The 140,302-nt window shown below is 47.6% G+C and overlaps 46 non-coding genes and 3 pseudogenes across 46 annotated transcripts; 48 read left to right on the top strand and 1 right to left on the bottom strand.

The window, feature by feature from the left end:
* Positions 1 to 29,810: 29,810 nt before the first annotated feature.
* Positions 29,811 to 29,884, bottom strand: TRNAN-AUU (transfer RNA asparagine (anticodon AUU)). Its single transcript has one exon. It is a non-coding gene; the product is annotated as a tRNA-Asn (tRNA).
* A 15,752-nt stretch (positions 29,885 to 45,636) lies between these two features.
* LOC135007708 (U1 spliceosomal RNA) lies at positions 45,637 to 45,800 on the top strand. Its single transcript, XR_010207634.1, has one exon. It is a non-coding gene; the product is annotated as a U1 spliceosomal RNA (small nuclear RNA).
* Positions 45,801 to 45,952: 152 nt separating this feature from the next.
* On the top strand, positions 45,953 to 46,115 carry LOC135007779 (U1 spliceosomal RNA). The gene has a single exon (XR_010207702.1). It is a non-coding gene; the product is annotated as a U1 spliceosomal RNA (small nuclear RNA).
* A 671-nt stretch (positions 46,116 to 46,786) lies between these two features.
* Positions 46,787 to 46,950, top strand: LOC135007747 (U1 spliceosomal RNA). The gene has a single exon (XR_010207671.1). It is a non-coding gene; the product is annotated as a U1 spliceosomal RNA (small nuclear RNA).
* Positions 46,951 to 47,102: 152 nt separating this feature from the next.
* LOC135007772 (U1 spliceosomal RNA) lies at positions 47,103 to 47,265 on the top strand. Its single transcript, XR_010207695.1, has one exon. It is a non-coding gene; the product is annotated as a U1 spliceosomal RNA (small nuclear RNA).
* A 671-nt stretch (positions 47,266 to 47,936) lies between these two features.
* Positions 47,937 to 48,100, top strand: LOC135007742 (U1 spliceosomal RNA). Its single transcript, XR_010207666.1, has one exon. It is a non-coding gene; the product is annotated as a U1 spliceosomal RNA (small nuclear RNA).
* A 152-nt stretch (positions 48,101 to 48,252) lies between these two features.
* Positions 48,253 to 48,394, top strand: LOC135007821 (U1 spliceosomal RNA; annotated as a pseudogene).
* A 692-nt stretch (positions 48,395 to 49,086) lies between these two features.
* On the top strand, positions 49,087 to 49,250 carry LOC135007693 (U1 spliceosomal RNA). Its single transcript, XR_010207619.1, has one exon. It is a non-coding gene; the product is annotated as a U1 spliceosomal RNA (small nuclear RNA).
* Positions 49,251 to 49,402: 152 nt separating this feature from the next.
* LOC135007787 (U1 spliceosomal RNA) lies at positions 49,403 to 49,565 on the top strand. The gene has a single exon (XR_010207709.1). It is a non-coding gene; the product is annotated as a U1 spliceosomal RNA (small nuclear RNA).
* Positions 49,566 to 50,238: 673 nt separating this feature from the next.
* Positions 50,239 to 50,402, top strand: LOC135007703 (U1 spliceosomal RNA). Its single transcript, XR_010207629.1, has one exon. It is a non-coding gene; the product is annotated as a U1 spliceosomal RNA (small nuclear RNA).
* A 152-nt stretch (positions 50,403 to 50,554) lies between these two features.
* LOC135007807 (U1 spliceosomal RNA) lies at positions 50,555 to 50,717 on the top strand. The gene has a single exon (XR_010207729.1). It is a non-coding gene; the product is annotated as a U1 spliceosomal RNA (small nuclear RNA).
* Positions 50,718 to 51,397: 680 nt separating this feature from the next.
* Positions 51,398 to 51,561, top strand: LOC135007716 (U1 spliceosomal RNA). Its single transcript, XR_010207641.1, has one exon. It is a non-coding gene; the product is annotated as a U1 spliceosomal RNA (small nuclear RNA).
* A 152-nt stretch (positions 51,562 to 51,713) lies between these two features.
* LOC135007756 (U1 spliceosomal RNA) lies at positions 51,714 to 51,876 on the top strand. Its single transcript, XR_010207680.1, has one exon. It is a non-coding gene; the product is annotated as a U1 spliceosomal RNA (small nuclear RNA).
* Positions 51,877 to 52,547: 671 nt separating this feature from the next.
* LOC135007731 (U1 spliceosomal RNA) lies at positions 52,548 to 52,711 on the top strand. The gene has a single exon (XR_010207655.1). It is a non-coding gene; the product is annotated as a U1 spliceosomal RNA (small nuclear RNA).
* Positions 52,712 to 52,863: 152 nt separating this feature from the next.
* LOC135007811 (U1 spliceosomal RNA) lies at positions 52,864 to 53,026 on the top strand. The gene has a single exon (XR_010207730.1). It is a non-coding gene; the product is annotated as a U1 spliceosomal RNA (small nuclear RNA).
* Positions 53,027 to 53,697: 671 nt separating this feature from the next.
* Positions 53,698 to 53,861, top strand: LOC135007711 (U1 spliceosomal RNA). The gene has a single exon (XR_010207637.1). It is a non-coding gene; the product is annotated as a U1 spliceosomal RNA (small nuclear RNA).
* A 152-nt stretch (positions 53,862 to 54,013) lies between these two features.
* LOC135007786 (U1 spliceosomal RNA) lies at positions 54,014 to 54,176 on the top strand. The gene has a single exon (XR_010207708.1). It is a non-coding gene; the product is annotated as a U1 spliceosomal RNA (small nuclear RNA).
* Positions 54,177 to 54,849: 673 nt separating this feature from the next.
* LOC135007675 (U1 spliceosomal RNA) lies at positions 54,850 to 55,013 on the top strand. Its single transcript, XR_010207602.1, has one exon. It is a non-coding gene; the product is annotated as a U1 spliceosomal RNA (small nuclear RNA).
* Positions 55,014 to 55,165: 152 nt separating this feature from the next.
* LOC135007831 (U1 spliceosomal RNA) lies at positions 55,166 to 55,328 on the top strand. The gene has a single exon (XR_010207744.1). It is a non-coding gene; the product is annotated as a U1 spliceosomal RNA (small nuclear RNA).
* Positions 55,329 to 55,999: 671 nt separating this feature from the next.
* Positions 56,000 to 56,163, top strand: LOC135007704 (U1 spliceosomal RNA). The gene has a single exon (XR_010207630.1). It is a non-coding gene; the product is annotated as a U1 spliceosomal RNA (small nuclear RNA).
* Positions 56,164 to 56,315: 152 nt separating this feature from the next.
* On the top strand, positions 56,316 to 56,478 carry LOC135007802 (U1 spliceosomal RNA). The gene has a single exon (XR_010207724.1). It is a non-coding gene; the product is annotated as a U1 spliceosomal RNA (small nuclear RNA).
* Positions 56,479 to 57,149: 671 nt separating this feature from the next.
* LOC135007692 (U1 spliceosomal RNA) lies at positions 57,150 to 57,313 on the top strand. The gene has a single exon (XR_010207618.1). It is a non-coding gene; the product is annotated as a U1 spliceosomal RNA (small nuclear RNA).
* A 152-nt stretch (positions 57,314 to 57,465) lies between these two features.
* On the top strand, positions 57,466 to 57,628 carry LOC135007755 (U1 spliceosomal RNA). The gene has a single exon (XR_010207679.1). It is a non-coding gene; the product is annotated as a U1 spliceosomal RNA (small nuclear RNA).
* Positions 57,629 to 58,299: 671 nt separating this feature from the next.
* Positions 58,300 to 58,463, top strand: LOC135007729 (U1 spliceosomal RNA). The gene has a single exon (XR_010207654.1). It is a non-coding gene; the product is annotated as a U1 spliceosomal RNA (small nuclear RNA).
* A 152-nt stretch (positions 58,464 to 58,615) lies between these two features.
* On the top strand, positions 58,616 to 58,778 carry LOC135007795 (U1 spliceosomal RNA). Its single transcript, XR_010207717.1, has one exon. It is a non-coding gene; the product is annotated as a U1 spliceosomal RNA (small nuclear RNA).
* A 671-nt stretch (positions 58,779 to 59,449) lies between these two features.
* On the top strand, positions 59,450 to 59,613 carry LOC135007691 (U1 spliceosomal RNA). Its single transcript, XR_010207617.1, has one exon. It is a non-coding gene; the product is annotated as a U1 spliceosomal RNA (small nuclear RNA).
* A 152-nt stretch (positions 59,614 to 59,765) lies between these two features.
* On the top strand, positions 59,766 to 59,928 carry LOC135007778 (U1 spliceosomal RNA). The gene has a single exon (XR_010207701.1). It is a non-coding gene; the product is annotated as a U1 spliceosomal RNA (small nuclear RNA).
* Positions 59,929 to 60,599: 671 nt separating this feature from the next.
* On the top strand, positions 60,600 to 60,763 carry LOC135007751 (U1 spliceosomal RNA). Its single transcript, XR_010207675.1, has one exon. It is a non-coding gene; the product is annotated as a U1 spliceosomal RNA (small nuclear RNA).
* Positions 60,764 to 60,915: 152 nt separating this feature from the next.
* LOC135007771 (U1 spliceosomal RNA) lies at positions 60,916 to 61,078 on the top strand. Its single transcript, XR_010207694.1, has one exon. It is a non-coding gene; the product is annotated as a U1 spliceosomal RNA (small nuclear RNA).
* A 671-nt stretch (positions 61,079 to 61,749) lies between these two features.
* On the top strand, positions 61,750 to 61,913 carry LOC135007749 (U1 spliceosomal RNA). Its single transcript, XR_010207673.1, has one exon. It is a non-coding gene; the product is annotated as a U1 spliceosomal RNA (small nuclear RNA).
* A 152-nt stretch (positions 61,914 to 62,065) lies between these two features.
* Positions 62,066 to 62,207, top strand: LOC135007820 (U1 spliceosomal RNA; annotated as a pseudogene).
* A 692-nt stretch (positions 62,208 to 62,899) lies between these two features.
* LOC135007690 (U1 spliceosomal RNA) lies at positions 62,900 to 63,063 on the top strand. The gene has a single exon (XR_010207616.1). It is a non-coding gene; the product is annotated as a U1 spliceosomal RNA (small nuclear RNA).
* Positions 63,064 to 63,215: 152 nt separating this feature from the next.
* On the top strand, positions 63,216 to 63,378 carry LOC135007785 (U1 spliceosomal RNA). The gene has a single exon (XR_010207707.1). It is a non-coding gene; the product is annotated as a U1 spliceosomal RNA (small nuclear RNA).
* A 673-nt stretch (positions 63,379 to 64,051) lies between these two features.
* LOC135007674 (U1 spliceosomal RNA) lies at positions 64,052 to 64,215 on the top strand. The gene has a single exon (XR_010207601.1). It is a non-coding gene; the product is annotated as a U1 spliceosomal RNA (small nuclear RNA).
* Positions 64,216 to 64,367: 152 nt separating this feature from the next.
* On the top strand, positions 64,368 to 64,530 carry LOC135007806 (U1 spliceosomal RNA). The gene has a single exon (XR_010207728.1). It is a non-coding gene; the product is annotated as a U1 spliceosomal RNA (small nuclear RNA).
* Positions 64,531 to 65,210: 680 nt separating this feature from the next.
* On the top strand, positions 65,211 to 65,374 carry LOC135007689 (U1 spliceosomal RNA). Its single transcript, XR_010207615.1, has one exon. It is a non-coding gene; the product is annotated as a U1 spliceosomal RNA (small nuclear RNA).
* Positions 65,375 to 65,526: 152 nt separating this feature from the next.
* LOC135007776 (U1 spliceosomal RNA) lies at positions 65,527 to 65,689 on the top strand. The gene has a single exon (XR_010207699.1). It is a non-coding gene; the product is annotated as a U1 spliceosomal RNA (small nuclear RNA).
* Positions 65,690 to 72,991: 7,302 nt separating this feature from the next.
* LOC135007728 (U1 spliceosomal RNA) lies at positions 72,992 to 73,155 on the top strand. The gene has a single exon (XR_010207653.1). It is a non-coding gene; the product is annotated as a U1 spliceosomal RNA (small nuclear RNA).
* A 152-nt stretch (positions 73,156 to 73,307) lies between these two features.
* LOC135007794 (U1 spliceosomal RNA) lies at positions 73,308 to 73,470 on the top strand. The gene has a single exon (XR_010207716.1). It is a non-coding gene; the product is annotated as a U1 spliceosomal RNA (small nuclear RNA).
* A 671-nt stretch (positions 73,471 to 74,141) lies between these two features.
* LOC135007710 (U1 spliceosomal RNA) lies at positions 74,142 to 74,305 on the top strand. Its single transcript, XR_010207636.1, has one exon. It is a non-coding gene; the product is annotated as a U1 spliceosomal RNA (small nuclear RNA).
* A 152-nt stretch (positions 74,306 to 74,457) lies between these two features.
* Positions 74,458 to 74,620, top strand: LOC135007784 (U1 spliceosomal RNA). Its single transcript, XR_010207706.1, has one exon. It is a non-coding gene; the product is annotated as a U1 spliceosomal RNA (small nuclear RNA).
* Positions 74,621 to 75,293: 673 nt separating this feature from the next.
* Positions 75,294 to 75,457, top strand: LOC135007673 (U1 spliceosomal RNA). Its single transcript, XR_010207600.1, has one exon. It is a non-coding gene; the product is annotated as a U1 spliceosomal RNA (small nuclear RNA).
* Positions 75,458 to 75,609: 152 nt separating this feature from the next.
* LOC135007825 (U1 spliceosomal RNA) lies at positions 75,610 to 75,772 on the top strand. The gene has a single exon (XR_010207739.1). It is a non-coding gene; the product is annotated as a U1 spliceosomal RNA (small nuclear RNA).
* A 671-nt stretch (positions 75,773 to 76,443) lies between these two features.
* On the top strand, positions 76,444 to 76,607 carry LOC135007687 (U1 spliceosomal RNA). Its single transcript, XR_010207614.1, has one exon. It is a non-coding gene; the product is annotated as a U1 spliceosomal RNA (small nuclear RNA).
* A 152-nt stretch (positions 76,608 to 76,759) lies between these two features.
* LOC135007793 (U1 spliceosomal RNA) lies at positions 76,760 to 76,922 on the top strand. Its single transcript, XR_010207715.1, has one exon. It is a non-coding gene; the product is annotated as a U1 spliceosomal RNA (small nuclear RNA).
* A 671-nt stretch (positions 76,923 to 77,593) lies between these two features.
* LOC135007686 (U1 spliceosomal RNA) lies at positions 77,594 to 77,757 on the top strand. Its single transcript, XR_010207613.1, has one exon. It is a non-coding gene; the product is annotated as a U1 spliceosomal RNA (small nuclear RNA).
* A 152-nt stretch (positions 77,758 to 77,909) lies between these two features.
* On the top strand, positions 77,910 to 78,051 carry LOC135007810 (U1 spliceosomal RNA; annotated as a pseudogene).
* A 1,560-nt stretch (positions 78,052 to 79,611) lies between these two features.
* TRNAN-AUU (transfer RNA asparagine (anticodon AUU)) lies at positions 79,612 to 79,685 on the top strand. The gene has a single exon. It is a non-coding gene; the product is annotated as a tRNA-Asn (tRNA).
* Positions 79,686 to 129,103: 49,418 nt separating this feature from the next.
* TRNAN-AUU (transfer RNA asparagine (anticodon AUU)) lies at positions 129,104 to 129,177 on the top strand. The gene has a single exon. It is a non-coding gene; the product is annotated as a tRNA-Asn (tRNA).
* Positions 129,178 to 140,302: the final 11,125 nt, after the last annotated feature.

Here is a 140,302-nt window from a genome sequence, read left to right as displayed (position 1 = left end):
CCACCCTCCCCTCCCCTGCTGTTTGTCCGGCCACCCTCCCCTCCCCTGCTGTGTGTCCGGCCACCCTCCCCTCCCCTGCTGTGTGTCCGGCCACCCTCCCCTCCCCTGCTGTGTGTCCGGCCTACCCCCCCTCACCTGCTGCGTGTCCGGCCTACCCCCCCCTCACCTGCTGCGTGTCCAGCCCCCCCCTCACCTGCTGCGTGTCCAGCCCCCCCCTCACCTGCTGCGTGTCCAGCCCCCCCCTCACCTGCTGCGTGTCCAGCCCCCCCCTCACCTGCTGTGTGTCCAGCCCCGCCCCCCTCACCTGCTGTGTGTCCAGCCCCCCCTCACCTGCTGTGTGTCCAGCCCCCCCCCCCTCACCTGCTGTGTCCAGCCCCCCCCCCTCACCTGCTGTGTGTCCAGCCCCCCCCAACTCACCTGCTGTGTGTCCAGCCACCCCCCCTCCCCTGCTGTGTGTCCGGCCTACCCCCCCCCCCCCCCGCTGTTTGTCCGGCCACCCTCCCCTCCCCTGCTGTGTGTCCTGCCTACCCCCCCTCCCTGCTGTGTGTCCAGCCCCCCCCCCTCACCTGCTGTGTGTCCGGCCTACCCTCCCCCCCTCCCCTCCCCTGCTGTTTGTCTGGCCACCATCCCCTCCCCTCCCTCTGTGTGTTCGGCAACTCCCCCCTCTTCCTGCTGTGTTCGGCCACCCCCTACCCCCTCCCCTCCCTGCCGTGTGTCCGGTCACCCTCCCCTCTCTGCTGTGTGTCCAGCCACCCCCCCCCTCTCTGCTGTGTGTCCGGCCATCCCCCCCAGACACGCAGCGCCTGACACACACAGACATGCAATTCCTGACACGCATACGCATATGCAGCGCCTGACACACACGCACACACACAGCACCTGACACACACACACACACACACACACACACACACAGCACCTGACACACACGCACACACACAGCACCTGACACACACACACAGCACCTGACACTAACACGGACCTGACACACGCGCATACACTCACACGCAGCACCTGACACACACGCAGCACCTGACACACGCACACACAGACGCAGCACCTGACACTCACACGGACCTGACACACACGCACACACTCACACGCGGCGCCTGACGCACATAGACACGCGGCGCCTGGCGCACACGCGGCGCCTGACGCACACGCGGCGCCTGACGCACACGCGGCGCCTGACACACACGCACAGGCAGCGCCTGGCACACACGCACAGGCAGCGCCTGGCACACACGCACAGGCAGCGCCTGGCACACAAGCAGCGCCTGACACACACAGACACGCAGCGCCTGACACACACAGACACGCAGCGCCTGACACACACAGACACGCAGCGCCTGACGCACAGGCAGCGCCTGACACACACGCACACGCAGCGCCTGACACACGCAGCGCCTGACACACGCAGCGCCTGACACACACACGCACCTGACACTCACATGCTCCTGACACACGCAGCACCTGACATACTCACACGCAGCACCTGACACACACGCAGACACGCAGCATCTGACACACACACACGCAGCACCTGACACACACACGCAGCACCTGACACACAAACACGCAGACACGCAGCGCCTGACACACACGCAGACACGCAGCGCCTGACACACGCAGACACGCAGCGCCTGACACACACGCAGACACGCAGCGCCTGACACACACGCAGACACGCAGCGCCTGACACACACGCAGACACGCAGCGCCTGACACACACGCAGCGCCTGACACACACGCAGCGCCTGACACACACGCAGCGCCTGACACACACGCAGGCACGCAGCGCCTGACACACACGCAGACACGCAGCGCCTGACACACACGCAGCGCCTGACACACACGCAGCGCCTGACACACACGCAGCGCCTGACACACACGCAGCGCCTGACACACACGCAGACACACAGCGCCTGACACACACGCAGACACGCAGCGCCTGACACACACGCAGACACGCAGCGCCTGACACACACGCAGACACGCAGCGCCTGACACACGCAGACACGCAGCGCCTGACACACACGCAGACACGCAGCGCCTGACACACACGCACACACACACACACACACAGCACCTGACACAGATATGCAGCGCCTGACACACACACGCAGACATACAGCGCCTGACACACACACACACACGCAGACATGCAGCACCTGACACACACATGCAGCACCTGACAGACACACACACACCCACACACACCCACACACACACACAGACATGCAGCACCTGACACACCCACACACACACACATGCATCACCTGACACACCCACACACACAGACATGCATCACCTGACACACCCACACACATATACAGACATGCAGCACCTGACACACACACACACACACACACACACACACACAGACATGCAGCGCCTGACACACACACATACAGACATGCAGCACCTGACACACACACACATACAAACATGCAGCACCTGACACACACACACACACACACACACACACGCAGCACCTGACACACATATATACATGTGGCATTTAACGCACACACGCACAGCACCTGACACACAATCATATACACTCAGAGCACCTAACACACACATACACTCGCAGCACCTCACACACACTCGTATACACACGCAGCACCTGCCACTCACACATATATACACATGCAGCACCTGCCACTCCCACATACATGAACAGCACCTGACACACACATACACGCGCAGCACCTGACAGTCACACACATACAGATGCGACAGGTGACACAAACACATACACGCTCAACACCTGACACCCACGTGGCAGCTGACGCATACAAATGCAGCACCTGAAATACACACATATACACGTGCAGCACCTGAGACACACACATACACGTACAGCACCTGAGACACACACACACACATGTATGTACACGCGCGGCTCCAGGCACACACATACGTACGTACACACATGGCACTTGACACACACACGTACACGCACGGCACCTGACACACACACACACGTACGTACGTACGTACGTACGTACGTACGTACGTACATGTGTGGCACTTGACACACACACGTATGCACACGTGTGGCTCCTGACACACACGCGCGTTGCTCCTGACACACACACATGTACGTACGCGCTCGGCTCCTGACACACACACGTATGTATACGCGCGGCACCTGAAACCTACACGTATGTACGTATACGCGCGGCTCCTGACACCCTCACGCATGTACACGCGTGGCTCACTGGCACACACACACACACACACACGTACACGCGCGGCACCTGACACATACACGCGTGTACGTACACACATGCACAGCACCTGACATACACACATGTAGGTATGCGCCACCTGACACACACACACACACGTACATGCACGACACCTGACACACACGTACGTACGCGCACGGCACCTGACACACACGTACATACTAGTGATGAGTGGGTTCGGTTCGTCGGAATCCGGACCCCCCGAACTTCACCCATTTTACATGGGTCCGAGGCAGGTTCGAACCTTCCCGCCTTGCTCGGCTAACCCGAGCGCGCCCGAACGTCATCATCCCGCTGTCGGATTCCCGCGAGATTCGGATGTCTGCATTCGTGGAAAGGGGTCCCATGTGTAAACATGGGACCCCTTTCAGTCCGTCTGGTCCGGGTGTTCGGTTTGTTGTTTTGCCAAGTACGTGGAGTTAATCTGGAACCTGGATCAGGTGAGTATAATTATCTTTTATTTTCAGGTACCCGTGGATTCTACTTGGAGAAGAGGACCGACTGCTTCGTGTCAACATAGGTAAGTATGTGTGTGTCGGCAGGTGTGAAATAAAGTTATACTTTCACGGTGTCTGTGTCCTGTTTTTATTTGGGTATTTTTTCCCCAGTAGAACTACAGGTACCAGCGGGCCCGTTTTTCTCCCGCATGCTGGTACTTGTGGTTCTCAAAGTACCAGATTGCGGGGGAGGCTTGCTGGGACTTGTAGTACTACTGGAAAAAACAATATTCTTTCAATTTTCTCAAGGCTATCAGCCTCCCATCCGCAGCCCTTGGATGGGGGGGACAGCCTCGGGCTTCACCCCTGGCCCTTGGGTGGCTGGGGGGGGGGGCCCTTGATTGAAGGGGTCCCCACTCCCCCAGGGTACCCCGGCCAGGGGTGACTAGTTGGATATTTAATGCCACGGCCGCAGGGCACTGTATAAAAGTGACCCCCGGCTGTGGCATTATCTGTCCAGCTAGTGGAGCCCGATGCTGGTGTAAAAATAATGGGGGACCCTACTCTTTTTGTCCCCCGTATTTTTTGCACCAGCACCAGGCGCAGAGCCCGGAGCTGGTTTTAAAAATACGGGGGATCCCCTGTCCGTTTTTCCCCCGGATTTTTAGAACCAGGACCGGCTCGAAGAGCCCGAGGCTGGTTATGCTTTGGAGGGGGGACCCCACGCAATTTTTCTTTTCCGGGTTTTTCACATTCCATTTAAAAAATAATAATAATAATAATAATAATCTTTTAAAAAATATATAAATAATACTTGTGCCTCCAAAAAAGACAAACCAAGTACCTAATCCCTTCTAATATAAATAGATATGCTATTACCCCAAAAAATATTATTTTTTATTAGATTCTGCCTGCAAAGTGTGGCGGATTGAAAATGACGAATTTACTGTTTAAAAGCACTGTTGTCGAATTTACAAACTTCAATTGAATATACTTTTGTTGAATTGCCGCATTTGTACCATTGCAGAAAAGTCGAATTTGTCAAATGTCGAATTTTAAAAAGTCGAATTTTGAAAGGATGCAAGAATAGGCCCCGCCCCCTTCTTCACATCAGCCGTCCCCTTCTACCCCTGTACCTTGCTCTCTCCTGTCTGTGCTCTCTCCCGTCTGTAGGACTAGGCCCCGCCCCCTTCTTACCCTCCAGTGACTGCTCTCTCCTGACAAGTGGACCAGGCCTGCCCCCTACACGCTGCTGGTGTCTTCATTGTTACTTGGTCTGGAGCTCCGTTGGGGAGAGAACTCACGTGAGCTCATTAAGAATGAGGAACTGGGATGTTTTAATTTTATTGTGAGTAGTGTAGTGTGGTGATGTAGTATGTTGTATGGGGGGTATAGTGTAACTATGAAGTGCAGCATATGGGAGGGCTATAGCATAGTGATGTAGTGTGGCATATGGGGGGTGGTAGCGCATAGGCGTGCGTACAGGGGGTGCCTGGTGCGCACAGGCACTCCCTAATGTCCAGCACCGCTGCACGCCACGCTTGCTGTGGCACAGTGATCGCTGAGTGTGTGATCGGTGGAGCCTAGCCTGTAGCTCATTTCCGTACCTCCCACCACCGCTGCGCCCGCCCCCCCTCTGCCTGCTGCTAATACTATGCTGAGTGCATTCGTCGGCGGCCTCACTGGGGGGACTGGTGTCACCTTGCAATGTGACGTGGTGATGTCCGCCTATGCTCTCCTCCCGCCCACCCGTGCTTTCCTCCCGCTGCGGTCTCTCAGTCCTAGTGTGCCGCGGCTGCCACACCACTAGCAGTGTTCCTCTAGGGGGGACTGGGAGCCGCCGGCAGACACATTCTGCTGAGACTTACTTGTCAGTGCGGGTTCCGGATGGCAGGCGGCGGGTGGGAGGGCAGACGGGGAGCAGGTGTCACAAGGAGTGTGTGGGTAACTAATTCACAATACTTCCGCTCAACGTGGCACTGCTGGTCCTTCATCTCCCATGTCTCTTCACCAGGTGGCGGGCGGCCCGGAAATTAAGTGATGTGTTGTGCAGCAGTCAGTGTGAAGTGACTGTGAGTAACACTGATGGTGCTGATGATGCTGCTGCAGAATCGGGAAGCAATTAATTCATAAATATAATGTACTCAGTGTATTATACATACATAAACATGTACATACGTGTATTTGTGTATACATGTATATACATGAGTGTGTGTGCATATATATATATATATATATATATATATATATATATACAGCCAGTTCCCAGGAACAAAAGTCCTCCCCCGCTTCCGCTAAGTCCACAGCATGACGCTGGGGCTCCACTGGTGGAGCCAGGTGCGGTGGGGGCCCGTCTCAAGTGCTTCAGCAATCAGTGGGCTTGCTCACAGGTGGATCCCTGGATTCTACAAGTAGTGTCTCAGGGATTCAAGCTGGAATTCGAGACGTCTCCCCCTCGCCGTTTCCTAAAATCTGCCTTGCCAACATCTCCCTTGGACAGGGAGGCTGTGATAGAGGCAAATTTACAAGCTGTATTTGCAGCAGGTGATAGTCAAGGTACCCCTCCTTGACTATCCACAAGGAAGGGGTTACTATTCCACAATGTTTGTGGTACCGAAACCGGACGGTTCGGTGAGACCCTGTCACAACTGAGGGCCTGAGTTGACGGGAGGCAACCTCAGTTGTAGGGGCTGAGATGTAACGGAACCTGGGAGGTTGTATCAGACCCCTAGACATGTAAGTAACATGTAGAATAACTGCCCGAAGGCGTGACCACGACAACCAGGATAAAAGTCAATGATGTTTATTATGACAAACTCCGTAACACAGCAGAAAATAAGAAAACATAAAAGTCAGCAGGGCAATAATACAGTTCCTGGGTACTACAGGGTGGCAAGGGCCACAGGCACTGGTAGTGTGAGACAGTTCTAATAATCTTCTAGTTGGAAAGTCCTTACCAGGCCTGACTGTAGCAATGGAGAGAACCCAGGATCGTACCAGCTGGTGTTCCAGGAAAGGCTGGGCTGCTGAAGGTAAAACGGCTGCTGTGGATACTGGCTGGAACCAGACTGTTGTTGGTACGGAGTGGATACTGGCTGGAACCAGTTAAATAATAAACGAACTTGAGAGCGATGAAATAATAATACCGGTGGAGAGTGGTAAACTGCAGAAAGGACACCGGCCCTTTAAGGGAAGCTGTACACTGCTGGAAGCTGGGCTGGAAGCAGGTGATTGACTTGAGAGCGATGAAATAATAATACCGGTGGAGAGTGGTAAACTGCAGAAAGGACACCGGCCCTTTAAGAGAAGTTGTACACTGCTGGAAGCTCGGCTGGAAGCAGGTGATTGCTGTAGCTGGAAACAGGTGAGTCCAGAATGGATCGGAGAGTCAGGCTACACCGCAGATGGAATGCTGGTGCGGGTCTCTATAGCAGAAGTCTGGAGACAGGAGCTGGAACCTGGAAGACAACCACAGGAGAGAGACAAACTGGAACTAGGTTAGACAACCAAAGCACTGACGCCTTCCTTGTTCAGGCACAGCTTACTTATACCTGCAGCAAGGAAGGGGTTGGCTAGGCAATTATGCAAATCAACAATACAGACAGCAGATTGGTGGAAATGATCAGATGACAAAAACCAAGATGGCTGCGCCCATGCAGACACTTGGAGGGAAGTTTGGTTTGTAATCCATGTGAGAATTGAAACAGTAATGGCGACGCCGGCCACAGGAGACAGGAGACGCCAGACTGACAAGCGCACATTTAACCACGCGGGCACAGCGGAGGCCGCGGCTGATGAAATCACCACTCTGACATTCTGCATGTGGAAACTCAGAAACAGCGGGATCCGGTCCTGGAATGCTGAGCCAGCCTTAGGAGGCATCTGAAGGGTAAGTAATGGCGTCCAGATACCCGGATCGTGACAGCACCCCCCCCTTTAGGAGTGGCCCCAGGACACTTCTTAGGCTTTAAAGGAAACTTTGCGTGGAAATTTCGGACCAAGGCAGGAGCATGGACGTCTGAGGCATTGGTCCAAGAGCGTTCTTCAGGACCATAGCCCTTCCAGTCAATGAGGTATTGTAACTGACCGTAACGGAAACGTGAGTCCAAAATCTTGGCCACCTCGTACTCGACTCCCCGTTGAGTCTGAACTTTGGGAGCTGGAGGAAGTGCGGAATGAAACCGATTCAGGATCAGCGGTTTCAACAAAGAAACATGAAATGTCCTGGGTATTTTCAAGAAGGATGGTAACTGTAACCTGTAGGCAACAGGATTGATGACTTGTTCAATCTTGAAGGGTCCGATGTAGCGAGGTGCAAATTTCATGCTGGGAACTCTCAACCTCAAATTCTTCGTGGACAACCACACACGATCACCCACCTTGAGAGCAGGAACCGCTCTACGCTTCCTATCGGCAAACTTTTTATACCTGAATGAGGCTTTAAGCAGGGCTGCGCGGACGTTCTTCCAGTTATTTGAAAACTGACGCAAGGTGACATCCACTGCTGGAACAGAAGTTGCGGGAAGCGGTTGGAATTCTGGGACTTTAGGGTGGAATCCATAATTAATGAAGAATGGTGTAGAAGAAGATGAGGAATGGTATTGATTGTTGTGGCTGAACTCGGCCCAAGGAAGGAGTTGAACCCAGTCATCTTGAGAGGAAGACACATATATACGGAGGAAGGCCTCCAAGTCCTGATTCACCCTCTCGGTTTGACCATTGGTCTGAGGATGGTAAGCCGTGGAAAACTTTAACTTGACTTGGATGGCTTGACACAAACTTCGCCAAAATTTGGCTACAAATTGTACTCCACGATCCGAGATGATCTCTTCAGGAAGACCGTGAAGTCGGAAGATCTCTTGTATAAACACTTGAGCCAACTTGGAAGCTGACGGAAGACCGGTGAGAGGGATGAAATGTGCCATCTTGGTGAACCGGTCAACTACCACCCAGATGGTATTAAACTTGTTGCAGATAGGTAGATCGGAAACAAAGTCCATCGACAAATGGGTCCATGGTCGACGGGGAACAGATAATGGAACCAGTTGCCCCGCAGGCGACTGGCGGGAGACTTTGTGTTGGGCACACTTTGGGCAGGAGGCAATAAATTCCATAACGTCCTTTTTCAGAGTTGGCCACCAGTAGGACCTAGAAATAAATTCAAGGGTTTTCTGAATGCCTGTATGTCCAGCAAAACAGGAAGCATGGGCCCAATGCATGAGCTTCTTCCTTAGAACTGGCTTAACAAAACTTTTCCCTGGTGGAGGCGTAGAGTCCATCCCTACCGTGGAGAATGCCAACGGATTAATAATAGGATGCTTGTCTGCAGACTCGGACTCATTTTCTTGCTCCCATGAGCGGGAAAGGGCATCGGCCTTACGATTCTGAGAACCCGGACAGAACTGGAGTTTAAAGTCAAATCTGGAAAAGAAAAGTGCCCATCTGGCCTGACGAGGGTTGAGACATTGTGCGCCTTTGAGATATAAAAGATTTTTGTGGTCGGTAAGTATGGTGATTGAGTGGGAAGCTCCCTCCAACAGGTATCTCCACTCCTCCAGAGCGAGCTTGATGGCTAGCAACTCCTGATCGCCAATGGCATAGTTGCGCTCAGCTGGGGAGAACTTCCGGGAGAAGAAACTGCAAGGATGTAGATGTCCATCTTTGGCCTTCTGGGATAACACTGCTCCTACTCCAACGGAGGAGGCATCTACCTCTAAGATAAAAGGAGAGTCGGTGTCAGGCTGTTTCAGAACTGGTGCAGAGATGAACCGTTGCTTCAGAAGGTGAAAGGCCTGTGTAGCTTCCTCGGACCACTTGGACGGATTAGCACCTTTCTTGGTTAATGCAGTGATAGGCGCCACAATGGTGGAAAAGTCTCGTATAAATTTTCTATAATAATTGGCGAACCCTAAGAACCTCTGGACCCCTTTGAGGCTTAAGGGTATAGGCCAATTCTGGATTGCTTGGAGTTTCTCAGGATCCATCTCTAGTCCGGAACCGGACACAATGTAACCTAGAAACGGAATGGTTTTAACTTCAAACACACACTTCTCCAATTTACAATAGAGGTGATTGACACGGAGACGGGAAAGAACCTCTTTTACCCAGAAACGATGATCTTCGAGATTATTAGCAAAGATGAGGATGTCGTCTAGATAAACCACGACATGGCGGTACAAGATGTCCCTGAAGATCTCATTCACGAAGTGCTGGAAGACTGCTGGAGCGTTGCTCAATCCGAAGGGCATGACGAGGTACTCATAATGTCCGTCACGGGTGTTAAAGGCGGTCTTCCACTCGTCACCCTCACGGATTCGGATGAGATTGTAGGCACCCCTCAAGTCCAGCTTTGTGAAAATGGTTGCACCACTAACTCTATCAAAGAGCTCAGTAATCAGGGGTAAAGGGTATCGGTTCTTGACGGTAATGTCGTTCAGACCCCTGTAGTCGATGCACGGACGCAGACCACCGTCTTTCTTCTTAACGAAGAAGAAGCCTGCGCCGGCTGGAGAAGAAGATGGTTGGATGAAACCCTTCGCCAGGTTCTCTTTGATGTACTCTTCCATGGAGTGTGTCTCGGGCAGAGACAACGGATAAGTTCGGCCTCGCGGTGGAACCTTCCCTGGAATGAGGTCGATTGGGCAGTCCCATTCTCTATGAGGAGGAAGGATATCAGCAGAGGCTTTACTGAACACATCCGTGAAGTCTTGATATGGAGGAGGCGGAACATCAGTTGACCTGGGGAAGGAAGAACAAACAGGAAGAACTTTGGCTAAACAAGTCCCAGCACAGGAGGGACCCCATGCCAGTATTTGCGTAGTCGTCCAGTCAATTGATGGGTTGTGGAGACGGAGCCATGGAAGGCCTAAAACCACTGGATGTGTGGCTCTTGGAATCACTAAAAAAGAAATATACTCAGAATGAAGAACTCCCACTCTCAGACGAACTGGAAGAGTCCTTAAGGAAATGACTGCGTCAAAAATCTTGCTGCCATCCACGGCAGTCAAAGAGATGGACGAGGACAGTCTCTCGGTGGGTAGGGACCACCGTTTAACATAAGCTTCGGTTATGAAATTCCCAGCTGCTCCGGAATCAAGGAGGGCAATGACGTTCCTGTAACGTTGAGCAATTTGGAGCGACACTGGGAGGTTACAGTCATGAGGAGATGGAGAGGAGATCATCACTCCTAGCCGGCCCTCTCCTTGGCGAACTAGGATCTGGAGTCCCGGACGTTTGGGACAGGCATTGATAGTGTGCGACGGAGCTGCACAGTAGAGACAGAGAGACTCAGAGAGACGTTTTCGGCGCTCAGCAGGAGATAGACGGGAACGACTAATTTGCATAGGCTCATCCTTGGATGGAGATGGTTGACGAGAAGGAGGAGCAGAAGATTTAGGAGTAGATGATCTTCCTCGCTCGGTTGCTCTCTCTCTAAAACGTAGATCAACCTTCGTGCAAAGAGAAATTAGCTCATCCAACTTAGAGGGCAAGTCTCTGGTAGCTAACTCATCCTTGATGCGTTCTGATAAGCCATGCCAGAATGCAGCATACAGGGCCTCGTCGTTCCATGCCAGTTCGGATGCCAGGATTTTAAACTGTATAAGATACTGTCCCACGGTACGTGTTCCCTGGCGTAAACGAAGAATCTCAGATGAAGCAGATGTTATCCGGCCTGGCTCGTCGAAGATGCGCCTGAATGTAGCTACAAAGTCAGTATAGGAGGATAGCAGGGGATCAGACTTCTCCCATAAAGGTGATGCCCAGTCAAGGGCTGAGCCACTGAGAAGGGAGATGATATAGGCAATTTTGGTACGGTCACTGAAGAAATTGCCAGGTAGAAGCTCAAAGTGGATTTCACATTGATTGAGAAATCCCCTGCAGAACCTTGGAGATCCATCAAATTTTGCTGGCGTTGGAAGATGAAGATGTGGACTGGAAATGGGTAAGGTGGGTGGGGTTACAGCTGGTGTCACTGTAGTGGACGCACCGGACGTGCCAGGTCCACGGAGGGTCGTTTGAATCCCATCCAGCCGTGTGGAGAGATCCTGGAGACAGCGGATGATGTGGCCCTGTGCAGCCTCCTGATGTTCAAGTCGGGCTGCCAGTTCTTGCATCGGCCTGGCCGCTTGATCCTGGTCTCCAGCTGGATTCATTAGGTCAGTGCTTACTGTCACAACTGAGGGCCTGAGTTGACGGGAGGCAACCTCAGTTGTAGGGGCTGAGATGTAACGGAACCTGGGAGGTTGTATCAGACCCCTAGACATGTAAGTAACACGTAGAATAACTGCCCGAAGGCGTGACCACGACAACCAGGATAAAAGTCAATGATGTTTATTATGACAAACTCCGTAACACAGCAGAAAATAAGAAAACATAAAAGTCAGCAGGGCAATAATACAGTTCCTGGGTACTACAGGGTGGCAAGGGCCACAGGCACTGGTAGTGTGAGACAGTTCTAATAATCTTCTAGTTGGAAAGTCCTTACCAGGCCTGACTGTAGCAATGGAGAGAACCCAGGATCGTACCAGCTGGTGTTCCAGGAAAGGCTGGGCTGCTGAAGGTAAAACGGCTGCTGTGGATACTGGCTGGAACCAGACTGTTGTTGGTACGGAGTGGATACTGGCTGGAACCAGTTAAATAATAAACGAACTTGAGAGCGATGAAATAATAATACCGGTGGAGAGTGGTAAACTGCAGAAAGGACACCGGCCCTTTAAGGGAAGCTGTACACTGCTGGAAGCTGGGCTGGAAGCAGGTGATTGACTTGAGAGCGATGAAATAATAATACCGGTGGAGAGTGGTAAACTGCAGAAAGGACACCGGCCCTTTAAGAGAAGTTGTACACTGCTGGAAGCTCGGCTGGAAGCAGGTGATTGCTGTAGCTGGAAACAGGTGAGTCCAGAATGGATCGGAGAGTCAGGCTACACCGCAGATGGAATGCTGGTGCGGGTCTCTATAGCAGAAGTCTGGAGACAGGAGCTGGAACCTGGAAGACAACCACAGGAGAGAGACAAACTGGAACTAGGTTAGACAACCAAAGCACTGACGCCTTCCTTGTTCAGGCACAGCTTACTTATACCTGCAGCAAGGAAGGGGTTGGCTAGGCAATTATGCAAATCAACAATACAGACAGCAGATTGGTGGAAATGATCAGATGACAAAAACCAAGATGGCTGCGCCCATGCAGACACTTGGAGGGAAGTTTGGTTTGTAATCCATGTGAGAATTGAAACAGTAATGGCGACGCCGGCCACAGGAGACAGGAGACGCCAGACTGACAAGCGCACATTTAACCACGCGGGCACAGCGGAGGCCGCGGCTGATGAAATCACCACTCTGACATTCTGCATGTGGAAACTCAGAAACAGCGGGATCCGGTCCTGGAATGCTGAGCCAGCCTTAGGAGGCATCTGAAGGGTAAGTAATGGCGTCCAGATACCCGGATCGTGACAGACCCATTTTAAATTTTAAATCTTTGAACACGTATATAAAACGGTTCAAGTTCAAGATGGAATCGCTCAGGGCGGTTATCTCAAGCCTGGAGGAAGGGGATTACATGGTATCACTGGACATCAAGGATGCTTACCTGCATGTCCCCATTTACTCTCCTCACCAGGAGTACCTCAGATTTGTGGTACAGGACTGTCATTCTGCGGCGGGACTGCCGCATTCTAGATCAGTAAAAGCCCATTCCACGAGGAAGGTGGGCTCTTCGTGGGCGGCTGCCCGAGGGGTCTCTGCTTTACAACTTTGCCGAGCTGCTACTTGGTCGGGGTCAAACACATTTGCAAGATTTTACAAGTTTGACACCCTGGCTGAGGAGGACCTAGAGTTCGCTCATTCGGTGCTGCAGAGTCATCCGCACTCTCCCTCCCGTTTGGGAGCTTTGATATAATCCCCATGGTCCTTACGGAGTCCCAGCATCCACTTAGGACGTCAGAGAAAATAAGATTTTACTCACCGGTAAATCTATTTCTCGTAGTCCGTAGTGGATGCTGGGCGCCCATCCCAAGTACTTGTACATAGTTATTGTTAACAAAAGGGTTATTGTTGAGAGCCATCTGTGCAGAGGCTCCGTTGTTGTCATACTGTTAACTGGGTATAATATCACGAGTTGTACGGTGTGATTGGTGTGGCTGGTATGAGTCTTACCCGGGATTCAAAATCCTTCCTTAGTGTCAGCTCTTCCGGGCACAGTATCCTAACTGAGGTCTGGAGGAGGGTCATAGGGGGAGGAGCCAGTGCACACCAGGTAGTCCTAAAGCTCTCTTTAGTTGTGCCAAGTCTCCTGCGGAGCCGCTATTCCCCATGGTCCTTACGGAGTCCCAGCATCCACTACGGACTACGAGAAATAGATTTACCGGTGAGTAAAATCTTATTATATATATATATATATATATATATATATATGACTTGGGGTTTGTTTTATTAGATAGAGCATGTCCCTGTGAAGTGCCTTTTGGGGTTGTGGTTTTTCAGAAAGTTACAGGTTTTTTTTAATTAAGAGAAATATGCCCCATTATAGAGATCGGGCATTTCAATTTGTTGCGCCTGCGCAGTGGCCGCCAGCAGGGGGTGTACTAGAGTGCCTTCTCTTGAGAGCCGCAATATGGCCGCCTTCTCCCCGGTTATTCTGTAAATAGGAAAATAACCTCACAGGTTCACATAGGGCAGAGTTGCCACTACTAGTGCAGGGCTGTAACTTACAGTACTAAGGAAAAGCCATATACTAAAGCGGCACGGTGACCTCACCCCTCTCAGAGACACCAGGGCGCAGCACACTGGTGCACACACCTGTTAGCTCAGGGCAGCACTATAGGACCCTCCTGTAATGCTGTGCTGGCGGCGTGTAGTGATCAGGGCACTGGGAGACTGGCTGGCTGGTCTCCGTCTCTGCTGCCTATAGAACTTCCACCTCTGTTATATATCAGGGCTGCTCTCCTGTTATGATTCCAATACTCTGGTCTGGGGATATCTTATAGCAAGGACCTGAGTACTGGAACGTAATGCTTGGAAACGGAGTGGGAACGGGAATATCCCCTGGCGCCCTATCTCCGTTGTCTCGTCCGTGCTGTCAGAAATCTCTTGCGAGACTATGGTTGCTTGGGCCCATGGCAGCCGCGTTTGAAGGGCGGATTACGTCTGCCCAACTCCGATGCCCCCTCAGGTCTTAATGGGAGACAAAGAGAAATCCGAGACAGGGTGATAACAAGGGGCCCTCTACTAAACAACAAAGCCAGGGGCTCAAAACTAACTTTAAACTAGAGTATGTGCGGAAAACCGCCAGGGAAAAGGACAACCAAAATACCCACTTGTCCACTCTTCTACCCGGCACCGGCGAGTTCCGGAGAGGAGTGTGGGAGCGTAAACCTCCGCAAATGCACCAACACAGAATACAAAATAAAGCGGCCTAGGCCGCAGCACGCGGCAGAGCCGCCACTCACGAAAACCACACGAGATCCTCTAGCGACTGTTGCGGGTAAATGAGGACTGGAAGACTCCTTGGGAAGAGATGACAACACTAAGATTCAGGAACTCTGAGGACAGGAATGACCGGACACAGCAGAACTGGAACAGACGTCAGCAAACCAAAGCAGCATGCAGGAAGCTATTACCGGCGTCTGTGTGAAGCACTGAGAAGGTATTTAGCAGGGAGTCCTTCAATCAGAAGTTCAGAGCCTGATTAGCACAATGCCGTGCAGCTGCCTTGCTGCACGACCAGAAGACAAGTGTGTGTGTGTAGTTCACTTGATTGACCCTGCAAGGGGAGCGCAGTCCATCCGTGGCGTCCCCGTTGCTAGAGTCCAGGCGGCTCAGCGCGCCCGGCGTCCTAGCGTTGCTAGGGAGCCGGCGGCTAGCACGCTCGGCGTCCCTAGTTGCTAGGCGCCGGGCCGCGAGGACATCGCGGACCACGGCGCCTAACACCTGTGTGTTCTCTTCCTCTCCTACCTCACACTGGAACTGGCCGCCCAGAGAACGAGAGGGCAGCGGCTGACATCAGAGAGGGTGCAGCAATCTGTGTGGGCAGAGCCCCTCACAGCAAGGTGTCCTTATGCTGTGCCCCGTGTAATCACTGTGATCCATACAGACTCACCCTGGTATGCTCTCTATTATTTATTTTTTTACACTGCGGCATGCTCGAGGGAAGGGAGCAGGCACCACCCCACCGCCACTACTCCTCCGCCAGCATCACTGCCGAGCCGGTCAGTGTTCCGGCGGCAATGAGCAGTAGGCAGCCACCAGCAACAACAGTCAGGAAGCTGTTACTCCCGGCAGCAGTAGCGTCAAGCTGCAATTCAGCCAGCGGCACGATGATCCGGGAGACAGTGGCAGCACAGGGAAGCAGTACCCCCTCCAATCGCAGCACCAACTAGGAGAGTGAGGCAGCAACCTGCCCCCAGCAGCAGCACCACCCTGATGATAGGTAAGATGCATTTTGGTGTCACAAGAAGGTGGCCGGAGTAGTGGCTGGCTGTGGTCACACCCCGGGGAAAAGTGATAGTGATTTCAGTGTTCCCTTGCGCGGGGATTGGATGTGTAGATGTATGGAGGCTATGTATGTATAGATGTGAGCGGCAGTGTGCGGATGTATGAGAGCGGCAGTGTGCGGATGTATGAGAGCGGCAATGTACGGCTGTATAACTGCGTCGGTGTGCGGCTGTATGAGTGCGATGGTGTGCGGCTGTATGCGTGCGGCGGTGTGCGGCTGTAAGAGTGCGGTAGTGTGCGGCTGTAAGAGTACGGCTGTAAGAGTACGGCTGTAAGAGTACGGCTGTAAGAGTGCGGGGTTGTACGGATGTATGAGAGCGGGGTTGTACGGATGTATGAGAGCGGGGTTGTACGGATGTATGAGAGCGGCAGTGTATGGATGTATGAGAGCAACAGTGTACAGTTGTGTGAGAGCGGCAGTGTGCGGATGTATGAGAGTGGCGGTGTACGGATGTATGAGAGCGGCAGTGTATGGATGGCAGCGTCATAGGGAGGGATGTCGGAATGCTGTTATAGGGTTCCTAATACAAAATGCCACATTGGGCTTGATGGGCAGGTAGTGCGGCAAGCACACCCAAATTGGCATTTGACGTCGCCTGCAGTCCACACTGTTGTGAGGAGTCAGAGTTAATTTTGACTGTGTAGTGACCTACCGCCCGTCCCCTCCTCGCATCTGAGCAGCAGGTCAGGCTCTTATTTTCTTTTTAATCAGGAGAGGCCGAGTGAACTGTGAGCAGGGGGGCAGAGCTACATGGGACCCAGAGGGGCTGCTGTGCTGTCAGAGAGGGAGAGGAAGAGAGAGATGAAGCTACTGCAGATCCCCAGCTGATTGTGAGGTGCCGGGTTGAAGGGTGATGTGATCACCCTTCTCCCTCGCTGCCGCTGGGGACCGCATCTAGGCTTCCTCCATCGAGGGCATGCGGCGCAGCAGTGGGCAGCGTGTAATGAGTTTGTCTGACTCATTATACTGCTGCCTGTTGTGGACACCTCCGTCCGTACGGACTGGTGTACATGCCCAGCACAGAGGTGACAGTGTTGGTGGAAGTGCTGCCCAGTTCTGACCCTGCAGGCCTCCCTGATCTGACTGCGGCCGCTGCTACTGCTGCGGCCCGAAACCCCTGCCGGTCCCCTCCATAGACTTCTGCCTGTCCAGCGCTGAGGTACTAGGGGTATCCCAGCTGCGGGAAGGGTATGTCTCTGGCTTTCTCTCCGGCAGGGGAAGGTGACAGCGGCGGAGGAAGTGTTGCCCACCTCAGACACTGCAGGCCTCCCCGATCCAGCTGCGGCCACAGCTGATGCTGCCAGAACCCCCTGCTGGTCTCCTTTGTTGACTGCCGCATGGCCAGTGCTGAAGTACTGGGGGTAGGCCAGCTACGGGAAGAGTGTCTCTGCCTCGGGCTCTCTCTCTCTGTCAGGGGAAGGAAGGGCTGATTCTCTGGCACAACAGGGAGGGCTAGGCTGCAGGAACACAGCACTGGAAGAAACAGGAGGCCGAACTCATGACCAAAAAGTGAGCAGTGCAGTGATCAGCCCCCTAGTCTTTCCCTCTCTCTGGGTGCAGAGCTGTATTCTACAGAGAGAGCTGGGATGGGAAGAAGGGGAACGGCACCTGACACACACATACACGCGCGGCACCTGACACACACATACACGCGCAACACCTGACACACACACATACACGTGCGGCACCTGACACACACACACACGTAGCATCAGACACAATAAAATAAACATGCAGCACCTGACCCACACATACACGCGCAACACCTGACACACACACATACACGTGCGGCACCTGACACACACACACACACACGTAGCATCAGACACAATAAAATAAACATGCAGCACCTGACCCACACATACACGCGCAACACCTGACACACACACATATACAAGTGCGGCACCTGACACACACACGTACCATCAGACACAATAAAATAAACATGCAGCACCTGACACATGCATATACACGCAGCACCTGACACATGCATATACACGCAGCACCTGACACATGCATATACATGCAGCACCTGACACATGCATATACACGCAGCACCTGACACATGCATATACACGCAGCACCTGACACATGCATATACACGCAGCACTTGACACATGCATATACACGCAGCACCTGACACATACATATACACGCACACCATCAGACACACACATACACACGCAGTGCCTTACTCACACACACATGTACACGCGCAGCACCTGACGCACACACATGTACACGCGCAGCACCTGACGCACACTCATGTACACACGCAGCACCTGACGCACACTCATGTACACGCGCAGCACTTAATGCACACTCATGTACACGCGCAGCACTTAATGCACACTCATGTACACGCGCAGCACCTGACGCACACTCATGTACACGCGCATCACCTGACACAGACATACGTATTCATGCACAGCACCAGACATACACTTGTACACACGCGGAGCACCTGATACTCACACACATATACACCCGCCACACCTGACACACACACACACACGTGCGGCAGCTGACGCATACATACGCACCATCAGACACACTCATATATACACGCAGCACCTGACACACACATACACACAGGAGCTGACACACACATACACAGGCAGCACCTGACACACACACACATATACACGCGCAGCACCTGACACCACGCACTCACACGTACAAGCAATGCATTTCACGCCTACCTCCAGCCTCAGTTACAGGCTGCTGCCGCCTACCCCCCTCCCTGCATCAGCTGCAAAGGCAGCAAAATATTTTGACCAAAGTCTAAAGGCCCGTACACATTAAACGATGTCGCTCTGTGAGCTACATCGTCTAATGTTTCCCCTCCCGGGCCGGCCGGCGGCCGACTGTACACACTGAGCGATATGACCGCTCATATCGCTCAGTGACGTCACGCCCCCGCCAGCCCTGCATGAAGGTCGTGGACGACAGTCCACATCCTTCCTGCATGCCCTACCGACAGCGAAGATTGTTGCCGACCCGCGGGGCCGCGCATCGTTTGTCGCTGGCTGCATACACACTTAACGATAAAATGAGCGACGTCGCTCATTAAATCGTTAAGTGTGTACGGACCTTAAACAATTTGGTTTGGTTAATAAAATAATTTTGCACAGAACAGTGATGTTATACGAACATTTTCATTAAACATTTAAAAAATCAAATGTTTATTCTTACAGTGAAATTTTACATTTCTGAATAAAAAAAATAAATGTAAAAAAAGCGATGAAATTCCATAGACAAAAAACCTTACGGTTTCACATGTCCCATTAAGGCTTCTTAGACATGATCCAAATTTCAGAAGCCTGTTGTAACTCTTCCACTCAAACTCCAAAAAGCAATGAAATTCCGATCATTAAGGCTGACGCCTTAATGGACGTGTTCCTTGCGCAATACAGATATGGTATGCCATCACAGCCTGTGGGTAAGTGCAGATTCAGCACTCTCACAGAGTGAGATTGCTGTCACTCACACAATGGTGGAGCTGCTAATTCACAGATTTGTGTGCTCATTGGAATACACACATGCAGTCTATGCAACTGAAGGTCTGAGCGGAAGACAACGCTGCTCAGATGAGGTAAGAGTGTTGTTGATTGGAGGGAGGAGAGCGGTGTGGATGGGGGAACAGAAGTGTGTGGATAGAGGGAACACTAAGCAGCACTAATGGGGGGGACAGAGAAACACGGGGTAATTCAGACCGCAGCAGCAGCAGCGATTGCAGTCTGAATTAGTTTGTGAGGTGCGCACGTGCAATGGCCGCACTGCGCGTGCGTACCCCAGGAGCCCAGTGAGATGCTATCACCCTGCCTGATTGATAGGCAGAGGTGGTTGCGGGGAAGGAGGGGGGCGTGCAAACAGCGTTAGAATGCCATTGGCAGGGCATGGTCTGCACAACGGAGGCGTTTCCGGACCACTGGGGGGTGGGCTGTGGCGGTTATCCCCCTGCCAAGAGCGCAGGATCCACTAAATTTACCTTCAGGATGTCAGCTACATGAATAGGGTAAGAGTGGTGTGGATAGGGGGTAGATTAAGCAGCAAGTATGGGAAGGGAGACAGAGCGGTGCAGATGGGGGAAATGGTGCAGATGGGTTGAAAACACTGGCATGGATGGGTAGAAAACTGGTGCAGATGGGAGAGAAGACAGTGTGCCATGTACTGGAGGAGGCAGAGTGACGTTGAAGAAGGAAACACTGAGCAGCACAGAGAGAAGGAAACGGTGGTACAGACAATGCACAGGTGGGGAAAGACAGATGGTACAGATAAGTTAGTACAGACTAGCACAGATGGGAGAACACAGCAGTAGGGATTGGGGAAGACCGGGCAGCATGGGGGTGTATAGGGGAAGTAAGTGTAGATGCATAGACCGTAGATGGGGTATTATAGTTTAGCAATTAACCAAGATGTTTGAGGGAGCTAAATGTGTATACTAAGTGAGATGGATGTATGGAGTTAGAAGGATGTTGTAACAAGGTGGCTTTGTTGTGTTGACTGAATGGGATGGTTGTGGGCACTGTGTGGGATGGGAGCACCACAAAACTGCTCAGACCTTCAGTTGCATAGACTGCATGTGTGTATTCCAATGAGCACACAAATCTGTGAATTAGCAGCTCCACCATTGTGTGAGTGACAGCAATCTCACTCTGTGAGAGTGCTGAATCTGCACTTACCCACAGGCTGTGATGGCATACCATATCTGTATTGCGCAAGGAACACGTCCATTAAGGCGTCAGCCTTAATGATCGGAATTTCATTGCTTTTTGGAGTTTGAGTGAATAAAAAAAATAAATGTAAAAAAAGCGATGAAATTCCATAGACAAAAAACCTTACGGTTTCACATGTCCCATTAAGGCTTCTTAGACATGATCCAAATTTCAGAAGCCTGTTGTAACTCTTCCACTCAAACTCCAAAAAGCAATGAAATTCCGATCATTAAGGCTGACGCCTTAATGGACGTGTTCCTTGCGCAATACAGATATGGTATGCCATCACAGCCTGTGGGTAAGTGCAGATTCAGCACTCTCACAGAGTGAGATTGCTGTCACTCACACAATGGTGGAGCTGCTAATTCACAGATTTGTGTGCTCATTGGAATACACACATGCAGTCTATGCAACTGAAGGTCTGAGCGGAAGACAACGCTGCTCAGATGAGGTAAGAGTGTTGTTGATTGGAGGGAGGAGAGCGGTGTGGATGGGGGAACAGAAGTGTGTGGATAGAGGGAACACTAAGCAGCACTAATGGGGGGGACAGAGAAACACGGGGTAATTCAGACCGCAGCAGCAGCAGCGATTGCAGTCTGAATTAGTTTGTGAGGTGCGCACGTGCAATGGCCGCACTGCGCGTGCGTACCCCAGGAGCCCAGTGAGATGCTATCACCCTGCCTGATTGATAGGCAGAGGTGGTTGCGGGGAAGGAGGGGGGCGTGCAAACAGCGTTAGAATGCCATTGGCAGGGCATGGTCTGCACAACGGAGGCGTTTCCGGACCACTGGGGGGTGGGCTGTGGCGGTTATCCCCCTGCCAAGAGCGCAGGATCCACTAAATTTACCTTCAGGATGTCAGCTACATGAATAGGGTAAGAGTGGTGTGGATAGGGGGTAGATTAAGCAGCAAGTATGGGAAGGGAGACAGAGCGGTGCAGATGGGGGAAATGGTGCAGATGGGTTGAAAACACTGGCATGGATGGGTAGAAAACTGGTGCAGATGGGAGAGAAGACAGTGTGCCATGTACTGGAGGAGGCAGAGTGACGTTGAAGAAGGAAACACTGAGCAGCACAGAGAGAAGGAAACGGTGGTACAGACAATGCACAGGTGGGGAAAGACAGATGGTACAGATAAGTTAGTACAGACTAGCACAGATGGGAGAACACAGCAGTAGGGATTGGGGAAGACCGGGCAGCATGGGGGTGTATAGGGGAAGTAAGTGTAGATGCATAGACCGTAGATGGGGTATTATAGTTTAGCAATTAACCAAGATGTTTGAGGGAGCTAAATGTGTATACTAAGTGAGATGGATGTATGGAGTTAGAAGGATGTTGTAACAAGGTGGCTTTGTTGTGTTGACTGAATGGGATGGTTGTGGGCACTGTGTGGGATGGGAGCACCACAAAACTGCTCAGACCTTCAGTTGCATAGACTGCATGTGTGTATTCCAATGAGCACACAAATCTGTGAATTAGCAGCTCCACCATTGTGTGAGTGACAGCAATCTCACTCTGTGAGAGTGCTGAATCTGCACTTACCCACAGGCTGTGATGGCATACCATATCTGTATTGCGCAAGGAACACGTCCATTAAGGCGTCAGCCTTAATGATCGGAATTTCATTGCTTTTTGGAGTTTGAGTGGAAGAGTTACAACAGGTTTCTGAAATTTCGATCATGTCTAAGAAGCCTTAATGGGACATGTGAAACCGTAAGGTTTTTTGTCTATGGAATATATATATATATATATATCACAAACATATATGATTCATACATATATCACACACACATACATGATACATACATGAGAAAGACCTGGGATGGTGATGAGGCCAGGGCCCCCTGCTGATGTTGCGTTGAGGAAGGCAGTGTTCCAGGGCGGATGCCAGTCGGGGAGAGCGCCGCGCAGCCCGGGAAAAATACTGCTGAGGAGCTACATCTGGAAGAGCCCCTGGGAGGGAGAGTGCCACATGCCCCCATCCTGCGCGGCAGACTCTGCAGGCCTGCACATGGGAAGGGAGGTCTCTGGCCACACATACTCACCCTTCTGCTGAAGCCCCGCTGCTGTCCCCATCAGCGATCTCCAGCGGGGAGCGGGGCCAGGATGAACCTCAACCTGTGAGAACTATCTTCATGATCAAGAGATCTCATATGCAAGATAAGTATGTGTTGGGATAGGGCTGGGGAGGGCGGCTGCTCGGGCACACCCCCGTCAAGTTAAGGAGATTTAACTGAGGAAGCACAAGGGAACTCTCGTCTGGGGACAACAACTGCAGGGAGACCACATCTTTTCAGATGAACATGGGAGGGCAGAAGGCTGCCTAATACTGAAGCACCCTCAGACATTAAACCATATGCAACAACTATTGCAAGCATTCCTGGGGGAAGTTCTGCAGCAGACGGATTTGCATACGGTGATGTCATCCAAGCAGTGGGCCAAAGTTGGCTGGAACCCTCATCTGTATATGAAAAGAGAAAAGGGGCATGCAGGGCATGGCGGCCTTTTGCGGCGCTTGGATAACCCCAAGTTTGCATTAAACACCCCCACCCTCCTTCGGTGTGGGGCTCATGTTGGCCATGCCCAAGCCCCTGAAGCATTCAAGCTGATTTCTTGCAGCAGCTGGGCACTGTAACAGCTTCAGAGCTGCTCTACAAGACAAGTAAAAGGGTGTGGGCCCTGCAGCACCACCTGTAGTTTGCATACACACATATATAGGACAGCATCTCTTATATGCCCCAGGGTCAATAAAATAGTATCCTTGTCTAGGCTATCCATCCCCTCAGATAAGGTATTTGTCCATGCCGCTACAGCACTACACACCCAGGCCGACGCAATTGCCGGTCTGAGTAAGGTACCTGAATGTGTATAAATGGACTTCAGGGTAATCTCCTGTTTGCGGTCAGCACACTCTTTGAGGGTAGCCGTATCCTGGGACGGGAGGGCTACCTTCTTGGATAAGCGTGTTAATGCTTTGTCCACCCTAGGGGAGGATTCCCATCGTAACCTATCCGTTGATGGGAAAGGATACGCCATAAGAATCCTTTTGGAAATCTGCAGTCTTTTATCTGGAGATTCCCAAGCTTTTTCACATAACTCGTTCAGCTCGTGTGAGGGGGGAAAGGTTACCTCAGGCTTCTTTCCCTTGTACATATGTACCCTCTTGTCAGCGACAGGGGGTTCCTCTGTGATGTGCAAAACATCTTTTATTGCCATAATCATAAATCGAATGGATTTTGCCAATTTTGGCTGTAACTTTGCATCATCGTAATCGACACTGGAGTCAGAATCCGTGTCGGTATCTGTGTCAACAATCTGGGATAGTGGGCGCTTATGAGACCCTGACAGTCCCTGCAACATAGGATCAGGCATGGGTTTAAATCCTGACTGTCCCAAAGCTTCTGCCTTGTCTAATCTTTTGTGCAATGAGTTTACACTAGCATTTAAAACATTCCACATATCCATCCAATCAGCTGTCGGCGGAGACACCACATTCATTTGCTCCCGCTCCTCTCTAATATAGCCTTCTTCCTCAGACATGTCGACACACGTGTACCGACACACTACACACACAGGGAATGCTTTTTCTGAAGACAGTTTCCCCACAAGGCCCTTTGGAGAGACAGAGAGAGAGTATGTCAGCACACCCCCCAGCGCTATATAACCCAGGAATAGCACAGTAACTTAATGTTTGAACAATCGGTGAGGGGGAACATCTTGAAACCCCAGTTTGTACCCTTGGGACACTATTTGTAAAACACACGAGTCCATGTCCGAATGAATCCAGAACTGACTGAAGAGTTTTAGACGTGCCCCCACTGGTGCGGGCTCCTGCAAGAGAGCCCCAGCGTCATGCAGTGGATTTGGCAGAAGCAGAGGATGATCTCTGCTCCTGCGATCTTGAAGAGGATGCAGACCTCTTCTCTCTTCTCCTTCCTCTACCTGCAAAGAAAGGGGAATCTTAACTTCTTGCATATCTATTGGGCCGAAATGACTGCATCAGATAATGATGCGTCTTCATCCGTTGGGAGGGAACATAGGGCAAGAAGGTTGACTTACCTGCGGGAGCTGCCGAGATCAAATTAACTAGGCAGTCACCAAACAAGGCTTCACCTTCATAGGGAAGAGACTCCCTTTCTTCTTGGAGTCAGCATCAGCATTCTCTTGGTGAATCCACAATGCCCTCCTATCCGACACTGCCATGAAATTGGCCCGTGAACTCAAGAGTCCTATATCCCTTGCAGTCTCACGTAAGTATGCTGCAGTGTCCTTGATATGATACAACGTAAGGAGTATCCCATCTCTCCAGGGTATCTATATCGGATGACAAGGTATTCGACCAATTCTTGAATACTACTACTCACCCATGCACATGTAATGGCAGGTCTAAGTAATGTACCCGTGGTTACATAACTAGAAATAATGTAGCTTCCTGCATACGATCCGCTGGATTTGTGACAGGGCCCCGTGCAGAACAGGGGGTGACTCCCACTTTATTCTGTCCGCGGCGGGAAATGAATAAACAACCAGAATCCTTTTGGGGATTTGAAACCATCTTGTCGAGCTGGCCCAGACTTTCTCAAACAGAGATGGAGGAACGTTACATCAGCTTTCATTATATATCTATATATACATACATATAGACCCCTTTGTCAGGAACAGCAGGGTCTTCAGTGATTTTAATATGTCCTTAATATCCACAATCATGTACTGAATGCTCCTTGCCAATATTGGATCTAATCAGGAAACATTATGGTCGACATAAGTATCAGTATCCGTGTCAGTATCAGTGTGTAGTAACTGGGCAAAATAACATTTTTGCGACCCAGCGGGGCCTGAGGGAAAAGAAACATAGCCATGAATATCACATCTATTCTCTACGTCTGTGTCTGGGACACAGATTTATCCAACCTTACTCTGATATTACTGAAACATTTACCCAGTCAGTTATTGGTGGTGCCAACAGGGCCACCATCATATGTCTGCATTCCTAATATAGTTTCCTCTTGGGAAAAACATTCAGCCACCGACATGTTGACACACATATACCAAGTACCCACAGACACACCGGCTTATGGGGGACAGACCGTCAGTAAATCTGTCAGAGGGACACAGAGGATTTTTCAGCTCACAATCCAGCGCCAAAAGTACACAGTCTGGGAAATAATAAACTCTATAGTGATAGACTTGTAATGCTCTAAAGATGTTCTGGTGAGGTGAGGAAGAAGCCCCGCCGCTGTAATGGCGCGTATCTGTCCCGCTCAGAAATAATTAATTACGCTAGCGGGGTAAGGACAGTGCCCAGGCACTAATGTCCACTTTTTCCAGCCTTTTGTGAGGAATTTATGCTGCCCAGGGTGCCCCCCCCCCCCCCGTGCCCTGCACCCTGCAGTGCCTGTGTTTGTGTGGGAGCATGGCGCGCAGCGTTCCGCTCGCTGCTCGGTACCTCAGAATGCCGTCACTGAAGAAGAAGTCTTCTGTTCTTCTGCTACTCACCTGTCTTCTGGCTCTGTAAGGGGGTGACGGCAGGCTGCGGGAGTGTGCATCTAGGCGTACCCAGCGATCAGCACCCTCAGGAGCTAATGGTGTCCTGTCAGCCTGAAGCAGAGCCATTGAACTCACTAGAAGTTGGTCATACTTCTCTCCCCTAAGTCCCACGAAGCAGGGAGACTGTTGCCAGCAGCCTCCCTGAAAATAAAAAAAACTAACAAGTCTTTTCAGAGAAACTCAGTAGAGCTCCCCTGTAGTGCATCCAGTATCACTGCGCACAATACTAAAACTGGAGTCTGGAGGAGGGGCATAGAGGGAGGAGACAGTTCACACCCTTTGAAAGTCTTAAAGTGCCCATGTCTCCTGCGGATCCCGTCTATACCCCATGGTTCTTAATGTGACCCCAGCATCCTCTAGGACGTATGAGAAAACAAATAACGCACACACGAGGAGGAGAGAACTAAGGAAACTATAAGGAGAAGAGGGGAGGGAGGGGGGGTTGAAAGGTAAGGTAGTAAAGGCATATTGGATAAACTACAACCTTATACATATTCATTAATGTACCAGTAGTTAGAAGTAGAAGAGCTCTAACAGAAACCACAAAGCTTATCTAAAGCCACACCACACTGGATATGCCCAATCTCATTTGATTTTTGAAGCAAAGCAGTATTGGACTTTGTTAATACATGGATGGGAGACTGCTTGGTAGTATCAGATTCTTTAGGTGTTTTTAAACTACCAACACCATTTTCTTGGTACATTTAATTTTTACATGTATTCTTTTATGTACCAGAAGTTAGAAGTAGAAGAGCTGTAACAGAAACCACCAGCTCATCTACAGCCACAGCACACTGGATTTGCCCAATCTCTCCTGATCATGGAAGCTGAGCAGTGTTGGTCCTGGTTTTAGTAATTGGATGGGAGACCACAAGGAAATACCAGGAGCTGTGTGTATTTTTACAATACTAACACCGTTCTCTTGATGCATTCCATTTTGAAACATTGGGGCAGATCTATTAAGCCTGGTGAACTGATAAAGTGCAAGGTGATAAAGTACCAGCCAGTCAGCTCCTAACTGTCATTTTTCAAACCCAGCCTGTGACATGGCAATTAGGAGCTGATTGGCTGGTACTTTATCACCATGCAAATTATCATTTCACCAGGTTTAATAAATCGGCTGCTTACTCATTTATGTACGAGTAGTTAGAAGTAGAAGAACTCTAACAGAAACCACTAAGCTCATCTACAGCCACACCACACTGTATATGCCCAATATCACCTGATTTTAGGCCTGGTTTGTTCTTGGATGTGAGACCACCTGGGAATACCAGGTGCTGTAGGTAGTTTTATACTACCAACACCGTTCTCTTGATGCATTCCATTTTGAAACATTGGGGCAGATCTATTAAGCCTGGTGAACTGATAAAGTGCAAGGTGATAAAGTACCAGCCAGTCAGCTCCTAACTGTCATTTTTCAAACCCAGCCTGTGACATGGCAATTAGGAGCTGATTGGCTGGTACTTTATCACCATGCAAATTATCATTTCACCAGGTTTAATAAATCGGCGGCTTACTCATTTATGTACGAGTAGTTAGAAGTAGAAGAACTCTAACAGAAACCACTAAGCTCATCTACAGCCACACCACACTGTATATGCCTCTTCTTACATTCCGCTGCACTTATTGTGGGGTAGCCGCAATCCCTTCTGCTGTACGGTTCCACATTACATTGTTTCTTGTCACTTCCTGTTGATGCAGTAAGGAAACATCCAGGAATTACAGCAGCTTAGTTTTTTTTTTTTTAACTGGGGCAATTTAGCTAGATCACAGGGCAATTTAGCTCCTTTGGTCCTTTTTTAGGACCAGTTAATCAGACAGTTGAGCAAACTGAAAAACAGCTAACAGGAAATTTCCACTTAAATGGTATTTTCTAATCTTATCTGACCATGACTAAGAATAAAGGATACACAAGATAAACTCTTAGAGCCATGGACCTTATCCATGTTTAAGCTCCATCAAATCTGTAATCAATAGCACTACATGCTCCCACTTTACCACTGTACTATATACTCTACCTGTGTTTTTAAGGTAAAAACACCATTTAACCCCAGTGACACTTGAATTAAAGCAGCAGCCTCTGGAATAGCATTCCTTAGCATTAATCCCAGGAAATCTGCAATCTTCACGCTCTTTGATAGCCATGCTACATTGCTGTTTACTTGGATGGAGCAGAGAGCACAACATCAGGACATAGGAAATATTACAATGCATGATAAGAAAGGTGTGAGCTCTACAGCAAGGCCTCTAACCCTTTGCCAGTGCCAAATACATAGGGCTTAACTCAGATCTGATCACAGCAGCAAATTTATTAGCTAAAACCATGTACACTGCAGGGGGGGGGGTGTATAATATGTGCAGAGAGAGTTAGATTTTGGTGCGGTGTGTTCAAACTGAAATCTAAATTGCAGTGTAAAAACAAAACAGCCAGTATTTACCCTGCACACAAACAATATAACCCACCTAAATCTCTCTGCAAATGTTATATCTGCCCCCCCCCCCCCCCCCATCCCTGCAGTGCACATGGTTTTGCCCACTAGCTAACAAATTTGCTGCATCTGGGAATTACAGCAGCTTAATATTTCTTTTTACAGAAGGTTCAGCAAATTAAATTATTTAGTGAAATACTGTAATCATAACAGTTACAGGGATATTGTAGGTAGATTTATTGTCAGTGGATAAATGTAAAAATTAAACCCTTAGGCATAGTTCCAAAATTCTGTCATTGCAATCCAGATTTTAAGGATATCATGCTTGAGCACAGGTGACTTAATTAGAACTTCGGTCAATGTGAATTAACCATTGGACTCAACCATGGTTATCCTTAAAACCCAGGGGTCTATTTAAGATCGATCTTGGGCTTCCAGGTTGAAAAAAACACACACATTTGTTTTCACATTAAACAGACTTCCACATGAGAAAGCAGCAAGGATGCAGTGGCGTTAATGTTTCCTGGTGTCAACTTGTATTATTTCAGTAGACATTGAAATGAGGATGCATCTTGCTGCCTTTCCAATGAAGCAAGTTTAATTTAGTAATAGGTGAAAAACCATCCTTACAAAGGTGTTAATCAGAGACTTGGCTTTGTGGACACTTTTCAGAGAACAAATTTGTTAGCATAAAAATAAAGCCAGAAAATGAAGAGCTGTTTAATCACTCGATTGGATTTTTCTGCCAGCATATTTTTTTTCTCTGCAACCCACTGCTAAATTGTGCTTCCTAGCTGTTTTTTATAAAATCACTGAATCAAATCTAACTCTGATTACATCAGAGAAGGCCATGTACCCTACACCATAAGAGGAGGTTTGAAATTTTGACTTGTCTACTTAAATATCACCAAAATCTGATCACAAGGTTAATTACGTCCCTGGGTGGGATTGAACCACCAACCTTTTGGTTAATAGCCAAACACACTAACCAATTGCGCCACAGAGACACTTTGCAAAAGTCCATACTGACAAAGGCTAATAAGCATTCATCTAAAACGTTTCCTAGAAAAACTTTAAAAAGTCAATAATCTGGAGAGTTTTTGTAAGATGTTTCTTCCATCAACCAACGAAGAAACACATTGGTACTTTCCCATGATGAGTGAGTGCTATATGCATTTTTTTTGTTAATTAAAGTAATCCAAAACTGGGATTGATATTTTGTCTCTTTTATTTTTACTTAAAGTACAATAACTTTTACCATTTTAATTTGTTTTAATAGTATATTGACAGTATTATTTTCTTTCAAAAATCCACTTCATTTTCTTTACCCTATTATTAAAATGGTAATTGAAGAAGAGGAATTGTTGCTTTGACTGCAGCATTCCCGGGGTTAACTGGTGTTTCTTCAAGTCACAAGGTATGGAGCTGCTGTATAGTTACTCGCAAGTCAGTAGTTGTATGATGCTCACACCTGTTAAGCTGGATACACACAGAATGCCCTACACAGGGGGTGAAATGAGCGCCACCCCCACCCCCCGTACGTTCAGCACACATCACGCTGTGCTGAGCGGGGGGAGAGATGTGTGCTGAGCAGTTCGCTCAGCACACATCTCTCCCCAAAATCGGGCCGTGAATACGGACCTTTAAACTGGATCCACACTTAGATTATCTGTCCAATTTTTTTTTCTAGTTGAAACAAAATTATGCTAATATGTGGCAGCAAATTACAATTGACCATTTGTTCACAAACACTGGAAAACATCCAAAAATGGTCATTTAGATAAATTGGTTAAATCCATTTCATTTAGCTAATTTATCCAAACTACCTTTATTGTATCTTTGTGGGTGAATGATGTGTGGGTCAGTGTTGAGGGTGGTGGAGGAGATGGTTAATAGGCACAGCAGGGTGTGGACAGTCAAATAGTGTGCTTAGAGGTTCAGAGTCATTGTATGAGACTCTGGCAACAGTGACTTGATGAGTCTGGTGTCCATAGGGTGGGACGCATTAACCTTTTTATGCTATTGAAATAGTTCTCCTCCTGACCGACGCAGTTCCTTGCTCCGAGGTTGGTGTATTGTCCTGTTGCAGCGCCTCTCCACTGTGGTCACAGTGAGCTGTGTGGTGTTGCTGGCGCATGCCAATCTCCCCCCAACCTCCCTCTTGCATTTCAGACCTACGTACGCATGATGGGATCTTGTATGATATGCGCGTGTGCTGTAGAGATGAAAGTGGGGGTGAGGAGGCAGATCGTGAGATGGGGAAACTTTGTGGACTGTTAGCGAAGGGGAGCACTGGGCAATCTGAGTTGCAAAGAGGGCAGCAGAAGAGGTTATTGCATGTGCACTGGTGACAGGTCTATCCTTGGTGGCCAGCCTCAGTGGCAAAGGGGTACATGAGCTAGTGTCCCTTGGCCAGCCATGTACCATGGCCACCTCCCTACCTCCTATATATTCTCCCTGATCTGTCACTTTGTTACGGTCTGCTGCTGGCACTGGTGTATCGTCCTGCAGTTGCCGTCTCCGCCCATTGCTGTGACTTCCCCCAGAGTTAGCCACACAGAGTGACAGATCTGGGAAAATATATAGGAGATCATTACTTTCACTTGCAGCCTACCTTATTTTTTGCAGCCTAGCATGCTCCTGACCCCTTCTCTCACTAATACTTATACAACATTCATGAACTCATCTTAAGGTTTCTTTATTATTCAGTCACACTGTCTTGGATCCAAACCATTTCCTGTGGCATTGCAGTCAAACAATTGAGCTATTTACCCTTGCATAGAAAGGTATAATCTAAGCTAGAGAATTCTATTTGGAGCTCACCTTGTACTTTGTGAAGAAATAATCAGCTTTGTGGCTGAGCAGATATATGGAGTGTGTGGCTGCACACTGCATTGATCTGCTGAGTTGCAATGCTAATAATTTTTTTTTTTGCAAAGTACCAATAGCTTCATTGTGAAGGTGGAAAGAAGGGTGTTACGGCATGGAATGTACAAACTGCGAGACCCTGCTGGTAGCGCCTTTGTCTATTTAGTAGGAAGGGCACGTAACAGCCGGGGGGCAATGGAGGAAGCCCCTTTAGGGCTGGAGCCCGGCGGCAACTGACTCCGTTGTCTCTGGCAGTTCCGCCCCTGGACTAGAGGAATGGTCAAGAACATGGCAACATTTAATGCCAAAAAATGCAAAATCATACACGTCTCAAAAATGCAAAGGCTAACTATAATATTAAGGGCATTATAATGGCAAGAGGAAAGCTATCTAAGTATTACTATTTCAGGTAAGCAATGTAACAAAGCAATAGGAAAGGCAAGTCAGATGCTTGTTTGCATAGGTTAAAGAACCAGTAGCAGAAAAAAGTAATACAGGTTGAGTATCCCATATCCAAATATTCCGAAATACGGAATATTCCGAAATACGGACTTTTTTGAGTGAGACTGAGATAGTGAAACCTTTGTGTTTTGATGGCTCAGTGTACACAAACTTTGTTTAATACTCAAAGTTATTAAAAATATTGTATTAAATGAACTTCAGACTGTGTGTATAAGGTGTATATGAAACATAAATGAATTCTGTGAATGTACACACACTTTGTTTAATGCACAAAGTTATAAAAAATATTGGCTAAAATGACCTTCAGGCTGTGTGTATAAGGTGTATATGAAACATAAATGCCTTCTGTGCTTAGATTTAGGTCCCATCACCATAATATCTCGTTATGGTATGCAATTATTCCAAAATACAGAAAAATCCGATATCCAAAATTCCTCTGGTCCCAAGCATTTTGGATAAGGGATACTCAACCTGTAATGCCACTGTATAGGTCCTTGGTACAGCCACATTTAGAATCCTGTGTTCAGTTCCAGAAGCCATATCTCCAGAAGGCTGTAAATACATTAGGGCAACTAAAATTGTGCATGGCCTACATCACAAAACTTACCTGGAAATACTAAAAAATGTTGATGTGTATAGTTTGGAGAAGGGAAGAGGGAACATACAGTAATAGAAACATTTAAATATATAGAGAGGAATGTAATAGGGTGTGAGAATCAGAAAGTGAGAGATTTTGTGTTTTTTCCTGTTGTTTTTTTTTTTTTGTTTGATTGTTTGTTTTTAAAGTGGCAATCCTTTACATGGCAAAACCAGGTTGATATTTGCCATGTAAAGGATTGCCACCGTGGGCATGTGTAGAAGGGGCACTGCTACTGTTGGCATTATGTGTGTAAGCTGCACTGATATGGTGGTTATGTGTATAAAGGGCACTGCGACTGTGGGTATTATTATTATTATTATTATTACATGCGGTGTAATGACAATAAGATAGTGCTACTGTGTGGCGTATTTTGATTTGGGGTGCTATTGTGTGGCCATGCCCCTTCCTTGTGATACCACACCTTCTTTTTTTAAGGAGCGCACTGTCCCTTTATTAAGTATTGGAGAGAGGGACCAAATTAATAGTTTGCAGGGAGGCGCCAAACACCCTAGCACTGGCCCTTTGGTAGGGGACAGGATTTGCTTCTGCTTGTGCACATATGTTATGATTGCCAGCCAACAGCACTGGTTTTGCCTATAACACTAACTATAAATATTTTGAATTGGTCCTGGACCACCAATCCAAGGCACCCCTGCAAGTGTCCTGAGGCACCCCAGGGTGCAGTTTGAGAACCACTGGTCTAGTGAGTACCCAGGATAATTATTGTAGCTGGTCTGCGGGTAACAGCTCTCAGATCCACTTCTAGAAAAAAATGCAGCAATGTAATTTGAGTGACAAACTGCAGAGATGAACCCTTTCTGTGACTGCTGCACAGGGATCACACAAACTCTATTCATAGGGCTGACTTCACTTAGGGGAGATGTTCTCACCCCGCAAAGAAGTGCGAGTATATACCGCACTTACGGTACCATTGGATTTACAGATATTTTCTTGCAATACACTATGGGGGTCATTCTGAGTTGATTGCTCGCTAGCAGTTTTTAGCAGCCATGCAAACGCATTGTCGCTGCCCACTGGAGAGTGTATATTCACTTTGGAGAAGTGCGAACACTTGAGCAGCAGAGCGCCTGCAAAATCGTTTCAAAATAAGACCAGCACTGTAGTTACACTTCGTGTGCGTTGATTCTAACAACCGAGGGACGGCTTTTGATGTCACACACCCATCCAGCGAATGCCCAGCCACGTCTGCATTTCTTCTGCCACGCCTGCATTTTTCCAAGCACTCCCTGAAAACGGTCAGTTGCCACCCAGAAACGCCCTCTTTCTGTCAATCTCCTTGTGGCCTGTTCTGTGATTGGAATAATCGCTAGAACTAGTGCAAAACCACAATGGACTTTGTACCCGTACGATGCGCATGCACATTACGGAGCATGCGCATGCACAGATTAGCCATTTTTTTTCAACTGATTGCTACGCAGCGAACAACGGCAGCATGCGATCAACTCGGAATGACCCCCTATATACATAGAAACATGGATTTTTTACTGCAGGAATTATGGTTAGTTTAGGGGTATCGGTTAGGGTCAACAGAGGTGTAGCTAGGGGTCCAAGCGCCCCTGGCAAAGTAAGGGACTGGCGCCCCCCCTTTCGATAAAGCATTGCAGTCCATTGGCGGTTACCATGTTGGAGCCACAGCAACTGACCCCCTCCCCCACACGCTGCCCTACATCATCGGCTGGGATTCACTGTTGGTGTGAAGCCACTGGGAACAGTCTGGTAGCATTAGCAGCAGTCTGTGTCATAGATAGGGAAGGCAGAAGGTTAACTAGCTAATAGCAGTCTGTTGGCAGCAGAGGCTGGGCGGGGGGCTGAGAATGAGCCAACGCTGATCAATGTCCAGTCTGCTTAGACAAAAATATTTTGTGATCAGGGCTGGTTCTAGACCAAAGGAGCCAATGGCAAAAATTTCCTTTGGCACCCGCCCCCACACACACATACACACACACCAAAAAAGAACATATCCCAGTTTAACATAACGCTATGTGGTGCAAGGTGTGGAGCTGGTTACTTGTATCAGACCTCTGACATTTGCCTTTTCACCCATATTGCATACTTTTTCTTGCAGGTTGTGTCTTAATTCAAGAAGTGTTCTAAGTACTTCAGCTTAGTATCTTTACTGACCCCTCTTTACCCCACACTACATAACTGACCCCTCTATACCCTACACTACATCACTGACCTTTCTATAACCATCACTGCATTACTGACCCCTCTATACAGTACACTGACCTCTATATACCTGCTAGTACATCCCTGATGCCTATATTCCCTAAGCTAAATCCCTGATGCCTCTATTCCCTACGCTACATCCCTGACGCCTCTATTCCCTATGCTACATCCCTGACGCCTCTATACCCTACGCTACATCCCTGATGCCTCTATTCCCTACGCTACATTCCTGATGCCTCTATAACCTACGCTACATCCCTGACGCCTCTATACCCTACGCTACATCCCTGACGCCTCTATACAGTACAATGCATTACTGATCCCTCTAGACCATACATCCTCATTACATCAGAGAGATAGTGAAACACTGGAAAAAATAAGGATAAAGTGGACTACAGAAACTGATGCTCTAAACAAAGGAGAGAGAGAGAAAAGCACAAGGGAAAGTGGGCAATCGGAACACCATAGAGAGAGGAGAGATAGAAATGCCTGAAAAAGTAAAGGGGGTTGGGTATGGCATCCGGCGCTCGGGATTCCAGCAGTCACATGATACCTAATCCTAACCCTCTGGGGGGGTGGCGGATAGGGCTAACCCTCAGGGGGTGGCAGCTAGGACTAACCCCCCCCCCCTCCTAGTGCCTTCCCTAACACCCGCTCCCCCGGTCCTAACCCTCCCTCCAATACTCGCCTTCGGGATGTTGGCTGTCTGTGTGCCGGCACCAGTCTCCCAAGTGGTGTCAGGATTCCAACATCGGTCAAATGACCGCCGGTATACCGTCTGCCGGGATGGTAAATGTATCCTGAGGACAGGTAGTGAGTGTGGAGGGATAGGTGGTTCAGTAAAATGTAACAGCTCAAACTGCGATCATTCACTGATAAATTGATTTATAGCTCTCCCTTTTTAACCATTGCAGTCATAAAAGCAATGTTTTTTAAACTTTTAAATAAAGCTTGTTAGCAATGCATCCCCAGCACACTGTATATGCTGGGAGATGTAGTTCTCAATATGAAAACATTTAATTACTGTATGAACTAGAGATGAGCGGGTTCGGTTTCTCTGAATCCGAACCCGCCAGAACTTCATGTTTTTTTTCACGGGTCCGAGCGACTCGGATCTTCCCGCCTTGCTCGGTTAACCCGAGCGCGCCCGAACGTCATCATGACGCTGTCGGATTCTCGCGAGGCTCGGATTCTATCGCGAGACTCGGATTCTATATAAGGAGCCGCGCGTCGCCGCCATTTTCACACGTGCATTGAGATTGATAGGGAGAGGACGTGGCTGGCGTCCTCTCCATTTAGAATTAGAATAGATTAGAGAGACACTTGATTTACTAATTTTGGGGAGCATTAGGAGTACTCAGTAGTGTACAGTGCAGAGTTTTGCTGATAGTGACCAGTGACCACCACTTTTATTTATAATCCGTTCTCTGCCTGAAAAAAGCGATACACAGCACACAGTGACTCAGTCACATACCATATCTGTGTGCACTGCTCAGGCTCAGGCCAGTGTGCTGCATCATCTATTATCTATATATAATATTATATATATCTGTCTGACTGCTCAGCTCACACAGCTTATAATTGTGGGGGAGACTGGGGAGCACTACTGCAGTGCCAGTTATAGGTTATAGCAGGAGCCAGGAGTACATAATATAATCCGTTCTCTGCCTGAAAAAAGCGATACACAGCACACAGTGACTCAGTCACATACCATATCTGTGTGCACTGCTCAGGCTCAGGCCAGTGTGCTGCATCATCTATTATCTATATATAATATTATATATATCTGTCTGACTGCTCAGCTCACACAGCTTATAATTGTGGGGGAGACTGGGGAGCACTACTGCAGTGCCAGTTATAGGTTATAGCAGGAGCCAGGAGTACATAATATATTATATAGTGAGTGACCACCAGACACACAGTGCAGTTTATTTAATATATCCGTTCTCTGCCTGAAAAAAGCGATACACACAGTGACTCAGTCAGTCACATACCATATCTGTGTGCACTGCTCAGGCTCAGGCCAGTGTGCTGCATCATCTATATATATTATATATCTGTCTGACTGCTCAGCTCACACAGCTTATAATTGTGGGGGAGACTGGGGAGCACTACTGCAGTGCCAGTTATAGGTTATAGCAGGAGCCAGGAGTACATAATATTATATTAAAATTAAACAGTGCACACTTTTGCTGCAGGAGTGCCACTGCCAGTGTGACTAGTGACCAGTGACCTGACCACCAGTATATAATATTAGTAGTATACTATCTCTTTATCAACCAGTCTATATTAGCAGCAGACACAGTACAGTGCGGTAGTTCACGGCTGTGGCTACCTCTGTGTCGGCACTCGGCAGCCCGTCCATAATTGTATATACCACCTAACCGTGGTTTTTTTTTCTTTCTTTATACATACATACTAGTTACGAGTATACTATCTCTTTATCAACCAGTCTATATATTAGCAGCAGACACAGTACAGTGCGGTAGTTCACGGCTGTGGCTACCTCTGTGTCGGCACTCGGCAGCCCGTCCATAATTGTATATACCACCTAACCGTGTTTTTTTTTCCTTTCTTTATACATACATACTAGTTACGAGTATACTATCTCTTTATCAACCAGTCTATATATTAGCAGCAGACACAGTACAGTGCGGTAGTTCACGGCTGTGGCTACCTCTGTGTCGGCACTCGGCAGCCCGTCCATAATTGTATATACCACCTAACCGTGGTTTTTTTTTCTTTCTTTATACATACATACTAGTTACGAGTATACTATCTCTTTATCAACCAGTCTATATTAGCAGCAGACACAGTACAGTGCGGTAGTTCACGGCTGTGGCTACCTCTGTGTCGGCACTCGGCAGCCCGTCCATAATTGTATATACCACCTAACCGTGGTTTTTTTTTCTTTCTTTATACATACATACTAGTTACAAGTATACTATCTCTTTATCAACCAGTCTATATATTAGCAGCAGACACAGTACAGTGCGGTAGTTCACGGCTGTGGCTACCTCTGTGTCGGCACTCGGCAGCCCGTCCATAATTGTATACTAGTATCCAATCCATCCATCTCCATTGTTTACCTGAGGTGCCTTTTAGTTGTGCCTATTAAAATATGGAGAACAAAAATGTTGAGGTTCCAAAATTAGGGAAAGATCAAGATCCACTTCCACCTCGTGCTGAAGCTGCTGCCACTAGTCATGGCCGAGACGATGAAATGCCAGCAACGTCGTCTGCCAAGGCCGATGCCCAATGTCATAGTACAGAGCATGTCAAATCCAAAACACCAAATATCAGTAAAAAAAGGACTCCAAAACCTAAAATAAAATTGTCGGAGGAGAAGCGTAAACTTGCCAATATGCCATTTACCACACGGAGTGGCAAGGAACGGCTGAGGCCCTGGCCTATGTTCATGGCTAGTGGTTCAGCTTCACATGAGGATGGAAGCACTCAGCCTCTCGCTAGAAAAATGAAAAGACTCAAGCTGGCAAAAGCAGCACAGCAAAGAACTGTGCATTCTTCGAAATCCCAAATCCACAAGGAGAGTCCAATTGTGTCGGTTGCGATGCCTGACCTTCCCAACACTGGACGTGAAGAGCATGCGCCTTCCACCATTTGCACGCCCCCTGCAAGTGCTGGAAGGAGCACCCGCAGTCCAATTCCTGATAGTCAGATTGAAGATGTCAGTGTTGAAGTACACCAGGATGAGGAGGATATGGGTGTTGCTGGCGCTGGGGAGGAAATTGACCAGGAGGATTCTGATGGTGAGGTGGTTTGTTTAAGTCAGGCACCCGGGGAGACACCTGTTGTCCGTGGGAGGAATATGGCCGTTGACATGCCAGGTGAAAATACCAAAAAAATCAGCTCTTCGGTCAGTTCGGTGTGGAGGTATTTCACCAGAAATGCGGACAACAGGTGTCAAGCCGTGTGTTCCCTTTGTCAAGCTGTAATAAGTAGGGGTAAGGACGTTAACCACCTCGGAACATCCTCCCTTATACGTCACCTGCAGCGCATTCATAATAAGTCAGTGACAAGTTCAAAAACTTTGGGTGACAGCGGAAGCAGTCCACTGACCAGTAAATCCCTTCCTCTTGTAACCAAGCTCACGCAAACCACCCCACCAACTCCCTCAGTGTCAATTTCCTCCTTCCCCAGGAATGCCAATAGTCCTGCAGGCCATGTCACTGGCAATTCTGACGAGTCCTCTCCTGCCTGGGATTCCTCCGATGCATCCTTGCGTGTAACGCCTACTGCTGCTGGCGCTGCTGTTGTTGCCGCTGGGAGTCGATGGTCATCCCAGAGGGGAAGTCGTAAGCCCACTTGTACTACTTCCAGTAAGCAATTGACTGTTCAACAGTCCTTTGCGAGGAAGATGAAATATCACAGCAGTCATCCTACTGCAAAGCGGATAACTGAGGCCTTGGCATCCTGGGTGGTGAGAAACGTGGTTCCGGTATCCATCATTACTGCAGAGCCAACTAGAGACTTGTTGGAGGTACTGTGTCCCCGGTACCAAATACCATCTAGGTTCCATTTCTCTAGGCAGGCGATACCGAAAATGTACACAGACCGCAGAAAAAGAGTCACCAGTGTCCTAAAAAATGCAGCTGTACCCAATGTCCACTTAACCACGGACATGTGGACAAGTGGAGCAGGGCAGGGTCAGGACTATATGACTGTGACAGCCCACTGGGTAGATGTATGGACTCCCGCCGCAAGAACAGCAGCGGCGGCACCAGTAGCAGCATCTCGCAAACGCCAACTCTTTCCTAGGCAGGCTACGCTTTGTATCACCGCTTTCCAGAATACGCACACAGCTGAAAACCTCTTACGGCAACTGAGGAAGATCATCGCGGAATGGCTTACCCCAATTGGACTCTCCTGTGGATTTGTGGCATCGGACAACGCCAGCAATATTGTGTGTGCATTAAATCTGGGCCAATTCCAGCACGTCCCATGTTTTGCACATACCTTGAATTTGGTGGTGCAGAATTTTTTAAAAAACGACAGGGGCGTGCAAGAGATGCTGTCGGTGGCCAGAAGAATTGCGGGACACTTTCGGCGTACAGGCACCACGTACAGAAAACTGGAGCACCACCAAAAACTACTGAACCTGCCCTGCCATCATCTGAAGCAAGAAGTGGTAACGAGGTGGAATTCAACCCTCTATATGCTTCAGAGGTTGGAGGAGCAGCAAAAGGCCATTCAAGCCTATACAATTGAGCACGATATAGTAGGTGGAATGCACCTGTCTCAAGTGCAGTGGAGAATGATTTCAACGTTGTGCAAGGTTCTGATGCCCTTTGAACTTGCCACACGTGAAGTCAGTTCAGACACTGCCAGCCTGAGTCAGGTCATTCCCCTCATCAGGCTTTTGCAGAAGAAGCTGGAGGCATTGAAGGAGGAGCTAACACGGAGCGATTCCGCTAGGCATGTGGGACTTGTGGATGCAGCCCTTAATTCGCTTAACAAGGATTCACGGGTGGTCAATCTGTTGAAATCAGAGCACTACATTTTGGCCACCGTGCTCGATCCTAGATTTAAAGCCTACCTTGGATCTCTCTTTCCGGCAGACACAGGTCTGCTGGGGTTGAAAGACCTGCTGGTGACAAAATTGTCAAGTCAAGCGGAACGCGACCTGTCAACATCTCCTCCTTCACATTCTCCCGCAACTGGGGGTGCGAGGAAAAGGCTCAGAATTCCGAGCCCACCCGCTGGCGGTGATGCAGGGCAGTCTGGAGCGACTGCTGATGCTGACATCTGGTCCGGACTGAAGGACCTGACAACGATTACGGACATGTCGTCTACTGTCACTGCATATGATTCTCTCAACATTGATAGAATGGTGGAGGATTATATGAGTGACCGCATCCAAGTAGGCACGTCACACAGTCCGTACTTATACTGGCAGGAAAAAGAGGCAATTTGGAGGCCGTTGCACAAACTGGCTTTATTCTACCTAAGTTGCCCTCCCACAAGTGTGTACTCCGAAAGAGTGTTTAGTGCCGCCGCTCACCTTGTCAGCAATCGGCGTACGAGGTTACATCCAGAAAATGTGGAGAAGATGATGTTCATTAAAATGAATTATAATCAATTCCTCCGCGGAGACATTGACCAGCAGCAATTGCCTCCACAAAGTACACAGGGAGCTGAGATGGTGGATTCCAGTGGGGACGAATTGATAATCTGTGAGGAGGGGGATGTACACGGTGATATATCGGAGGGTGAAGATGAGGTGGACATCTTGCCTCTGTAGAGCCAGTTTGTGCAAGGAGAGATTAATTGCTTCTTTTTTGGGGGGGGTCCAAACCAACCCGTCATATCAGTCACAGTCGTGTGGCAGACCCTGTCACTGAAATGATGGGTTGGTTAAAGTGTGCATGTCCTGTTTTGTTTATACAACATAAGGGTGGGTGGGAGGGCCCAAGGACAATTCCATCTTGCACCTCTTTTTTCTTTTCTTTTTCTTTGCATCATGTGCTGATTGGGGAGGGTTTTTTGGAAGGGACATCCTGCGTGACACTGCAGTGCCACTCCTAGATGGGCCCGGTGTTTGTGTCGGCCACTAGGGTCGCTAATCTTACTCACACAGTCAGCTACCTCATTGCGCCTCTTTTTTTCTTTGCGTCATGTGCTGTTTGGGGAGGGTTTTTTGGAAGGGACATCCTGCGTGACACTGCAGTGCCACTCCTAGATGGGCCCGGTGTTTGTGTCGGCCACTAGGGTCGCTAATCTTACTCACACAGCTACCTCATTGCGCCTCTTTTTTTCTTTGCGTCATGTGCTGTTTGGGGAGGGTTTTTTGGAAACGACATCCTGCGTGACACTGCAGTGCCACTCCTAGATGGGCCCGGTGTTTGTGTCGGCCACTAGGGTCGCTAATCTTACTCACACAGCTACCTCATTGCGCCTCTTTTTTTCTTTGCGTCATGTGCTGTTTGGGGAGGGTTTTTTGGAAGGGACATCCTGCGTGACACTGCAGTGCCACTCCTAGATGGGCCCGGTGTTTGTGTCGGCCACTAGGGTCGCTAATCTTACTCACACAGTCAGCTACCTCATTGCGCCTCTTTTTTTCTTTGCGTCATGTGCTGTTTGGGGAGGGTTTTTTGGAAGGGCCATCCTGCGTGACACTGCAGTGCCACTCCTAGATGGGCCCGGTGTTTGTGTCGGCCACTAGGGTCGCTAATCTTACTCACACAGCTACCTCATTGCGCCTCTTTTTTTCTTTGCGTCATGTGCTGTTTGGGGAGGGTTTTTTGGAAGGGCCATCCTGCGTGACACTGCAGTGCCACTCCTAGATGGGCCCGGTGTTTGTGTCGGCCACTAGGGTCGCTAATCTTACTCACACAGCTACCTCATTGCGCCTCTTTTTTTCTTTGCGTCATGTGCTGTTTGGGGAGTGCACGCTTAGATCAATAAATGCACAGCCAAATGGCTTTGCACAGCCTACACCATTGGACTTAAGTAGAAGACTATTACAAGTGAAACCAATAATTGAAATCTGTAACCACACCCCACCCCCTCAAATGCCAGGCAATAAATTACCTTAAAAACAACAACCAGGCATTCCACAAAGATTAAACTGGGTCTATATCATTCAAAACTTTAAAAAAGTACTTAAAAATCACATACTATGCGATAATGTTTCAATTTGCATTACCCAGCAGAATTAGCTTTGCATATATAGATATAGTGCAGCAGAATATATTGGTGGTTGTAGTCAATTGTAATTACCTGTAGGTGACAAGAAGAGAAGAAACGTCAATTCACAATCGATATCAGCTGAAGATAAATTAACGCTGATTGAACGCTGCTGTTATGTGTCAATTTTATCACGCTTTGATAAAAATGCACGCTTGGATCAATAAATGCACAGCCAAACGGCTTTGCACAGCCTACACCATTGGACTTAAGTAGAAGACTATTACAAGTGAAACCAATAATTGAAATCTGTAACCACACCCCACCCCCTCAAATGCCAGGCAATAAATTACCTTAAAAACAACAACCAGGCATTCCACAAAGATTAAACTGGGTCTATATCATTCAAAACTTTAAAAAAGTACTTAAAAATCACATACTATGCAATAATGTTTCAATTTGCATTACCCAGCAGAATTAGCTTTGCATATATAGATATAGTGCAGCAGAATATATTGGTGGTTGTAGTCAATTGTAATTACTCAGCAGAATTAGCTTTTCATATATAGATATAGTGCAGCAGAATATATTGGTGGTTGTAGTCAATTGTAATTACCCAGCAGAATTAGCTTTGCAAATATAGATATAGTGCAGCAGAATATATTGGTGGTTGTAGTCAATTGTAATTACCCAGCAGAATTAGCTTTGCATATATATAGTGCAGCAGAATATATTGGTGGTTGTAGTAAATTGTAATTACCCAGCAGCAGCTCTACTGCACTCAACATCACCAGTGCTCACAATATATATAATGCTATATACTATGCCATAGTGGTGCTTACTATATAACACCCCCTACTGCGTTCCCCCTGGCAATGAGCATGACACCCAGAGAGTGAAACCCCTGGCAATGAGCATGACACCCAGCACGTGAAACTCTTGGCATTGAGCAGTTTTTGTAAAAGTAATTAGAAGCTTTACTGTAGGGCATAGTGTATCACAGATATTGTGGTGAGTGACATAATATGTTCCAAAGGGCATTAATGTGTGGGGCTTACCCTGCACAGAAACAAAATAACTCACCCAAATCTAACTCTTTCTGCACATGTTATATCTGCCTCCCCTGCAGTACACATGGTTTTGCCCAACTGCTAACAAAATTCCTGCTGCGATCAACTTGGAATTACCCCCATCGATTGATGTTTTCACACTGCTCGTGTATATAAGACATAGGGCCTAATTCAGTTTGGATCGTAATACGCGTTCCAACCGCAAAAACTATGAAGAGGATGGGGGCATATACGCAGGGTCCATCCTGTGCATGTGCCTACATTTTCTCCGGGTGCCCCGCAGAAAATACGAATGCCTCTGCCTGTCAATCAGTAGAGGGCGTACCTTCGCAGGTATATCGCGATCATGAGCCATGTCTCCCATTTTTGTCATTATAGGTGCTCTGTGAGCTGCTGGCCATGCCCCAGCCCCTCTGTCTCCCGTGAATAGAGATTGAGGCTTATTCAGACCAGATCGCTTCAATTTATTTTCACCCAGCGGGCAATCTGGTTTGCATTGCACATGCGTATGCGCCACAATGCGTAAGTGCGACGGCCCGGAGATCACAAGAAGATTGACAAGAAGAGGGTGTTTGTGTGGGTGGCAACTGAATGTGTCTAGGGAGTGTCCGGAAAAACACTGGAGGGACCCGGCGTTTTGTGGGAGGATTTGTGACGTCACCTCAATGGCTGAGTAAGTGCTGAGCTGTGCAGCTCTTGTGCACATGTGATCACACACCTGCACAGCAAATTTTCCCTTCCGCTGTAGGCGACAACTACCTGATTACAGGGATGCAAAAAACACACCCTAGCGATCAGGTCTGAATTACCCACAATGTGCATATTTGCAGAGCAACAAGCTACAGGGAGCCTTCCACCCCCCATCCACCCCCTTCCCCATGGGAAGGGGGGGGGGGTGTTTGGGTTAGCTGGACATTCCCCAAAAAAGTGACTGTCCTGCAAAAATTGGGATAGTTGGGAGGTATGTTCAAATACATTTATTGTTTTGCATGCAGGGTAAATACTGGCTTCTTTGACATTTAGCCACAAATGCTGCACAGCTGAATTACAGTATTACACTGCAATTAACAGTTATGCTAGGACATTCCCCCTCCCAAATCTACCTCTCTCTGCATGTTACATCTGTCCCACAGTGGCGTGCGGTGAGGTCAGTGGCTAGTGAGGCACTACAGCCATAATGTCCGCCGAATCCTGCCCATGACCCTTAGCCAATGCCCGCTACTGCCTCTGAGCCGATACCCGCTGCCACCGCCAATGGCTTACAAACTCGCCCACAATCAACTGACCCAGCCCTCCGCACTATCCTGACTTCTCCCGTCTGCTTACTTTGTGCTTTCCAATGCACAATGCAAACTACAGGTAGTACTGCAGGGCCCACACCCTTTTACTTGCCTTACAGAGCAGCTCTGGGGCTGTTACAGTGCCCAGCTGCTGCAAGAAATCAGCTTGAATGCTTCAGGGGCTGGGGCATAGCCAACATGAGCCCCACACCGAAGGAGGGTGGAGGTGTTTAATGCGAACTAGGGGTCATCCAAGCGCCGCAAAAGGCTGCCATGCCCTGCACGCCCCTTTTCTCTTTTCATATGCAGACGAGAGTTGAAGCCAACTTTGACCCACTGCTTGGATGGCATTACCATATGCAAATCAATCTGCTGCAGGCCTTCCCCCAGGAATGCTTGCACTAGTTGTTGCATTTGGTTTGTTGTTTGGGGGTGCTTCAGTATTAGGCAGCCTTCTGCCCTCCCATGTTCATCTGAAAATATGTGTTCTCCCTGCAGTTGTTGTCCCCAGATGAGAGTTCCCTTGTGCTGCCTCAGTTGAATCTCCTTTACTTGACAGAGATGTGCCTGAGCAGCGGCCCTCCCCAGCCCTATCTCAAATCATACTTATTTTGCATAGGAGATACCATGGTCATGAAGATTGTTTTCCCAGGGTGAGGTTCATTCATTGCATTCTGGGTATGCTGACCCCTGTGATTTCCCCAAATGTGGGAAACTCGACTGCATTATTTGTGGTAGTGGGGGACTGTGTTTGTGCTTTCCTCTGGTCAGCTCTGGTAAAAGTCAGATTTCTTTGTCTCAGATCTTCCTCTAGCCTTGTTCTTCTTTCGAGAGTTCCCTTGTGCTGCCTCAGTTGGATCTCCTTCACTTGACAGGGGGGTGCACGAGCAGCGACCCTCCCCAGCTCTAGCCCAACTCCTACTTACCTGCCAGGTGAGATACTATGATCAGGAAGGTGCTTCTCCCAAGGCAAGGCTCACCCATTGCACTCTGGGTGTGCTGCTCCTGCGATTTCCCCAAATGTGGGACACTTGACTGCATAATTTGTGTTTCCTCTGGTCGGCTCTCATATAATTCAGATCTCTTTGTCTCAGGTCTTTCTCCAGCCTAGTTTGCTGTCTGTTTCCACTTCTCTTTTCTTGAGCCGCTCCCTTCTATGCCCTTGCGCACTATCCTGACCTCTCCCGTCTGCTTACTTTGTGCCTTCCAACGCACAATGCATACTACAGGTAGTGCTGCAGGGCCCACACCCTTTTACATGCTTTACAGAACAGCTCTGGAGCTGTTACAGTGCCCAGCTGCTGCAAGAAATCATCTTGAATGCTTCACGGGCTGGGGCATAGCCAACATGAGCCCCACACCGAAGGAGGGTGGAGATGTTTAATGCGAATTAAGGGTCATCCAAGCGCCACAAAAGGACGCCATGCCCTGCACATCCCTTTTTTCTTTTCATATGCAGACGAGGGTTGAAGCCAACTTTGACCCACTGCTTGGATGACATCACCATATGCAAATCCATCTGCTGCAGGCCTTCCCCCAGGAATGCTTGTACTAGTTGTTGCATTTGGTTTGTTGTTTGGGGGTGCTTCAGTATTAGGCAGCCTTCTGCCCTCCCATGTTCATCTGAAAATATGTGTTCTCCCTGCAGTTGTTGTCCCCAGATGAGAGTTCCCTTGTGCTGCCTCAGTTGAATCGCCTTTACTTGACAGAGATGTGCCTGAGCAGCGGCCCTCCCCAGCCCTATCCGAAATCATACTTATTTTGCATAGGAGATATCATGGTCATGAAGATTGTTCTCCCAGGGTGAGGTTCATTCATTGCATTCTGGGTATGATGACCCCTGTGATTTCCCCAAATGTGGAAAACTCGACTGCATTATTTGTGGTAGAGGGGGACTGTGTTTGTGCTTTCCTCTGGTCAGCTCTGGTAAAAGTCAGATTTCTTTGTCTCAGATCTTCCTCTAGCCTTGTTCTTCTTTCGAGAGTTCCCTTGTGCTGCCTCAGTTGGATCTCCTTCACTTGACAGGGGGGTGCCCGAGCAGCGACCCTCCCCAGCTCTAGCCCAACTCCTACTTACCTGCCAGGTGAGATACTATGATCAGGAAGGTGCTTCTCCCAGGGCAAGGCTCACCCATTGCACTCTGGGTGTGCTGCTCCTGCGATTTCCCCAAATGTGGGACACTTGACTGCATAATTTGTGTTTCCTCTGGTCGGCTCTCGTATAATTCAGATCTCTTTGTCTCAGGTCTCTCTCCAGCCTAGTTTGCTGTCTGTTTCCACTTCTCTTTTCTTGAACCGCTCCCTTCTATGCCCTTGCGCACTATCCTGACTTCTCCCGTCTGCTTACTTTGTGCCTTCCAACGCACAATGCGAACTACAGGTAGTGCTGCAGGGCCCACACCCTTTTAGTTGCCTTACAGAGCAGCTCTGGAGCTGTTACAGTGCCCAGCTGCTGCAAGAAATCAGCTTGAATGCTTCAGGTGCTGGGGCATAGCCAACATGAGCCCCACACCGAAGGAGGGTGGAGGTGTTTAATGCGAATTAGGGGTCATGCAAGCGCCGCAAAAGGCCGCCATGCCCTGCACATCCCTTTTTTCTTTTCATATGCAGACGAGGGTTGAAGCCAACTTTGACCCACTGCTTGGATGACATCACCATATGCAAATCCATCTGCTGCAGGCCTTCCCCCAGGAATGCTTGCACTAGTTGTTGCATTTGGTTTGTTGTTTGGGGGTGCTTCAGTATTAGGCAGCCTTCTGCCCTCCCATGTTCATCTGAAAATATGTGTTCTCCCTGCAGTTGTTGTCCCCAGATGAGAGTTCCCTTGTGCTGCCTCAGTTGAATCGCCTTTACTTGACAGAGATGTGCCTGAGCAGCGGCCCTCCCCAGCCCTATCCCAAATCATACTTATTTTGCATAGGAGATATCATGGTCATGAAGATTGTTCTCCCAGGGTGAGGTTCATTCATTGCATTCTGGGTATGATGACCCCTGTGATTTCCCCAAATGTGGGAAACTCGACTGCATTATTTGTGGTAGTGGGGGACTGTGTTTGTGCTTTCCTCTGGTCAGCTCTGGTAAAAGTCAGATTTCTTTGTCTCAGATCTTCCTCTAGCCTTGTTCTTCTTTCGAGAGTTCCCTTGTGCTGCCTCAGTTGGATCTCCTTCACTTGACAGGGGGGTGCCCGAGCAGCGACCCTCCCCAGCTCTAGCCCAACTCCTACTTACCTGCCAGGTGAGATACTATGATCATGTAGGTGCTTCTCCCAGGGCAAGGCTCACCCATTGCACTCTGGGTGTGCTGCCCCTTTGATTTCCCCAAATGTGGGAAACTTGACTGCATAATTTGTGTTTCCCCTGGTCGGCTCTCATATAATTCAGATCTCTTTGTCTCAGGTCTCTCTCCAGCCTAGTTTGCTGTCTGTTTCCACTTCTCTTTTCTTGAGCCGCTCCCTTCTATGCCCTTGCGCACTATCCTGACTTCTCCCGTCTGCTTACTTTGTGCCTTCCAACGCACAATGCGAACTACAGGTAGTGCTGCAGGGCCCACACCCTTTTACTTGACTTACAGAGCAACTCTGGAGCTGTTACAGTGCCCAGCTGCTGCAAGAAATCAGCTTGAATGCTTCAGGGGCTGGGGCATAGCCAACATGAGCCCCACACCGAATGAGGGTGGAGATGTTTAATGCGAACTAGGGGTCATCCAAGCGCCGCAAAAGGCCGCCATGCCCTGCACGCCCCTTTTCTCTTTTCATATGCAGATGAGGGTTGAAGCCAACTTTGACCCACTGCTTGGATGACATCACCATATGCAAATCCATCTGCTGCAGGCCTTCCCCCAGGAATGCTTGTACTAGTTGTTGCATTTGGTTTGTTGTTTGGGGGTGCTTCAGTATTAGGCAGCCTTCTGCCCTCCCATGTTCATCTGAAAATATGTGTTCTCCCTGCAGTTGTTGTCCCCAGATGAGAGTTCCCTTGTGCTGCCTCAGTTGAATCTCCTTTACTTGACAGAGATGTGCCTGAGCAGCGGCCCTCACCAGCCCTATCCCAAATCATACTTATTTTGCATAGGAGATACCATGGTCATGAAGATTGTTCTCCCAGGGTGAGGTTCATTCATTGCATTCTGGGTATGCTGACCCCTGTGATTTCCCCAAATGTGGGAAACTCGACTGCATTATTTGTGGTAGTGGGGGACTGTGTTTGTGCTTTCCTCTGGTCAGCTCTGGTAAAAGTCAGATTTCTTTGTCTCAGATCTTCCTCTAGCCTTGTTCCTCTTTCAAGAGTTCCCTTGTGCTGCCTCAGTTGGATCTCCTTCACTTGACAGGGGGGTGCCCGAGCAGCGACCCTCCCCAGCTCTAGCCCAACTCCTACTTACCTGCCAGGTGAGATACTATGATCATGAAGGTGCTACTCCCAGGGCAAGGCTCACCCATTGCACTCTGGGTGTGCTGCTCCTGCAATTTCCCCAAATGTGGGACACTTGACTGCATAATTTGTGTTTCCCCTGGTCGGCTCTCGTATAATTCAGATCTCTTTGTCTCAGGTCTCTCTCCAGTATAGTTTGCTGTCTGTTTCCACTTCTCTTTTCTTGAGCCGCTCCCTTCTATGCCCTTGCGCACTATCCTGACTTCTCCCGTCTGCTTACTTTGTGCCTTCCAATGCACAATGCAAACTACAGGTAGTGCTGCAGGGCCCACACCCTTTTACTTGCCTTACAGAGCAGCTCTGGGGCTGTTACAGTGCCCAGCTGCTGCAAGAAATCAGCTTGAATGCTTCAGGGGCTGGGGCATAGCCAACATGAGCCCCACACCGAAGGAGGGTGGAGGTGTTTAATGCGAACTAGAGGTCATCCAAGCGCCGCAAAAGGCCGCCATGCCCTGCACGCCCCTTTTCTCTTTTTTGATATGCAGACGAGGGTTGAAGCCAACTTTGACCCACTGCTTGGATGGCATTACCATATGCAAATCAATCTGCTGCAGGCCTTCCCCCAGGAATGCTTGCACTAGTTGTTGCATTTGGTTTGTTGTTTGGGGGTGCTTCAGTATTAGGCAGCCTTCTGCCCTCCCATGTTCATCTGAAAATATGTGTTCTCCCTGCAGTTGTTGTCCCCAGATGAGAGTTCCCTTGTGCTGCCTCAGTTGAATCTCCTTTACTTGACAGAGATGTGCCTGAGCAGCGGCCCTCCCCAGCCCTATCCCAAATCATACTTATTTTGCATAGGAGATACCATGGTCATGAAGATTGTTCTCCCAGGGTGAGGTTCATTCATTGCATTCTGGGTATGCTGACCCCTGTGATTTCCCCAAATGTGGGAAACTCAACTGCATTCTTTGTGGTAGTGGGGGACTGTGTTTGTGCTTTCCTCTGGTCAGCTCTGGTAAAAGTCAGATTTCTTTGTCTCAGATCTTCCTCTAGCCTTGTTCTTCTTTCGAGAGTTCCCTTGTGCTGCCTCAGTTGGATCTCCTTCACTTGACAGGGGGGTGCACGAGCAGCGACCCTCCCCAGCTCTAGCCCAACTCCTATTTACCTGCCAGGTGAGATACTATGATCAGGAAGGTGCTTCTCCCAGGGCAAGGCTCACCCATTGCACTCTGGGTGTGCTGCCCCTGTGATTTCCCCAAATGTGGGAAACTTGACTGCATAATTTGTGTTTCCCCTGGTCGGCTCTCGTATAATTCAGATCTCTTTGTCTCAGGTCTCTCTCCAGCCTAGTTTGCTGTCTGTTTCCACTTCTCTTTTCTTGAGCCGTTCCCTTCTATGCCCTTGCGCACTATCCTGACTTCTCCCGTCTGCTTACTTTGTGCCTTCCAACACACAATGCAAACTACAGGTAGTGCTGCAGGGCCCACACCCTTTTACTTCTTTTACATGCTTTACAGAGCAGCTCTGGAGCTGTTACAGTGCCCAGCTGCTGCAAGAAATCAGCTTGAATGCTTCAGGGGCTGGGGCATTGCCAACATGAGCCCCACACCGAAGGAGGGTGGGGGTGTTTAATGCGAACTAAGGGTCACCCAAGCGCCGCAAAAGGCCGCCATGCCCTGCACGCCCCTTTTCTCTTTTCATATGCAGACGAGGGTTGAAGCCAACTTTGACCCACTGCTTGGATGGCATTACCATATGCAAATCAATCTGCTGCAGGCCTTCCCCCAGGAATGCTTGCACTAGTTGTTGCATTTGGTTTGTTGTTTGGGGGTGCTTCAGTATTAGGCAGCCTTCTGCCCTCCCATGTTCATCTGAAAATATGTGTTCTCCCTGCAGTTGTTGTCCCCAGATGAGAGTTCCCTTGTGCTGCCTCAGTTGAATCTCCTTTACTTGACAGAGATGTGCCTGAGCAGCGGCCCTCCCCAGCCCTATCCCAAATCATACTTATTTTGCATAGGAGATACCATGGTCATGAATATTGTTCTCCCAGGGTGAGGTTCATTCATTGCATTCTGGGTATGCTGACCCCTGTGATTTCCCCAAATGTGGGAAACTCGACTGCATTATTTGTGGTAGTGGGGGACTGTGTTTGTGCTTTCCTCTGCTCAGCTCTGGTAAAAGTCAGATTTCTTTGTCTCAGATCTTCCTCTAGCCTTGTTCTTGTTTCGAGAGTTCCCTTGTTCTGCCTCAGTTGGATCTCCTTCACTTGACAGGGGGGTGCCCGAGCAGCGACCCTCCCCAGCTCTAGCCCAACTCCTACTTACCTGCCAGGTGAGATACTATGATCAGGAAGGTGCTTCTCCCAGGGCAAGGCTCACCCATTGCACTCTGGGTGTGCCGCTCCTGCGATTTCCCCAAATGTGGGAAACTTGACTGCATAATTTGTGTTTCCTCTGGTCGGCTCTCGTATAATTCAGATCTCTTTGTCTCAGGTCTTTCTCCAGCCTAGTTTGCTGTCTGTTTCCACTTCTCTTTTCTTGAGCCGCTCCCTTCTATGCCCTTGCGCACTATCCTGACCTCTCCCGTCTGCTTACTTTGTGCCTTCCAACGCACAATGCATACTACAGGTAGTGCTGCAGGGCCCACACCCTTTTACATGCTTTACAGAACAGCTCTGGAGCTGTTACAGTGCCCAGCTGCTGCAAGAAATCATCTTGAATGCTTCAGGGGCTGGGGCATAGCCAACATGAGCCCCACACCGAAGGAGGGTGGAGATGTTTAATGTGAATTAGGGGTCATCCAAGCACCACAAAAGGACGCCATGCCCTGCACATCCCTTTTTTCTTTTCATATGCAGACGAGGGTTGAAGCCAACTTTGACCCACTGCTTGGATGACATCACCATATGCAAATCCATCTGCTGTAGGCCTTCCCCCAGGAATGCTTGTACTAGTTGTTGCATTTGGTTTGTTGTTTGGGGGTGCTTCAGTATTAGGCAGCCTTCTGCCCTCCCATGTTCATCTGAAAATATGTGTTCTCCCAGCAGTTGTTGTCCCCAGATGAGAGTTCCCTTGTGCTGCCTCAGTTGAATCTCCTTTACTTGACAGAGATGTGCCTGAGCAGCGGCCCTCCCCAGCTCTATCCCAAATCATACTTATTTTGCATAGGAGATACCATGGTCATGAAGATTGTTCTCCCAGGGTGAGGTTCATTCATTGCATTCTGGGTATGCTGACTCCTATGATTTCCCCAAATGTGGGAAACTCGACTGCATTATTTGTGGTAGTGGGGGACTGTGTTTGTGCTTTCCTCTGGTCAGCTCTGGTAAAAGTCAGATTTATTTGTCTCAGATCTTCCTCTAGCCTTGTTCTTCTTTCGAGAGTTCCCTTGTGCTGCCTCAGTTGGATCTCCTTCACTTGACAGGGGGGTGCCCTAGCATCAACCCTCCCCAGCTCAAGCCCAACTCCTACTTACCTGCCACGTGAGATACTATGATCATGAAGGTGCTTCTCCCAGGGCAAGGCTCACCCATTGCACTCTGGGTGTGCTGCTCCTGCGATTTCCCCAAATGTGGGAAACTTGACTGCATAATTTGTGTTTCCCCTGGTCAGCTCTCGTATAATTCAGATCTGTTTGTCTCAGGTCTCTCTCCAGCCTAGTTTGCTGTCTGTTTCAACTTCTCTTTTCTTGAGCCGCTCCCTTCTATGCCCTTGCGCATTATCTTGACTTCTCCCATCTGCTTACTTTGTGCCTTCCAATGCACAATGCGAACTACAGGTAGTGCTGCAGGGCCCACACCCTTTTACTTGCCTTACAGAGCAGCTCTGGAGCTATTACAGTGCCCAGCTGCTGCAAGTAATCAGCTTGAATGCTTCATGGGCTGGGGCATAGCCAACATGAGCCCCACACCGAAGTAGGGTGGAGGTGTTTAATGCGAACTAGGGGTCATCCAAGCGCCGCAAAAGGCCGCCATGCCCTGCACGCCCCTTTTCTCTTTTCATATGCAGACGAGGGTTGAAGCCAACTTTGACCCACTGCTTGGATGACATCACCATATGCAAATCCATCTGCTGCAGGCCTTCCCCCAGGAATGCTTGTACTAGTTGTTGCATTTGGTTTGTTGTTTGGGGGTGCTTCAGTATTAGGCAGCCTTCTGCCCTCCCATGTTCATCTGAAAATATGTGTTCTCCCTGCAGTTGTTGTCCCCAGATGAGAGTTCCCTTGTGCTGCCTCAGTTGAATCTCCTTTACTTGACAGAGATGTGCCTGAGCAGCGGCCCTCACCAGCCCTATCCCAAATCATACTTATTTTGCATAGGAGATACCATGGTCATAAAGATTGTTCTCCCAGGGTGAGGTTCATTCATTGCATTCTGGGTATGCTGACCCCTGTGATTTCCCCAAATGTGGGAAACTCGACTGCATTATTTGTGGTAGTGGGGGACTGTGTTTGTGCTTTCCTCTGGTCAGCTCTGGTAAAAGTCAGATTTCTTTGTCTCAGATCTTCCTCTAGCCTTGTTCCTCTTTCAAGAGTTCCCTTGTGCTGCCTCAGTTGGATCTCCTTCACTTGACAGGGGGGTGCCCGAGCAGCGACCCTCCCCAGCTCTAGTCCAACTCCTACTTACCTGCCAGGTGAGATACTATGATCATGAAGGTGCTACTCCCAGGGCAAGGCTCACCCATTGCACTCTGGGTGTGCTGCTCCTGCAATTTCCCCAAATGTGGGACACTTGACTGCATAATTTGTGTTTCCCCTGGTCGGCTCTCGTATAATTCAGATCTCTTTGTCTCAGGTCTCTCTCCAGTATAGTTTGCTGTCTGTTTCCACTTCTCTTTTCTTGAGCCGCTCCCTTCTATGCCCTTGCGCACTATCCTGACTTCTCCCGTCTGCTTACTTTGTGCCTTCCAATGCACAATGCAAACTACAGGTAGTGCTGCAGGGCCCACACCCTTTTACTTGCCTTACAGAGCAGCTCTGGAGCTGTTACAGTGCCCAGCTGCTGCAAGAAATCAGCTTGAATGCTTCAGGGGCTGGGGCATAGCCAACATGAGCCCCACACCGAAGGAGGGTGGAGGTGTTTAATGCGAACTAGAGGTCATCCAAGCGCCGCAAAAGGCCGCCATGCCCTGCACGCCCCTTTTCTCTTTTTTGATATGCAGACGAGGGTTGAAGCCAACTTTGACCCACTGCTTGGATGGCATTACCATATGCAAATCAATCTGCTGCAGGCCTTCCCCCAGGAATGCTTGCACTAGTTGTTGCATTTGGTTTGTTGTTTGGGGGTGCTTCAGTATTAGGCAGCCTTCTGCCCTCCCATGTTCATCTGAAAATATGTGTTCTCCCTGCAGTTGTTGTCCCCAGATGAGAGTTCCCTTGTGCTGCCTCAGTTGAATCTCCTTTACTTGACAGAGATGTGCCTGAGCAGCGGCCCTCCCCAGCCCTATCCCAAATCATACTTATTTTGCATAGGAGATACCATGGTCATGAAGATTGTTCTCCCAGGGTGAGGTTCATTCATTGCATTCTGGGTATGCTGACCCCTGTGATTTCCCCAAATGTGGGAAACTCAACTGCATTATTTGTGGTAGTGGGGGACTGTGTTTGTGCTTTCCTCTGGTCAGCTCTGGTAAAAGTCAGATTTCTTTGTCTCAGATCTTCCTCTAGCCTTGTTCTTCTTTCGAGAGTTCCCTTGTGCTGCCTCAGTTGGATCTCCTTCACTTGACAGGGGGGTGCACGAGCAGCGACCCTCCCCAGCTCTAGCCCAACTCCTATTTACCTGCCAGGTGAGATACTATGATCAGGAAGGTGCTTCTCCCAGGGCAAGGCTCACCCATTGCACTCTGGGTGTGCTGCTTCTGCGATTTCCCCAAATGTGGGACACTTGACGGCATAATTTGTGTTTCCTCTGGTCGGCTCTCATATAATTCAGATCTCTTTGTCTCAGGTCTTTCTCCAGCCTAGTTTGCTGTCTGTTTCCACTTCTCTTTTCTTGAGCCGCTCCCTTCTATGCCCTTGCGCACTATCCTGACCTCTCCCGTCTGCTTACTTTGTGCCTTCCAACGCACAATGCATACTACAGGTAGTGCTGCAGGGCCCACACCCTTTTACATGCTTTACAGAGCAGCTCTGGAGCTGTTACAGTGCCCAGCTGCTGCAAGAAATCATCTTGAATGCTTCAGGGGCTGGGGCATAGCCAACATGAGCCCCACACCGAAGGAGGGTGGAGATGTTTAATGCGAATTAGGGGTCATCCAAGCGCCACAAAAGGACGCCATGCCCTGCACATCCCTTTTTTCTTTTCATATGCAGACGAGGGTTGAAGCCAACTTTGACCCACTGCTTGGATGACATCACCATATGCAAAACCATCTGCTGCAGGCCTTCCCCCAGGAATGCTTGCACTAGTTGTTGCATTTGGTTTGTTGTTTGGGGGTGCTTCAGTATTAGGCAGCCTTCTGCCCTCCCATGTTCATCTGAAAATATGTGTTCTCCCTGCAGTTGTTGTCCCCAGATGAGAGTTCCCTTGTGCTGCCTCAGTTGAATCTCCTTTACTTGACAGAGATGTGCCTGAGCAGCGGCCCTCCCCAGCCCTATCCCAAATCATACTTATTTTGCATAGGAGATACCATGGTCATGAAGATTGTTCTCCCAGGGTGAGGTTCATTCATTGCATTCTGGGTATGCTGACCCCTGTGATTTCCCCAAATGTGGGAAACTCAACTGCATTATTTGTGGTAGTGGGGGACTGTGTTTGTGCTTTCTTCTGGTCAACTCTGGTAAAAATCAGATTTCTTTGTCTCAGATCTTCCTCTAGCCTTGTTCCTCTTTCGAGAGTTCCCTTGTGCTGCCTCAGTTGGATCTCCTTCACTTGACAGGGGGGTGCCCGAGCAGCGACCCTTCGCAGCTCTAGCCCAACTCCTACTTACCTGCCAGGTGAGATACTATGATCATGTAGGTGCTTCTCCCAGGGCAAGGCTCACCCATTGCACTCTGGGTGTGCTGCCCCTGTGATTTCCCCAAATGTGGGAAACTTGACTGCATAATTTGTGTTTCCCCTGGTCGGCTCTCGTATAATTCAGATCTCTTTGTCTCAGGTCTCTCTCCAGCCTAGTTTGCTGTCTGTTTCCACTTCTCTTTTCTTGAGCCGCTCCCTTCTATGCCCTTGCGCACTATCCTGACTTCTCCCGTCTGCTTACTTTGTGCCTTCCAACACACAATGCAAACTACAGGTAGTGCTGCAGGGCCCACACCCTTTTACTTGCCTCACAGAGCAGCTCTGGAGCTGTTACAGTGCCCAGCTGCTGCAAGAAATCAGCTTGAATGCTTCAGGGGCTGGGGCATTGCCAACATGAGCCCCACACCGAAGGAGGGTGGGGGTGTTTAATGCGAACTAAGGGTCACCCAAGCGCCGCAAAAGGCCGCCATGCCCTGCATGCCCCTTTTCTCTTTTCATATGCAGACGAGGGTTGAAGCCAACTTTGACCCACTGCTTGGATGGCATTACCATATGCAAATCAATCTGCTGCAGGCCTTCCCCCAGGAATGCTTGCACTAGTTGTTGCATTTGGTTTGTTGTTTGGGGGTGCTTCAGTATTAGGCAGCCTTCTGCCCTCCCATGTTCATCTGAAAATATGTGTTCTCCCTGCAGTTGTTGTCCCCAGATGAGAGTTCCCTTGTGCTGCCTCAGTTGAATCTCCTTTACTTGACAGAGATGTGCCTGAGCAGCGGCCCTCCCCAGCCCTATCCCAAATCATACTTATTTTGCATAGGAGATACCATGGTCATGAAGATTGTTCTCCCAGGGTGAGGTTCATTCATTGCATTCTGGGTATGCTGACCCCTGTGATTTCCCCAAATGTGGGAAACTCGACTGCATTATTTGTGGTAGTGGGGGACTGTGTTTGTGCTTTCCTCTGCTCAGCTCTGGTAAAAGTCAGATTTCTTTGTCTCAGATCTTCCTCTAGCCTTGTTCTTGTTTCGAGAGTTCCCTTGTGCTGCCTCAGTTGGATCTCCTTCACTTGACAGGGGGGTGCCCGAGCAGCGACCCTCCCCAGCTCTAGCCCAACTCCTACTTACCTGCCAGGTGAGATACTATGATCAGGAAGGTGCTTCTCCCAGGGCAAGGCTCACCCATTGCACTCTGGGTGTGCCGCTCCTGCGATTTCCCCAAATGTGGGAAACTTGACTGCATAATTTGTGTTTCCTCTGGTCGGCTCTCGTATAATTCAGATCTCTTTGTCTCAGGTCTTTCTCCAGCCTAGTTTGCTGTCTGTTTCCACTTCTCTTTTCTTGAGCCGCTCCCTTCTATGCCCTTGCGCACTATCCTGACCTCTCCCGTCTGCTTACTTTGTGCCTTCCAACGCACAATGCATACTACAGGTAGTGCTGCAGGGCCCACACCCTTTTACATGCTTTACAGAACAGCTCTGGAGCTGTTACAGTGCCCAGCTGCTGCAAGAAATCATCTTGAATGCTTCAGGGGCTGGGGCATAGCCAACATGAGCCCCACACCGAAGGAGGGTGGAGATGTTTAATGTGAATTAGGGGTCATCCAAGCGCCACAAAAGGACGCCATGCCCTGCACATCCCTTTTTTCTTTTCATATGCAGACGAGGGTTGAAGCCAACTTTGACCCACTGCTTGGATGACATCACCATATGCAAATCCATCTGCTGTAGGCCTTCCCCCAGGAATGCTTGTACTAGTTGTTGCATTTGGTTTGTTGTTTGGGGGTGCTTCAGTATTAGGCAGCCTTCTGCCCTCTCATGTTCATCTGAAAATATGTGTTCTCCCAGCAGTTGTTGTCCCCAGATGAGAGTTCCCTTGTGCTGCCTCAGTTGAATCTCCTTTACTTGACAGAGATGTGCCTGAGCAGCGGCCCTCCCCAGCTCTATCCCAAATCATACTTATTTTGCATAGGAGATACCATGGTCATGAAGATTGTTCTCCCAGGGTGAGGTTCATTCATTGCATTCTGGGTATGCTGACTCCTATGATTTCCCCAAATGTGGGAAACTCGACTGCATTATTTGTGGTAGTGGGGGACTGTGTTTGTGCTTTCCTCTGGTCAGCTCTGGTAAAAGTCAGATTTATTTGTCTCAGATCTTCCTCTAGCCTTGTTCTTCTTTCGAGAGTTCCCTTGTGCTGCCTCAGTTGGATCTCCTTCACTTGACAGGGGGGTGCCCTAGCATCAACCCTCCCCAGCTCAAGCCCAACTCCTACTTACCTGCCAAGTGAGATACTATGATCATGAAGGTGCTTCTCCCAGGGCAAGGCTCACCCATTGCACTCTGGGTGTGCTGCTCCTGCGATTTCCCCAAATGTGGGAAACTTGACTGCATAATTTGTGTTTCCCCTGGTCAGCTCTCGTATAATTCAGATCTGTTTGTCTCAGGTCTCTCTCCAGCCTAGTTTGCTGTCTGTTTAAACTTCTCTTTTCTTGAGCCGCTCCCTTCTATGCCCTTGCGCATTATCTTGACTTCTCCCATCTGCTTACTTTGTGCCTTCCAATGCACAATGCGAACTACAGGTAGTGCTGCAGGGCCCACACCCTTTTACTTGCCTTACATAGCAGCTCTGGAGCTATTACAGTGCCCAGCTGCTGCAAGTAATCAGCTTGAATGCTTCATGGGCTGGGGCATAGCCAACATGAGCCCCACACCGAAGTAGGGTGGAGGTGTTTAATGCGAACTAGGGGTCATCCAAGCGCCGCAAAAGGCCGCCATGCCCTGCACGCCCCTTTTCTCTTTTCATATGCAGACGAGGGTTGAAGCCAACTTTGACCCACTGCTTGGATGACATCACCATATGCAAATCCATCTGCTGCAGGCCTTCCCCCAGGAATGCTTGTACTAGTTGTTGCATTTGGTTTGTTGTTTGGGGGTGCTTCAGTATTAGGCAGCCTTCTGCCCTCCCATGTTCATCTGAAAATATGTGTTCTCCCTGCAGTTGTTGTCCCCAGATGAGAGTTCCCTTGTGCTGCCTCAGTTGAATCTCCTTTACTTGACAGAGATGTGCCTGAGCAGCGGCCCTCCCCAGCCCTATCCCAAATCATACTTATTTTGCATAGGAGATACCATGGTCATGAAGATTGTTCTCCCAGGGTGAGGTTCATTCATTGCATTCTGGGTATGCTGACCCCTGTGATTTCCCCAAATGTGGGAAACTCGACTGCATTATTTGTGGTAGTGGGGGACTGTGTTTGTGCTTTCCTCTGGTCAGCTCTGGTAAAAGTCAGATTTCTTTGTCTCAGATCTTCCTCTAGCCTTGTTCTTCTTTCGAGAGTTCCCTTGTGCTGCCTCAGTTGGATCTCCTTCACTTGACAGGGGGGTGCACGAGCAGCGACCCTCCCCAGCTCTAGCCCAACTCCTACTTACCTGCCAGGTGAGATACTATGATCAGGAAGGTGCTTCTCCCAAGGCAAGGCTCACCCATTGCACTCTGGGTGTGCTGCTCCTGCGATTTCCCCAAATGTGGGACACTTGACTGCATAATTTGTGTTTCCTCTGGTCGGCTCTCATATAATTCAGATCTCTTTGTCTCAGGTCTTTCTCCAGCCTAGTTTGCTGTCTGTTTCCACTTCTCTTTTCTTGAGCCGCTCCCTTCTATGCCCTTGCGCACTATCCTGACCTCTCCCGTCTGCTTACTTTGTGCCTTCCAATGCACAATGCATACTACAGGTAGTGCTGCAGGGCCCACACCCTTTTACATGCTTTACAGAACAGCTCTGGAGCTGTTACAGTGCCCAGCTGCTGCAAGAAATCATCTTGAATGCTTCACGGGCTGGGGCATAGCCAACATGAGCCCCACACCGAAGGAGGGTGGAGATGTTTAATGCGAATTAAGGGTCATCCAAGCGCCACAAAAGGACGCCATGCCCTGCACATCCCTTTTTTCTTTTCATATGCAGACGAGGGTTGAAGCCAACTTTGACCCACTGCTTGGATGACATCACCATATGCAAATCCATCTGCTGCAGGCCTTCCCCCAGGAATGCTTGTACTAGTTGTTGCATTTGGTTTGTTGTTTGGGGGTGCTTCAGTATTAGGCAGCCTTCTGCCCACCCATGTTCATCTGAAAATATGTGTTCTCCCTGCAGTTGTTGTCCCCAGATGAGAGTTCCCTTGTGCTGCCTCAGTTGAATCGCCTTTACTTGACAGAGATGTGCCTGAGCAGCGGCCCTCCCCAGCCCTATCCGAAATCATACTTATTTTGCATAGGAGATATCATGGTCATGAAGATTGTTCTCCCAGGGTGAGGTTCATTCATTGCATTCTGGGTATGATGACCCCTATGATTTCCCCAAATGTGGAAAACTCGACTGCATTATTTGTGGTAGAGGGGGACTGTGTTTGTGCTTTCCTCTGGTCAGCTCTGGTAAAAGTCAGATTTCTTTGTCTCAGATCTTCCTCTAGCCTTGTTCTTCTTTCGAGAGTTCCCTTGTGCTGCCTCAGTTGGATCTCCTTCACTTGACAGGGGGGTGCCCGAGCAGCGACCCTCCCCAGCTCTAGCCCAACTCCTACTTACCTGCCAGGTGAGATACTATGATCAGGAAGGTGCTTCTCCCAGGGCAAGGCTCACCCATTGCACTCTGGGTGTGCTGCTCCTGCGATTTCCCCAAATGTGGGACACTTGACTGCATAATTTGTGTTTCCTCTGGTCGGCTCTCGTATAATTCAGATCTCTTTGTCTCAGGTCTCTCTCCAGCCTAGTTTGCTGTCTGTTTCCACTTCTCTTTTCTTGAACCGCTCCCTTCTATGCCCTTGTGCACTATCCTGACTTCTCCCGTCTGCTTACTTTGTGCCTTCCAACGCACAATGCGAACTACAGGTAGTGCTGCAGGGCCCACACCCTTTTAGTTGCCTTACAGAGCAGCTCTGGAGCTGTTACAGTGCCCAGCTGCTGCAAGAAATCAGCTTGAATGCTTCAGGTGCTGGGGCATAGCCAACATGAGCCCCACACCGAAGGAGGGTGGAGGTGTTTAATGCGAATTAGGGGTCATGCAAGCGCCGCAAAAGGCCGCCATGCCCTGCACATCCCTTTTTTCTTTTCATATGCAGACGAGGGTTGAAGCCAACTTTGACCCACTGCTTGGATGACATCACCATATGCAAATCCATCTGCTGCAGGCCTTCCCCCAGGAATGCTTGCACTAGTTGTTGCATTTGGTTTGTTGTTTGGGGGTGCTTCAGTATTAGGCAGCCTTCTGCCCTCCCATGTTCATCTGAAAATATGTGTTCTCCCTGCAGTTGTTGTCCCCAGATGAGAGTTCCCTTGTGCTGCCTCAGTTGAATCGCCTTTACTTGACAGAGATGTGCCTGAGCAGCGGCCCTCCCCAGCCCTATCCCAAATCATACTTATTTTGCATAGGAGATATCATGGTCATGAAGATTGTTCTCCCAGGGTGAGGTTCATTCATTGCATTCTGGGTATGATGACCCCTGTGATTTCCCCAAATGTGGGAAACTCGACTGCATTATTTGTGGTAGAGGGGGACTGTGTTTGTGCTTTCCTCTGGTCAGCTCTGGTAAAAGTCAGATTTCTTTGTCTCAGATCTTCCTCTAGCCTTGTTCTTCTTTCGAGAGTTCCCTTGTGCTGCCTCAGTTGGATCTCCTTCACTTGACAGGGGGGTGCCCGAGCAGCGACCCTCCCCAGCTCTAGCCCAACTCCTACTTACCTGCCAGGTGAGATACTATGATCATGTAGGTGCTTCTCCCAGGGCAAGGCTCACCCATTGCACTCTGGGTGTGCTGCCCCTTTGATTTCCCCAAATGTGGGAAACTTGACTGCATAATTTGTGTTTCCCCTGGTCGGCTCTCATATAATTCAGATCTCTTTGTCTCAGGTCTCTCTCCAGCCTAGTTTGCTGTCTGTTTCCACTTCTCTTTTCTTGAGCCGCTCCCTTCTATGCCCTTGCGCACTATCCTGACTTCTCCCGTCTGCTTACTTTGTGCCTTCCAACGCACAATGCGAACTACAGGTAGTGCTGCAGGGCCCACACCCTTTTACTTGACTTACAGAGCAACTCTGGAGCTGTTACAGTGCCCAGCTGCTGCAAGAAATCAGCTTGAATGCTTCAGGGGCTGGGGCATAGCCAACATGAGCCCCACACCGAATGAGGGTGGAGGTGTTTAATGCGAACTAGGGGTCATCCAAGCGCCGCAAAAGGCCGCCATGCCCTGCACGCCCCTTTTCTCTTTTCATATGCAGATGAGGGTTGAAGCCAACTTTGACCCACTGCTTGGATGACATCACCATATGCAAATCCATCTGCTGCAGGCCTTCCCCCAGGAATGCTTGTACTAGTTGTTGCATTTGGTTTGTTGTTTGGGGGTGCTTCAGTATTAGGCAGCCTTCTGCCCTCCCATGTTCATCTGAAAATATGTGTTCTCCCTGCAGTTGTTGTCCCCAGATGAGAGTTCCCTTGTGCTGCCTCAGTTGAATCTCCTTTACTTGACAGAGATGTGCCTGAGCAGCGGCCCTCACCAGCCCTATCCCAAATCATACTTATTTTGCATAGGAGATACCATGGTCATGAAGATTGTTCTCCCAGGGTGAGGTTCATTCATTGCATTCTGGGTATGCTGACCCCTGTGATTTCCCCAAATGTGGGAAACTCGACTGCATTATTTGTGGTAGTGGGGGACTGTGTTTGTGCTTTCCTCTGGTCAGCTCTGGTAAAAGTCAGATTTCTTTGTCTCAGATCTTCCTCTAGCCTTGTTCCTCTTTCAAGAGTTCCCTTGTGCTGCCTCAGTTGGATCTCCTTCACTTGATAGGGGGGTGCCCGAGCAGCGACCCTCCCCAGCTCTAGCCCAACTCCTACTTACCTGCCAGGTGAGATACTATGATCATGAAGGTGCTACTCCCAGGGCAAGGCTCACCCATTGCACTCTGGGTGTGCTGCTCCTGCAATTTCCCCAAATGTGGGACACTTGACTGCATAATTTGTGTTTCCCCTGGTCGGCTCTCGTATAATTCAGATCTCTTTGTCTCAGGTCTCTCTCCAGTATAGTTTGCTGTCTGTTTCCACTTCTCTTTTCTTGAGCCGCTCCCTTCTATGCCCTTGCGCACTATCCTGACTTCTCCCGTCTGCTTACTTTGTGCCTTCCAATGCACAATGCAAACTACAGGTAGTGCTGCAGGGCCCACACCCTTTTACTTGCCTTACAGAGCAGCTCTGGGGCTGTTACAGTGCCCAGCTGCTGCAAGAAATCAGCTTGAATGCTTCAGGGGCTGGGGCATAGCCAACATGAGCCCCACACCGAAGGAGGGTGGAGGTGTTTAATGCGAACTAGAGGTCATCCAAGCGCCGCAAAAGGCCGCCATGCCCTGCACGCCCCTTTTCTCTTTTTTGATATGCAGACGAGGGTTGAAGCCAACTTTGACCCACTGCTTGGATGGCATTACCATATGCAAATCAATCTGCTGCAGGCCTTCCCCCAGGAATGCTTGCACTAGTTGTTGCATTTGGTTTGTTGTTTGGGGGTGCTTCAGTATTAGGCAGCCTTCTGCCCTCCCATGTTCATCTGAAAATATGTGTTCTCCCTGCAGTTGTTGTCCCCAGATGAGAGTTCCCTTGTGCTGCCTCAGTTGAATCTCCTTTACTTGACAGAGATGTGCCTGAGCAGCGGCCCTCCCCAGCCCTATCCCAAATCATACTTATTTTGCATAGGAGATACCATGGTCATGAAGATTGTTCTCCCAGGGTGAGGTTCATTCATTGCATTCTGGGTATGCTGACCCCTGTGATTTCCCCAAATGTGGGAAACTCAACTGCATTATTTGTGGTAGTGGGGGACTGTGTTTGTGCTTTCCTCTGGTCAGCTCTGGTAAAAGTCAGATTTCTTTGTCTCAGATCTTCCTCTAGCCTTGTTCTTCTTTCGAGAGTTCCCTTGTGCTGCCTCAGTTGGATCTCCTTCACTTGACAGGGGGGTGCACGAGCAGCGACCCTCCCCAGCTCTAGCCCAACTCCTATTTACCTGCCAGGTGAGATACTATGATCAGGAAGGTGCTTCTCCCAGGGCAAGGCTCACCCATTGCACTCTGGGTGTGCTGCCCCTGTGATTTCCCCAAATGTGGGAAACTTGACTGCATAATTTGTGTTTCCCCTGGTCGGCTCTCGTATAATTCAGATCTCTTTGTCTCAGGTCTCTCTCCAGCCTAGTTTGCTGTCTGTTTCCACTTCTCTTTTCTTGAGCCGCTCCCTTCTATGCCCTTGCGCACTATCCTGACTTCTCCCGTCTGCTTACTTTGTGCCTTCCAACACACAATGCAAACTACAGGTAGTGCTGCAGGGCCCACACCCTTTTACTTCTTTTACATGCTTTACAGAGCAGCTCTGGAGCTGTTACAGTGCCCAGCTGCTGCAAGAAATCAGCTTGAATGCTTCAGGGGCTGGGGCATTGCCAACATGAGCCCCACACCGAAGGAGGGTGGGGGTGTTTAATGCGAACTAAGGGTCACCCAAGCGCCGCAAAAGGCCGCCATGCCCTGCACGCCCCTTTTCTCTTTTCATATGCAGACGAGGGTTGAAGCCAACTTTGACCCACTGCTTGGATGGCATTACCATATGCAAATCAATCTGCTGCAGGCCTTCCCCCAGGAATGCTTGCACTAGTTGTTGCATTTGGTTTGTTGTTTGGGGGTGCTTCAGTATTAGGCAGCCTTCTGCCCTCCCATGTTCATCTGAAAATATGTGTTCTCCCTGCAGTTGTTGTCCCCAGATGAGAGTTCCCTTGTGCTGCCTCAGTTGAATCTCCTTTACTTGACAGAGATGTGCCTGAGCAGCGGCCCTCCCCAGCCCTATCCCAAATCATACTTATTTTGCATAGGAGATACCATGGTCATGAAGATTGTTCTCCCAGGGTGAGGTTCATTCATTGCATTCTGGGTATGCTGACCCCTGTGATTTCCCCAAATGTGGGAAACTCGACTGCATTATTTGTGGTAGTGGGGGACTGTGTTTGTGCTTTCCTCTGCTCAGCTCTGGTAAAAGTCAGATTTCTTTGTCTCAGATCTTCCTCTAGCCTTGTTCTTGTTTCGAGAGTTCCCTTGTTCTGCCTCAGTTGGATCTCCTTCACTTGACAGGGGGGTGCCCGAGCAGCGACCCTCCCCAGCTCTAGCCCAACTCCTACTTACCTGCCAGGTGAGATACTATGATCAGGAAGGTGCTTCTCCCAGGGCAAGGCTCACCCATTGCACTCTGGGTGTGCCGCTCCTGCGATTTCCCCAAATGTGGGAAACTTGACTGCATAATTGTTACAAACCTGCGGCGGCCGCGGCGGCCGCGCTTGTCCCTACGGGTGGTCTGGTCTGCCCGGCGCCTCGCTCCCCCTGGCGGTCTCCGGATTCAGTGGCGGGTCGGCGCTGCTCCCCGGCGGCTTCCCGGAAGCAGGGACGCCGCCATCGCAAGTGAGGGCAAGCAGGCGGAGCAGGTCTGACGTCACCTGCCTGCTCCGTCAATCAGGCTGGGGCGGGGAGTTTAAAAGCGGATACCAGGCAGAGATCCGGTGCCTGAGTATCTTCGTTTCTCCTTCGGAAGCTGTGATTCCAGAGCTCCCTCGTCCCGTGCCTCCAAGCACCTCCGTGCCTCCAAGCTCCTCCGTGCCTTCAAGCACCTCCGTGCCTCCAAGTACCGCGGAGCCTCCAAGCACCTCCGTGCCTCCAAGCACCTCCGTGCCTCCAAGCACCTCCGTGCCTCCAAGCACCTCGTGCCTCCAAGCACCTCCGTGCCTCCAAGCACCTCCGTACCTCCAAGCACCTCGTGCCTCCAAGCACCTCCGTACCTCCAAGCACCTCCGTGCCTCCAAGTACCCCCGTGCCTCCAAGTACCTCCGTGCCTCCAAGTACCCCGTGCCTTTAAGCACCTCCGTGCCTCCAAGCACCTCCGTGCCTCCAAGCACCTCGTGCCTCCAAGCACCTCGTGCCTCCAAGCACCTCCGTGCCTCCAAGCACCTCCGTGCCTCCAAGCACCTCCGTACCTCCAAGCACCTCCGTGCCTCCAAGTACCCCCGTGCCTCCAAGTACCCCCGTGCCTTCAAGCACCTCCGTGCCTCCAAGCACCTCGTGCCTCCAAGCACCTCCGTGCCTCCAAGCACCTCCGTGCCTCCGAGCACCTCCGTGCCTCCGAGCACCTCCGTGCCTCCGAGCACCTCGTGCCTCCAAGCATCTCCGTACCTCCAGGGGCCTCCTAGCACGCCCTGTACTTCCAGCACCTCAGAACCCCAATACCGCGGAGCCTCCGACATCACGGTACCTCTAATATCTCAGTACCCCAGCCTTCAGTATTTCTACGAGTCTTGTCTTACAGGAGACCGTCAAGAACTCCTCTGTGCCTCCCGCCTGCCGACGTAGTCCTGCATGAGGAAGACCTACATCCGGCCATCCCTACTGCGACCCAGTGGCGGTTCCTCTTCCCGGTCATCGGAAGAAGCCCCGAGTCCACAACACTCCCAAACCAGGTCAGTGATAGTATACTCAGGCCTAATGGACTCGGGGAATCGGAACACGGACTCGAGTGCCATCCAGAACCTGGCTTCCCGAGTACAAAGTCAGGAGGCGGCGCAAGGCCAGGTGATGCAGTACCTCCAGCAGTTGTCCGGACGTCTGGATCAGATCCAGGCGTCTCTGGCCTCAGTAATTCCGGCTCCTGCTCCAGTGGTCGCACCAGTTGTCATTGCCAGTAATGTTCAACCATCGGCTGGTATCACTCCACGTCTTCAGTTGCCTACTCCGTCCCGCTATAATGGGAATCCCAAAAATTGCCGCGGTTTCTTGAACCAATGCGAGGTACATTTCGAGCTACTTGCACACAACTTTCCTACAGACCGGTCCAAGGTAGCATATATCATTTCTTTATTGGAAGGTTCTGCTTTGGATTGGGTGTCTCCACTATGGGAACGATCCGATCCCATGGTTTCCAACTATACCAACTTCATCTCGTCCTTTCGAAGGATTTTCGACGAACCCGGCAGAATGACCACGGCTTCTTCCGATTTGCTCCGTGTTCGGCAAGGCGCCCGTTCCGTGGGCCAGTATGTGGTTCATTTCCAGACCATTGCTTCCGAACTACGCTGGAATAATGACGCCCTGAGAGCTGCCTTCTGGAACGGTCTTTCCGACCGGCTGAAAGATGAGCTGGTTACTAGAGATCTGCCGGATCCATTAGAAGATTTGATTTCTCTGTGCGTCAAGGTGGATCTTCGGATGCAAGAGCGTGGAAGAGAACGTAGCCATTCAGATCGTCCCAGGCTCCGGAATCCTACTCCTAGGCCGGTGGCCTCACCTAGCTCAGATGAGCCCATGCAAATTAACCGCTCCCGACTGTCTCCAGAAGAACGACAGCGTCGTCGTGAGGGTAAACTCTGCCTTTACTGTGGAGCCGCAGATCATTTTCTTAAATCTTGTAAAGTCCGTCCGGGAAACGGGCAGGCCTAGCTTGTTCCGGAGGAGTCAAGCTGGGAGTTGCGACAAAAGCTTCTCCAACTTCGGACTGTTTGCTTCCAGTAACTCTAGTCTCCAACTCAGTCTCCAAGTCTTGTGAAGCCCTATTGGACTCTGGAGCTGCAGGGAACTTTGTTTCTTCTATCTGTGCCCAAAGTTTGGGTTTGAAGTTACGGCCTATCGAGCGGCCAATCTCACTGACGGCTATCAATGGGACTAGAATTGCCAAAGGTCTTATAAGGTGGCGCACGGGGCCAGTTAAGCTGCAGGTCGGGGCTCTACATCAGGAAGATTTGGAACTCTTGGTAATCCCAGAAATGCCCCATGATCTGGTTCTTGGAATACCTTGGCTAAAAAGTCATAATCCCCACATCGACTGGAAGTCGTCACAAATTCTGTCCTGGAGTTCCTTTTGTCACACTAATTGTCTTACTCCTGTCTGTCCGCTCCGTGTCACTTCCAAGACGGATGAAGAGCGCATTCCGGATGCATATCAAGGGTACAAGGACGTGTTTTCGGAACAAGCTGCGGACCTATTACCACCTCACAGGCCTTGGGACTGCTCTATTGACCTTGTCCCAGGGAAGACGCCACCCCGTGGTCGCACATATCCTCTGTCTCTTCCCGAGACCCAAGCCATGTCGGAGTATATTAAGTCCAATCTGCTCAAAGGATTCATTCGCCCCTCTTCCTCCCCTGCTGGTGCAGGCTTCTTTTTTGTGAAGAAAAAAGACGGAGGGTTGAGACCATGCATCGACTACCGCGGCCTAAATGACATTACTATTAAGAATAAGTACCCTTTGCCACTAATCACAGAGTTATTTGATAGGGTTCGTGGGGCCCGCATTTTTTCCAAACTCGACTTGAGAGGAGCTTATAATCTTATACGCATCCGAGAGGGGGATGAATGGAAGACTGCCTTTAATACCCGAGATGGGCATTACGAATACTTGGTGATGCCATTTGGTCTTAGTAATGCTCCCGCGGTTTTCCAGGGATTCGTCAATGAAATCTTTCGTGATATGCTGTATCAGAGCGTTGTGGTATATTTGGACGACATATTGATTTTTTCCAAGAATCTTGTCGAACACAGGTTACAAGTCAAAGAAGTACTACACCGTTTACGAGAGAATCATCTCTACGCCAAGCTCTCCAAGTGTACCTTTGAAGTAACATCTATTCCGTTCCTCGGTTATGTCATCTCGGGGACGGAGCTTCGCATGGATCCGGAAAAGTTATCTGCCATTCGTGACTGGACTCAACCTCTTTCCCTGAAAGCAATACAAAGATTCCTGGGCTTTGCGAACTACTACAGGAAATTCATTAAGGGTTTCTCCACCATTGTTGCGCCCATTACTGCCCTGACGAGGAAGGGTTCCAATCCTAGTTTGTGGCCCCCGGAAGCCATTTTAGCTTTTTCTCGTTTAAAATTAGCCTTCATGACGGCTCCAGTTCTCAAACAACCAGATTTCGATGAACCCTTCTTCTTAGAAGTTGATGCGTCTTCAGTCGGAGTTGGGGCTGTTCTCTCCCAGTATTCCTCTGATAAGAAACTACATCCGTGTGGCTTCCATTCTCGTAAGTTCTCTCCGGCCGAACGGAACTACACTATTGGAGACCAGGAACTCTTGGCAATCAAGTCTGCCTTGGAAGAATGGAGATATCTTCTGGAAGGGGCTAAGCACGTGTTTACTATCTACACAGATCACAAGAATTTGCTGTACATCAAATCCGCACAGTGCTTGAATCCTCGCCAGGCAAGATGGGCACTTTTCTTTTCCCGATTCTCGTTCATTATCAAGTACCGGGCCGGGAGTCTCAATATTAAAGCAGATGCACTTTCTCGTTCACAAGTTTCCTCTGACGAGGATGAACCTCCGGAGCGGGGTTTAATTCTGAATCCAGTTTCTGTCTCTGTTGCTTTAACTACTCCAGCTCCTCCTCCTGGAAGAATGTCCGTACCAGCTAGATTCCGCTCAAGGATACTACTGTGGGTCCATAACTCCAAGTTTTCCGGTCATCCCGGCGCTCAGAAGATGTACAAGTTTCTGCAAAGGTCTTACTGGTGGAACACCATGAGGAAGGATGTACAAGATTGCGTTAATTCCTGTCCCCAATGTACACAACACAAATCTCCTCGTTTGCCTCCTGCAGGGTTACTTCGTCCTCTGCCTATCCCTGTGAGACCCTGGACTCACATTTCCATGGACTTCGTCACTGACCTGCCCTGTTCCAAAGGTTACAACACCGTTTGGGTTATCGTTGACCGTTTTTCGAAGATGGCACACTTTGTGCCCTTGACTGGTCTTCCGACAGCACCGAAACTGGCACTACTGTTTATCCGAGAACATTTTCGTTTGCATGGGTTGCCACAAGAGATTGTTTCTGACCGAGGAGTACAGTTCACCGCCAGGTTTTGGAAAGCCCTTTGTTCGACTCTGCAAATCAAACTTAAGTTTTCGTCTGCTTATCATCCCCAAACAAATGGACAAACGGAACGTGTCAATCAGGATCTAGAGACTTTTCTTCGTCTGTACCTCTCTCCTTCACAGGACAATTGGGTGGAGTTGCTGCCTTGGGCGGAGTTTGCCCACAACCATTTGTTTCATTCTTCCACTGGGGAATCACCATTTTTCGTCAACTACGGGTTCCATCCCCGTGTTCCGGAATTTCCAAGCCTTCCGTTAGTAGAGGTTCCTGCTGTAGTATCCACTCTACGACACTTTGGACAAATTTGGAGGAAGGTTCATGCTAATCTTAAGCAGGTTTCGGCTCGGTACAAGTTCTTCGCAGATAAGAAACGGCGAGCTGCACCTCAATATAAAGTTGGGGACAGGGTATGGCTGTCCACACGGAACCTCCGGCTGAAGGTGCCTACCATGAAATTCGCTCCAAGGTTCATCGGGCCCTACCCTGTGCTACAAGTCTTAAATCCTGTGGTCTGTAAACTGGGTTTGCCTGCCCATCTTCGAGTACCTAACGCCTTTCATGTTTCTCTACTCCGTCCCCTCGTTCTGAATCGGTTCCACTCAGCACTCCCTAGGTCTACGTCAGTAGTGGCAGAAGCCGGAGCAGAGTTTGAAATCAAAGCTATTCTTGACTCCCGTTATCTTCATAAAAAATTACAGTACTTGGTGGACTGGAAGGGTTACGGTCCTGAGGAGAGAAGTTGGATTGGAGCTACTGAAGTAATGGCTCCTCGTCTGATTCGGATCTTCCACTCCAAACATCCGACTAAGCCCGGGAAGTGTCCAGGGGCCACTCCTGGAGGAGGGGGTACTGTTACAAACCTGCGGCGGCCGCGGCGGCCGCGCTTGTCCCTACGGGTGGTCTGGTCTGCCCGGCGCCTCGCTCCCCCTGGCGGTCTCCGGATTCAGTGGCGGGTCGGCGCTGCTCCCCGGCGGCTTCCCGGAAGCAGGGACGCCGCCATCGCAAGTGAGGGCAAGCAGGCGGAGCAGGTCTGACGTCACCTGCCTGCTCCGTCAATCAGGCTGGGGCGGGGAGTTTAAAAGCGGATACCAGGCAGAGATCCGGTGCCTGAGTATCTTCGTTTCTCCTTCGGAAGCTGTGATTCCAGAGCTCCCTCGTCCCGTGCCTCCAAGCACCTCCGTGCCTCCAAGCTCCTCCGTGCCTTCAAGCACCTCCGTGCCTCCAAGTACCGCGGAGCCTCCAAGCACCTCCGTGCCTCCAAGCACCTCCGTGCCTCCAAGCACCTCCGTGCCTCCAAGCACCTCCGTGCCTCCAAGCACCTCGTGCCTCCAAGCACCTCCGTGCCTCCAAGCACCTCCGTACCTCCAAGCACCTCGTGCCTCCAAGCACCTCCGTACCTCCAAGCACCTCCGTGCCTCCAAGTACCCCCGTGCCTCCAAGTACCTCCGTGCCTCCAAGTACCCCGTGCCTTTAAGCACCTCCGTGCCTCCAAGCACCTCCGTGCCTCCAAGCACCTCGTGCCTCCAAGCACCTCGTGCCTCCAAGCACCTCCGTGCCTCCAAGCACCTCCGTGCCTCCAAGCACCTCGTGCCTCCAAGCACCTCCGTACCTCCAAGCACCTCCGTGCCTCCAAGCACCTCCGTGCCTCCGAGCACCTCCGTGCCTCCGAGCACCTCCGTGCCTCCGAGCACCTCGTGCCTCCAAGCATCTCCGTACCTCCAGGGGCCTCCTAGCACGCCCTGTACTTCCAGCACCTCAGAACCCCAATACCGCGGAGCCTCCGACATCACGGTACCTCTAATATCTCAGTACCCCAGCCTTCAGTATTTCTACGAGTCTTGTCTTACAGGAGACCGTCAAGAACTCCTCTGTGCCTCCCGCCTGCCGACGTAGTCCTGCATGAGGAAGACCTACATCCGGCCATCCCTACTGCGACCCAGTGGCGGTTCCTCTTCCCGGTCATCGGAAGAAGCCCCGAGTCCACAACACTCCCAAACCAGGTCAGTGATAATAATTTGTGTTTCCTCTGGTCGGCTCTCGTATAATTCAGATCTCTTTGTCTCAGGTCTTTCTCCAGCCTAGTTTGCTGTCTGTTTCCACTTCTCTTTTCTTGAGCCGCTCCCTTCTATGCCCTTGCGCACTATCCTGACCTCTCCCGTCTGCTTACTTTGTGCCTTCCAACGCACAATGCATACTACAGGTAGTGCTGCAGGGCCCACACCCTTTTACATGCTTTACAGAACAGCTCTGGAGCTGTTACAGTGCCCAGCTGCTGCAAGAAATCATCTTGAATGCTTCAGGGGCTGGGGCATAGCCAACATGAGCCCCACACCGAAGGAGGGTGGAGATGTTTAATGTGAATTAGGGGTCATCCAAGCACCACAAAAGGACGCCATGCCCTGCACATCCCTTTTTTCTTTTCATATGCAGACGAGGGTTGAAGCCAACTTTGACCCACTGCTTGGATGACATCACCATATGCAAATCCATCTGCTGTAGGCCTTCCCCCAGGAATGCTTGTACTAGTTGTTGCATTTGGTTTGTTGTTTGGGGGTGCTTCAGTATTAGGCAGCCTTCTGCCCTCCCATGTTCATCTGAAAATATGTGTTCTCCCAGCAGTTGTTGTCCCCAGATGAGAGTTCCCTTGTGCTGCCTCAGTTGAATCTCCTTTACTTGACAGAGATGTGCCTGAGCAGCGGCCCTCCCCAGCTCTATCCCAAATCATACTTATTTTGCATAGGAGATACCATGGTCATGAAGATTGTTCTCCCAGGGTGAGGTTCATTCATTGCATTCTGGGTATGCTGACTCCTATGATTTCCCCAAATGTGGGAAACTCGACTGCATTATTTGTGGTAGTGGGGGACTGTGTTTGTGCTTTCCTCTGGTCAGCTCTGGTAAAAGTCAGATTTATTTGTCTCAGATCTTCCTCTAGCCTTGTTCTTCTTTCGAGAGTTCCCTTGTGCTGCCTCAGTTGGATCTCCTTCACTTGACAGGGGGGTGCCCTAGCATCAACCCTCCCCAGCTCAAGCCCAACTCCTACTTACCTGCCAAGTGAGATACTATGATCATGAAGGTGCTTCTCCCAGGGCAAGGCTCACCCATTGCACTCTGGGTGTGCTGCTCCTGCGATTTCCCCAAATGTGGGAAACTTGACTGCATAATTTGTGTTTCCCCTGGTCAGCTCTCGTATAATTCAGATCTGTTTGTCTCAGGTCTCTCTCCAGCCTAGTTTGCTGTCTGTTTCAACTTCTCTTTTCTTGAGCCGCTCCCTTCTATGCCCTTGCGCATTATCTTGACTTCTCCCATCTGCTTACTTTGTGCCTTCCAATGCACAATGCGAACTACAGGTAGTGCTGCAGGGCCCACACCCTTTTACTTGCCTTACAGAGCAGCTCTGGAGCTATTACAGTGCCCAGCTGCTGCAAGTAATCAGCTTGAATGCTTCATGGGCTGGGGCATAGCCAACATGAGCCCCACACCGAAGTAGGGTGGAGGTGTTTAATGCGAACTAGGGGTCATCCAAGCGCCGCAAAAGGCCGCCATGCCCTGCACGCCCCTTTTCTCTTTTCATATGCAGACGAGGGTTGAAGCCAACTTTGACCCACTGCTTGGATGACATCACCATATGCAAATCCATCTGCTGCAGGCCTTCCCCCAGGCATGCTTGTACTAGTTGTTGCATTTGGTTTGTTGTTTGGGGGTGCTTCAGTATTAGGCAGCCTTCTGCCCTCCCATGTTCATCTGAAAATATGTGTTCTCCCTGCAGTTGTTGTCCCCAGATGAGAGTTCCCTTGTGCTGCCTCAGTTGAATCTCCTTTACTTGACAGAGATGTGCCTGAGCAGCGGCCCTCACCAGCCCTATCCCAAATCATACTTATTTTGCATAGGAGATACCATGGTCATAAAGATTGTTCTCCCAGGGTGAGGTTCATTCATTGCATTCTGGGTATGCTGACCCCTGTGATTTCCCCAAATGTGGGAAACTCGACTGCATTATTTGTGGTAGTGGGGGACTGTGTTTGTGCTTTCCTCTGGTCAGCTCTGGTAAAAGTCAGATTTCTTTGTCTCAGATCTTCCTCTAGCCTTGTTCCTCTTTCAAGAGTTCCCTTGTGCTGCCTCAGTTGGATCTCCTTCACTTGACAGGGGGGTGCCCGAGCAGCGACCCTCCCCAGCTCTAGTCCAACTCCTACTTACCTGCCAGGTGAGATACTATGATCATGAAGGTGCTACTCCCAGGGCAAGGCTCACCCATTGCACTCTGGGTGTGCTGCTCCTGCAATTTCCCCAAATGTGGGACACTTGACTGCATAATTTGTGTTTCCCCTGGTCGGCTCTCGTATAATTCAGATCTCTTTGTCTCAGGTCTCTCTCCAGTATAGTTTGCTGTCTGTTTCCACTTCTCTTTTCTTGAGCCGCTCCCTTCTATGCCCTTGCGCACTATCCTGACTTCTCCCGTCTGCTTACTTTGTGCCTTCCAATGCACAATGCAAACTACAGGTAGTGCTGCAGGGCCCACACCCTTTTACTTGCCTTACAGAGCAGCTCTGGAGCTGTTACAGTGCCCAGCTGCTGCAAGAAATCAGCTTGAATGCTTCAGGGGCTGGGGCATAGCCAACATGAGCCCCACACCGAAGGAGGGTGGAGGTGTTTAATGCGAACTAGAGGTCATCCAAGCGCCGCAAAAGGCCGCCATGCCCTGCACGCCCCTTTTCTCTTTTTTGATATGCAGACGAGGGTTGAAGCCAACTTTGACCCACTGCTTGGATGGCATTACCATATGCAAATCAATCTGCTGCAGGCCTTCCCCCAGGAATGCTTGCACTAGTTGTTGCATTTGGTTTGTTGTTTGGGGGTGCTTCAGTATTAGGCAGCCTTCTGCCCTCCCATGTTCATCTGAAAATATGTGTTCTCCCTGCAGTTGTTGTCCCCAGATGAGAGTTCCCTTGTGCTGCCTCAGTTGAATCTCCTTTACTTGACAGAGATGTGCCTGAGCAGCGGCCCTCCCCAGCCCTATCCCAAATCATACTTATTTTGCATAGGAGATACCATGGTCATGAAGATTGTTCTCCCAGGGTGAGGTTCATTCATTGCATTCTGGGTATGCTGACCCCTGTGATTTCCCCAAATGTGGGAAACTCAACTGCATTATTTGTGGTAGTGGGGGACTGTGTTTGTGCTTTCCTCTGGTCAGCTCTGGTAAAAGTCAGATTTCTTTGTCTCAGATCTTCCTCTAGCCTTGTTCTTGTTTCGAGAGTTCCCTTGTGCTGCCTCAGTTGGATCTCCTTCACTTGACAGGGGGGTGCACGAGCAGCGACCCTCCCCAGCTCTAGCCCAACTCCTATTTACCTGCCAGGTGAGATACTATGATCAGGAAGGTGCTTCTCCCAGGGCAAGGCTCACCCATTGCACTCTGGGTGTGCTGCTCCTGCGATTTCCCCAAATGTGGGACACTTGACGGCATAATTTGTGTTTCCTCTGGTCGGCTCTCATATAATTCAGATCTCTTTGTCTCAGGTCTTTCTCCAGCCTAGTTTGCTGTCTGTTTCCACTTCTCTTTTCTTGAGCCGCTCCCTTCTATGCCCTTGCGCACTATCCTGACCTCTCCCGTCTGCTTACTTTGTGCCTTCCAACGCACAATGCATACTACAGGTAGTGCTGCAGGGCCCACACCCTTTTACATGCTTTACAGAGCAGCTCTGGAGCTGTTACAGTGCCCAGCTGCTGCAAGAAATCATCTTGAATGCTTCAGGGGCTGGGGCATAGCCAACATGAGCCCCACACCGAAGGAGGGTGGAGATGTTTAATGCGAATTAGGGGTCATCCAAGCGCCACAAAAGGACGCCATGCCCTGCACATCCCTTTTTTCTTTTCATATGCAGACGAGGGTTGAAGCCAACTTTGACCCACTGCTTGGATGACATCACCATATGCAAAACCATCTGCTGCAGGCCTTCCCCCAGGAATGCTTGCACTAGTTGTTGCATTTGGTTTGTTGTTTGGGGGTGCTTCAGTATTAGGCAGCCTTCTGCCCTCCCATGTTCATCTGAAAATATGTGTTCTCCCTGCAGTTGTTGTCCCCAGATGAGAGTTCCCTTGTGCTGCCTCAGTTGAATCTCCTTTACTTGACAGAGATGTGCCTGAGCAGCGGCCCTCCCCAGCCCTATCCCAAATCATACTTATTTTGCATAGGAGATACCATGGTCATGAAGATTGTTCTCCCAGGGTGAGGTTCATTCATTGCATTCTGGGTATGCTGACCCCTGTGATTTCCCCAAATGTGGGAAACTCGACTGCATTATTTGTGGTAGTGGGGGACTGTGTTTGTGCTTTCCTCTGGTCAGCTCTGGTAAAAGTCAGATTTCTTTGTCTCAGATCTTCCTCTAGCCTTGTTCTTCTTTCGAGAGTTCCCTTGTGCTGCCTCAGTTGGATCTCCTTCACTTGACAGGGGGGTGCCCTAGCATCAACCCTCCCCAGCTCAAGCCCAACTCCTACTTACCTGCCAAGTGAGATACTATGATCATGAAGGTGCTTCTCCCAGGGCAAGGCTCACCCATTGCACTCTGGGTGTGCTGCTCCTGCGATTTCCCCAAATGTGGGAAACTTGACTGCATAATTTGTGTTTCCCCTGGTCAGCTCTCGTATAATTCAGATCTGTTTGTCTCAGGTCTCTCTCCAGCCTAGTTTGCTGTCTGTTTAAACTTCTCTTTTCTTGAGCCGCTCCCTTCTATGCCCTTGCGCATTATCTTGACTTCTCCCATCTGCTTACTTTGTGCCTTCCAATGCACAATGCGAACTACAGGTAGTGCTGCAGGGCCCACACCCTTTTACTTGCCTTACATAGCAGCTCTGGAGCTATTACAGTGCCCAGCTGCTGCAAGTAATCAGCTTGAATGCTTCATGGGCTGGGGCATAGCCAACATGAGCCCCACACCGAAGTAGGGTGGAGGTGTTTAATGCGAACTAGGGGTCATCCAAGCGCCGCAAAAGGCCGCCATGCCCTGCACGCCCCTTTTCTCTTTTCATATGCAGACGAGGGTTGAAGCCAACTTTGACCCACTGCTTGGATGACATCACCATATGCAAATCCATCTGCTGCAGGCCTTCCCCCAGGAATGCTTGTACTAGTTGTTGCATTTGGTTTGTTGTTTGGGGGTGCTTCAGTATTAGGCAGCCTTCTGCCCTCCCATGTTCATCTGAAAATATGTGTTCTCCCTGCAGTTGTTGTCCCCAGATGAGAGTTCCCTTGTGCTGCCTCAGTTGAATCTCCTTTACTTGACAGAGATGTGCCTGAGCAGCGGCCCTCCCCAGCCCTATCCCAAATCATACTTATTTTGCATAGGAGATACCATGGTCATGAAGATTGTTCTCCCAGGGTGAGGTTCATTCATTGCATTCTGGGTATGCTGACCCCTGTGATTTCCCCAAATGTGGGAAACTCGACTGCATTATTTGTGGTAGTGGGGGACTGTGTTTGTGCTTTCCTCTGGTCAGCTCTGGTAAAAGCCAGATTTCTGTGTCTCAGATCTTCCTCTAGCCTTGTTCTTCTTTCGAGAGTTCTCTTGTGCTGCCTCAGTTGGATCTCCTTCACTTGACAGGGGGGTGCCCGAGCAGCGACCCTCCTCAGCTCTTGCCCAACTCCTACTTACCTGCCAGGTGAGATACTATGATCATGAAGGTGCTTCTCCCAGGGCAAGGCTCACCCATTGCACTCTGTGTGTGCTGCTCCAGCGATTTCCCCAAATGTGGGAAACTCGACTGCATAATTTGTGTTTCCCCTGGTCGGCTCTCATATAATTCAGATCTCTTTGTCTCAGGTCTCTCTCCAGCCTAGTTTGCTGTCTGTTTCCACTTCTCTTTTCTTGAGCCGCTCCTTTCTATGCCCTTGCGCACTATCCTGACTTCTCCCGTCTGCTTACTTTGTGCCTTCCAACGCACAATGCGAACTACAGGTAGTGCTGCAGGGCCCACACCCTTTTAGTTGCCTTACAGAGCAGCTCTGGAGCTGTTACAGTGCCCAGCTGCTGCAAGAAATCAGCTTGAATGTTCTTTGTTGATTGATGGAAGAAACATCTTACAAAAACTCTCCAGATTATTGACTTTTTAAAGTTTTTCTAGGAAACGTTCTAGATGAATGCTTATTAGCGTTTGTCAGAATGTAAGTTTGCAAAGTGTCACTGTGGCGCAATCAGTTAGCGTGTTCGGTTATTATCCAAAAGGTTGGTGGTTCAATCCCACCCAGGGACGTAATTTACCTTGTTATCAGATTTTGGTGATCTTTAAGTAGACAAGTCAAAATTTCAAACCCCCTCTTGTGGTGTAGGGTACCTGGCCTTCTCTGATGTAATCAGAGTTAGATTTGATTAAGTGATTTTATAAAAAAAAACAGCTAGGAAGCACAATTTAGCAGTGGGTTGCAGAGAAAAAGAAATATGCTGGCAAAAAAATCCAATTGAGTGATTAAACAGCTCTTCATTTTCTGGCTTTATTTTTATGCTAACAAATTTGTTCTCTGAAAAGTGTCCACAAAGCCAAGTATCTGATTAACACCTTTGTAGGGATGGTTTTTCACCTATTACTAAATTAAACTTGCTTCATTGGAAAGGCAGCAAGATGCATCGTCATTTCAATATCTACTGAAATAATACAGGTTGACACCAGGAAACATTAACGCCACTGCATCCTTGCTGCTTTCTCATGTGGAAGTCTGTTTAATGTGAAAACAAGGTGATATCTAATTAGCATACAGGTAAGGAATTAAGAAAATCTTTATTTAAGGGTGAAGATGTTTCTCACAAAATCGTTGCCCCAATGCATCATTGAAATTCAAGCTGGAAAGATGATTTTAATATATCACTTGTACATTTTGTATTGCTCTTCTGGTGACAATGTAGTTTGTTTTTGTCAATTACCATTTTAATAATAGGGTAAAGAAAATTAAGTGGATTTTTGAAAGAAAACAATACTGTCAATATACTATTAAACAAATTAAAATGGTAAAAGTTATTGTACTTTAAGTAAAAATAAAAGAGCTAAAATATCAATCCCAATTTTGGATTACTTTAATTAAAAAAAAATGCATATAGCAGAGGGTAGTTTCAATCTGCCTACCTCTGGGTTATCGGCCCAGCATGCTTCCATTGCAGTACTCTGCTGCACATGTAAGTGCAAGAGATCCTGAAGCACTCACTCATCATGGGAAAGTACCAATGTGTTTCTTCGTTGGTTGATGGAAGAAACATCTTACAAAAACTCTCCAGATTATTGACTTTTTAAAGTTTTTCTAGGAAACGTTCTAGATGAATGCTTATTAGCCTTTGTCAGTATGAACTTTTTGCAAAGTGTCTCTGTGGCGCAATCGGTTAGTGTGTTTGGCTATTAACCAAAAGGTTGGTGGTTCAATCCCACCCAGGGATGTAATTGACCTTGTGATCAGATTTTGGTGATATTTAAGTAGACAAGTCAAAATTTCAAACCCCCGGTTATGGTGTGGGTACCTGGCCTTCCCTGATGTAATCAGAGTTAGATTTGATTCAGTGATTTTATAAAAACAGCTAGGAAGCACAATTTAGCGGTAGGTTGCAGAGAAAAAGAAATATGCTGGCAGAAAAATCCAATTGAGTGATTAAACAGCTCTTCATTTTCTGGCTTTATTTTTATGCTAACAAATTTGTTCTCTGAAAAGTGTCCACAAAGCCAAGTCTCTGATTAACACCTTTGTAAGGATGGTTTTTCACCTATTACTAAATTAAACTTGCTTCATTGGAAAGGCAGCAAGATGCATCCTCATTTCAATGTCTACTGAAATAATACAGGTTGACACCAGGAAACATTAACGCCACTGCATCCTTGCTGCTTTCTCATGTGGAAGTCTGTTTAATGTGAAAACAAGGTGATATCTAATTAGCACACAGGTAAGGAATTAAGAAAATCTTTATTTAAGGGTGAAGATGTTTCTCACAAAATCGTTGCCCCAATGCATCATTGAAATTCAAGCTGGAAAGATGATTTTAATATATCACTTGTACATTTTGTATTGCTCTTCTGGTGACAATGTAGTTTTTTTTGTCAATTACCATTTTAATAATAGGGTAAAGAAAATTAAGTGGATTTTTGAAAGAAAACAATACTGTCAATATACTATTAAAACAAATTAAAATGGTAAAAGTTATTGTACTTTAAGTAAAAATAAAAGAGCCAAAATATCAATCCCAGTTTTGGATTACTTTAATTAACAAAAAAAATGCATATAGCAGAGGATAGTTTCAATCTGCCTACCTCTGGGTTATGGGCCCAGCATGCTTCCATTGCTGTACTCTGCTGCACATGTAAGTGCAAGAGATCCTGAAGCACTCACTCATCATGGGAAAGTACCAATGTGTTTCTTCGTTGGTTGATAGAAGAAACATCTTACAAAAACTCTCCAGATTATTGACTTTTTTAAGTTTTTCTAGGAAACGTTTTAGATGAATGCTTATTAGCATTTGTCAGTATGTACTTTTGCAAAGTGTCTCTGTGGCGCAATCAGTTAGTGTGTACGGCTATTAACCAAAAGGTTGGTGGTTCAATCCCACCCAGGGACGTAATTGACCTTGTTATCAGATTTTGGTGATCTTTAAGTAGACAAGTCAAATTTCATACCCCCTGTTATTGTGTAGGGTACCTGGCCTTCTCTGATGTAATCAGAGTTAGATTTGATTCAATGATTTTATAAAAACATCTAGGAAGCACAATTTAGCAGTGGGTTGCAGAGAAAAAGAAATATGCTGGCAAAAAAATCAAATTGCGTGATTAAACAGCTCTTCATTTTCTGGCTTTATTTTTATGCTAACAAATTTGTTCTCTGAAAAGTGTCCACAAAGCCAAGTCTCTGATTAACACCTTTGTAGGGATGGTTTTCCACCTATTACTAAATTAAACTTGCTTCATTGGAAAGGCAGCAAGATGCATCCTCATTTCAATGTCTACTGAAATAATACAGGTTGAAACCAGGAAACATTAACGCCACTGCATCCTTGCTGCTTTCTCATGTGGAAGTCTGTTTAATGTGAAAACAAGGTGATATCTAATTAGCACACAGGTAAGGAATTACGAAAATCTTTATTTAAGGGTGAAGATGTTTCTCACAAAATTGTTGCCCCAATGCATCATTGAAATTCAAGCTGGAAAGATGATTTTAATATATCACTTGTACATTTTGTATTGCTCTTCTGGTGACAATGTAGTTTTTTTTGTCAATTACCATTTTAATAATAGGGTAAAGAAAATTAAGTGGATTTTTGAAAGAAAACTATACTGTCAATATACTATTAAAACAAATTAAAATGGTAAAAGTTATAGTACTTTAAGTAAAAATAAAAGAGCAAAAATATCAATCCCAGTTTTGATTACTTAAATTAACAAAAAAAAATGCATATAGCAAAGGATAGTTTCAATCTGCCTACCTCTGGGTTATGGGTCCAGCATGCTTCCATTGCAGTACTCTGCTGCACATGTAAGTGCAAGAGATCCTGAAGCACTCACTCATCATGGGAAAGTACCAATGTGTTTATTCGTTGGTTGATGGAAGAAACATCTTACAAAAACTCTCCAGATTATTTATTTTTTAATGTTTTTCTAGGAAACGTTCTAGATGTATGCTTATTAGCCTTTGTCAGTATGAACTTTTTGCAAAGTGTCTCTGTGGCGCGATCGGTTAGTGTGTTCTACTATTAACCAAAAGGTTGGTGGTTCAATCCCACCCAGGGACGTAATTGACCTTGTGATCGGATTTTGGTGATATTTAAGTAGACAAGTCAAAATTTCAAACCCCCTCTTATTGTGTAGGCTACCTGGCCTTCTCTGATGTAATCAGAGTTAGATTTGATTCAGTGATTTTATAAAAAACAGCTAGGAAGCACAATTTAGCAGTGGGTTACAGAGAAAAAAAATATGCTGGCAGAAAAATCCAATTGAGTGATTAAACAGCTCTTCATTTTCTGGCTTTATTTTTATGCTAACAAATTTGTTCTCTGAAAAGTGTCCACAAAGCCAAGTCTCTGATTAACACCTTTATAAGGATGGTTTTTCACCTATTACTAATTTAAACTTGCTTCATTGGAAAGGCAGCAAGATGCATCCTCATTTCAATGTCTACTGAAATAATACAGGTTGACACCAGGAAACATTAACGCCACTGCATCCTTGCTGCTTTCTCATGTGGAAGTCTGTTTAATGTGAAAACAAGGTGATATCTAATTAGCACACAGGTAAGGAATTAAGAAAATCTTTATTTAAGGGTGAAGATGTTTCTCACAAAATCGTTGCCCCAATGCATCATTGAAATTCAAGCTGGAAAGATGATTTTAATATATCACTTGTACATTTTGTATTGCTCTTCTGGTGACAATGTAGTTTGTTTTTGTCAATTACCATTTTAATAATAGGGTAAAGAAAATTAAGTGGATTTTTGAAAGAAAACAATACTGTCAATATACTATTAAAACAAATTAAAATGGTAAAAGTTATTGTACTTTAAGTAAAAATAAAAGAGCCAAAATATCAATCCCAGTTTTGGATTACTTTAATTAACAAAAAAAAAGCATATAGCAAAGGATAGTTTCAATCTGCCTACCTCTGGGTTATGGGCCCAGCATGCTTCCATTGCTGTACTCTGCTGCACATGTAAGTGCAAGAGATCCTGAAGCACTCACTCATCATGGGAAAGTACCAATGTGTTTCTTCGTTGGTTGATGGAAGAAACATCTTACAAAAACTCTCCAGATTATTGACTTTTTAAAGTTTTTCTAGGAAACGTTTTAGATGAATGCTTATTAGCCCTTGTCAGTATATACTTTTGCAATGTGTCTCTGTGGCGCAATTAGTTAGTGTGTACGGCTATTAACCAAAAGGTTGGTGGTTCAATCCCACCCAGGTACGTAATTGACTTTGTTATCAGATTTTGGTGATCTTTAAGTAGACAAGTCAAAATTTCAAACCCCCTGTTATGGTGTAGGGTACCTGGCCTTCTCTGATGTAATCAGAGTTAGATTTGATTCAGTGATTTTATAAAAACAGCTAGGAAGCACAATTTAGCAGTGGGTTGCAGAGAAAAAGAAATATGCTGGCAGAAAAATCCAATTGAGTGATTAAACAGCTCTTCATTTTCTGGCTTTATTTTTATGCTAACAAATTTGTTCTCTGAAAAGTGTCCACAAAGCAAAGTCTCTGATTAACACCTTTGTAGGGATGGTTTTTCACCTATTACTAAATTAAACTTGCTTCATTGGAAAGGCAGCAAGATGCATCCTCATTTCAATGTCTACTGAAATAATACAGGTTGACACCAGGAAACATTAACGCCACTGCATCCTTGCTGCTTTCTCATGTGGAAGTCTGTTTAATGCGAAAACAAGGTGATATCTAATTAGCACACAGGTAAGGAATTAAGAAAATCTTTATTTAAGGGTGAAGATGTTTCTCACAAAATCGTTGCCCCAATGCATCATTGAAATTCAAGCTGGAAAGATGATTTTAATATATCACTTGTACATTTTGTATTGCTCTTCTGGTGACAATGTAGTTTGTTTTTGTCAATTACCATTTTAATAATAGGGTAAAGAAAATTAAGTGGATTTTTGAAAGAAAACAATACTGTCAATATACTATTAAAACAAATTAAATGGTAAAAGTTATTGTACTTTAAGTAAAAATAAAAGAGCCAAAATATCAATCCCAGTTTTGGATTACTTTAATTAACAAAAAAAAAGCATATAGCAAAGGATAGTTTCAATCTGCCTACCTCTGGGTTATGGGCCCAGCATGCTTCCATTGCTGTACTCTGCTGCACATGTAAGTGCAAGAGATCCTGAAGCACTCACTCATCATGGGAAAGTACCAATGTGTTTCTTCGTTGGTTGATAGAAGAAACATCTTACAAAAACTCTCCAGATTATTGACTTTTTTTAAGTTTTTCTAGGAAACGTTTTAGATGAATGCTTATTAGCATTTGTCAGTATGTACTTTTGCAAAGTGTCTCTGTGGCGCAATCAGTTAGTGTGTATGGCTATTAACCAAAAGGTTGGTGGTTCAATCCCACCCAGGGAAGTAATTGACCTTGTTATCAGATTTTGGTGATCTTTAAGTAGACAAGTCAAATTTCATACCCCCTGTTATTGTGTAGGGTACCTGGCCTTATCTGATGTAATCAGAGTTAGATTTGATTCAATGATTTTATAAAAACATCTAGGAAGCACAATTTAGCAGTGGGTTGCAGAGAAAAAGAAATATGCTGGCAAAAAAATCAAATTGCGTGATTAAACAGCTCTTCATTTTCTGGCTTTATTTTTATGCTAACAAATTTGTTCTCTGAAAAGTGTCCACAAAGCCAAGTCTCTGATTAACACCTTTGTAGGGATGGTTTTTCACCTATTACTAAATTAAACTTGCTTCATTGGAAAGGCAGCAAGATGCATCCTCATTTCAATGTCTACTGAAATAATACAGGTTGAAACCAGGAAACATTAACGCCACTGCATCCTTGCTGCTTTCTCATGTGGAAGTCTGTTTAATGTGAAAACAAGGTGATATCTAATTAGCACACAGGTAAGGAATTACGAAAATCTTTATTTAAGGGTGAAGATGTTTCTCACAAAATTGTTGCCCCAATGCATCATTGAAATTCAAGCTGGAAAGATGATTTTAATATATCACTTGTACATTTTGTATTGCTCTTCTGGTGACAATGTAGTTTTTTTTGTCAATTACCATTTTAATAATAGGGTAAAGAAAATTAAGTGGATTTTTGAAAGAAAACTATACTGTCAATATACTATTAAAACAAATTAAAATGGTAAAAGTTATTGTACTTTAAGTAAAAATAAAAGAGCAAAAATATCAATCCCAGTTTTGATTACTTAAATTAACAAAAAAAAAATGCATATAGCAAAGGATAGTTTCAATCTGCCTACCTCTGGGTTATGGGTCCAGCATGCTTCCATTGCAGTACTCTGCTGCACATGTAAGTGCAAGAGATCCTGAAGCACTCACTCATCATGGGAAAGTACCAATGTGTTTATTCGTTGGTTGATGGAAGAAACATCTTACAAAAACTCTCCAGATTATTTATTTTTTAATGTTTTTCTAGGAAACGTTCTAGATGTATGTTTATTAGCCTTTGTCAGTATGTACTTTTTGCAAAGTGTCTCTGTGGCGCGATCGGTTAGTGTGTTCGACTATTAACCAAAAGGTTGGTGGTTCAATCCCACCCAGGGACGTAATTGACCTTGTGATCAGATTTTGGTGATATTTAAGTAGACAAGTCAAAATTTCAAACCCCCTCTTATTGTGTAGGGTACCTGGCCTTCTCTGATGTAATCAGAGTTAGATTTGATTTAGTGATTTTATAAAAACAGCTAGGAAGCACAATTTAGCAGTGGGTTGCAGAGAAAAAGAAATATGCTGGCAGAAAAATCCAATTGAGTGATTAAACAGCTCTTCATTTTCTGGCTTTATTTTTATGCTAACAAATGTGTTCTCTGAAAAGTGTCCACAAAGCAAAGTCTCTGATTAACACCTATGTAGGGATGGTTTTTCACCTATTACTAAATTAAACTTGCTTCATTGGAAAGGCAGCAAGATGCATCCTCATTTCAATGTCTACTGAAATAATACAGGTTGACACCAGGAAACATTAACGCCACTGCATCCTTGCTGCTTTCTCATGTGGAAGTCTGTTTAATGTGAAAACAAGGTGATATCTAATTAGCACACAGGTAAGGAATTAAGAAAATCTTTATTTAAGGGTGAAGATGTTTCTCACAAAATCGTTGCCCCAATGCATCATTGAAATTCAAGCTGGAAAGATGATTTTAATATATCACTTGTACATTTTGTATTGCTCTTCTGGTGACAATGTAGTTTGTTTTTGTCAATTACCATTTTAATAATAGGGTAAAGAAAATTAAGTGGATTTTTGAAAGAAAACAATACTGTCAATATACTATTAAAACAAATTAAAATGGTAAAAGTTATTGTACTTTAAGTAAAAATAAAAGAGCCAAAATATCAATCCCAGTTTTGGATTACTTTAATTAACAAAAAAAAAATGCATATAGCAGAGGATAGTTTCAATCTGCCTACCTCTGGGTTATGGGCCCAGCATGCTTCCATTGCTGTACTCTGCTGCACATGTAAGTGCAAGAGATCCTGAAGCACTCACTCATCATGGGAAAGTACCAATGTGTTTCTTCGTTGGTTGATAGAAGAAACATCTTACAAAAACTCTCCAGATTATTGACTTTTTTTAAGTTTTTCTAGGAAACGTTTTAGATGAATGCTTATTAGCATTTGTCAGTATGGACTTTTGCAAAGTGTCTCTGTGGCGCAATCAGTTAGTGTGTACGGCTATTAACCAAAAGGTTGGTGGTTCAATCCCACCCAGGGACGTAATTGACCTTGTTATCAGATTTTGGTGATCTTTAAGTAGACAAGTCAAATTTCATACCCCCTGTTATTGTGTAGGGTACCTGGCCTTCTCTGATGTAATCAGAGTTAGATTTGATTCAATGATTTTATAAAAACATCTAGGAAGCACAATTTAGCAGTGGGTTGCAGAGAAAAAGAAATATGCTGGCAAAAAAATCAAATTGCGTGATTAAACAGCTCTTCATTTTCTGGCTTTATTTTTATGCTAACAAATTTGTTCTCTGAAAAGTGTCCACAAAGCCAAGTCTCTGATTAACACCTTTGTAGGGATGGTTTTTCACCTATTACTAAATTAAACTTGCTTCATTGGAAAGGCAGCAAGATGCATCCTCATTTCAATGTCTACTGAAATAATACAGGTTGAAACCAGGAAACATTAACGCCACTGCATCCTTGCTGCTTTCTCATGTGGAAGTCTGTTTAATGTGAAAACAAGGTGATATCTAATTAGCACACAGGTAAGGAATTACGAAAATCTTTATTTAAGGGTGAAGATGTTTCTCACAAAATTGTTTCCCCAATGCATCATTGAAATTCAAGCTGGAAAGATGATTTTAATATATCACTTGTACATTTTGTATTGCTCTTCTGGTGACAATGTAGTTTTTTTTGTCAATTACCATTTTAATAATAGGGTAAAGAAAATTAAGTGGATTTTTGAAAGAAAACTATACTGTCAATATACTATTAAAACAAATTAAAATGGTAAAAGTTATTGTACTTTAAGTAAAAATAAAAGAGCAAAAATATCAATCCCAGTTTTGATTACTTAAATTAACAAAAAAAAATGCATATAGCAAAGGATAGTTTCAATCTGCCTACCTCTGGGTTATGGGTCCAGCATGCTTCCATTGCAGTACTCTGCTGCACATGTAAGTGCAAGAGATCCTGAAGCACTCACTCATCATGGGAAAGTACCAATGTGTTTATTCGTTGGTTGATGGAAGAAACATCTTACAAAAACTCTCCAGATTATTTATTTTTTAATGTTTTTCTAGGAAACGTTCTAGATGTATGCTTATTAGCCTTTGTCAGTATGTACTTTTTGCAAAGTGTCTCTGTGGCGCGATCGGTTAGTGTGTTCGACTATTAACCAAAAGGTTGGTGGTTCAATCCCACCCAGGGACGTAATTGACCTTGTGATCAGATTTTGGTGATATTTAAGTAGACAAGTCAAAATTTCAAACCCCCTCTTATTGTGTAGGGTACCTGGCCTTCTCTGATGTAATCAGAGTTAGATTTGATTCAGTGATTTTATAAAAACAGCTAGGAAGCACAATTTAGCAGTGGGTTGCAGAGAAAAAGAAATATGCTGGCAGAAAAATCCAATTGAGTGATTAAACAGCTCTTCATTTTCTGGCTTTATTTTTATGCTAACAAATTTGTTCTCTGAAAAGTGTCCACAAAGCCAAGTCTCTGATTAACACCTTTGTAGGGATGGTTTTTCACCTATTACTAAATTAAACTTGCTTCATTGGAAAGGCAGCAAGATGCATCCTCATTTCAATGTCTACTGAAATAATACAAGTTGACACCAGGAAACATTAACGCCACTGCATCCTTGCTGCTTTCTCATGTGGAAGTCTGTTTAATGCGAAAACAAGGTGATATCTAATTATCACACAGGTAAGGAATTAAGAAAATCTTTATTTAAGGGTGAAGATGTTTCTCACAAAATCGTTGCCCCAATGCATCATTGAAATTCAAGCTGGAAAGATGATTTTAATATATCACTTGTACATTTTGTATTGCTCTTCTGGTGACAATGTAGTTTGTTTTTGTCAATTACCATTTTAATAATAGGGTAAAGAAAATTAAGTGGATTTTTGAAAGAAAACAATACTGTCAATATACTATTAAAACAAATTAAAATGGTAAAAGTTATTGTACTTTAAGTAAAAATAAAAGAGCCAAAATATCAATCCCAGTTTTGGATTACTTTAATTAACAAAAAAAAAGCATATAGCAAAGGATAGTTTCAATCTGCCTACCTCTGGGTTATGGGCCCAGCATGCTTCCATTGCTGTACTCTGCTGCACATGTAAGTGCAAGAGATCCTGAAGCACTCACTCATCATGGGAAAGTACCAATGTGTTTCTTCGTTGGTTGATGGAAGAAACATCTTACAAAAACTCTCCAGATTATTGACTTTTTAAAGTTTTTCTAGGAAACGTTTTAGATGAATGCTTATTAGCCTTTGTCAGTATGCCCTTTCGCAAAGTGTCTTTGTGGCGCAATCAGTTAGTGTGTATGGCTTTTAACTAAAAGGTTGGTGGTTCAATCCCACCCAGGGATGTAATTGATCTTGTTATCAGATTTTGGTGATCTTTAAGTAGACAAGTCAAAATTTCAAACCCCCTCTTATGGTGTAGGGTACCTGGCCTTCTCTGATGTAATCAGAGTTAGATTTGATTCATTGATTTTATAAAAACAGCTAGGAAGCACAATTTAGCAGTGGTTTGCAGAGAAAAAAAATATGCTGGCAGAAAAATCCAATTGAGTGATTAAACAGCTCTTCATTTTCTTGCTTTATTTTTATGCTAACAAATTTGTTCTCTGAAAAGTGTCCACAAAGCCAAGTCTCTGATTAACACCTTTGTAAGGATGGTTTTTCACCTATTACTAAATTAAACTTGCTTCATTGGAAAGGCAGCAAGATGCATCCTCATTTCAATGTCTACTGAAATAATACAAGTTGACACCAGGAAACATTAATGCCACTGCATCCTTGCTGCTTTCTCATGTGGAAGTCTGTTTAATGCGAAAACAAGGTGATATCTAATTATCACACAGGTAAGGAATTAAGAAAATCTTTATTTAAGGGTGAAGATGTTTCTCACAAAATCGTTGCCCCAATGCATCATTGAAATTCAAGCTGGAAAGATGATTTTAATTTATCACTTGTACATTTTGTATTGCTCTTCTGGTGACAATGTAGTTTGTTTTTGTCAATTACCATTTTAATAATAGGGTAAAGAAAATGAAGTGGATTTTTGAAAGAAAACAATACTGTCAATATACTATTAAAACAAATTAAAATGGTAAAAGTTATTGTACTTTAAGTAAAAATAAAAGAGCCAAAATATCAATCCCAGTTTTGGATTACTTTAATTAACAAAAAAAAAAATGCATATAGCAGAGGATAGTTTCAATCTGCCTACCTCTGGGTTATGGGCCCAGCATGCTTCCATTGCTGTACTCTGCTGCACATGTTAGTGCAAGAGATCCTGAAGCACTCACTCATCATGGGAAAGTACCAATGTGTTTCTTCGTTGGTTGATAGAAGAAACATCTTACAAAAACTCTCCAGATTATTGACTTTTTTAAGTTTTTCTAGGAAACGTTTTAGATGAATGCTTATTAGCCTTTGTCAGTATAGAATTTTGCAAAGTGTCTCTGTGGCGCAATCAGTTAGTATGTACGGCTATTAACCAAAAGGTTGGTGGTTCAATCCCACCCAGGGACCTAATTGACCTTGTTATCAGATTTTGGTGATCTTTAAGTAGACAAGTCAAAATTTCAAACCCCCTGTTATGGTGTAGGGTACCTGGCCTTCTCTGATGTAATCAGAGTTAGATTTGATTCAGTAATTTTATAAAAACAGCTAGGAAGCACAATTTAGCAGTGGGTTGCAGAGAAAAAGAAATATGCTGGCAGAAAAATCCAATTGAGTGATTAAACAGCTCTTCATTTTCTGGCTTTATTTTTATGCTAACAAATTTGTTCTCTGAAAAGTGTCCACAAAGCAAAGTCTCTGATTAACACCTTTGTAGGGATGGTTTTTCACCTATTACTAAATTAAACTTGCTTCATTGGAAAGGCAGCAAGATGCATCCTCATTTCAATGTCTACTGAAATAATACAGGTTGACACCAGGAAACATTAACGCCACTGCATCCTTGCTGCTTTCTCATGTGGAAGTCTGTTTAATGTGAAAACAAGGTGATATCTAATTAGCACACAGGTAAGGAATTAAGAAAATCTTTATTTAAGGGTGAAGATGTTTCTCACAAAATCGTTGCCCCAATGCATCATTGAAATTCAAGCTGGAAAGATGATTTTAATATATCACTTGTACATTTTGTATTGCTCTTCTGGTGACAATGTAGTTTGTTTTTGTCAATTACCATTTTAATAATAGGGTAAAGAAAATGAAGTGGATTTTTGAAAGAAAACAATACTGTCAATATACTATTAAAAAAAATTAAAATGGTAAAAGTTATTGTACTTTAAGTAAAAATAAAAGAGCCAAAATATCAATCCCAGTTTTGGATTACTTTAATTAACAAAAAAAAATGCATATAGCAGAGGATAGTTTCAATCTGCCTACCTCTGGGTTATGGGCCCAGCATGCTTCCATTGCTGTACTCTGCTGCACATGTTAGTGCAAGAGATCCTGAAGCACTCACTCATCATGGGAAAGTACCAATGTGTTTCTTCGTTGGTTGATAGAAGAAACATCTTACAAAAACTCTCCAGATTATTGACTTTTTTAAGTTTTTCTAGGAAACGTTTTAGATGAATGCTTATTAGCCTTTGTCAGTATGGAATTTTGCAAAGTGTCTCTGTGGCGCAATCAGTTAGTATGTACGGCTATTAACCAAAAGGTTGGTGGTTCAATCCCACCCAGGGACCTAATTGACCTTGTTATCAGATTTTGGTGATCTTTAACAAGTCAAAATTTCAAACCCCCTGTTATGGTGTAGGGTACCTGGCCTTCTCTGATGTAATCAGAGTTAGATTTGATTCAGTGATTTTATAAAAACAGCTAGGAAGCACAATTTAGCAGTGGGTTGCAGAGAAAAAAAATATGCTGGCAGAAAAATCTAATTGAGTGATTAAACAGCTCTTTATTTTCTTGCTTTATTTTTATGCTAACAAATTTGTTCTCTGAAAAGTGTCCACAAAGCCAAGTCTCTGATTAACACCTTTGTAAGGATGGTTTTTCACCTATTACTAAATTAAACTTGCTTCATTGGAAAGGCAGCAAGATGCATCCTCATTTCAATGTCTACTGAAATAATACAGGTTGACACCAGGAAACATTAATGCCACTGCATCCTTGCTGCTTTCTCATGTGGAAGTCTGTTTAATGTGAAAACAAGGTGATATCTAATTAGCACACAGGTAAGGAATTAAGAAAATCTTTATTTAAGGGTGAAGATGTTTCTCACAAAATCGTTGCCCCAATGCATCATTGAAATTCAAGCTGGAAAGATGATTTTAATATATCACTTGTACATTTTGTATTGCTCTTCTGGTGACAATGTAGTTTGTTTTTGTCAATTACCATTTTAATAAAAGGGTAAAGAAAATTAAGTGGATTTTTGAAAGAAAACTATACTGTCAATATACTATTAAAACAAATTAAAATGGTAAAAGTTATTGTACTTTAAGTAAAAATAAAAGAGCAAAAATATCAATCCCAGTTTTGATTACTTAAATTAACAAAAAAAATGCATATAGCAAAGGATAGTTTCAATCTGCCTACTTCTGGTTTATGGGTCCAGCATGCTTCCATTGCAGTACTCTGCTGCACATGTAAGTGCAAGAGATCCTGAAGCACTTACTCATCATGGGAAAGTACCAATGTGTTTCTTCGTTGGTTGATGGAAGAAAAATCTTACAAAAACTCTCCAGATTATTGACTTTTTAAAGTTTTTCTAGGAAACGTTTTAGATGAATGCTTATTAGCCTTTGTCAGTATAGACTTTTGCAAAGTGTCTCTGTGGCACAATCAGTTAGTATGTACGGCTATTAACCAAAAGGTTGGTGGTTCAATCCCACCCAGGGACCTAATTGACCTTGTTATCAGATTTTGGTGATCTTTACATAGACAAGTCAAAATTTCAAACCCCCTGTTATAGTGTAGGGTACCTGGCCTTCTCTGATGTAATCAGAGTTAGATTTGATTCAGTGATTTTATAAAAACAGCTAGGAAGCACAATTTAGCAGTGGGTTGCAGAGAAAAAGAAATATGCTGGCAAAAAAATCCAATTGAGTGATTAAACAGCTCTTCATTTTCTGGCTTTATTTTTATGCTAACAAATTTGTTCTCTGAAAAGTGTCCACAAAGCCAAGTCTCTGATTAACACCTTTGTAGGGATGGTTTTTCACCTATTACTAAATTAAACTTGCTTCATTGGAAAGGCAGCAAGATGCATCCTCATTTCAATGTCTACTGAAATAATACAAGTTGACACCAGGAAACATTAACGCCACTGCATCCTTGCTGCTTTCTCATGTGGAAGTCTGTTTAATGTGAAAACAAGGTGATATCTAATTAGCACACAGGTAAGGAATTAAGAAAATCTTTATTTAAGGGTGAAGATGTTTCTCACAAAATCGTTGCCCCAATGCATCATTGAAATTCAAGCTGGAAAGATGATTTTAATATATCACTTGTACATTTTGTATTGCTCTTCTGGTGACAATGTAGTTTGTTTTTGTCAATTACCATTTTAATAATAGGGTAAAGAAAATTAAGTGGATTTTTGAAAGAAAACAATACTGTCAATATACTATTAAAACAAATTAAAATGGTAAAAGTTATTGTACTTTAAGTAAAAATAAAAGAGCCAAAATATCAATCCCAGTTTTGGATTACTTTAACAAACAAAAAAATGCATATAGCAGAGGATAGTTTCAATCTGCCTACCTCTGGGTTATGGGCCCAGCATGCTTCCATTGCTGTACTCTGCTGCACATGTAAGTGCAAGAGATCCTGAAGCACTCACTCATCATGGGAAAGTACCAATGTGTTTCTTCGTTGGTTGATAGAAGAAACATCTTACAAAAACGCTCCAGATTATTGACTTTTTTAAGTTTTTCTAGGAAACGTTTTAGATGAATGCTTATTAGCATTTGTCAGTATGTACTTTTGCAAAGTGTCTCTGTGGCGCAATCAGTTAGTGTGTACGGCTATTAACCAAAAGGTTGGTGGTTCAATCCCACCCAGGGACGTAATTGACTTTGTTATCAGATTTTGGTGATCTTTAAGTAGACAAGTCAAATTTCATACCCCCTGTTATGGTGTAGGGTACCTGGCCTTCTCTGATGCAATCAGAGTTAGATTTGATTCAGTGATTTTATAAAAACATCTAGGAAGCACAATTTAGCAGTGGGTTGCAGAGAAAAAGAAATATGCTGGCAAAAAAAAACAAATTGCGTGATTAAACAGCTCTTCATTTTCTGGCTTTATTTTTATGCTAACAAATTTGTTCTCTGAAAAGTGTCCACAAAGCCAAGTCTCTGATTAACACCTTTGTAGGGATGGTTTTTCACCTATTACTAAATTAAACTTGCTTCATTGGAAAGGCAGCAAGATGTATCCTCATTTCAATGTCTACTGAAATAATACAGGTTGACACCAGGAAACATTAACGCCACTGCATCCTTGCTGCTTTCTCATGTGGAAGTCTGTTTAATGTGAAAACAAGGTGATATCTAATTAGCACACAGGTAAGGAATTAAGAAAATCTTTATTTAAGGGTGAAGATGTTTCTCACAAAATTGTTGACCCAATGCATCATTGAAATTCAAGCTGGAAAGATGATTTTAATATATCACTTGTACATTTTGTATTGCTCTTCTGGTGACAATGTAGTTTGTTTTTGTCAATTACCATTTTAATAATAGGGTAAAGAAAATGAAGTGGATTTTTGAAAGAAAACAATACTGTCAATATACTATTAAAACAAATTAAAATGGTAAAAGTTATTGTACTTTAAGTAAAAATAAAAGAGCAAAAATATCAATCCCAGTTTTGGATTACTTTAATTAACAAAAAAAAATGCATATAGCAGAGGATAGTTTCAATCTGCCTACCTCTGGGTTATGAGCCCAGCATGCTTCCATTGCAGTACTCTGCTGCACATGTAAGTGCAAGAGATCCTGAAGCACTCACTCATCATGGGAAAGTACCAATGTGTTTCTTCGTTGGTTGATGGAAGAAACATCTTACAAAAACTCTCCAGATTATTGACTTTTTAAAGTTTTTCTAGGAAACGTTTTAGATTAATGCTTATTAGCCTTTGTCAGTACGGACTTTTGCAAAGTGTCTCTGTGGCGCAATCAGTTAGTATGTACGGCTATTAACCATAAGGTTGGTGGTTCAATCCAACCCAGGGACCTAATTTCCCTTGTTATCAGATTTTGGTGATCTTTAAGTAGACAAGTCAAAATTTCAAACCCCCTGTTACGGTGTAGGGTACCTGGCCTTCTCTGATGTAATCAGAGTTAGATTTGATTCAGTGATTTTATAAAAACAGCTAGGAAGCACAATTTAGCAGTGGGTTGCAGAGAAAAAAAATATGCTGGCAGAAAAATCCAATTGAGTGATTAAACAGCTCTTCATTTTCTGGCTTTATTTTTATGCTAACAAATTTGTTCTCTGAAAAGTGTCCACAAAGCCAAGTCTCTGATTAACACCTTTGTAAGGATGGTTTTTCACCTATTACTAAATTAAACTTGCTTCATTGGAAAGGCAGCAAGATGCATCCTCATTTCAATGTCTACTGAAATAATACAAGTTGACACCAGGAAATATTAACGCCACTGCATCCTTGCTGCTTTCTCATGTGGAAGTCTGTTTAATATGAAAACAAGGTGATATCTAATTAGCACACAGGTAAGGAATTAAGAAAATCTTTATTTAAGGGTGAAGATGTTTCTCACAAAATCGTTGCCCCAATGCATCATTGAAATTCAAGCTGGAAAGATGATTTTAATATATCACTTGTACATTTTGTATTGCTCTTCTGGTGACAATGTAGTTTGTTTTTGTCAATTACCATTTTAATAATAGGGTAAAGAAAATTAAGTGGATTTTTGAAAGAAAACAATACTGTCAATATACTATTAAAACAAATTAAAATGGTAAAAGTTATTGTACTTTAAGTAAAAATAAAAGAGCCAAAATATCAATCCCAGTTTTGGATTACTTGAAATAACAAACAAAAAAATGCATATAGCAGAGGATAGTTTCAAGCTGCCTACCTCTGGGTTATGGGCCCAGCATGCTTCCATTGCTGTACTCTGCTGCACATGTAAGTGCAAGAGATCCTGAAGCACTCACTCATCATGGGAAAGTACCAATGTGTTTCTTCGTTGGTTGATAGAAGAAACATCTTACAAAAACTCTCCAGATTATTGACTTTTTTAAGTTTTTCTAGGAAACGTTTTAGATGAATGCTTATTAGCATTTGTCAGTATGTTGTTTTGCAAAGTGTCTCTGTGGCGCAATCAGTTAGTGTGTACGACTATTAACCAAAAGGTTGGTGGTTCAATCCCACCCAGGGACGTAATTGACCTTGTTATCAGATTTTGGTGATCTTTAAGTAGACAAGTCAAATTTCATGCCCCCTGTTATGGTGTAGGGTACCTGGCCTTCTCTGATGTAATCAGAGTTAGATTTGATTCAGTGATTTTATAAAAACATCTAGGAAGCACAATTTAGCAGTGGGTTGCAGAGAAAAAGAAATATGCTGGCAAAAAAATCAAATTGCGTGATTAAACAGCTCTTCATTTTCTGGCTTTATTTTTATGCTAACAAATTTGTTCTCTGAAAAGTGTCCACAAAGCCAAGTCTCTGATTAACACCTTTGTAGGGATGGTTTTTCACCTATTACTAAATTAAACTTGCTTCATTGGAAAGGCAGCAAGATGTATCCTCATTTCAATGTCTACTGAAATAATACAGGTTGACACCAGGAAACATTAACGCCACTGCATCCTTGCTGCTTTCTCATGTGGAAGTCTGTTTAATGTGAAAACAAGGTGATATCTAATTAGCACACAGGTAAGGAATTAAGAAAATCTTTATTTAAGGGTGAAGATGTTTCTCACAAAATTGTTGACCCAATGCATCATTGAAATTCAAGCTGGAAAGATGATTTTAATATATCACTTGTACATTTTGTATTGCTCTTCTGGTGACAATGTAGTTTGTTTTTGTCAATTACCATTTTAATAATAGGGTAAAGAAAATGAAGTGGATTTTTGAAAGAAAACAATACTGTACCCAGTGGAGACTGGGTGCTTTTCAGGAGCTCTCCTGAGCTTTCTGACAGAAAGTATTTTGTTAGGTTTTTAATTTTCAGGGAGCACTGCTGGCAACAGACTCCCTCATCGAGGGACTGAGGGGAGAGAAGCAGCCCTACTCTCTGAGTTGCAAGGTCCTGCTTCTTAGGCTACTGGACACCATTAGCTCCAGTGGGATTGGTACGCAGGATCTCACCCTCGCCGTCCGTCCCAGAGCCGCGCCGCCGTCCCCCTCGCAGAGCCGGAAGATAGAAGCCGGGTGAGTATGAGAAGAAAAGAAGACTTCAGAGGCGGCAGAAGACTTCATGATCTTCACTGAGGTAACGCACAGCACTGCAGCTGTGCGCCTTTGCTCCCATACACCTCACATACTCCGGTCACTGTAAGGGTGCAGGGCGCAGGGGGGGCGCCCTGGGCAGCAATATAAACCTCTTTCGCAAAAATATAACATATATACAGCTGGGCACTTTATATATGTATAAGCCCCCACCAATTTTACAGTTTAAGCGGGACAGAAGCCCGCCTCCGAGGGGGCGGGGCTTCTCCCTCAGCACTCACCAGCGCCATTTTTTCTCCACAGCACCGCTGAGAGGAAGCTCCCCGGACTCTACCCTGCTTATACCACGTTAGACAAGAGGGTTGAAAAGAGGGGGGGGGGGGGCACATAATTCGCAAATTACATACAGCAGCACTACTGGGCAAACATTAAGTTACTGTTTTATTCCTGGGTTATATAGCGCTGGGGGGTGTGCTGGCATACTCTCTCTCTGTCTCTCCAAAGGGCCTTGTGGGGAAACTGTCTTCAGAAAAAGCATTCCCTGTGTGTGAAGTGTGTCGGTACACGTGTGTCGACATGTCTGAGGAAGAAGGCTATATTAGAGAGGAGCGGGAGCAAATGAATGTGGTGTCTCCGCCGACAGCTGATTGGATGGATATGTGGAATGTTTTAAATGCTAGTGTAAACTCATTGCACAAAAGATTAGACAAGGCAGAAGCTTTGGGACAGTCAGGGTTTCAACCCATGCCTGATCCTATGTTGCAGGGACTGTCAGGGTCTCATAAGCGCCCACTATCCCAGATTGTTGACACAGATACCGACACGGATTCTGACTCCAGTGTCGATTACGATGATGCAAAGTTACAGCCAAAATTGGCAAAATCCATTCGATTTATGATTATGGCAATAAAAGATGTTTTGCACATCACAGAGGAACCCCGTCGCTGACAAGAGGGTACATATGTACAAGGGAAAGAAGCCTGAGGTAACCTTTCCCCCCTCACACGAGCTGAACGAGTTATGTGAAAAAGCTTGGGAATCTCCAGATAAAAGACTGCAGATTTCCAAAAGAATTCTTATGGCGTATCCTTTCCCATCAACGGATAGGTTACGATGGGAATCCTCCCCTAGGGTGGACAAAGCATTAACACGCTTATCCAAGAAGGTAGCCCTCCCGTCCCAGGATACAGCTACCCTCAAAGAGTGTGCTGACCGCAAACAGGAGATTACCCTGAAGTCCATTTATACACATTCAGGTACCTTACTCAGACCGGCAATTGCGTCGGCCTGGGTGTGTAGTGCTGTAGCGGCATGGACAAATACCTTATCTGAGGGGATGGATAGCCTAGACAAGGATACTATTTTATTGACCCTGGGGCATATAAGAGATGCTGTCCTATATATGTGTGTATGCAAACTACAGGTGGTGCTGCAGGGCCCACACCCTTTTACTTGTCTTGTAGAGCAGCTCTGAAGCTGTTACAGTGCCCAGCTGCTGCAAGAAATCAGCTTGAATGCTTCAGGGGCTTGGGCATGGCCAACATGAGCCCCACACCGAAGGAGGGTGGGGGTGTTTAATGCAAACTTGGGGTTATCCAAGCGCCGCAAAAGGCCGCCATGCCCTGCATGCCCCTTTTCTCTTTTCATATACAGATGAGGGTTCCAGCCAACTTTGGCCCATTGCTTGGATGACATCACCGTATGCAAATCCGTCTGCTGCAGACCTTCCCCCAGGAATGCTTGCAATAGTTGTTGCATATGGTTTAATGTCTGAGGGTGCTTCAGTATTAGGCAGCCTTCCGCCCTCCCATGTTCATCTGAAAAGATGTGGTCTCCCTGCAGTTGTTGTCCCCAGACGAGAGTTCCCTTGTGCTTCCTCAGTTAAATCTCCTTAACTTGACGGGGGTGTGCCCGAGCAGCCACCCTCCCCAGCCCTATCCCAACACATACTTATCTTGCATATGAGATCTCTTGATCATGAAGATAGTTCTCACAGATTGAGGTTCATCCTGGCCCCGCTCCCCGCTGGAGAGCGCTGATGGGGACAGCAGCGGGGCTTCAGCAGAAGGGTGAGTACGTGTGGCCAGAGACCTCCCTTCCCATGTGCAGGCCTGCAGAGTCTGCCGCGCAGGATGGGGCATGTGGCACTCTCCCTCCCAGGGGCTCTTCCAGATGTAGCTCCTCAGCAGTATTTTTCCCGGGCTGCGCGGCGCTCTCCCCGACTGGCATCCGCCCTGGAACACTGCCTTCCTCAACGCAACATCAGCAGGGGGCCCTGGCCTCATCACCATCCCAGGTCTTTCTCATGTATGTATCATGTATGTGTGTGTGATATATGTATGAATCATATATGTTTGTGATATATATATATATATATATATGTATCTATCTATCTATCTATCTATCTATCTATCTATCTATCTATCTATCTATCTATCGTATGTGTGTGTGTGTATATATATGTATCTATAATGTATGTATGTATCTAACTTGTATGTATGTGTTCTATCTATCTATCCTATCTATCGTGTGTGTGATATATGTATGTATCTATCATGTATGTGTTATATGTATGTATCACACCTTCCTCTATACATATACATACATACACACACACACACACACACACACACACACACACACACACCTATATCTGTACGTACACTGACATACACACACCAACATCTATACATTAACACGCTGACCCCTAAACGTACACCAACGTACCCACACCTGCATCTATACCTACACATGCTGACACGTGGACGTACACCGGCTTACCCACATGTGAATCTATACATACATGTGCTGACACCTGGACATACACTGATGTACCCACACCTAACATCTATACATACACATGCTAACACCTGGACGTATACAGACGTACCCACATTTGCATCCATGCATATATAGATGTAGGTGTGTGTACGTCAGTGTACGTCCAGGTGTCAACGCGTGTATGTATAGATGCAGGTGTGGGTACGTCTGTGTATGTCCAGGTGTCAGAATGTGTATGTATAGATGCAGGTGTGGGAAGGTCAGTGTAGGTTCAGGTGTCAGCGCGTGTATGTATAGATGCAGGTGCTTGTATGTCCGGATGTCAGTGCATGTATGTATAGATGCAAGTGTGGGTACGTCGGTGTATGTCCATTTGTCAGCGCGTGTATATATAATGCAGGTGCTTGTATGTTGGTGTATGTCCAGGTGTCAGCATGTGTATGTATAGATGCAGGTGTGGGAATGTTGGTGTATGTCCAGGTGTCAGGGCGTGTATGTATGGATATTAGGTGTGGGTACATCAGTGTATGTCCAGGTGTTAGCGCATGTATGTATAGATGTATATATACACACACATACGATAGATAGATAGATAGATAGATAGATAGATAGATAGATAGATAGATAGATAGATAGATACATACATATTATAAGGGCACGGTCGTGCCCTTATATTAAGGCTGAATCGAACAAACGGAATTCTCCCATAGGGAACTTCTGAGATGGGGGCATGGTGTTTGAGGGGCTACACCTCAAAACTGATTGGACGTACTGAGCTGAAATTTGGCCTGGGCGTGTAGAATCGTCACCCGGTGCTGCATGCCAAATTTCAGGGCAAAATAATAAAAAATGAGGAATTGGGAGTAACCTAAAGTTCCAACTGTCAGTTTTTTTCTGTGACTTCCTTTGTGGCTTTTTGACACCGTTTTCCTATAGAGTGAATTAGATATTTTTTGGGAAGGCATAACTCCGGATAGAGGACGAATTAAGACTTGGGGTTTGTTTTACTAGATAGAGTATGCCCCAGTGTAGTGCCTTTTGGGGTTGTGGTTTTTCAGAAAGTTATAGGGTTTTTTTAATTAAGAGAAATATGCCCCATTATAGAGATAGGGCTTTTCAATTTGTTGCGGCTGCGCAGTGGCCGCCAGGAGAGCGAGAGTGAGTGAGGGAAGGGGTCTCGTGCAGGCTGAGGTTATAAAAGTAGCTGCTGGCGGCAGGAGGAGAGCCAGCGGTTCCTGGGTGTGTGCACCTGCGGTCCCTTACAGACTGCAGCGACCCATTAGGACTGTGGAGGAGAGGGGTAGCGGCATAGCAGCCGCAGGCTTACCGAAAGTGCTCACTACTGAGCAATATGGTCCCCTTACCCGAAGTGGGAGCCGCAGCGGGAGGAATAGCTGGAGTTGCGCCGCAGGAGAAAGTCAGAGGACATCCAGAAGAGACATCCGGTGCAGCGCTGACTCCTGACTGACAGCGCTTGCCTACTGAGCGGTGTGGTACCCCCACACCTGAAGCGGGTGCGGGAGCGGCAGCGGCAGCCGGAGAAGACAGCTGTGCTGCACGGTAGAAGTCAGGCAGCAGCACCAGCGGGCTGAGGTGGGGAGGATCAGTATGGTCCCTTACGTGCGGCTCACATTCAGATCCATCCGGCTCCCTTCCCCTCCTCCCCTGCACCCTTAGCAGCCTGCCCCCACATCTCATTCACCCACCGCCGCAGACTCCTCCCCCACACGGTTATTATAATAAGGCCACCCCCCTACCCCCTTCCCTCCCTGCTGTGTGTCCAGCCACCCCCCCCCTCACCTGCTGTGTGTCCGGCCTACCCCCCCCCTCACCTGCTGTGTGTCCAGCCCCCCCCCCTCACCTGCTGTGTGTCCAGCCCCCCCCCCCTCACCTGCTGTGTGTCCGGCCTACCCCCCCCCTCCCTGCTGTGTGTCCAGCCACCCCCCCCTCACCTGCTGTGCATCTGGCCTACCTCCCCCCCTCCCTGCTGTGTGTCCAGCCACCCCCCCCTCACCTGCTGTGCGTCTGGCCTACCCCCCCTCCCTGCTGTGTGTCCACCCCCCCCCCCTCACCTGCTGTGCGTCTGGCCTACCCCCCCCCCTCCCTGCTGTTTGTCCGGCCTACCCCCCCCCTCCCTGCTGTGTGTCCAGACCCCCCCCCCTCACCTGCTGTGTGTCCAGCCCCCCCCCCCTCACCTGCTGTGTGTCCGGCCTACCCCCCCCTCCCTGCTGTTTGTCCGGCCACCCTCCCCTCCCCTGCTGTGTGTCCGGCGGCCTACCCCCCCCTCCCTGCTGTGTGTCCGGCCTACCCCCCCCCTCACCTGCTGTGTGTCCAGCCCCCCCCTCACCTGATGTGTGTTTAGCCCCCCCCTCCTCCCCTGCTGTGTGTCCGGCCTACCCCCCCCTCCCTGCTGTGTGTCCGGCCACCCTCCCCTCCCCTGCTGTGTGTCCGGCCACCCTCCCCTCCCCTGCTGTGTGTCCGGCCACCCTCCCCTCCCCTGCTGTGTGTCCGGCCACCCTCCTCTCCCCTGCTGTGTGTCCGGCCTACCCCCCCCCTCACCTGCTGCGTGTCCAGCCCCCCCCCCTCACCTGCTGCGTGTCCAGCCCCCCCCTCACCTGCTGCGTGTCCAGCCCCCCCCCTCACCTGCTGCGTGTCCAGCCCCCCCTCACCTGCTGTGTGTCCAGCCCCGCCCCCCTCACCTGCTGTGTGTCCAGCCCCCCCTCACCTGCTGTGTGTCCAGCCCCCCCCCTCACCTGCTGTGTCCAGCCCCCCCCCCCTCACCTGCTGTGTGTCCAGCCCCCCCCAACTCACCTGCTGTGTGTCCAGCCACCCCCCCTCCCCTGCTGTGTGTCCGGCCTACCCCCCCCCCCCCCCGCTGTTTGTCCGGCCACCCTCCCCTCCCCTGCTGTGTGTCCTGCCTACCCCCCCTCCCTGCTGTGTGTCCAGCCCCCCCCCTCTCACCTGCTGTGTGTCCGGCCTACCCTCCCCCCCTCCCCTCCCCTGCTGTTTGTCTGGCCACCATCCCCTCCCCTCCCTCTGTGTGTTCGGCAACTCCCCCCTCTTCCTGCTGTGTTCGGCCACCCCCTACCCCCTCCCCTCCCTGCCGTGTGTCCGGTCACCCTCCCCTCTCTGCTGTGTGTCCAGCCACCCCCCCCCCCCTCTCTGCTGTGTGTCCGGCCACTCCCCCCAGACACGCAGCGCCTGACACACACAGACATGCAACGCCTGACACGCATACGCATATGCAGCGCCTGACACACACGCACACACACAGCACCTGACACACACGCACACACACAGCACCTGACACACACACACAGCACCTGACACTAACACGGACCTGACACACGCGCATACACTCACACGCAGCACCTGACACACACGCAGCACCTGACACACGCACACACAGACGCAGCACCTGACACTCACACGGACCTGACACACACGCACACACTCACACGCGGCGCCTGACGCACATAGACACGCGGCGCCTGGCGCACACGCGGCGCCTGACGCACACGCGGCGCCTGACACACACGCACAGGCAGCGCCTGGCACACACGCACAGGCAGCGCCTGGCACACACGCACAGGCAGCGCCTGGCACACAAGCAGCGCCTGACACACACAGACACGCAGCGCCTGACACACACAGACACGCAGCGCCTGACACACACAGACACGCAGCGCCTGACGCACAGGCAGCGCCTAACACACACGCACACGCAGCGCCTGACACACGCAGCGCCTGACACACGCAGCGCCTGACACACACACGCACCTGACACTCACATGCTCCTGACACACGCAGCACCTGACATACTCACACGCAGCACCTGACACACACGCAGACACGCAGCATCTGACACACACACACGCAGCACCTGACACACACACGCAGCACCTGACACACAAACACGCAGACACGCAGCGCCTGACACACACGCAGACACGCAGCGCCTGACACACACGCAGACACGCAGCGCCTGACACACACGCAGACACGCAGCGCCTGACACACACGCAGACACGCAGCGCCTGACACACACGCAGACACGCAGCGCCTGACACACACGCAGCGCCTGACACACACGCAGCGCCTGACACACACGCAGGCACGCAGCGCCTGACACACACGCAGACACGCAGCGCCTGACACACACGCAGCGCCTGACACACAAGCAGCGCCTGACACACACGCAGACACGCAGCGCCTGACACACACGCAGACACGCAGCGCCTGACACACACGCAGACACGCAGCGCCTGACACACACGCAGACACGCAGCGCCTGACACACGCAGACACGCAGCGCCTGACACACACGCAGACACGCAGCGCCTGACACACACGCACACACACACACACACACACACACACACAGCACCTGACACAGATATGCAGCGCCTGACACACACACGCAGACATACAGCGCCTGACACACACACACACACGCAGACATGCAGCACCTGACACACACATGCAGCACCTGACAGACACACACACACCCACACACACCCACACACACACACACAGACATGCAGCACCTGACACACCCACACACACACACATGCATCACCTGACACACCCACACACACAGACATGCATCACCTGACACACCCACACACATATACAGACATGCAGCACCTGACACACACACACACACACACACACAGACATGCAGCGCCTGACACACACACATACAGACATGCAGCACCTGACACACACACACACATACAAACATGCAGCACCTGACACACACACACACACACACACACACACGCAGCACCTGACACACATATATACATGTGGCATTTAACGCACACACGCACAGCACCTGACACACAATCATATACACTCAGAGCACCTAACACACACATACACTCGCAGCACCTCACACACACTCGTATACACACGCAGCACCTGCCACTCACACATATATACACATGCAGCACCTGCCACTCCCACATACATGAACAGCACCTGACACACACATACACGCGCAGCACCTGACAGTCACACACATACAGATGCGACAGCTGACACAAACACATACACGCTCAACACCTGACACCCACGTGGCAGCTGACGCATACAAATGCAGCACCTGAAATACACACATATACACGTGCAGCACCTGAGACACACACATACACGTACAGCACCTGAGACACACACACACACATGTATGTACACGCGCGGCTCCAGGCACACACATACGTACGTACACACACGGCACTTGACACACACACGTACACGCGCGGCACCTGACACACACACACGTACGTACGTACGTACGTACGTACGTACGTACATGTGTGGCACTTGACACACACACGTATGCACACGTGTGGCTCCTGACACACACGCGCGTTGCTCCTGACACACACACATGTACGTACGCGCTCGGCTCCTGACACACACACGTATGTATACGCGCGGCACCTGAAACCTACACGTATGTACGTATACGCGCGGCTCCTGACACCCTCACGCATGTACACGCGTGGCTCACTGGCACACACACACACACACACACACACACGTACACGCGCGGCACCTGACACATACACGCGTGTACGTACACACATGCACAGCACCTGACATACACACATGTAGGTATGCACCACCTGACACACACACACACACACACACGTACATGCACGACACCTGACACACACGTACGTACGCGCACGGCACCTGACACACACGTACATACTAGTGATGAGTGGGTTCGGTTCGTCGGAATCCGGACCCCCCGAACTTCACCCATTTTACATGGGTCCGAGGCAGGTTCGAACCTTCCCGCCTTGCTCGGCTAACCCGAGCGCGCCCGAACGTCATCATCCCGCTGTCGGATTCCCGCGAGATTCGGATGTCTGCATTCGTGGAAAGGGGTCCCATGTGTAAACATGGGACCCCTTTCAGTCCGTCTGGTCCGGGTGTTCGGTTTGTTGTTTTGCCAAGTACGTGGAGTTAATCTGGAACCTGGATCAGGTGAGTATAATTATCTTTTATTTTCAGGTACCCGTGGATTCTACTTGGAGAAGAGGACCGACTGCTTCGTGTCAACATAGGTAAGTATGTGTGTGTCGGCAGGTGTGAAATAAAGTTATACTTTCACGGTGTCTGTGTCCTGTTTTTATTTGGGTATTTTTTCCCCAGTAGAACTACAGGTACCAGCGGGCCCGTTTTTCTCCCGCATGCTGGTACTTGTGGTTCTCAAAGTACCAGATTGCGGGGGAGGCTTGCTGGGACTTGTAGTACTACTGGAAAAAACAATATTCTTTCAATTTTCTCAAGGCTATCAGCCTCCCATCCGCAGCCCTTGGATGGGGGGGACAGCCACGGGCTTCACCCCTGGCCCTTGGGTGGCTGGGGGGGGGGCCCTTGATTGAAGGGGTCCCCACTCCCCCAGGGTACCCCGGCCAGGGGTGACTAGTTGGATATTTAATGCCACGGCCGCAGGGCACTGTATAAAAGTGACCCCCGGCTGTGGCATTATCTGTCCAGCTAGTGGAGCCCGATGCTGGTGTAAAAATAATGGGGGACCCTACTCTTTTTGTCCCCCGTATTTTTTGCACCAGCACCAGGCGCAGAGCCCGGAGCTGGTTTTAAAAATACGGGGGATCCCCTGTCCGTTTTTCCCCCGGATTTTTAGAACCAGGACCGGCTCGAAGAGCCCGAGGCTGGTTATGCTTTGGAGGGGGGACCCCACGCAATTTTTCTTTTCCGGGTTTTTCACATTCCATTTAAAAAATAATAATAATAATAATAATAATAATCTTTTAAAAAATATATAAATAATACTTGTGCCTCCAAGTACCTAACCAAACCAAGTACCTAATCCCTTCTAATATAAATAGATATGCTATTACCCCAAAAAAATATTATTTTTTATTAGATTCCGCCTGCAAAGTGTGGCGGATTGAAAATGACGAATTTACTGTTTAAAAGCACTGTTGTCGAATTTACAAACTTCAATTGAATATACTTTTGTTGAATTGCCGCATTTGTACCATTGCAGAAAAGTCGAATTTGTCAAATGTCGAATTTTAAAAAGTCGAATTTTGAAAGGATGCAAGAATAGGCCCCGCCCCCTTCTTCACATCAGCCGTCCCCTTCTACCCCTGTACCTTGCTCTCTCCTGTCTGTGCTCTCTCCCGTCTGTAGGACTAGGCCCCGCCCCCTTCTTACCCTCCAGTGACTGCTCTCTCCTGACAAGTGGACCAGGCCTGCCCCCTACACGCTGCTGGTGTCTTCATTGTTACTTGGTCTGGAGCTCCGTTGGGGAGAGAACTCACGTGAGCTCATTAAGAATGAGGAACTGGGATGTTTTAATTTTATTGTGAGTAGTGTAGTGTGGTGATGTAGTATGTTGTATGGGGGGTATAGTGTAACTATGAAGTGCAGCATATGGGAGGGCTATAGCATAGTGATGTAGTGTGGCATATGGGGGGTGGTAGCGCATAGGCGTGCGTACAGGGGGTGCCTGGTGCGCACAGGCACTCCCTAATGTCCAGCACCGCTGCACGCCACGCTTGCTGTGGCACAGTGATCGCTGAGTGTGTGATCGGTGGAGCCTAGCCTGTAGCTCATTTCCGTACCTCCCACCACCGCTGCGCCCGCCCCCCCTCTGCCTGCTGCTAATACTATGCTGAGTGCATTCGTCGGCGGCCTCACTGGGGGGACTGGTGTCACCTTGCAATGTGACGTGGTGATGTCCGCCTATGCTCTCCTCCCGCCCACCCGTGCTTTCCTCCCGCTGCGGTCTCTCAGTCCTAGTGTGCCGCGGCTGCCACACCACTAGCAGTGTTCCTCTAGGGGGGACTGGGAGCCGCCGGCAGACACATTCTGCTGAGACTTACTTGTCAGTGCGGGTTCCGGATGGCAGGCGGCGGGTGGGAGGGTAGACGGGGAGCAGGTGTCACAAGGAGTGTGTGGGTAACTAATTCACAATACTTCCGCTCAACGTGGCACTGCTGGTCCTTCATCTCCCATGTCTCTTCACCAGGTGGCGGGCGGCCCGGAAATTAAGTGATGTGTTGTGCAGCAGTCAGTGTGAAGTGACTGTGAGTAACACTGATGGTGCTGATGATGCTGCTGCAGAATCGGGAAGCAATTAATTCATAAATATAATGTACTCAGTGTATTATACATACATAAACATGTACATACGTGTATTTGTGTATACATGTATATACATGAGTGTGTGTGCATATATATATATATATATATATACAGCCAGTTCCCAGGAACAAAAGTCCTCCCCCGCTTCCGCTAAGTCCACAGCATGACGCTGGGGCTCCACTGGTGGAGCCAGGTGCGGTGGGGGCCCGTCTCAAGTGCTTCAGCAATCAGTGGGCTTGCTCACAGGTGGATCCCTGGATTCTACAAGTAGTGTCTCAGGGATTCAAGCTGGAATTCGAGACGTCTCCCCCTCGCCGTTTCCTAAAATCTGCCTTGCCAACATCTCCCTTGGACAGGGAGGCTGTGATAGAGGCAAATTTACAAGCTGTATTTGCAGCAGGTGATAGTCAAGGTACCCCTCCTTCAACAAGGAAGGGGTTACTATTCCACAATGTTTGTGGTACCGAAACCGGACGGTTCGGTGAGACCCATTTTAAATTTTAAATCTTTGAACACGTATATAAAACGGTTCAAGTTCAAGATGGAATCGCTCAGGGCGGTTATCTCAAGCCTGGAGGAAGGGGATTACATGGTATCACTGGACATCAAGGATGCTTACCTGCATGTCCCCATTTACTCTCCTCACCAGGAGTACCTCAGATTTGTGGTACAGGACTGTCATTCTGCGGCGGGACTGCCGCATTCTAGATCAGTAAAAGCCCATTCCACGAGGAAGGTGGGCTCTTCTTGGGCGGCTGCCCGAGGGGTCTCTGCTTTACAACTTTGCCGAGCTGCTACTTGGTCGGGGTCAAACACATTTGCAAGATTTTACAAGTTTGACACCCTGGCTGAGGAGGACCTAGAGTTCGCTCATTCGGTGCTGCAGAGTCATCCGCACTCTCCCTCCCGTTTGGGAGCTTTGATATAATCCCCATGGTCCTTACGGAGTCCCAGTATCCACTTAGGACGTCAGAGAAAATAAGATTTTACTCACCGGTAAATCTATTTCTCGTAGTCCGTAGTGGATGCTGGGTGCCCATCCCAAGTACTTGTACATAGTTATTGTTAACAAAAGGGTTATTGTTGAGAGCCATCTGTGCAGAGGCTCCGTTGTTGTCATACTGTTAACTGGGTATAATATCACGAGTTGTACGGTGTGATTGGTGTGGCTGGTATGAGTCTTACCCGGGATTCAAAATCCTTCCTTAGTGTTAGCTCTTCCGGGCACAGTATCCTAACTGAGGTCTGGAGGAGGGTCATAGGGGGAGGAGCCAGTGCACACCAGGTAGTCCTAAAGCTCTCTTTAGTTGTGCCAAGTCTCCTGCGGAGCCGCTATTCCCCATGGTCCTTACGGAGTCCCAGCATCCACTACGGACTACGAGAAATAGATTTACCGGTGAGTAAAATCTTATTTTATATATATATATATATATATATATATATATATATGAATGACTTGGGGTTTGTTTTATTAGATAGAGCATGTCCCTGTGAAGTGCCTTTTGGGGTTGTGGTTTTTCAGAAAGTTACAGGTTTTTTTTAATTAAGAGAAATATGCCCCATTATAGAGATCGGGCATTTCAATTTGTTGCGCCTGCGCAGTGGCCGCCAGCAGGGGGTGTACTAGAGTGCCTTCTCTTGAGAGCCGCAATATGGCCGCCTTCTCCCCGGTTATTCTGTAAATAGGAAAATAACCTCACAGGTTCACATAGGGCAGAGTTGCCACTACTAGTGCAGGGCTGTAACTTACAGTACTAAGGAAAAGCCATATACTAAAGCGGCACGGTGACCTCACCCCTCTCAGAGACACCAGGGCGCAGCACACTGGTGCACACACCTGTTAGCTCAGGGCAGCACTATAGGACCCTCCTGTAATGCTGTGCTGGCGGCGTGTAGTGATCAGGGCACTGGGAGACTGGCTGGCTGGTCTCCGTCTCTGCTGCCTATAGAACTTCCACCTCTGTTATATATCAGGGCTGCTCTCCTGTTATGATTCCAATACTCTGGTCTGGGGATATCTTATAGCAAGGACCTGAGTACTGGAACGTAATGCTTGGAAACGGAGTGGGAACGGGAATATCCCCTGGCGCCCTATCTCCGTTGTCTCGTCCGTGCTGTCAGAAATCTCTTGCGAGACTATGGTTGCTTGGGCCCATGGCAGCCGCGTTTGAAGGGCGGATTACGTCTGCCCAACTCCGATGCCCCCTCAGGTCTTAATGGGAGACAAAGAGAAATCCGAGACAGGGTGATAACAAGGGGCCCTCTACTAAACAACAAAGCCAGGGGCTCAAAACTAACTTTAAACTAGAGTATGTGCGGAAAACCGCCAGGGAAAAGGACAACCAAAATACCCACTTGTCCACTCTTCTACCCGGCACCGGCGAGTTCCGGAGAGGAGTGTGGGAGCGTAAACCTCCGCAAATGCACCAACACAGAATACAAAATAAAGCGGCCTAGGCCGCAGCACGCGGCAGAGCCGCCACTCACGAAAACCACACGAGATCCTCTAGCGACTGTTGCGGGTAAATGAGGACTGGAAGACTCCTTGGGAAGAGATGACAACACTAAGATTCAGGAACTCTGAGGACAGGAATGACCGGACACAGCAGAACTGGAACAGACGTCAGCAAACCAAAGCAGCATGCAGGAAGCTATTACCGGCGTCTGTGTGAAGCACTGAGAAGGTATTTAGCAGGGAGTCCTTCAATCAGAAGTTCAGAGCCTGATTAGCACAATGCCGTGCAGCTGCCTTGCTGCACGACCAGAAGACAAGTGTGTGTGTGTAGTTCACTTGATTGACCCTGCAAGGGGAGCGCAGTCCGTCCGTGGCGTCCCCGTTGCTAGGGTCCAGGCGGCTCAGCGCGCCCGGCGTCCTAGCGTTGCTAGGGAGCCGGCGGCTAGCACGCTCGGCGTCCCTAGTTGCTAGGCGCCGGGCCGCGAGGACATCGCGGACCACGGCGCCTAACACCTGTGTGTTCTCTTCCTCTCCTACCTCACACTGGAACTGGCCGCCCAGAGAACGAGAGGGCAGCGGCTGACATCAGAGAGGGTGCAGCAATCTGTGTGGGCAGAGCCCCTCACAGCAAGGTGTCCTTATGCTGTGCCCCGTGTAATCACTGTGATCCATACAGACTCACCCTGGTATGCTCTCTATTATTTATTTTTTTACACTGCGGCATGCTCGAGGGAAGGGAGCAGGCACCACCCCACCGCCACTACTCCTCCGCCAGCATCACTGCCGAGCCGGTCAGTGTTCCGGCGGCAATGAGCAGTAGGCAGCCACCAGCAACAACAGTCAGGAAGCTGTTACTCCCGGCAGCAGTAGCGTCAAGCTGCAATTCAGCCAGCGGCACGATGATCCGGGAGACAGTGGCAGCACAGGGAAGCAGTACCCCCTCCAATCGCAGCACCAACTAGGAGAGTGAGGCAGCAACCTGCCCCCAGCAGCAGCACCACCCTGATGATAGGTAAGATGCATTTTGGTGTCACAAGAAGGTGGCCGGAGTAGTGGCTGGCTGTGGTCACACCCCGGGGAAAAGTGATAGTGATTTCAGTGTTCCCTTGCGCGGGGATTGGATGTGTAGATGTATGGAGGCTATGTATGTATAGATGTGAGCGGCAGTGTGCGGATGTATGAGAGCGGCAGTGTGCGGATGTATGAGAGCGGCAATGTACGGCTGTATAACTGCGTCGGTGTGCGGCTGTATGAGTGCGATGGTGTGCGGCTGTATGCGTGCGGCGGTGTGCGGCTGTAAGAGTGCGGTAGTGTGCGGCTGTAAGAGTACGGCTGTAAGAGTACGGCTGTAAGAGTACGGCTGTAAGAGTACGGCTGTAAGAGTGCGGGGTTGTACGGATGTATGAGAGCGGGGTTGTACGGATGTATGAGAGCGGGGTTGTACGGATGTATGAGAGCGGCAGTGTATGGATGTATGAGAGCAACAGTGTACAGTTGTGTGAGAGCGGCAGTGTGCGGATGTATGAGAGTGGCGGTGTACGGATGTATGAGAGCGGCAGTGTATGGATGGCAGCGTCATAGGGAGGGATGTCGGAATGCTGTTATAGGGTTCCTAATACAAAATGCCACGTTGGGCTTGATGGGCAGGTAGTGCGGCAAGCACACCCAAATTGGCATTTGACGTCGCCTGCAGTCCACACTGTTGTGAGGAGTCAGAGTTAATTTTGACTGTGTAGTGACCTACCGCCCGTCCCCTCCTCGCATCTGAGCAGCAGGTCAGGCTCTTATTTTCTTTTTAATCAGGAGAGGCCGAGTGAACTGTGAGCAGGGGGGCAGAGCTACATGGGACCCAGAGGGGCTGCTGTGCTGTCAGAGAGGGAGAGGAAGAGAGAGATGAAGCTACTGCAGATCCCCAGCTGATTGTGAGGTGCCGGGTTGAAGGGTGATGTGATCACCCTTCTCCCTCGCTGCCGCTGGGGACCGCATCTAGGCTTCCTCCATCGAGGGCATGCGGCGCAGCAGTGGGCAGCGTGTAATGAGTTTGTCTGACTCATTATACTGCTGCCTGTTGTGGACACCTCCGTCCGTACGGACTGGTGTACATGCCCAGCACAGAGGTGACAGTGTTGGTGGAAGTGCTGCCCAGTTCTGACCCTGCAGGCCTCCCTGATCTGACTGCGGCCGCTGCTACTGCTGCGGCCCGAAACCCCTGCCGGTCCCCTCCATAGACTTCTGCCTGTTCAGCGCTGAGGTACTAGGGGTATCCCAGCTGCGGGAAGGGTATGTCTCTGGCTTTCTCTCCGGCAGGGGAAGGTGACAGCGGCGGAGGAAGTGTTGCCCACCTCAGACACTGCAGGCCTCCCCGATCCAGCTGCGGCCACAGCTGATGCTGCCAGAACCCCCTGCTGGTCTCCTTTGTTGACTGCCGCATGGCCAGTGCTGAAGTACTGGGGGTAGGCCAGCTACGGGAAGAGTGTCTCTGCCTCGGGCTCTCTCTCTCTGTCAGGGGAAGGAAGGGCTGATTCTCTGGCACAACAGGGAGGGCTAGGCTGCAGGAACACAGCACTGGAAGAAACAGGAGGCCGAACTCATGACCAAAAAGTGAGCAGTGCAGTGATCAGCCCCCTAGTCTTTCCCTCTCTCTGGGTGCAGAGCTGTATTCTACAAAGAGAGCTGGGATGGGAAGAAGGGGAACGGCACCTGACACACACATACACGCGCGGCACCTGACACACACATACACGCGCAACACCTGACACACACACATACACGTGCGGCACCTGACACACACACACACGTAGCATCAGACACAATAAAATAAACATGCAGCACCTGACCCACACATACACGCGCAACACCTGACACACACACATACACGTGCGGCACCTGACACACACACACACACACACACACACGTAGCATCAGACACAATAAAATAAACATGCAGCACCTGACCCACACATACACGCGCAACACCTGACACACACACATATACAAGTGCGGCACCTGACACACACACGTACCATCAGACACAATAAAATAAACATGCAGCACCTGACACATGCATATACACGCAGCACCTGACACATGCATATACACGCAGCACCTGACACATGCATATACACGCAGCACCTGACACATGCATATACACGCAGCACCTGACACATGCATATACACGCAGCACCTGACACATGCATATACACGCAGCACTTGACACATGCATATACACGCAGCACCTGACACATACATATACACGCACACCATCAGACACACACATACACACGCAGTGCCTTACTCACACACACATGTACACGCGCAGCACCTGACGCACACACATGTACACGCGCAGCACCTGACGCACACTCATGTACACACGCAGCACCTGACGCACACTCATGTACACGCGCAGCACTTAATGCACACTCATGTACACGCGCAGCACCTGACGCACACTCATGTACACGCGCATCACCTGACACAGACATACGTATTCATGCACAGCACCAGACATACACTTGTACACACGCGGAGCACCTGATACTCACACACATATACACCCGCCACACCTGACACACACACACACACACACGTGCGGCAGCTGACGCATACATACGCACCATCAGACACACTCATATATACACGCAGCACCTGACACACACATACACACAGGAGCTGACACACACATACACAGGCAGCACCTGACACACACACACATATACACGCGCAGCACCTGACACCACGCACTCACACGTACAAGCAATGCATTTCACGCCTACCTCCAGCCTCAGTTACAGGCTGCTGCCGCCTACCCCCCTCCCTGCATCAGCTGCAAAGGCAGCAAAATATTTTGACCAAAGTCTAAAGGCCCGTACACATTAAACGATGTCGCTCTGTGAGCTACATCGTCTAATGTTTCCCCTCCCGGGCCGGCCGGCGGCCGACTGTACACACTGAGCGATATGACCGCTCATATCGCTCAGTGACGTCACGCCCCCGCCAGCCCTGCATGAAGGTCGTGGACGACAGTCCACATCCTTCCTGCATGCCCTACCGACAGCGAAGATTGTTGCCGACCCGCGGGGCCGCGCATCGTTTGTCGCTGGCTGCATACACACTTAACGATAAAATGAGCGACGTCGCTCATTAAATCGTTAAGTGTGTACGGACCTTAAACAATTTGGTTTGGTTAATAAAATAATTTTGCACAGAACAGTGATGTTATACGAACATTTTCATTAAACATTTAAAAAATAAAATGTTTATTCTTACAGTGAAATTTTAGATTTCTGAATAAAAAAAATAAATGTAAAAAAAGCGATGAAATTCCATAGACAAAAAACCTTACGGTTTCAAATGTCCCATTAAGGCTTCTTAGACATGATCCAAATTTCAGAAGCCTGTTGTAACTCTTCCACTCAAACTCCAAAAAGCAATGAAATTCCGATCATTAAGGCTGACGCCTTAATGGACGTGTTCCTTGCGCAATACAGATATGGTATGCCATCACAGCCTGTGGGTAAGTGCAGATTCAGCACTCTCACAGAGTGAGATTGCTGTCACTCACACAATGGTGGAGCTGCTAATTCACAGATTTGTGTGCTCATTGGAATACACACATGCAGTCTATGCAACTGAAGGTCTGAGCGGAAGACAACGCTGCTCAGATGAGGTAAGAGTGTTGTTGATTGGAGGGAGGAGAGCGGTGTGGATGGGGGAACAGAAGTGTGTGGATAGAGGGAACACTAAGCAGCACTAATGGGGGGGACAGAGAAACACGGGGTAATTCAGACCGCAGCAGCAGCAGCGATTGCAGTCTGAATTAGTTTGTGAGGTGCGCACGTGCAATGGCCGCACTGCGCGTGCGTACCCCAGGAGCCCAGTGAGATGCTATCACCCTGCCTGATTGATAGGCAGAGGTGGTTGCGGGGAAGGAGGGGGGCGTGCAAACAGCGTTAGAATGCCATTGGCAGGGCATGGTCTGCACAACGGAGGCGTTTCCGGACCACTGGGGGGTGGGCTGTGGCGGTTATCCCCCTGCCAAGAGCGCAGGATCCACTAAATTTACCTTCAGGATGTCAGCTACATGAATAGGGTAAGAGTGGTGTGGATAGGGGGTAGATTAAGCAGCAAGTATGGGAAGGGAGACAGAGCGGTGCAGATGGGGGAAATGGTGCAGATGGGTTGAAAACACTGGCATGGATGGGTAGAAAACTGGTGCAGATGGGAGAGAAGACAGTGTGCCATGTACTGGAGGAGGCAGAGTGACGTTGAAGAAGGAAACACTGAGCAGCACAGAGAGAAGGAAACGGTGGTACAGACAATGCACAGGTGGGGAAAGACAGATGGTACAGATAAGTTAGTACAGACTAGCACAGATGGGAGAACACAGCAGTAGGGATTGGGGAAGACCGGGCAGCATGGGGGTGTATAGGGGAAGTAAGTGTAGATGCATAGACCGTAGATGGGGTATTATAGTTTAGCAATTAACCAAGATGTTTGAGGGAGCTAAATGTGTATACTAAGTGAGATGGATGTATGGAGTTAGAAGGATGTTGTAACAAGGTGGCTTTGTTGTGTTGACTGAATGGGATGGTTGTGGGCACTGTGTGGGATGGGAGCACCACAAAACTGCTCAGACCTTCAGTTGCATAGACTGCATGTGTGTATTCCAATGAGCACACAAATCTGTGAATTAGCAGCTCCACCATTGTGTGAGTGACAGCAATCTCACTCTGTGAGAGTGCTGAATCTGCACTTACCCACAGGCTGTGATGGCATACCATATCTGTATTGCGCAAGGAACACGTCCATTAAGGCGTCAGCCTTAATGATCGGAATTTCATTGCTTTTTGGAGTTTGAGTGGAAGAGTTACAACAGGTTTCTGAAATTTCGATCATGTCTAAGAAGCCTTAATGGGACATGTGAAACCGTAAGGTTTTTTGTCTATGGAATATATATATATATATATATCACAAACATATATGATTCATACATATATCACACACACATACATGATACATACATGAGAAAGACCTGGGATGGTGATGAGGCCAGGGCCCCCTGCTGATGTTGCGTTGAGGAAGGCAGTGTTCCAGGGCGGATGCCAGTCGGGGAGAGCGCCGCGCAGCCCGGGAAAAATACTGCTGAGGAGCTACATCTGGAAGAGCCCCTGGGAGGGAGAGTGCCACATGCCCCATCCTGCGCGGCAGACTCTGCAGGCCTGCACATGGGAAGGGAGGTCTCTGGCCACACATACTCACCCTTCTGCTGAAGCCCCGCTGCTGTCCCCATCAGCGATCTCCAGCGGGGAGCGGGGCCAGGATGAACCTCAACCTGTGAGAACTATCTTCATGATCAAGAGATCTCATATGCAAGATAAGTATGTGTTGGGATAGGGCTGGGGAGGGCGGCTGCTCGGGCACACCCCCGTCAAGTTAAGGAGATTTAACTGAGGAAGCACAAGGGAACTCTCGTCTGGGGACAACAACTGCAGGGAGACCACATCTTTTCAGATGAACATGGGAGGGCAGAAGGCTGCCTAATACTGAAGCACCCTCAGACATTAAACCATATGCAACAACTATTGCAAGCATTCCTGGGGGAAGTTCTGCAGCAGACGGATTTGCATACGGTGATGTCATCCAAGCAGTGGGCCAAAGTTGGCTGGAACCCTCATCTGTATATGAAAAGAGAAAAGGGGCATGCAGGGCATGGCGGCCTTTTGCGGCGCTTGGATAACCCCAAGTTTGCATTAAACACCCCCACCCTCCTTCGGTGTGGGGCTCATGTTGGCCATGCCCAAGCCCCTGAAGCATTCAAACTGATTTCTTGCAGCAGCTGGGCACTGTAACAGCTTCAGAGCTGCTCTACAAGACAAGTAAAAGGGTGTGGGCCCTGCAGCACCACCTGTAGTTTGCATACACACATATATAGGACAGCATCTCTTATATGCCCCAGGGTCAATAAAATAGTATCCTTGTCTAGGCTATCCATCCCCTCAGATAAGGTATTTGTCCATGCCGCTACAGCACTACACACCCAGGCCGACGCAATTGCCGGTCTGAGTAAGGTACCTGAATGTGTATAAATGGACTTCAGGGTAATCTCCTGTTTGCGGTCAGCACACTCTTTGAGGGTAGCCGTATCCTGGGACGGGAGGGCTACCTTCTTGGATAAGCGTGTTAATGCTTTGTCCACCCTAGGGGAGGATTCCCATCGTAACCTATCCGTTGATGGGAAAGGATACGCCATAAGAATCCTTTTGGAAATCTGCAGTCTTTTATCTGGAGATTCCCAAGCTTTTTCACATAACTCGTTCAGCTCGTGTGAGGGGGGAAAGGTTACCTCAGGCTTCTTTCCCTTGTACATATGTACCCTCTTGTCAGCGACAGGGGGTTCCTCTGTGATGTGCAAAACATCTTTTATTGCCATAATCATAAATCGAATGGATTTTGCCAATTTTGGCTGTAACTTTGCATCATCGTAATCGACACTGGAGTCAGAATCCGTGTCGGTATCTGTGTCAACAATCTGGGATAGTGGGCGCTTATGAGACCCTGACAGTCCCTGCAACATAGGATCAGGCATGGGTTTAAATCCTGACTGTCCCAAAGCTTCTGCCTTGTCTAATCTTTTGTGCAATGAGTTTACACTAGCATTTAAAACATTCCACATATCCATCCAATCAGCTGTCGGCGGAGACACCACATTCATTTGCTCCCGCTCCTCTCTAATATAGCCTTCTTCCTCAGACATGTCGACACACGTGTACCGACACACTACACACACAGGGAATGCTTTTTCTGAAGACAGTTTCCCCACAAGGCCCTTTGGAGAGACAGAGAGAGAGTATGTCAGCACCCCCCCCAGCGCTATATAACCCAGGAATAAAACAGTAACTTAATGTTTGCCCAGTAGTGCTGCTGTATGTAATTTGCGAATTATGTGCCCCCCCCCCTCTTTTCAACCCTCTTGTCTAACGTGGTATAAGCAGGGTAGAGTCCGGGGAGCTTCCTCTCAGCGGTGCTGTGGAGAAAAAAAGGCGCTGGTGAGTGCTGAGGGAGAAGCCCCGCCCCCTCGGAGGCGGGCTTCTGTCCCGCTTAAACTGTAAAATTGGTGGGGGCTTATACATATATAAAGTGCCCAGCTGTATATATGTTATATTTTTGCGAAAGAGGTTTATATTGCTGCCCAGGGCGCCCCCCCCTGCGCCCTGCACCCTTACAGTGACCGGAGTATGTGAGGTGTATGGGAGCAAAGGCGCACAGCTGCAGTGCTGTGCGTTACCTCAGTGAAGATCATGAAGTCTTCTGCCGCCTCTGAAGTCTTCTTTTCTTCTCATACTCACCCGGCTTCTATCTTCCGGCTCTGCGAGGGGGACGGCGGCGCGGCTCTGGGACGGACGGCGAGGGTGAGATCCTACGTACCAATCCCACTGGAGCTAATGGTGTCCAGTAGCCTAAGAAGCAGGACCTTGCAACTCAGATAGTAGGACTGCTTCTCTCCCCTCAGTCCCTCGATGAGGGAGTCTGTTGCCAGCAGTGCTCCCTGAAAATTAAAAACCTAACAAAATACTTTCTGTCAGAAAGCTCAGGAGAGCTCCTGAAAAGCACCCAGTCTCCACTGGGTACAGTATCAAACTGAGGTCTGGAGGAGGGGCATAGAGGGAGGAGCCAGTGCACACCCAGAACTAAAGTCTTTCTTAAAGTGCCCATGTCTCCTGCGGAGCCCGTCTATCCCCATGGTCCTTACGGAGTCCCCAGCATCCTCTAGGACGTTAGAGAAAATAGGATTTTAATACCTACCGGTAAATCCTTTTCTCTTAGTCCGTAGAGGATGCTGGGCACCCGTCCCAGTGCGTACTGTGTCTGCAGTTATTAAATGGCCCTTAACTCCAGAACATTTATGTGGAGATGAAAACATCCAAGGAAGACTTGACCATCTTCCTTGGATGTTTTCCCTCTGTGTGACTGCTCTCCAGCCTCGGAGGGTTGCATCCGTGGTCCCTAGGATCCCGTCCTGGATCCCGAACCATCGCCCCTCTAGGTGGTGAGAACTGTGCAGCCACCAATGGAGTGAGATTCTGGTCTTGGAAGACAGGATTATCCTCCGGTGCATGTGTAGGTGGGATCCGGACCACTTGTCCAACAGGTCCCACTGGAACACTCTGGCATGGAACCTGCCAAACTGAATGGCCTCGTAGGCCGCAACCATCTTCCCCAGCAACTGAATGCATTGATGGATTAACACTCTTGCTGGTTCCAGAATTTGTTTGACCAGACTCTGGATCTCCAGAGCCTTTCCACTAGAAGAAAACCTCTTCTGTGTCCAGTATCACTCCCAAAAACAACAACCGCGTCATTGGGACCTACTGCGATTTTGGCAAGTTTAGGAGCCAACCATGTTGTTGAAGAACTGTCAGGGAGAGTAGATGTTTTGCACCAACTGGTCCCTGGATCTCGCCTTTATCAGGAGATCATCCAAGTACGGGATAATTGTGACTCCTTGCTTGCGAAGGAGGACCATCATTTCCGCCATCACCCTGGTGAAAATCCTCGGAGCCGTGGACAGACCAAACGGCAACGTCTGAAATTGGTAATGACAATCCTGAATTGCAAACCTCAGGTAGCTTGATGCAGTGGCTAAATGGGAACATATAAGTAGGCATCCTTTATGTCTACCAAAACCATGAAATCTCCTTTATCCCCCGGACTGGAGATCACTACCCTGAGAGATTCCATCTTGAAATTGAATTTCTTTAGGTAGAAATTAAGGGATTTCAGATTTAAGATTGGTCTGACTGAGCCGTCCGGCTTCTGGACCACGAAGAGGCTTGAATAAAAACCTTCTCCCTGCTGACTAAGGCTGATTTGAACAATCGGTGAGGGGGAACGTCTTGAAACCCCAGTTTGTACCCTTGGGACACTATTTGTAAAACCCACGAGTCCAGGTCCGAATGAATCTAGAACTGACTGAAGAGTTTTAGACGTGCCCCCCACTGGTGCGGGCTCCTGCAAGAGAGCCCCAGCGTCATGCAGTGGATTTGGCAGAAGCAGAGGACGATCTCTGCTCCTGCGATCTTGAAGAGGCTACAGACCTCTTCCCTCTTTTCCTTCCTCTACCTGCAAAGAAAGGGGAATCTTAACTTCTTGCATATCTATTGGGCCGAAATGACTGCGTCAGATAATGATGCGTCTTCATCCGTTGAGAGGGAACATAGGGCAAGAAGGATGACTTACCTGCGGGAGCTGCCGAGATCAAATTAACTAGGCCGTCGCCAAACAAGGCTTCACCTTCATAGGGAAGAGACTCCCTTTCTTCTTGGAGTCAGCATCAGCATTCCCTTGGTGAATCCACAATGCCCTCCTATCCGAGACTGCCATGAAATTGGCCCGTGAGCACTTGTGCCCGGTGTAGGATTTTTAAATATGTGTAGTTTACTGTATGCAAGGGTTTAAAACCTTTTAGGAACTGAGATCTAAGGTGTATTACATGTAGTTTAAAAAAAACAAAAAAGGTTTATTTTATGGCAGTAGTTTCCAAACTGGGGTTCTTGCACTGGTAGCATAGTTTGGTGGTCCAGGACCAATTAAAATTATTTATACTTTATTAAATTGGCAAAACCATTCCCTCACAACATAACTGAACCTGAGGATGACATGCTATAAACACAATTTACTTAATTTTATATTTTTTTCTGAATTTCTCAATAAAAAAAACTTTGGCCTAGGGGTGCCGTGAAACAAATTTTGATACTCTAGGGCAGGGGTGTCAAACCCATGGGCCGCATGCCGCCCCCAATGCATCCTTTTGTGGCCCACAGGCCGGGGTCCGGCAGGGGTCCTTTTGTGGCCCGATCACCTTGCTTAGAGCGAGGGCAGGAGAGTGCAGCCAGAGTCTTTGCTTTCTATGTGCGGCACCATCTTCCCGAAGAGATCACCGGGAAGATAGTGCCTCTTCCACTGGCTACAGCACAGGTATACTGGGGTGGGGTAGCAAACTGGGGGCCCCAATGGGCCCCTCCAGCAGTCCCTCTACCAAAACACGTCTTTTGGTGGTTTTGCGGTGTTGTTATAACTACATGGTGACGATACTGTAGCACAGAGATTTTCAACCATTTACAACTCACGTCACACAGAACAAGATTTAAATATTGACAAGGCACACTGAAATATAATGGTGATGCATGGTGCAGTATCGTGTCCTAGGATGTCATGTCGCAGCTTCTCCATAGGTAACGCCTGAACAGGCCCGGTGACAGGGGGGACAAAGGGGACACTTGTTCAGGGCTCCAAGTATTAAGAACAGAAATAATGGGGCCACAGTGCCAATATTGCTTTTTAAAGTGTATCCACCAACTGCTCAATTTAAGCAGGAAAACAATTAACAGGCCAACTAAACCCTCCCCCCTCCTTTTACCCCATCACTTTGTCCAGTCCCTGTGGTCCATACTGTATTGCCATTATTATGCATGTTGCTGTGCTGGCCCTTTTCTGAATGTCCCTGCCACCGCCACCGAAGAGCTGGATAGCCCAGTATGAAAACCACCTGCTGGCCTCACTGACGGTCCGAGTCAAAGGCTCCATTTTTTTTAAAGATCCCTCTGCCAAGTTAAGGGGGGTTGAGGGGGCCCCAGAGATATCAGTGCACTGGGCCCCGAGATTTCTGTTGCTGGCCCTGACCCTCAGGGGCGTATCTACCCCTTGGCCAGGATGGCACTTGCCAGGGGCACCATCCAGCTGTGCCAACCGTGGCTAAGGGATAGAGTTCTGCAGTCTCGAAAGGGCGCTATGGCAATCAGCGTGGGACTGACCAATTAGACGGTGAGGGAAGGATACTGAAATTGTCCCAACCCTGTTACAGTTTGAAACGCCCCTCAACTGCTGTCCACTGCTTCACTCCTAGCTCTGCTCCTTTGAAATTATTAATCCCTACCCCCCGGTAGGCGGAGTTCTCCAGGCCCATACTCAGGAGTCACCACTGCTGTACATTATGTGCCGGTTGTAGAGGCAGAGCGGGGAACATCAGAGAACGCCACAAATTACACAGTGGGCAAGGAGATGGCTGGAGACAGCTGCACAGCCATGCCTTGCAAGTTCGAGAGAGCTGTTGAATTTCAGCACTTCAAGTCAGAGCCTGCCCCCTGCTGCCCAAGCAGTCCGTGACAGTTAGTGTCGAGGAGGGGGGGATTTGTGCATGTGTGCTATCAGTGTGTGTGTGTGGGGGGGGGGTGGAGGATGTGTGTGACTGTGAGGGAGCTGTCAGTGTCAGTGGGGAGAGGAGCAGGAGGGAGTTGTCAGTGTGTGGAAGTGATGAGAGTTGTCAGTACTGGGGAAATGTGTGTGTGTGTGTGTGTGTACTAGATTTAGGAGTGTGTGTTTGTGAGAGGTTTCAGTTGGGGAATTAGAGTTCATACAGTAATTAAATGTTTTCATATTGAGAACTACATCTCCCAGCATATACAGTGTGCTGGGGATGCTAACAAGCTTTATTTAAAAGTTTAAAAAACATTGCTTTTATGACTGCAATGGTTAAAAAGGGAGAGCTATAAATCAATTTATCAGTGAATGATCGCAGTTTGAGCTGTTACATTTTACTGAACCACCTATCCCTCCACACTCACTACCTGTCCTCAGGATACATTTACCATCCCGGCAGACGGTATACCGGCGGTCATTTGACCGATGTTGGAATCCTGACACCACTTGGGAGACTGGTGCCGGCACACAGACAGCCAACATCCCGAAGGCGAGTATTGGAGGGAGGGTTAGGACCGGGGGAGCGGGTGTTAGGGAAGGCACTAGGAGGGGGGGGGGGGTTAGTCCTAGCTGCCACCCCCTGAGGGTTAGCCCTATCCGCCACCCCCCCCAGAGGGTTAGGATTAGGTATCATGTGACTGCTGGAATCCCGAGCGCCGGATGCCATACCCAACCCCCTTTACTTTTTCAGGCATTTCTATCTCTCCTCTCTCTATGGTGTTCCGATTGCCCACTTTCCCTTGTGCTTTTCTCTCTCTCTCCTTTGTTTAGAGCATCAGTTTCTGTAGTCCACTTTATCCTTATTTTTTCCAGTGTTTCACTATCTCTCTGATGTAATGAGGATGTATGGTCTAGAGGGATCAGTAATGCATTGTACTGTATAGAGGCGTCAGGGATGTAGCGTAGGGTATAGAGGCGTCAGGGATGTAGCGTAGGTTATAGAGGCATCAGGAATGTAGCGTAGGGAATAGAGGCATCAGGGATGTAGCGTAGGGTATAGAGGCGTCAGGGATGTAGCATAGGGAATAGAGGCGTCAGGGATGTAGCGTAGGGAATAGAGGCATCAGGGATTTAGCTTAGGGAATATAGGCATCAGGGATGTACTAGCAGGTATATAGAGGTCAGTGTACTGTATAGAGGGGTCAGTAATGCAGTGATGGTTATAGAAAGGTCAGTGATGTAGTGTAGGGTATAGAGGGGTCAGTTATGTAGTGTGGGGTAAAGAGGGGTCAGTAAAGATACTAAGCTGAAGTACTTAGAACACTTCTTGAATTAAGACACAACCTGCAAGAAAAAGTATGCAATATGGGTGAAAAGGCAAATGTCAGAGGTCTGATACAAGTAACCAGCTCCACACCTTGCACCACATAGCGTTATGTTAAACTGGGATATGTTCTTTTTTGGTGTGTGTGTATGTGTGTGGGGGGGGGGGGGGTGCCAAAGGAAATTTTTGCCATTGGCTCCTTTGGTCTAGAACCAGCCCTGATCACAAAATATTTTTGTCTAAGCAGACTGGACATTGATCAGCGTTGGCTCATTCTCAGCCCCCCGCCCAGCCTCTGCTGCCAACAGACTGCTATTAGCTAGTTAACCTTCTGCCTTCCCTATCTATGACACAGACTGCTGCTAATGCTACCAGACTGTTCCCAGTGGCTTCACACCAACAGTGAATCCCAGCCGATGATGTAGGGCAGCGTGTGGGGGAGGGGGTCAGTTGCTGTGGCTCCAACATGGTAACCGCCAATGGACTGCAATGCTTTATCGAAAGGGGGGGCGCCAGTCCCTTACTTTGCCAGGGGCGCTTGGACCCCTAGCTACACCTCTGTTGACCCTAACCGATACCCCTAAACTAACCATAATTCCTGCAGTAAAAATCCATGTTTCTATGTATATAGGGGGTCATTCCGAGTTGATCGCATGCTGCCGTTGTTCGCTGCGTAGCAATCAGTTGAAAAAAATGGCTAATCTGTGCATGCGCATGCTCCGTAATGTGCATGCGCATCGTACGGGTACAAAGTCCATTGTGGTTTTGCACTAGTTCTAGCGATTATTCCAATCACAGAACAGGCCACAAGGAGATTGACAGAAAGAGGGCGTTTCTGGGTGGCAACTGACCGTTTTCAGGGAGTGCTTGGAAAAATGCAGGCGTGGCAGAAGAAATGCAGACGTGGCTGGGCATTCGCTGGATGGGTGTGTGACATCAAAAGCCGTCCCTCGGTTGTTAGAATCAACGCACACGAAGTGTAACTACAGTGCTGGTCTTATTTTGAAACGATTTTGCAGGCGCTCTGCTGCTCAAGTGTTCGCACTTCTCCAAAGTGAATATACACTCTCCAGTGGGCAGCGACAATGCGTTTGCATGGCTGCTAAAAACTGCTAGCGAGCAATCAACTCAGAATGACCCCCATAGTGTATTGCAAGAAAATATCTGTAAATCCAATGGTACCGTAAGTGCGGTATATACTCGCACTTCTTTGCGGGGTGAGAACATCTCCCCTAAGTGAAGTCAGCCCTATGAATAGAGTTTGTGTGATCCCTGTGCAGCAGTCACAGAAAGGGTTCATCTCTGCAGTTTGTCACTCAAATTACATTGCTGCATTTTTTCCTAGAAGTGGATCTGAGAGCTGTTACCCGCAGACCAGCTACAATAATTATCCTGGGTACTCACTAGACCAGTGGTTCTCAAACTGCACCCTGGGGTGCCTCAGGACACTTGCAGGGGTGCCTTGGATTGGTGGTCCAGGACCAATTCAAAATATTTATAGTTAGTGTTATAGGCAAAACCAGTGCTGTTGGCTGGCAATCATAACATATGTGCACAAGCAGAAGCAAATCCTGTCCCCTACCAAAGGGCCAGTGCTAGGGTGTTTGGCGCCTCCCTGCAAACTATTAATTTGGGCCCTCTCTCCAATACTTAATAAAGGGACAGTGCGCTCCTTAAAAAAAGAAGGTGTGGTATCACAAGGAAGGGGCATGGCCACACAATAGCACCCCAAATCAAAATACGCCACACAGTAGCACTATCTTATTGTCATTACACCGCATGTAATAATAATAATAATAATACCCACAGTCGCAGTGCCCTTTATACACATAACCACCATATCAGTGCAGCTTACACACATAATGCCAACAGTAGCAGTGCCCCTTCTACGCATGCCCACGGTGGCAATCCTTTACATGGCAAATATCAACCTGGTTTTGCCATGTAAAGGATTGCCACTTTAAAAACAAACAATCAAACAAAAACAAAAAAAACAACAGGAAAAAACACAAAATCTCTCACTTTCTGATTCTCACACCCTATTACATTCCTCTCTATATATTTAAATGTTTCTATTACTGTATGTTCCCTCTTCCCTTCTCCAAACTATACACATCAACATTTTTTAGTATTTCCAGGTAAGTTTTGTGATGTAGGCCATGCACAATTTTAGTTGCCCTAATGTATTTACAGCCTTCTGGAGATATGGCTTCTGGAACTGAACACAGGATTCTAAATGTGGCTGTACCAAGGACCTATACAGTGGCATTACAGGTTGAGTATCCCTTATCCAAAATGCTTGGGACCAGAGGAATTTTGGATATCGGATTTTTCTGTATTTTGGAATAATTGCATACCATAACGAGATATTATGGTGATGGGACCTAAATCTAAGCACAGAAGGCATTTATGTTTCATATACACCTTATACACAAAGCCTGAAGGTCATTTTAGCCAATATTTTTTATAACTTTGTGCATTAAACAAAGTGTGTGTACATTCACAGAATTCATTTATGTTTCATATACACCTTATACACACAGTCTGAAGTTCATTTAATACAATATTTTTAATAACTTTGAGTATTAAACAAAGTTTGTGTACACTGAGCCATCAAAACACAAAGGTTTCACTATCTCAGTCTCACTCAAAAAAGTCCGTATTTCGGAATATTCCGTATTTCGGAATATTTGGATATGGGATACTCAACCTGTATTACTTTTTTCTGCTACTGGTTCTTTAACCTATGCAAACAAGCATCTGACTTGCCTTTCCTATTGCTTTGTTACATTGCTTACCTGAAATAGTAATACTTAGATAGCTTTCCTCTTGCCATTATAATGCCCTTAATATTATAGTTAGCCTTTGCATTTTTGAGACGTGTATGATTTTGCATTTTTTGGCATTAAATGTTGCCATGTTCTTGACCATTCCTCTAGTCCAGGGGCGGAACTGCCAGAGACAACGGAGTCAGTTGCCGCCGGGCTCCAGCCCTAAAGGGGCTTCCTCCATTGCCCCCCGGCTGTTACGTGCCCTTCCTACTAAATAGACAAAGGCGCTACCAGCAGGGTCTCGCAGTTTGTACATTCCATGCCGTAACACCCTTCTTTCCACCTTCACAATGAAGCTATTGGTACTTTGCAAAAAAAAAAATTATTAGCATTGCAACTCAGCAGATCAATGCAGTGTGCAGCCACACACTCCATATATCTGCTCAGCCACAAAGCTGATTATTTCTTCACAAAGTACAAGGTGAGCTCCAAATAGAATTCTCTAGCTTAGATTATACCTTTCTATGCAAGGGTAAATAGCTCAATTGTTTGACTGCAATGCCACAGGAAATGGTTTGGATCCAAGACAGTGTGACTGAATAATAAAGAAACCTTAAGATGAGTTCATGAATGTTGTATAAGTATTAGTGAGAGAAGGGGTCAGGAGCATGCTAGGCTGCAAAAAATAAGGTAGGCTGCAAGTGAAAGTAATGATCTCCTATATATTTTCCCAGATCTGTCACTCTGTGTGGCTAACTCTGGGGGAAGTCACAGCAATGGGCGGAGACGGCAACTGCAGGACGATACACCAGTGCCAGCAGCAGACCGTAACAAAGTGACAGATCAGGGAGAATATATAGGAGGTAGGGAGGTGGCCATGGTACATGGCTGGCCAAGGGACACTAGCTCATGTACCCCTTTACCACTGAGGCTGGCCACCAAGGATGGACCTGTCACCAGTGCACATGCAATAACCTCTTCTGCTGCCCTCTTTGCAACTCAGATTGCCCAGTGCTCCCCTTCGCTAACAGTCCACAAAGTTTCCCCATCTCACGATCTGCCTCCTCACCCCCACTTTCATCTCTACAGCACACGCGCATATCATACAAGATCCCATCATGCGTACGTAGGTCTGAAATGCAAGAGGGAGGTTGGGGGGAGATTGGCATGCGCCAGCAACACCACACAGCTCACTGTGACCACAGTGGAGAGGCGCTGCAACAGGACAATACACCAACCTCGGAGCAAGGAACTGCGTCGGTCAGGAGGAGAACTATTTCAATAGCATAAAAAGGTTAATGCGTCCCACCCTATGGACACCAGACTCATCAAGTCACTGTTGCCAGAGTCTCATACAATGACTCTGAACCTCTAAGCACACTATTTGACTGTCCACACCCTGCTGTGCCTATTACCCATCTCCTCCACCACCCTCAACACTGACCCACACATCATTCACCCACAAAGATACAATAAAGGTAGTTTGGATAAATTAGCTAAATGAAATGGATTTAACCAATTTATCTAAATGACCATTTTTGGATGTTTTCCAGTGTTTGTGAACAAATGGTCAATTGTAATTTGCTGCCACATATTAGCATAATTTTGTTTCAACTAGAAAAAAAAATTGGACAGATAATCTAAGTGTGGATCCAGTTTAAAGGTCCGTATTCACGGCCCGATTTTGGGGAGAGATGTGTGCTGAGCGAACTGCTCAGCACACATCTCTCCCCCCGCTCAGCACAGCGTGATGTGTGCTGAGCGTACGGGGGGTGGGGGGGGCGCTCATTTCACCCCCTGTGTAGGGCATTCTGTGTGTATCCAGCTTAACAGGTGTGAGCATCATACAACTACTGACTTGCGAGTAACTATACAGCAGCTCCATACCTTGTGACTTGAAGAAACACCAGTTAACCCCGGGAATGCTGCAGTCAAAGCAACAATTCCTCTTCTTCAATTACCATTTTAATAATAGGGTAAAGAAAATGAAGTGGATTTTAGAAAGAAAATAATACTGTCAATATACTATTAAAACAAATTAAAATGGTAAAAGTTATTGTACTTTAAGTAAAAATAAAAGAGACAAAATATCAATCCCAGTTTTGGATTACTTTAATTAACAAAAAAAATGCATATAGCAGAGGATAGTTTCAATCTGCCTACCTCTGGGTTATGGGCCCAGCATGCTTCCATTGCAGTACTCTGCTGCACATGTAAGTGCAAGAGATCCTGAAGCACTCACTCATCATGGGAAAGTACCAATGTGTTTCTTCGTTGGTTGATGGAAGAAACATCTTACAAAAACTCTCCAGATTATTGACTTTTTAAAGTTTTTCTAGGAAACGTTTTAGATGAATGCTTATTAGCCTTTGTCAGTATGGACTTTTGCAAAGTGTCTCTGTGGCGCAATTGGTTAGTGTGTTTGGCTATTAACCAAAAGGTTGGTGGTTCAATCCCACCCAGGGACGTAATTAACCTTGTGATCAGATTTTGGTGATATTAAGTAGACAAGTCAAAATTTCAAACCTCCTCTTATGGTGTAGGGTACATGGCCTTCTCTGATGTAATCAGAGTTAGATTTGATTCAGTGATTTTATAAAAAACAGCTAGGAAGCACAATTTAGCAGTGGGTTGCAGAGAAAAAAAATATGCTGGCAGAAAAATCCAATCGAGTGATTAAACAGCTCTTCATTTTCTGGCTTTATTTTTATGCTAACAAATTTGTTCTCTGAAAAGTGTCCACAAAGCCAAGTCTCTGATTAACACCTTTGTAAGGATGGTTTTTCACCTATTACTAAATTAAACTTGCTTCATTGGAAAGGCAGCAAGATGCATCCTCATTTCAATGTCTACTGAAATAATACAAGTTGACACCAGGAAACATTAACGCCACTGCATCCTTGCTGCTTTCTCATGTGGAAGTCTGTTTAATGTGAAAACAAATGTGTGTGTTTTTTTCAACCTGGAAGCCCAACATCGATTAAGATCGATCTTAAATAGACCCCTGGGTTTTAAGGATAACCATGGTTGAGTCCAATGGTTAATTCACATTGACCGAAGTTCTAATTAAGTCACCTGTGCTCAAGCATGATATCCTTAAAATCTGGATTGCAATGACAGCATTTTGGAACTATGCCTAAGGGTTTAATTTTTACATTTATCCACTGACAATAAATCTACCTACAATATCCCTGTAACTGTTATGATTACAGTATTTCACTAAATAATTTAATTTGCTGAACCTTCTGTAAAAAGAAATATTAAGCTGCTGTAATTCCCAGATGCAGCAAATTTGTTAGCTAGTGGGCAAAACCATGTGCACTGCAGGGATGGGGGGGGGGGGCAGATATAACATTTGCAGAGAGATTTAGGTGGGTTATATTGTTTGTGTGCAGGGTAAATACTGGCTGTTTTGTTTTTACACTGCAATTTAGATTTCAGTTTGAACACACCGCACCAAAATCTAACTCTCTCTGCACATATTATACACCCCCCCCCCTGCAGTGTACATGGTTTTAGCTAATAAATTTGCTGCTGTGATCAGATCTGAGTTAAGCCCTATGTATTTGGCACTAGCAAAGGGTTAGAGGCCTTGCTGTAGAGCTCACACCTTTCTTATCATGCATTGTAATATTTCCTATGTCCTGATGTTGTGCTCTCTGCTCCATCCAAGTAAACAGCAATGTAGCATGGCTATCAAAGAGCGTGAAGATTGCAGATTTCCTGGGATTAATGCTAAGGAATGCTATTCCAGAGGCTGCTGCTTTAATTCAAGTGTCACTGGGGTTAAATGGTGTTTTTACCTTAAAAACACAGGTAGAGTATATAGTACAGTGGTAAAGTGGGAGCATGTAGTGCTATTGATTACAGATTTGATGGAGCTTAAACATGGATAAGGTCCATGGCTCTAAGAGTTTATCTTGTGTATCCTTTATTCTTAGTCATGGTCAGATAAGATTAGAAAATACCATTTAAGTGGAAATTTCCTGTTAGCTGTTTTTCAGTTTGCTCAACTGTCTGATTAACTGGTCCTAAAAAAGGACCAAAGGAGCTAAATTGCCCTGTGATCTAGCTAAATTGCCCCAGTTAAAAAAAAAAAAAACTAAGCTGCTGTAATTCCTGGATGTTTCCTTACTGCATCAACAGGAAGTGACAAGAAACAATGTAATGTGGAACCGTACAGCAGAAGGGATTGCGGCTACCCCACAATAAGTGCAGCGGAATGTAAGAAGAGGCATATACAGTGTGGTGTGGCTGTAGATGAGCTTAGTGGTTTCTGTTAGAGTTCTTCTACTTCTAACTACTCGTACATAAATGAGTAAGCCGCCGATTTATTAAACCTGGTGAAATGATAATTTGCATGGTGATAAAGTACCAGCCAATCAGCTCCTAATTGCCATGTCACAGGCTGGGTTTGAAAAATGACAGTTAGGAGCTGACTGGCTGGTACTTTATCACCTTGCACTTTATCAGTTCACCAGGCTTAATAGATCTGCCCCAATGTTTCAAAATGGAATGCATCAAGAGAACGGTGTTGGTAGTATAAAACTACCTACAGCACCTGGTATTCCCAGGTGGTCTCACATCCAAGAACAAACCAGGCCTAAAATCAGGTGATATTGGGCATATACAGTGTGGTGTGGCTGTAGATGAGCTTAGTGGTTTCTGTTAGAGTTCTTCTACTTCTAACTACTCGTACATAAATGAGTAAGCAGCCGATTTATTAAACCTGGTGAAATGATAATTTGCATGGTGATAAAGTACCAGCCAATCAGCTCCTAATTGCCATGTCACAGGCTGGGTTTGAAAAATGACAGTTAGGAGCTGACTGGCTGGTACTTTATCACCTTGCACTTTATCAGTTCACCAGGCTTAATAGATCTGCCCCAATGTTTCAAAATGGAATGCATCAAGAGAACGGTGTTAGTATTGTAAAAATACACACAGCTCCTGGTATTTCCTTGTGGTCTCCCATCCAAGTACTAAAACCAGGACCAACACTGCTCAGCTTCCATGATCAGGAGAGATTGGGCAAATCCAGTGTGCTGTGGCTGTAGATGAGCTGGTGGTTTCTGTTACAGCTCTTCTACTTCTAACTTCTGGTACATAAAAGAATACATGTAAAAATTAAATGTACCAAGAAAATGGTGTTGGTAGTTTAAAAACACCTAAAGAATCTGATACTACCAAGCAGTCTCCCATCCATGTATTAACAAAGTCCAATACTGCTTTGCTACAAAAATCAAATGAGATTGGGCATATCCAGTGTGGTGTGGCTTTAGCTAAGCTTTGTGGTTTCTGTTAGAGCTCTTCTACTTCTAACTACTGGTACATTAATGAATATGTATAAGGTTGTAGTTTATCCAATATGCCTTTACTACCTTACCTTTCAACCCCCCCTCCCTCCCCTCTTCTCCTTATAGCTTCCTTAGTTCTCTCCTCCTCGTGTGTGCGTTATTTGTTTTCTCATACGTCCTAGAGGATGCTGGGGTCACATTAAGAACCATGGGGTATAGACGGGATCCGCAGGAGACATGGGCACTTTAAGACTTTCAAAGGGTGTGAACTGTCTCCTCCCTCTATGCCCCTCCTCCAGACTCCAGTTTTAGTATTGTGCGCAGTGATACTGGATGCACTACAGGGGAGCTCTACTGAGTTTCTCTGAAAAGACTTGTTAGTTTTTTTTATTTTCAGGGAGGCTGCTGGCAACAGTCTCCCTGCTTCGTGGGACTTAGGGGAGAGAAGTATGACCAACTTCTAGTGAGTTCAATGGCTCTGCTTCAGGCTGACAGGACACCATTAGCTCCTGAGGGTGCTGATCGCTGGGTACGCCTAGATGCACACTCCCGCAGCCTGCCGTCACCCCCTTACAGAGCCAGAAGACAGGTGAGTAGCAGAAGAACAGAAGACTTCTTCTTCAGTGACGGCATTCTGAGGTACCGAGCAGCGAGCGGAACGCTGCGCGCCATGCTCCCACACAAACACAGGCACTGCAGGGTGCAGGGCACGGGGGGGGGGGGGCACCCTGGGCAGCATAAATTCCTCACAAAAGGCTGGAAAAAGTGGACATTAGTGCCTGGGCACTGTCCTTACCCCGCTAGCGTAATTAATTATTTCTGAGCGGGACAGATACGCGCCATTACAGCGGCGGGGCTTCTTCCTCACCTCACCAGAACATCTTTAGAGCATTACAAGTCTATCACTATAGAGTTTATTATTTCCCAGACTGTGTACTTTTGGCGCTGGATTGTGAGCTGAAAAATCCTCTGTGTCCCTCTGACAGATTTACTGACGGTCTGTCCCCCATAAGCCGGTGTGTCTGTGGGTACTTGGTATATGTGTGTCAACATGTCGGTGGCTGAATGTTTTTCCCAAGAGGAAACTATATTAGGAATGCAGACATATGATGGTGGCCCTGTTGGCACCACCAATAACTGACTGGGTAAATGTTTCAGTAATATCAGAGTAAGGTTGGATAAATCTGTGTCCCAGACACAGACGTAGAGAATAGATGTGATATTCATGGCTATGTTTCTTTTCCCTCAGGCCCCGCTGGGTCGCAAAAATGTTATTTTGCCCAGTTACTACACACTGATACTGACACGGATACTGATACTTATGTCGACCATAATGTTTCCTGATTAGATCCAATATTGGCAAGGAGCATTCAGTACATGATTGTGGATATTAAGGACATATTAAAATCACTGAAGACCCTGCTGTTCCTGACAAAGGGGTCTATATGTATGTATATATAGATATATAATGAAAGCTGATGTAACGTTCCTCCATCTCTGTTTGAGAAAGTCTGGGCCAGCTCGACAAGATGGTTTCAAATCCCCAAAAGGATTCTGGTTGTTTATTCATTTCCCGCCGCGGACAGAATAAAGTGGGAGTCACCCCCTATTCTGCACGGGGCCCTGTCACAAATCCAGCGGATCGTATGCAGGAAGCTACATTATTTCTAGTTATGTAACCACGGGTACATTACTTAGACCTGCCATTACATGTGCATGGGTGAGTAGTAATATTCAAGAATTGGTCGAATACCTTGTCATCCGATATAGATACCCTGGAGAGATGGGATACTCCTTACGTTGTATCATATCAAGGACACTGCAGCATACTTACGTGAGACTGCAAGGGATATAGGACTCTTGAGTTCACGGGCCAATTTCATGGCAGTGTCGGATAGGAGGGCATTGTGGATTCACCAAGAGAATGCTGATGCTGACTCCAAGAAGAAAGGGAGTCTCTTCCCTATGAAGGTGAAGCCTTGTTTGGTGACTGCCTAGTTAATTTGATCTCGGCAGCTCCCGCAGGTAAGTCAACCTTCTTGCCCTATGTTCCCTCCCAACGGATGAAGACGCATCATTATCTGATGCAGTCATTTCGGCCCAATAGATATGCAAGAAGTTAAGATTCCCCTTTCTTTGCAGGTAGAGGAAGGAGAAGAGAGAAGAGGTCTGCATCCTCTTCAAGATCGCAGGAGCAGAGATCATCCTCTGCTTCTGCCAAATCCACTGCATGACGCTGGGGCTCTCTTGCAGGAGCCCGCACCAGTGGGGGCACGTCTAAAACTCTTCAGTCAGTTCTGGATTCATTCGGACATGGACTCGTGTGTTTTACAAATAGTGTCCCAAGGGTACAAACTGGGGTTTCAAGATGTTCCCCCTCACCGATTGTTCAAACATTAAGTTACTGTGCTGTTCCTGGGTTATATAGCGCTGGGGTATGTGCTGGCATACTCTCTCTCTGTCTCTCCAAAGGGCCTTGTGGGGGAAATGTCTTCAGTAAAAGTATTCCCTGTGTGTGTGGTGTGTCGGTACGCGTGTGTCGACATGTCTGAGGAAGAAGGCTATATTAGAGAGGAGCGGGAGCAAATGAACGTGGTGTCTCCGCCGACACCTGATTGGATGGATATGTGGAATGTTTTAAATGCTAGTGTAAACTCATTGCACAAAAGATTAGACAAGGCAGAAGCTTTGGGACAGTCAGGGTCTCAACCAATGCCTAATCCTATGTCGCAGGGACTGTCAGGGTCTCATAAGCGCCCACTATCCAGATGTTGACACAGATACCGACACGGATTCTGACTCCAGTGTCGATTACGATGATGCAAAGTTACAGCCAAAATTGGCAAAATACATTTGATATATGATTATGGCAATAAAAGATGTTTTGCACATCACAGAGGAGCCCCCTATCCCTGACAAGAGGGTACATATGTACAAGGGAAAGAAGCCTGAGGTAACCTTTCCCCCCTCACACGAGCTGAACGAGTTATGTGAAAAAGCTTGGGAATCTCCTGCAGATTTCCAAAAGGATTCCCCTTTCCCATCAACGGATAGGTTACGATGGGAATCCTCCCCTTGGGTGGACAAAGCATTAACACGCTTATCCAAGAAGGTAGCCCTCCCGTCCCAGGATACGGCTACCCTCAAAGAGTCTGCTGACCGCAAACAGGAGATTACCCTGAAGTCCATTTATACACATTCAGGTACCTTACTCAGACAGGCAATTGCGTCGGCCTGGGTGTGTAGTGCTGTAGCGGCATGGACGGATACCCTAGATAAGGCTACTATTTTATTGCCCCTGGGGCATATAAGAGATGCTGTCCTATATATGTGTGTATGCAAACTACAGGTGGTGCTGCAGGGCTCACACCCTTTTACTTGTCTTGTAGAGCAACTCTGGAGCTGTTACTGGGTGCAGCTGCTGCAAGAAATCAGCTTGAATGCTTCAGGGGCTTGGGCATGGCCGACATGAGCCCCACACTGATGGGGGTGTATAAAGCGATCTAGGGGTCATCCAAGCGCAACCCCACAAAGGCCGCCATGCCCTGCGTGACCATTTTCTCTTTTCATATGCAGACGAGGGTTGCAGCCAACTATGCCCATTGCTTGGATGACATCACCGTATGCAAATCCGTCTGCTGCAGACCTTTCCCCAGGAATGCTTGTACTAGTTGTTGCATATGGTTTGATGTTTGAGGGTGCTTCAGTATTAGGCAGCCTTCCGCCCTCTCATGTTCATCTGAAAATATGTGGTCTCCCTGCAGTTCCCTTGTGCTTCCTCAGTTGAATCTCCTTAACTTGACGGGTGTGTGCCCGAGCAGCCGCCCTCCACAGCCCTATCCCAGCACATGCTTTTCTTGCGTATGAGATCTCTTGATCATGAAGATAGTTCTCACAGGGTGAGGTTCATCCATTACATTTTAAAGTAGGAAGGTACAAATTACATATTCAAATTACATATATGTGCTGGATTCAAATGTTTTCCCCCCTTCCTTTCTCAATTGTGCCCATCAGCAGCTATTCTAATGTTGCTGCCAATGGGTGTGACACATTCATTTCTTCTGTGGGGTACACTGGACTCCACAAGGATTCAGATTGGGGTGTAGAGTAGGATCTTGATCTGAGGCACCAACAGGCTCAAAGCTTTTGACTGTTCCCAAGATGCTCAGCGCCCCCTCCTCTATAACCTCGCTTCCATGAACAGGGAGCTCAGTTTGTAGTTGGTGCCTTCAGTAGCAGGCCACTTAAGAGGGGGCTGCCTCAGGCAGCCTATTCTTAGCTATTAATTTTGACAAGAAAAGAAGAACTTTTTTTTATAAGAATCTACAAGGGCTGCAGCAGGCTAGGTCTAATAGACATCTTTACTGCAGCTCCATCACTCCCAGCGGCGCAGTATACTCCCGCGCCCTGGTTGCTGGGTCACTGCAGCGGAGGCTCCGGTTTCTTCCTAAGGTAAGTCACACACACACCGCCCTCCGGGATCACGAGGCCGCTGATGAAAGGGAGGTAAGGGACTTCTGTGCCCACACTATACCGTGATCCAGCGTGGCTGTAGGGGGCGGGCCATGTGCGCACTGGCGTGGACACTGATTACTGGGCAGCTGCTCCACTAGCCACCAGGGACAGTTAAGGAGCACAGCTCTGGGGGGTTTTCTCTTATATTAACCCCATTTTGTACTACCCGCAGTGCATTGCGATAGGTAATAGAGCCTGATTCAGGTTGGATTGCAATCGCAATAAGCAGTCCAACTGCAAAAATTGCTAAGAGCATACGCATGCGCCTGCATTTTCTGCGGCACCCCGCAGTTAATGCGATCGCCTCTGACTGTCAATCGGTGCTGGGGGGGGGGGGGGTCAGCAACACTCCATTTCCAAGTCGGAGATGGAGCGGTGCGTGGGCAGGGCTTCAAAATGGGGTCGGCAACGGAGAAACAGGAGGCGTGGTCAGAGCGGTTGCATGACATCACATGCAGCAGCTGCGATCACAAAAATGGTGGCGGCTTCCTGCGCACACATACAGTCTGCACCAACAGGAGGCTAACCCATTTTTTATGATCACGCTGAACTGCACTGCGACTGCAATTTCAGCGTGGTCAAGAAGGGAGGCGGCATGCTGGGTGGCCCCAGCATGCGAACCAAAGGATTGCAAATTCTGTTACTTAGCAGAATTTGCAATCCTTACTGAATTAGGCCCATTGATTACAAAATTTATTTGTAAATATTTGAAGTTTTTCTTCAGGGACTAACACAAAAGATGCTTGGGGCTACTAACACATGGGTAAGCCACGTAAAGCTTCCCATGGGTCAGTGGCATCACAACGGGGTTGCGGCCCACACCCGAGTGTCACCCGCCAAGGGGGGTGACACCAAAGTGCCGGCTCCTCTTCAGTGACAGAATATGGGTGTTTCACTGTGACATTACGTGCAACACCCAGTTTCTGTCACTGTGCAGGAGCCAGCACCACTCACACACTAGTCCCCGGGTGCAGCACTCAACCCCCGGGATACCCGGAGCAACAAAATGGAGATTCAGGCCAACAGGCCACACCCCTACCTATGAGACCATGCCTCCATTTTACCATTGCGCTGCTTATCTGCGCGCACTGCATTACAATCTCCCTCGCTGCCTCTCTGGGTGTCACCAATGATAGTGACACCTTTGCCATGCTTGTAGCAGCTGGTCCTAAGATCTACGCCTCCAGCCCTGAGTGTTTGCCCTTGTGACTTGTTGATCATCATAGCGAAGCAGATTCTTACAGAAAACTGCAGGGGCTTAGATTGAAAAGAAAAACATTGACGAACCCATCATTTCAGCAACAGGGTCTGCCACACGGCTGACTGAAATGACTGGTTGGTTTGGACCCCCACCAAAAAAGAAGCAATCAATCTCTCCTTGCACAAACTGGCTCTACAGAGGCAAGATGTCCACCTCATCATCCTCCGATTCCTCACCCCTTTCACTGTGTACATCACCCTCCTCACAGATTATTAATTCGTCCCCACTGGAATCCACCATCTCAGATCCCTGTGTACTTTCTGGAGGCAATTGCTGGTGAATGTCTCCACGGAGGAATTGATTATAATTCATTTTGATGATCATCATCTTCTCCACATTTTCTGGAAGTAACCTCGTACGCCGATTGCTGACAAGGTGAGCGGCTGCACTAAACACTCTTTTGGAGTACACACTGGAGGGAGGGCAACTTAGGTAGAATAAAGCCAGTTTGTGCAAGGGCCTCCAAATTGCCTCTTTTTCCTGCCAGTATACATACGGACTGTCTGACGTGCCTACCTGGATGCGGTCACTCATATAATCCTCCACCATTCTTTCAAAGGTGACAGAATCATATGCAGTGACAGTAGACGACATGTCAGTAATCGTTGCCAGGTCCTTCAGTCCGGACCAGATGTCAGCACTCACTCCAGACTGCCCTGCATCACCGCCAGCGGGTGGGCTCGGAATTCTTAGCCTTTTCCTCGCACCCCCAGATGCAGGAGAATGTGAAGGAGGAGCTGTTGACGGGTCACGTTCCGCTTGACTTGACAATTTTCTCACCAGCAGGTCTTTGAACCTCTGCAGACTTGTGTCTGCTGGAAAGAGAGATACAATGTAGGTTTTAAATCTAGGATCGAGCACGGTGGCCAAAATTTATTGCTCTGATTTCAACAGATTGAATCCTGGTTAAGCGAATTAAGGGCTCCATCCACAAGTCCCACATGCCTAGCGGAATCGCTCTGTTTTAGCTCCTCCTTCAATGTCTCCAGCTTCTTCTGCAAAAGCCTGATGAGGGGAATGACCTGACTCAGGCTGGCTAGGAAGGATGTAACGTTAAAACATTACACCGTATATGGCGAAATTATGTTTCTTGGTGTGAGGCCAGGAATGCTCCTACGGAAGAATTCCATCTGGGCCGTTTCCTTCACTTCCTACAAACTGGAGTGAATTTGGGCCTAAAATTAGGCTCTATTAAGGTCCAGATTTCGGCCTTATCCATTTTCTTTCAAAAAGAATTTGCTTCTCTTCCAGAAGTTCAGACTTTTGTAAAAGGAGTGCTGCATATTCAGCCTCCTTTTGTGCCTCCGGTGGCACCTTGGGACCTTAACGTGGTGTTAAGTTTTCTAAAATTACACTGGTTTGAACCACTTAAAACAGTGGAGTTAAAATATCTCACATGGAAGGTGGTCATGTTATTAGCCTTGGCTTCGGCTAGGCGAGTGTCGGAATTAGCGGCTTTGTCACATAAAAGCCCATATTTGGTATTCCATGTGGATAGAGCGGAATTGCAGACCCGTCCTCAATTCCTACCAAAAGTGGTCTCATCTTTTCATATGAACCAACCTATTGTGGTGCCTGTGGCTACGCGTGACTTGGAGGATTCCGAGTTACTTGATGTGGTTAGGGCTTTGAAAATTTACGTGGCCAGGACGGCTAGAGTCAGGAAAACTGAAGCGCTGTTTGTCCTGTATGCAACCAACAAGATTGGTGCCCCTGCTTCAAAGCAGGCTATTGCTCGCCGGATTTGTAACACGATTCAGCAAGCGCATTCTATGGCTGGATTGCAGTTACTGAAATCAGTCAAGGCCCATTCCACGAGGAAAGTGGGCTCTTCTTGGGCGGCTGCCCGAGGGGTCTCGGCACTACAGCTGTGTCAAGCTGCTACTTGGTCGGGTTCACACACCTTTGCAAAATACTATAAGTTTGATACCCTGGCTGAGGAGGAACTCATGTTTGCTCAATCGGTGCTGCAGAGTCATCCGCACTCTCCCGCCCGTTTTGGAGCATTGGTATAATCCCCATGGTCCTTACGGAGTCCCCAGCATCCTCTACGGACTACGAGAAAAAGATTTACCGGTAGGTTTAAAATCTTATTTTCTACTTTATTCTTTTCTATCCTAGTTTATTACGACCAACTCTCATCCAAGGAGTTTGATATTCTACTACCTGCATGCAATTTAAATTGCTTAAATTGTTTATATGGTTGATTTGTCCTTCACAATCCATAATCTGCAACTTGGATGTACTTGTGTCATTGAAAATCTTATAATAAAAATGTATATACAGATACTCAACCTGTATATTGAAAAAAAAAAAAGTTATAAGACATATGCATTCAATATTTGAAGAAACAAAATAAAATAAAGCTATCTATTGGGTTTCACTAACAAGCACATTGGAAGACTTGACTACTGTTAAAAGACATGCATTACATGGTATAGAGCCACAAACCACAATGTAGTAAAATAAAAACAAACTTACATGTGTATCAAACCTATGTGAGGCTTACATTGATAGTGC

This window comes from Pseudophryne corroboree, unplaced genomic scaffold (assembly GCF_028390025.1).
Source record: "Pseudophryne corroboree isolate aPseCor3 unplaced genomic scaffold, aPseCor3.hap2 scaffold_221, whole genome shotgun sequence".
NCBI lineage: Eukaryota > Metazoa > Chordata > Amphibia > Anura > Myobatrachidae > Pseudophryne > Pseudophryne corroboree.
Note: the sequence above shows the minus strand (reverse complement) of the source record. Positions and strands in the feature narration are given on the sequence as shown.